Consider the following 121,138-nt stretch of genomic DNA (forward strand, 5'->3'; position numbering starts at 1 on the left):
CAATGACTTGAAAATAAGCCTTTAAACTAAATGTCTCAATGACTTTGAAAATATCTGCGTTGAAAGTATGCAAACAGTTATGAAGCTTACCGGCTATCGCACTTATCTAGATACATGTATTTAGATATATAGCTACAACTTGAGCCCGTCCAGTAGAAATAAGAAAACGAATTTCAGTCAATGATATGGGGACCTATATAGTATCCTTCTAATTTCATGTTGACTTGTGTAATTAGGACATTCCCCATGTCGCTACAGCAGCTGTGTAATGTACCATTGGTCGTTTGAAGGTGAAATGGTTTGCGATTAGTAATATTAAGTTATTTGAACATAAGATAATTCTTTCAGTAGAAATCATACAGCATTTACAAAGTATAGAAGAAATGAAACTTATTTGAAATCAATATTTGCTTATCTTATAAAGAATAATAAATTATGAGAGTAATATGATTTCCAGCTCTGTTTTACCACAGTTTGTTTATACATGTATCATTATGTATGATAGAAATAGGGCCACGAAGAAAAACATCAATTATATTTCTTCGTGATAGTAACTTGAAATTACTAAATGACTAGTAAACTTCAAGCAAAAAAATAGTGAGAAAAAAATGGAGAAATCCTTTCGAAAGTTTGAGTGATAACGTAGAAATTTCGAGATATTATCTATTTTCTGAGACTATGATTTACGTGGCCTTTTTGTTTTTCCTCAGAAAACAAATTATATTAGGATAATATTTTATAATTAGTTTTGATAGTTTTATTATAAAAAGTACATCTGATGGCTCACATCTGTAGAATATTTTTACATATTCCATGACCACCTGACCCTGTAGGTCGATTTGCCACCACGCTTCCATTGCTCCTTCCGATGTATGTGAACAACATCCACCGGATAAATGCTGGTTTGTACAGCCGTCTACAGCTTTATCACTGGTAGATGTAGGATAGTGGGTAGAACTTTGATTGGTTCTTTTGACATTGGGTAAACGACTCATGTTGACTGTAACAAAAAGATTGATATATATGTATTAAGCATCAGAACTAATGCGAAAGTACTGCGCAGATCCTATTTTCATATTAGACAGTATACAGGTAGTTTTTATCTTAAGACTTAGACAGTATACAGGTAGTTTTTATCTTAAGACTTAGACAGTATACATGTAGTTCTTATCTTAAGACTTAGACAGTATACAGGTAGTTTTTATCTTAAGACTTAGACAGTATACAGGTAGTTTTTATCTTAAGACTTAGACAGTATACAGGTAGTTCTTATCTTAAGCCATCGGATCAACATACGTTATTGTATATGACATTTTTTAGTTAGATTTAAACACAATCGAAACTTAAGTGAAAAAAAAATGTGTATGACTAGTGCCCTATCTGTGCCTAGATGTTACTACCTACGGCAACAAGTAGTCTAAAGTCCTGTTACTGCATACAATCATAAAAACTAACAACGTTCATTGAAATTATCTTTTTCCAGTCTGTCATCTAACCATTTCCTAATGTTGATGAGTATGGATTGTACATATAGCAAGAGTATGTACACAACAGGGTAAAATGTGTACGGGTTTGAAAATAAAGTCGATAACGATTCGGTTTTGCTATAAGCGTACATACACTTACGTGTTACACTTGTACGAAATGACGATTCCAACCGACAGATCCATCCAGGTACGCTTTGTATATAACCTGATCACAGTCATTTCTTTTGAGGAGTGGCACGTTTCATAATATACACACTTTTGAAGATCATTAAAATTAAAATTTACCAGTACTTCTCAAAGTTTTTGAATTCATAGATTAAGGGGTTTTACACTCCTACCCCTTTGTTTCAACAGTAGTTTAGACAATTTCATTTTGATTGCAAATTTCTTTGACACGTCCTGAAAGATTTCTAGAAGGACAAATCAGCTGGACGATGCAGTGTAATTCATTATGATATACTGTATATATTATTAGGGTGCAATCGCCTGAATGTGTCCGAGGATAATCGATACCAGATGTGCGAAAGTCTATGAGCCCCATCAAAAAAGGGGGGCAGGAAAAGATTAAATAACCATATGAGCACCATAGATACCATTTAAAGTATCAAATTCAGGTTCGATACCCTTCCAAGACACCCTTTTGCCAACGAAAAAAAATGAAGGAACCGTAAAGGTATAGGTTCATAGAAAAAATACCCATATTGGACCTTCAAATCTCACCATAGTTTGCATCAAATGTATGTACAGTGTGCACGTTGCTCAACAGATGTGATAAAATTGCCACAGAACAACAGGACAAAATACAAGAGAAGAGTCACATTGCTTGGGCAAAGGAAACATGTGAATATCCGGAAGGGGCTCTCAAAGATCCAAAAACAGTAAGGTGGGAAAACCAAGAAAGGGCATATCAAGGAAAAAACAAAGTCAGGTTGTCCTCCCATTCGTGAAAAGAATACCCAAAACCATCCAGAGGATATATCATGGCCATTGATTAATTTGTATCACACTAAGCAAAACGTTGGCATAAAGGCAATGGGTATGTTATTTTTAATTGATTGTTGTAGGCATAGCAATTCTTATCTTTACCGTCTTGCGGAAAGGAAAAGTAACACATACGGCTAATAGTTGCTATCGAAAGAGTTAGCCTGTTAGCTGTATACTGTATATTAACAGTGGTTCGTACTGTGTACTGCAGTGAACCGAACCTAATAAAATGTCCACAAGTCTTATAGAGCTAAAATGCTAGGTTTTGCACACATGCACACACAGAAGCAAAAGATTGACACAGACGCAATTTACAAACATGTTTTTTTTATTAACGGTCACTAAGTATCGCCGATCAAATCTTATATATATATATATTAACTTATCATCTTTTCTGGAAAGTCCGAAAAAGAGCAAAATGGGCTCGCGAACTCGAGTACATGCAGGACACAGAGTTTTGTCTCACTGATTAATCAATATAATCCAATCAGGTACGCTGGTACCTACATACAGAATGTAAATATGTTTTTGTTGTATACTATAACACGAACATTAAATTCAGTACCACATTTTATTACATGTATCAATGTCAAGCCATGTCATCCCTCAAATTCAGCAACAATTGGGATGATTAGTACTGCTTCGCTATGCATTGCATTACCTAAACACGATGTCCTTATCACAACGTAATTATAAGTTGATTACTTCATATCAAATAGATGTTAAACTCATGACAATTTTAATACAGTGGTATCACGATAGCTTACTGAACGGTGAACAAAACGATGTTTTCGTTACGAAACTAAATAACTTTTTAAGACTATAACTATAATGTAAGCCTTACCGATTGCTGAAGATACCGTAAGAAGAGAGACAACCTGTAAAGCTGTTAATTTATATCTTTTTTCGTATTTGTATTATATTGTTATTCGAGCCTGAGAGGATACGTTTGCGGCTCAGAGGTATGATGTAAAATGAGTATTTAATAACAATATGTTATTATATCGGAGAAATATCAAGTCATGTTCTCCTTACAAGCTCGAGTTTCTTCGGTTGTATTTGCCTTATACGGAGCATTTCAAGAAAAATGGAAAAAAAATCAACAATATCAGAGTTCCGAGTGTCCAAAATAGACGACAACAAGGCATTTTCTGACAATTTCTGAAAAGCAGTTATTCTATGTAAGCTTGATGTATTTTTACAAATTCAAGAATTCAAATAGAACAAATGTGAGTATGTGACTCATAACTCATATGTAAATAAAACTCTGACATTATTGAGCGTGTACTGTATTGGTAGCATGTTTCCAAACTAATACTTGTGAGTATTTTTCATATAAACAGTAATATCTATAGTTTGAGTTATATAAATAATTGCTGACTATATGTGATATTTTTCTGCAGCTAATTGTCATTTTACTTTATTATGATTGCTAGTTGTGGACCGCTTTGGGTCAACCTAATTTCTGATACAGCTGCAGCTTTCAGTTATATTTACATTATAGTTATTATTGTAGTACACCGTTGGGGTGGGTACAAGGGTGGCACTTAGAGGGAGTGCTGCCGAAAATACAATTGTTGCACTCAGAAGGAGTGCTCAACATTACCTTGTACACTATTGTAGTACTCATGCTACACTCAGAGGGAGTGCTGTACATTACCTGTACACTATTGTAGTACTCAAGCTACACTCAGAGGGAGTGCTGTACATTACCTTGTACACTATTGTAGTACTCATGCTACACTCAGAGGGAGTGCTGAACATTACCTTGTACACTATTGTGGTACTCATGCTACACTCAGAGGGAGTGCTGAACATTACCTGTACACTATTGTAGTACTCAAGCTACACTCAGAGGGAGTGCTGTACATTGTTTTGTACACTATTTCAGTACTCATGCTACACTCAGAGGGATTGCTGTACATTTTTTTGTACACTATTGTAGTACTCATGCTTCACACAGAGGGAGTGCTGTACATTGTTTTGTACCCTATTGTAGTACTCATGCTACACTCAGAAGGAGTGCTGAACATTACCTTGTACACTATTGTAGTACTCATGCTACACTCAGAGGGAGTGCTGTACATTGTTTTGTACACTAGTGTAGTACCCATGCTACACTCAGAAGGAGTGCTGAACATTACCTTGTACACTATTGTAGTACTCATGCTTCACTCAGAGGGAGTGCTGTACATTGTTTTGTACACTATTGTAGTACTCATGCTACACTCAGAGGGAGTGCTGTACATTGTTTTGTACACTATTGCAGTACTCATGCTACACTCAGAGGGAGTGCTGTACATTGTTGTGCACTTTTGTTATACAAGTGTCGCACTCACAGGGAGTGCTGAAATCTATTCTTGTACACTTCATATGGCAGCACTATAGTGCTGCACTCATGACCGAAGAGAGTGCTGTATTTTTTTTGTGAATATTTGCAGTACAAGAGTTGTACTCAGAGGGAGTGCTGTGAAATTGTGTAAACAAATTTTGCACTAGGAGGGGATGCTGTAAATGCTCAGTACACATATACTCTTGTGACACATATGTTATTTTTGTTTACAAAAAACACAGTTTTGAACACTGATTATATATAATTACAATGGTTGCATTCTGAGGAAGTGCTGTAAATATAAGTTTAGTACCCAGTTAAATTACATATGTTTCACTCAAAGGGAGGTCGGTAATATTGTTGCTACACAGTTTTGAGTACTGATATTACAAGGTCAAGGGGTCCAAACTCATGCTACATGTTACACTCGGAAGAAGTGCAGTATATTTGGAGTACAGAAAGAGTACTGTAGAATCCATATTGCACTCAGGAGTACTGTACTTGTTGAATCCTGCATTTAGTGGGAGGACTATTATATTTGTCCAGTACTCACAGGGAGTACATTATTCGTACTCCGAGGGAGTGAGGTATTGTAATTAATTATATTTTATGTGTTTCGTTTTATATTTATGTCCTTTTAAAAGGGGAAATTAATTAATTTGTAGCTAGTTTAAAGCACTCTTATTGACTGCTGTTGAATTTGGTAAGGGCAAAACATATGGCTGTCACATTTCAATTTGAGTGCATGCATGTGCTCTCATTTTTAAAAGGTTAACTTATATTCTCATACTCATGAACTTAAAATTCACTTCTCCGGATACCGAAATCGTCAGCCCCGAAGAAGAGACGTGGAGCATCCAAGGCAGGTGGTATACCTCCTCCACAGTTCGGGGTGGACTATACAAAATTTGCAGCTGAAATTCTGCGTCAACAGACATTGGATACTTCACATTCGACATAAACATGAATAACTTTAAAACCACTTAAAACTGACTGAGTCGGATGTCCAGTAATGAAATATTTTATTATGTTAGCATTATCGTATACACGTAGTAAAGCCTGTCTCGTACATGTTATTGGGCCAACACTTATCTTGAAGATAACGATGGTACACTGTTGGTAAAGCTACTTGAAAATGTTTTTCAGTTTGAACCCTTACCTGATGCTTTAACCACCGTCAGTGTCCACACTACTGACCAGATGACTAGCAGGTTCCGGTAAAACTCTATGTCTGGTAGGCTACAGCATCAAACCTTGTCTGAACAAAATCTCATCAACCAGGAAGTTCAGACAGGTCTAGGGATTCGTTTACACAGGTTTTTACTCATGTTAACATATGCCCGAGTTCGAGTATCACATGTGGTAATAGACACCAGAAACCTTTTATCAGTTGTCCCTGCTTCGTTACATATATGCGACAAAATATGTAATGGATGACAACATGAGATAGCTTCAAACACGAGCAACAAAACAACAAATACCACATTGATCGAATTACCTCTGTCAGTCAAATAACAGTGTACATTTAATTTAACCTGATACACGTATATAGGCAAGTTTTGTAAAATCCTTACAGAAAAGACCACAGTTTGTATGTACATAAAAAAACACGCAACGTCTCTCATTAAACAATAATGTAGATAATTGGGAACAACAGCATAGCCTCTGTCCCAGTATATAGATGGTAAGCTGTTTTAAAAAGTCGTTGAAAATAAATCTCGTTTAATCCAAAAAGATATGAGAAGGGAAGAAGGCTCTCCATGTTTCCATGTTTAAAAAATCTGCCTCATGCACATGTAAACATGACTCTATAAGTGCAAAAAACTTTGAAAGATCGAAATGGTGTGTGATGTCGAAGGAAATGGAAATCCTGTTCTGTATGTAAAAGAGAAATTCCGAAAAGCTGTCCATTCTGTGAAATAATTGACTGATCGATGCCCATAGGGCTAAGTTTCTGTTCATTCGCTCACAAAATGGACGGTATCTATTTAAAAAGCAGCACCTCTTTGTAATAGTAATGGACAACTTTTTAAGAAGAGACAGCTACTGAACAAGATACAAGGGATACAGTTAACAATGACAAGGTATTTGTGTGTATGCAGCAAGAGCTTCAGACATTCATGCATGAATGTAAATTTTGTTAATTTATTAGACAGGTACAGGTGTTGTAACGATCTATTGAAATGCACATGATTTTCTTATCTGAATTCAAATACAGTTAACCCTGTGTAATTATCAGTCAGTCAAGCTTAGTCATTTTAAGTGAGATTGAATTTTGAGGAGATGATACTATGGCCATATAGGACAAGAATACATTTTATTTAATGCCACATGGATTTCATATGCATTGACAGATTACTTAAACAAATGTTAAAACTATTAAAACTTCAATCAACACCTTAACCAACACTGATGACCGTTTACTATCAAGCTTCCAGGAAAACAAACATTGTAATTATAACAATGGCTTGCTATTCATCGGGAGGTGTCTAATGGATTAATTCCACCTCAAGTATGGATCACAGCATGAAGGTCGTTTGGATTATTCCTGAATCAGCTGAAGCTATTTTCCATTCCATCAATCATAATATATGTATTTTGAAAAAATAATTCTTGGATAAGTCCCTCACCAAACAAGTCAAAGCAATCTGTTGGATAAATCAACTGTGATATGATCAGCTTGAATATTCCTTGATAAAACGTTATATCAATGGTGTTTCTATTCTATGAATATTTTTCTGTCAAAGTTGTATTGTATTTGAATGTTCATATGCCTGGTAAATCCGTACGTTGTAAGTAAATTGTAGATATTATTTTTTAAAATGTCCTATCCCTTACAAAACGTTTTGTAACTTGTACAGTGTAACTTGTCCATTATTGATAATTTACAGCTACGTGTACTTCTTTGTACATACCACTATATAATGTGCAATGAAAACAAAGAATGACATCACTGTGTCCAAAACATCTTTTTAGATATAATGAGAATTTCTCTACTCAAAAATTGACAGAATTCAAAAGCAATAAATCATGCTGTACACATTTAATTGACAATTCATGTTTTCACAGTAGGGAATATCATACATATCAAATGGTAAAATGGTATACAATCTTAAAACTAGAACAAAACTCAAACAATAATAGAGGCATATCAACTCTTTGGGAGGAAGATTCATCTCATATTATTTTGAAAGGTACATGAACTTTTACAAATTGTAGTATATATGTATACATTGTTGATTTAACAACAATTGGTAACACGTTTTCCAACTGATGTCAATCACTCTTATGGGCCCGAATGGAAGAGCACAGAATGTCTTAATTTGAGGAGAAACAAAAGTATCCGGATAAAACACACTTGAATGGCCAGGTGATCAAATATATGTTCACGTCTGATCAGGGAAACGGACCCCGGGCGCCTTGCTAAAAGGCGGGTGCGTCATCCGACCACCACAAATTGTAGTACTACGAAATGTGAAAAAACTACTATTTTATTAAACATAGTTGTCACTTGCCTGAGTGAAGTATATATATTGAGCAAAGTCAGTTTAAAAAGATTTGTTTGTAATGAAATGAAGTTATTTACATAAGAAAATGTGCCTTAAATGTTTTCATTTCAATACAGAAATATAGTCATATCATCATGTGTAATCATTAATGACAGAATTTCCGATGTTGGTAATGAACGATTAATCCTCCCTATTACTGTATATATACAAGATTTAAATTATCCTAATAACTTGTATTCATATGTGTCTGCTATTATATTTACTAACCAGTAATCAGCTGATACCAAGCAACAAGCGCGGACGTACTTATTTTGTTATACTTGGCGCCTTCATATATCTTCAATCCAGTTTACAAAAGTATGATAAATGGTTGCAATGCTAGTTATGAAACTGCAACCCCTCATCCCCTATATCTCAATTAGGAGGCATGTCCAACCACATTATCAATTTTTGTTCAAAAATTAATTGTAAAACATTATAAATGCAAAAATTATAATCTGGAATTTCTATGAAATAAGAGTTCCAACTGATATATTTACATATTTATCCCAAGCAGTTGTTATTTTCTGATTTTGACATCAATGCCAAAATTGAAAAACTTTCCCATTTATATATTAACTAACATTTGTACATGAGACGACACATGTGATTCCCTCTTGCAAATCGCGATTTTCTTATCTGTTATACCAAAGGGGGCATTGACGAATCCAAATTTATATTTTGCCCCATTGCAACTGTAACTCTTCCTTTCTCTTACTGTTTTCTCTGTGGTGTCTCCCTAGGCACCCGACGTCCCTTTATTCCGGTTGTGAAGATGTTGCACAAGAAACAAAATCTATAGATTGTTTAAATGTTCGTATAATGATAAAAACGATCCCGGTCCGTCCTGGTCTCCCGAACTCAGTAACTCCGAAAATTTTACATTCTCGGAAACAAAGCATGTGAAAAATTTGTTCCACATATATAGTATACACGTCTAAAAAAACGGATTAACATTTATGATGAAAAAACAAATACTCAAGTATCCGACAGTCTGTTTTCGCTTGTCACTGATCTTTAGCCCAACCCTTCCTTCGCCTTCGCAACCGAAATCTAACGTATATTTTCTAACGCTCATTCTCATCACTGTTTGTATCCCTGTTTGTAGAACGAGTTATTCCCCATGTATCACATGACCCAGATCAATTAATAAACATGGTCGCCTGGGATAAAATGTACGAAATAAAACAAACCATTACCGTGAATTGAAGGTTTGAAGAGCAAGGTATTAAAACACCAGATGGTTTAAATGCAACATACGATAGCATACAATTAGTTCATTAATCCTGTATGGATTAATAACATACATATATACTATCGCAATTATCAAATGTTAAAGTTTCTCTTAACGATTAAGTCAATTTACTTCAAGTTCACATTCTAACAATCTTAAAAGTGTCAGGGAGGCCCCGGAAGTACTGAGAGGGAAACTTCAAAAAGAATTATCTCTGGGACGTATAGCTGGAACATTTCATTCCCATCATTTCCAACATTCCGTATTTCTCCCTTGGGTATAGTTCCCAAAAAGGACAATGATTTTAGGGTCATTCATCACCTGTCACATCATGCTGGAAGGTCGGTGAATGACTTTATTGATTATGAACTTTGTTCCATGCATTACAGCACGATAGATGATGGGGTTGGCATGATACAGAGACTGGGGCGGAGTGCTTTATTGACCAATTCAGATATTAAGTCCGCCTTTAGGCTACTACCCATTTGGCCGGCGGATTTTGACCAGTTAGGTTTTTTGTTTTGAGGATAATTTCTACTTTGACAAATGCCTCCCCATGGGAACCTCAATTTTTTGTGCTTTATTTGCGAAATTTGCCACAGTCCTTCATTAGTTTAGTACTTCAAGGAGTCATAATTTCAATCTTTTGCATTACTAAGATGACTTCTTAATGGGTGGGGAAAACAATTCAGAACAGTGTGCTCATTCTTTGAAAACATTTCAAGACTCTTGTGCGTTATTGGGTGTTCCCTTGGCACAGGAGAACACTGTGTGGGCCCTACACAGGTACTCACATTTTTGGGTATTGAGTTTGATACTATTTTAATGCAAATGCGTCTCCTTGCTGATAAATTAAATCAATTTTGATTTTGTGCATTGGTTCATCAATTATATGCTTGACACATAGGGCAGTTGGCGCAAGAATAGGAGGTCCTAACCTGGGTCTCGTCGGATATAAGTTCGATTGGCGGGGGAAAAAAGGCATGAATTGGGATCAGTTAAGCCCACCATTGGACGACTACTTGAAAAAAAATCCCCCTCTATCCTTGGTTTTGATTCAATTGGGTTCCAATGACCTTGGAGTCATCAGGAGCAAGGAACAGTTCAAGTGTGACCTCCTTCGCCTTTTGACCCTGGTACCAGGTGTCTGTGTTGTATGGAGCGACCTCCTGCCTAGGCGGTATTAGCAGTTTTCCTCCAGTCCTCGTGCCTTGGAAAAGGTTAGGCGTAGAGTTAATACAGCTGTAAGAAATTGTGTTGGAAGGGGGGAGGGGGGGGGGGGGGGGGGGGGTTGCTATCCGACACACTTGTTTTACAGATAAGGACCTTCATCTTTATCGGAAAGATGGAGTTCATCTGTCTGAACCAGATATACCTCAATAATTGACAGTTTTTTTTTTTGAATATATCCTTTCATTGGGTCAGCACATTTTCCCACCGGCTAATGCCACCTCCTCTCAGCATTATGTGTGACCTAGGGCTTTTTGTGAATTTGTAGTATTTCGTTAATCGTAACTGCGGCCAGAAGTTCTCCAAGTCTACAGTGTAATTTGCTGTTTGTATTATTTTGTTATGAATCCTTAACTAATATAACTTTAAGTGATGTTGTAGTGTTGTAGGCGTGTTTGTGTGACACATTGAGGGGATATACATGTATATTTTTTTGCTTAAGTACTGAAATAACGGAAATTGGATCTTGATTGTATTGGCAGTAAGCGAAGATGCAAATCAAATCCTGGCATTTTATGATTGTGTACATCTTACCTTACTAAAATTACTACAGAAATGTTACAATTATATTCTGTAACCCTCGAAACGATACAATTTCGACAAAAACGTTAAAGATTGGTTTTGGATTCGTCGTGTCTTTTGACAAATACATCACAGCCTGAATGCATGGCTGTTTTTGAATAAATTCAAAAACTGCTTCTACAAAATACAAACCTGATATTAGAAATGAAACAAACTGAAAGCGTACCATCTTGTTGATGAATCTCCAAACTGCGCCGAACTGTGTATGTGTAAACCTCTCATGATACTTTACACTATTGTATCTGAGGATATATTCTGTATTATATCCCTCACAATGAGTACGTGATCAGGAGCCGTCACCAGATATAATGATGATGTTACCTATTAATACGATAGTCCACTCGATATTTAAGTAGACATACGAATAATGTCAACAATTGAAATAGATTTTACTAAGTAAATCATAAAATGTCTTTTTCTTGCAAATAGGAATGATATTGATAATGCCTCTTCGGCTGTTCAAATATCCCAGACTTATAACGTCACACATAAAAACTGCAGTTTATCTTAACTAAAAATGTAACTAATACTAGTTTTTATGTCACCAGCGTACAGTTTTGAAGTCACAAGGAACAATGCGATGACGCCACAGCTTGTCGGCAATTGCTAAACTGTCGGTGTTGATTACTGTAGAAATAATTACAAAATGTGTAAGTTTACATGAATTGGTTGCGTTATTAGAATGTATATCTGATTTATTCATGCAACACTCTAAAGTTTGTAAAAGGATCTCCCTTGAGATCTCCGAACTTTGTAGTTACCTATATTTACTGGAAGGATTCCACTGTTAAGTTACACATACATTATTCCTCTCCCTTAGAGGACGCGTTTCTAGATAAAAAAAAATAATTAGAAATACATTACCTACCAATATGAAAGCATATTTGTAAGGTAAATACACTTTGTCAGTCTTGAAATGTACACTGCGTTGCTGGAATGACCACATATCTACGAACAATACATATCTATTTTTCATGAAACAGCAATTAATGACTATTCTTTATATAACTGAGAATTAATCAGAAATGAGTTGCTTCTTAATACTAGTAAACTTCACAAGGACTAGGGCTATTTCAATATACAGCATCTAAAACGATTTAAAATCAGTTGTCGTAGATTGACAAACATGGGATATATTATGATATCATTATAGTAAATTTTAACATATTAACTGATTGCCTGTGTCAATATGCGTCCTTGAGTCAGTGTCAACTAGATTAACCCTGAATTGACAAACTCCATTAGAGTATCAAAAGATAAGATTGGTTATGCTTACCTAGCTAGATTAAGTTAAATATCACCTTGTCAAAAGACAGTCATATCGTTTCTAAAATCATTACAGGCATTTTATGAACATAGGTAGCTAATAACGAGTTAGAATATTGATTTTTCACCGCAACGTTTATCTTACGTAGGAAACACCTACCTGTATACCAGTATACGATCACACCTTGCAAAGAATCATGACGTTGAAAAAACAGTTACGCTGAGTCAGTGTAATTTTTTTGGAGGTTTTCTTAGAAAAAAAGGTTGCATAGTCGCATTACATTCTATTATAACGAAAACGTTATCTTCGAAGAAACGTTTGTACTGTTGCTTTGTGGACTTTCGCAAAGCGTTTGATTTTGTCGACAGATTAAGCTTATGGCGCAAGTTGACTAGGCTTGGTATTCGAGGGAAAATGTTGTCTGTTATTAAGTCGCTTTATAAATCAGTCAAATCCTGTGTTTCAATTAATGGGGAATGTTCTAACTTTTTTGAAAACAATGTCGGTTTATTGCAAGGGGAAAGTTTGTCATCGTTACTGTTTTCACTTTTTATCAATGATTTTGAAATGCCCTTTATTGAAAACGGTGCAACATATTACGACCTCGGTGAGTTAAGTTTGTTTCTGTTAATGTACGCAGATATTTTGGTTATTTTTTCGGAATCTGTACAGGGCCTGCAGGCTCTTCTTGACAGCCTGTTTGAATACTATACAAAATGGAATTTAACTGTAAATGCGGAAAAAACTAAAATTGTAGTTTTTAGAAAAGGTGGAAGATTACATAATGATGAAAAATGGTATTACAAAGGAAGAAAAGTCGAATGTGTGGATCAATTTCCTTACCTAGGCGTTATTCTAAAATACAATAATATATTCACTTCTATCTAAAATTGATTAGCTACCCAAGGACGAAAAACTATGTTTGCATTGTTTTCAAAGTGTTCATCATTAAACTTAAATGAAAAAACTATGCTACACCTTTTCGATACATATGTAAGCAGTATCCTTTTTTATGCCAGTGAAATTTGGTGTATGCACAAAGCTCCAGAGATTGAACGTGTACATTTATATTTTTGTAAGAAATTACTAAAAGTGAAAAAATCGGCCAATATTAATATGGTATACATTGAATTGAGACGATTACCTCTAGTTTGGATGAGAAAAATTAGAATGATGAAATATTGGTTTAAGATCTTAAAATCTTAAAATTGTATCATATCCACTTCCTATAGATTTTTATTACAATGTTGTAGTAAAAATGATTTCAACTGGTCTAAAGCAGTAAGAGATGAATTAAATAATCTAGGTCTTAGTGATGTTTGGTTAAATCCATGTATTTCTCAGCATAATATGTTATTACCATTGATAAAACAAAGAATTGTTGTTCAAGGCATACAATCCTTAAGGGCCTCAGTGGAAAACTCTCCAAAATGTTTATTGCATCAAAATATCATAGATTTTGGAGATTCATTACAATTTTACCTCACAAAATATATACCAATAAAATATCGCATATGTTTAACTCGAATCTGTACATCTACACATTCTTTGGCTGTAGAAGTTGGAAGGTATAATAATATACCTAGAGAACGTAGATATTGTAAACAGTGTAACTTCCCCTCTGAAGTAGAGGACGAATTTCATTTTTTTTATTAGTCTGTTCAAAATTCCAAAATCTCAGATCACGTTTTATCAAAAGATATTATTGGAAAAAAACATCTGTGTTTAAAGTCGTTCAGTTATTGAGTGTCCATAATATTAAAGAATTGTGTATACTAGGAAAATGCATCTCTGAGGCAAACAAATTAAGGGTATTATAATGGAATATGATTGTCTTCATTGTCTGTACATTGTCCATGATTTGTGTATAATATGTATTGTATACTTATGGGCCAATGACCTGAAGTTCGAATAAATAATAACCAGAACGTAGGCACCGCTTCCGGTCACCACAGTATACATAGTCTTTGTTTGTTTGTTTGTTTGATTTTGTTTAACGTCCTATTAACAGCTAAGGTCATTTAAGGACGGCCTCCCCTGTGTGCAAGATGCATGCGTGTAGTGTATGTGTGTGTATTTTGGGAGGCTGCAATATGTTCGTGTTTGTCTTCTTGTAATAGCGCGGAACTGATGCCGACTTTATAGTATACATAGTCAGGATACACGGGATAGACAAAGTCACAACCTTCCTTTCCCGTTATTGTTGGTCGGGTTCCTTTCTGACACCTACGGCCTCCCAAAACCACTTAGCTATGTCATCTTCCCCAAGAAATACCTTGGTATCCACATATGGTATCAAGCCTTTAGTGCAGACTAGCATGTCATACTCGTTCTGGAAATTAACTACAATAAAATACAAATAACTAATTAAATAATGAAATCATGCTATCCTTTATTATTTACAACAATGACACTGACTTGACTTAATGTACATATGAAAGTGAAAATCTTAACTATAAATTGCACATAAGTACGGCATACGACACCTTCATACACTAACACGTGCGTTCCTTATAAATAACGAATAACTACCGTGTATAAAACCTTTATTCACTATATAAACAATACCAAATGAAAGTGAACTAATGCTGTAGAATTTCATATAACATGTGTACTTGTTGTATTAATCACTTTATTAACACACACAATACAATGAGAGCATCTGTATTTACCCAAAACACAAAGGTTTCTATAAATAGCTCACTATATGAAATTTCGCTGATTATCAACACAGCATGTTCAAAACATTTACAAACATGATGTTGAATAGTGTTAATGGGTACGGTACTTACCGCAGGCGGTAGTATGCGTTCTAGTATCACATGTGTCGTACAATTTCAACATAGTGTTTACACTTCACGTGTTGACATGGTGTAGCTTTCAACCCGCTCATCCGATACACGCAAAAGCAGTCTGAATGTGCCAAATACGAATATGTTTATGCGCACTACTGTGATATGTAACAATGGGCTCCCGTGTTATCGAATTTACCATCTGGATTATAAGTCGAAAATTACTGTAATATTGCTTAAAATCTTTACTTGGGCCCTCTTTAGGCACCCAGTAATATATACATACATACATCCCATTGAATAGTAAATTGTTTTATTAATATTCAAATGGAATTCAATAAGACGTCATGAAAGATATGGAGGATAATAATAAGCGACAATGAATTTTAAGTTAAAAATATCTGATTTTTAAAAGTATATACAGTGTATAGTGTGACATTGTGTTGAATATATATACATTGCATATTATTAAAAGGGACCATTCACCATGTTATATGAATTACTGCATAACAGGAATAAGGCGATTGGTATAAATAATAACATAATACGAATTCATCACACTCCTGCAGGTTTTACTGAATTGACTTTCGTGACATCGTTTAGCTTTTGAACAGTGTCATAATTGTTGTTCAATTTGAATAAGTATATACATTTTTTCAACTACCTTTAAGATGGCCTTCTGTTTGTTAGTATTTTCCGCTCAATTGACAGATAAGGTCACACGCTAGTCTCGACCTTCCAACTTCTAGGGGTGCATGAGGAAGCAAACAAACAAATGTTTACGCATACAAATAAACTGTTCTTCTTAACAAAGCTGATGGTATATATAAGCTTATTATTTTATTTTACCATTACATAAATATCATATGGACATCAATTACGGAGTTGTATATTGATAAAATGATATGTTTAAAGGTGAAGATAAAGATATGAAGTATGGTAATGATATAAGTAAAGCAAGACTTCGATATTTTACAGAAGAATACTACATATATATAAAATGAATCATAAGTGACAGTATATAGCGTTTCTATTTTAAGAAATTCTCCTCCAATGGGTGTTTGTAACAAAGGTTTGAGTATACATTCTTCTCTATCTTGATGTACATTTTCAATAATCATTATGATCAAACCCTGCAAAGATAAGATACACAGATTATAGTAAAATGTGTACAAGTAAATACTGTTTAACATGTAAAGACAAGACAAGTTTCACTTTACTTAAAAATGTCAGTCATCGTTTACACAATAATGAAGTGTACAGCTAAACAAAAATTATAAATTGAAATCACAATCCATTACGTAAGTTTATGTTTTGATGAATCCTATGCTTACACAATATACGATTACAAAAGTGTAAGCACGGTTGTGTATTAGCACATAACTCATAAAGAACACTATCCGCATATCGCGCACAAATGTGCACAGAGAGCGATGGGGCCATCAATATTGCAGAACCAAACAAAGCAGGAAAACACGTGTGAAATTAAATATATTGCAGGTATTTAATTTTTGATCTGTATATTTTCATTATTTTAAATTTGACAATGCATATTACAAAGTGTTAAAATGACCTGTTTTACCTGGCTCTATATATTCACTAGAACAAGTGTGCAGATCAAAAACTGTAAAAATAAATACAATATAAGATTAAATGCATAAACCATAAATCACTTGGATATTATTCTATAAAAAAAGGTCGATTCTCAAAACGATGAGTTCAACTAGTTAGTTATTGAGTTAACTCGTACAATGTAAATTTCAGCAAGAATTATGATGCTTACCATCATGGTTTTAAAATCATAATGGTACATACCGATTATTTTAATTTCTCCAGTATCTTGTCCAAATGGTTTACACGTCCATTCAACGTCATTGTGTCGTGCAGAATCAAAAAGTAGCTTTGGTGCCAAATACATACAAAGACTACTGACCAATAAAACCAAGAGGATACACTAGCATACACACTTTTATACCTGCTTGCACTACCACAAGAAGTGGACATCACGTGACATGGACACTACAGGTAACATACAACACGTGACGTGGACAATTCATATAAGGAACATTCCGTGACATGGACAATACAGGTAACGTACATTATACACAGAATATTTACAATACGTGACGAACTTTTAAGAATGCATAACGCTATAGTATACAGTTGCTGAAATAAAAAAAGTTAAAATGTAAATTCCTTGTTTTATATTTAAACAACTAGAGCAGAACTCGAGTCAAATATTTATGAAATTCACATTCACATTCAATGTGATTTATTTTAAGCCAATAAAAATGAAACAAATAACAATACCATTGCACTCACCGGTGTTTCTTTCACACTTGTCTTGACAGCTGACAGGACAGGTCTGAGTGCAGTTGGGGCCAAACACACCAGGCACACATTCTACAAACAGTCATTTACCTTCAATGCATCAGCAATTGAGTTTGATAAGCATGTTCTTACTATGACAAACGAATGTTGAACATTTCTTGGCGAAAAGATTTAAAACGGGGTCATTTTAAGACACGGTAAGACATCGTTTCGGACACACATTGTTCAACAATACAACAGCAAAATGAGGTATACGTCAACATTTTTTCTTTGGCTTTGAAAATGATCATGTACGTGTAAAACGAGATACACGAAGTGAGGTATCGGAGAAAAGCTTTTGTACCTATAAGGCTTTGTACGTAAGGTACACAAACGCACGCCCACCCACAAACATGCTGGTTTACCAAACATTGCAATACTTTTACAAACAATGAATTAAGAAAGTAAGGATCATTGCTTATAATTAAAACTTTTACACATAATAACAATTGTGTATCTCTCGTCAACTTGAAACTAGATGTTCTGTACATCGAACTGTATGATCATAGTATTTTAGCATTTACCGAAACTTGGGTCTCTGACTCTGATATTTTTATTTCAACAACTTTTATTTCATTTGGAAAAAGGATTGAACAACAGGCATAGCCTATATAATTGCAAGATAATAGCGTGCATTACAGTGCTGTATGCATGTATGTATGTATGCATGTATGTTTACATGCATGTATGTATATACGTACGTACGTACGTACGTATGTAGGTACAGTTTGTAGGTAGGTATGTGTTTACTAGTTGAGACGCAGAGCCTTTCCAATTTTTCTTCCTATAACATCAATTCCAATCAAAACATATTTTATAATGTTTTTCCCTGTATTTTCCTTCCCAATATTCAAATACTTATTATCTGCAGCGGAAACCTCAAATGTACTAATAATTTTGTATTATTGCTCAAACTGAGTATTGTGTTGTCTGGTCTTCTTTTTCCTTGTTCGACAGTTCATGTCAAAACCAAACGTTATTACTTACAGCGTATTTCACGGCAAATATCACTCAATTTATTTTGTATGTTTCTAAACTCATCGTCCTGACATTATTATGTTGAAACTGCCCTCGGTCCCTTTCATCCAGCTACTAACTTCTCGTCAATCTCCTCTGACGAATCTGTACCTTTTACACATATTAACAATTGTGTGTCACTCGTCAACTTGAAACTAGATGTTCTGTACATCGAACTGTATGGTCATTGTATTTTAGCATTTACCGAAACTTGGCTCTCTGACTCTGATATTTTCATTTCAACAACTTTTATTTAATTTAGAAAAAGGATTGAACAACAGGCATAGCCTATATTAATTCTCTCCGAAAGGTAACAATGAGTATATAAATATATATATATATTTTAAAAACATACATCTTTCAGATCGTCCGCTAGGCCTTTCTGCCTTCTAGCAATATATTATGTTGTTATTTTGGAATTTCAATGTTGATTATTTTTAGTATGAAACATAAAATGTTTAAATATGAGTTATGTGTTTGGAAGTAAGGACAATATTTAAGAGTTGTTATAATATATGAAATAGTGTTTTCACTATGTTTTCCAAAATTATATTTTTTTAGAGCCTCGAATCCAGCATCCATGACAGGATTCCATCCACTCATGGGATACAGACCAAAAATGTCCACATTGGCTTATCATCCACCCATGAGTTTTGGGGCCAGTCATGGTAACGGCATTCCGATTTTCACAGTTAAGATAATTAAGAAAGAACGAAGTTGGCAGATTTTGAAGTGTTGGTAGATTCAAATTAATATTTTGAAGGGATTTGTTAATAAGTAGGTTAATCAAGGATTGAGGTTTTGAATTGGTCCACCATTATGAGATTGTCCTTACTTAGTAGTTATTCGATCACATAAAACGACACTATGCAATAATTATGATGAATTATGCATAGCATACAAAACATACAAAATATATGCCTATCAGATCAAAAGGGGGAAAGGCGGCCATCGGAAAAGGAAAGGGTGATGATGACACACAATGTTTATTATGTAGAAGCACAGTCGTAACTGATGATTTTCATATTTAAGAGACATAATATCAAATAAGAAATTTATTTAAGCATTGAACTGTTTTTGTATGGTATTTATGATCTATTTGAATGTCACAGCTTTGCAAGCAAACAACATAATGCGCATAAATAGATCATAAATACCATACAAAAACAGTTCAATACTTATATTTACGTTTTCTCTGCCTCTTATGTTCTTTTTTAAGTTAAAATTTATAATTAAAATTAAAAATGCCAGCCTTATCGACAGTCCACACAATTTCGTTCAATAGTTTGAACAGCGTATTGTCGCGTGCTGATTGGCAAACAAAGTTACACAAACTTCAATGTTATTCCACAATTCAGTATCAATACAATTGCGTATTATATGTCTATGGGGTGATTTAAGTTTATCAATAGAACTCTGAGCTGAAAGTTAGATTTGAAATTGTTTCGATTTTCCCCCGGAACAAATTTCGCGCATGGACAAATACAGTGAATACCGTAAATCCGACCTTGCCCCCCACGAGGGAGTTATTTTTGGAAGTTAATTCGAACTTTTCTTTTTGCTCATTTTGTGAAGAATCCAGGCGTGAATTTATTTGTTGATTGTATGGGAACCTGACAACAGTCGGTAGATTCTATAGCAGACTCGTTATTTGACATGTCGTCAGAAACTGAGGAACCGCCCGTGGATGCGAGACGCGTGAAACTGATAGCGTTTGAAATGAGTGATCTTGCGACGGAGCACAGGTTCGTTACAAATGTCTGAAATGTTTATGTGTGCTGTGACTCATATCAGTAGGTCTGTAACATATGTGTCAGTAGGTCTATAGAATGTGTGTATTTCAGACATTTGTAACGAACCCCTGTTGATTAGTGCAGTGTAGCAGACGATATTTCTGATAAATTGCATGAGCGTAAAAATTGTTTCCAATGCCGGCATTGGTGATTTCAACCGATGTGCATTTTGTACGATATTGCAGACCTTGGTCTTGTTTTCGTTGTAACAAAAGTGTTTTTTATTTTATTTTTTATTTTGCACATAAATTTACAATGACATTGTCAAATCTCACAATGCCCAGCGATATTTCAGCAGCCGTCGTGTATATTTATATTGGATATTGTAGTTCCGGTCAGTGTTGTATTAATACGCTAAGAGTTGTGTCTCGCGATGCATGGTAATTAAAGTCCCATCAACGACACAGCTTTCAAAGAGGCTATATAGTGACCATGCCATGCAAATGTAAATATAATGTGTTATATATGTGGAAATCTTTTTGTAGCTCTGACAAACTCAGCAGTTCATTCAAATATATTTACATTGATTTGTTCATCACAATCACCACAGCCAGATAGAAGTACATCCAGAGTGTAGTGATTGTGATTAACCACAAATAATTTATCCTTGAGGATTTTACGTTGTTCATCATACTTGTTACACATGAGAAAATAATTAATTACTGTTTCATAGGCATTACCACAGGTACAAGTTGGTGATTCAGTAAGATGATCTCTGTGTAGATCGAAATCAAGGTTACCTGAAGAATTTCCAAGTTGGCAGAGTATGATGTTGTATTTTCTATCACCTGTGTTGACATAGGTAGAGTTTCTACTTGTGTCTAGCAACATGATGTCTCTTACACCTCTTCTTAAAAGTTGTTTAAATTGATATAGTGATGTGATGTTAGTCAGGTCAAACCTTGTTGCAAGTTCATTATAATCTTTAAGAATAGACGGAATACAGCTTTTGGTATAAGAATTTGTTCTGCATACAGAAATTGTAAAGATTCTTTCATTTCTTAATAGGTATGAGTTCATATTGTTGAAAAAGGGTTCAACTAATTCAGTTAAATAAGTAGGTGCAGTTCCTGTAAGAATTTTGTATAGAAGAATAAGTCTGTGTTTTTTCCGTCTTGCAGCAAGGGTGTCCCAACCAAGTTCACAATGAAGTTTTTAGGGTGAGGTTCCCTTACGCAGTCCTGCAATTATTCGAGCAGCCTCTATTTGGATAGATTCAAGTAAAGTTGCTTCCTGCTGAGTACAATTATCAAAAACTATATCACCATATTCTAGTAGAGGTCTAATATTATCGGTATATATAGAGATTAGTGTTTTGTGACTCATTTTACATTTTTACAGATTTCAGTAAATTTATACGCTTATAAGCTTTATTATAAATAAAGTTGATATGGTGATTCCACTTACCGTCTTCAAAAAACAAAAACACCAAGATGTTAATGAGTTGACACATTTGCTACAGTTTCATTTTGGAAAATGATATTAGGAGATATTTTATTTCTTTTCCGACTAAAAGCTAAAGATTCCGTTTTAGTAGGATTAAAATTCATTTCTTAGACCATATATTAACATTTTCAAGATCACTGGACAGACTATTGGCTGCATCTAGTGGAGTAGTTTGTATCACCTTAAAAAGAGATGAATCATCGGCAAATAGTTGTTTCTCATTTGTTATACATTCAGTAATATCATTTATATAAATCAGAAATAGCAAAGGACCAAGGACTGATCCCTGGGGGACACCAGCGCTTACCTGTCTATATGATGAGAGGAAGCCTTCTGTTATCACTCTATGTTTACGATTAGTTACGTAAACTTTAAACCAATTAAGGAGATTTCCTTTAATACCATATGTTTAGTCACCCCTGGGGGAACCCCAGTGGGGACTATTAATTTCGGTTTCAGTCCCAGATTTTGACCTCTGTTGTCATGGGCTGTTAAGTGTATGCTTCTGTCGGAATATATCAGGCGCTAAAACAAGCTCTTTGATAACTCAGATATCTATTTCCTTTTTAAACAGGAATAACAAAAAACCTAAAGGCGTTCCAAATTTCACACGGGAATTACATATAACCTAAAGATGTTCCGAGTATGAATCAGGCACCTTTGAGGTTCCTGAAGGGGTAAACTGCCGTATTATAAATTGCTATTAATTGATTTAGATATTGTTTGTCTGACCAACGACTACCGTTAATATTTGCGTATATTGCGAACTTTTTTAAGGAAAAATGAAGTGTCACGAAAGGAGTGAACACGATACTCAAGAACAATCCAAAAGCAGTCCTTGATCGCGACCATTTATCGAAAATCTTTCGAGGATTTTCGGAAATTTTTCGAAATATGCTCGCAGCAATAAACTGCTAAATTTCGTGGAATAACCCCTGATTGCTTTGCCAATTCAACAATTACGAAAAGTTTAAGCCATAGTATACGATAGAATCGAATAAATAAACTCGTGTAAAGTAGGCCCAACTTTTCAGGACGTTACGTTGTGAATTGATAAATACCACGTATCGGGAAACATAACAAAGAATTGCATCGCATTTATCACTCTGTGGTTAAAATGTCGTTCTTGGGTAAAATCTCGCTGAACTCTTCAAACTTGACAGTAGGAATGTGTCAAAACGACATGGGTAAAGTGGTAAAGTTACCAAATGTGTGTACCGCAAAGAGTCAAGGTCGCGTGATCCTATTAACAGGCAGGAACTTACAAGTTGACATCCATGCGAATTGAACCGATAATGATAAAAGTTTGAGCTTGAAAAATAAATATTAACGGGTTCAAAACAGACAAAAACATTCCGATCTTTTCTTTTCAAAGGAGAATTGCTGAAATCACAATTGTTTGGTGTTCTTCATGTCTCACGAATTCGGCTGTTGGCGGTCCTCCCGGACCTGTTTGAGTGACTGCCTTTAAGGGTACACACTTTGCCGATATCGATGACCGATTCAGTCGAATTTGCAGACGATCAGAAAACTACTTGGAAAAGTGTATTTCATTACAAAAAAAAAGTAAAAGATTTATCCGTATTTAAGATTGAATCTTTTCTGAAACTTATTGTTGTGAAAACAACATCGTTATATTCCAATTACCTGTTGTGACCGTGTCAGCGCGCAGATCTCCCCGTATTCGAGGTGTCAGTCAACGCTGAGGTGATATTTGCGACATGCTTTCTTATTGATTCCATGTATTGGCATGGCTACCTGAACAGCGTGTATGTATTTATACCTGGCCATTGTTTACCATTTTGATTGACAGGTGGAAATATATCCGCTCGGGTTATGTAGCAGACAACTTTTTTTGTAGAAAGAAGTTCCGGTATTGAAGTTGACGATGTCGATTGTGTATTGGTTGAAATAGCATCTAAAGGTTAAACATTTTTATTTTGTTTTTCTAACAGTCATCGAGTGTCCGTTTACAGCATTGCTGAAAATTTCATCGACTATTGCATAGCTTACATACTCATCGCAATAAAGAAATATGATATTAACATCTGACGATCACATATATATTGATATATTATTCATTCCTGGTTTCCACTGCATACCAATCCATTACCCCTCCCCCTATTGCCGTGTTTGACCTGTTGTACATATTACTTCATTCCTGTAGCTAGTGTTAAAAAATGATTATTAAGCAGGTGTCAAATTTTCCTAAATGTCACGACACTGGTTTTTGTTTCCTTTTCTGTTCTATAAAATGTACAATTTGTATTTCTATGTATTGTCGAAAATTTTGAATAAAACAAAGTTTAAACCAAGCACAGTCGGTCTAAAATGCTAAAGTATAGCGTTGAAACGAGTTTCTAATGATTTTGTGGGCCTTTAGCTCATCTTATTTTCTTTCATTTAAAACTTATTGAACACTGTTCACTTTCAGCGAATTAAATACACGGAATCACCAGGGGTGGGTAAAATACTGCAGAAATGGAAGTACTCTTCTTCATACCTAGCAATGCATTATCACTATAGTGCGGATATCTCAACTGTTCCATGATTTAACCCGTGGACAATGCCATATCCCGGTGCCATTCCTAGTAGCATGATTACATTCTTCATTTGTAACTCTTTTCTTACAATCTTTTCAAAGGTCAAGTCAAAGGTCATAGTGACTTTATTCTTGCACTCTGCAAGATGTCCTTCTTAACCAAATCTGGTCATTCTAGGTGAAATAATATAGAGAATGCCCTAGACAAACTTTTTTTTCAAAAGGAAAGGACAAAGATCAAAACATAGGTCACAGTAAAGTCGTACACGTAGTGACCTTCTTCTTGCACTCTGCTGTCCGCCATCCCAAGATGTCATTGGTCACCAAATCTGGTTACTCCAGGTGAAATAGTAGAGAAGATATGTTTCTGACAGCTTCTCGGACGGCAGGACGGACGGAGTGCAAACATATAGCCCCCTCCCCCGCCTATTGGGGACTTAAAAGCAAGAACATCATGATATTGTCAAAAGGATTTAAATGATCTTAGTCCTATCTAAATTTTGGTTTAGTCAAAATATAGCTAAAAGAAAGTTAGCATCGCTGACGTACCTGTACACACCCCGCTATATTGGTCACATATCTTGTCTGGACAGTTGTCTGGACACGATTGGTCACACTGGCTGCCATAGTACCCACTGATACAAGCTGAATAAACATCATACATAACTTGGCTTGAATATGTTTTCGTAAACAAATTAAAAACAATTCAGGAAAATTATTTTAAAGTTAAAATATTATATCATATACTGATTATGCAATATAAATATGGGCTATGGAGGCACGAACTGATTAAAGCCGATACGAATAAATTTGCACTGAAAGCTAGCATGATAGCAATGACATAGTGTTTTACTGCAGAAGGTCGAAAAACAAACTCAATAAAGAAGTGACGCTTATGAACATAATGTGTGAAATTTCATAAAAGTCGTTTGTCGATCAAACCAAAACGCAAACTCGAACCAGAGGTATGTCTGAATATCTGTGTGGAGTTTGTAATGACTGGAAAAGATATTAAGCCTGTAGAGCAATTTCTATCGAATTTTAAATATAGTTAAGTGACAACATCAGGTCGAAAAACTTACTAATAAAATAAATGATGTCAAGGAAGTTTCGTAACAAACGGAAAGGACATATCTTTTTAGAGCTGTGACTTCAAAGACGATTCTACAAATCTATTTATAGTTACGATGACCTAAATTTTGGCAACGTGTTTGTGATATTGTAAGAAATAAATTGTGTTGATCGGTAACGCCGTTTAAGATGCGTACTGATTTACTGATTGTACGACGCATCTCTTTATACCCTCGACAACTCGTCGTACGATCATATTATAAACGTCATACACAGATGAATCAGTGTATATTCTATTAACATTTACTAACCAAAAGATACATTTACTTGTTTAGAGACATAAAAAACGTACATAGCATTATATGGTGTTTGCAGTCGTATCACAGAACATCCAAAAGGCAACTTTGGGTATATGTATTTATTATTGCATCCCAAATTTTTAAAAAAAATGCAGCTAGGAAGGGTTAATTGCAGCTCAGTTAAAACGTATTTGTTACAGTTGATAATTTCATATTTTTGTTTTGTCAACTTTGGAAGACACAATTGATCACAGAGATCACCATTTGAAAACGGTACCAGAAAGATTTCATATCAAAATTCATAACTTATACTTTGTTATCATTTATATTAATTGCTTTTTTGAAAAGCATCACATTGCAATCAAATAATGACATGTTAACACGTCACAATATTTACAGCCATATAACAGTTAGATATAAATTGTGTACTGAAACTGCTATGGTGGGCACAATCATCGCTGAACATAAGACGCCCTCGGAATGGCATTATACTTTTCGGCAGAGCCACATTAGAGTATATAAATGAATACAGCGTTCAGCTGAGCATAACAACAGTACAGACATAAACATAGTGTTCAGCTGAGCAAGACAAGTTTACATAAATGAATATAGCGTTCAGTTGAGTTCAAAAAGAACACATCAATTATATCTATCGTAGTTTCATGTCAGCCCTACAACAGTGCATACAGACATTTTGCATTCAGCTGAGCCCAACAAAAGTAAAGAAAAATGATTATAGCGTTCAGCTGAGCAAGACAAGATAACATAAATGATTAGAGCGTTCAGTTGAGCCTGACAAGATTACATAAATGAATATAGCGTTCAGTTGAGTTCAAAAAGAGCACAGAAATTATATATGTCATAGTTTCAGGTGAGCCAAACAACAGTGCATACAGAAATTTAGAATTCAGCTGTTATGAAATGAATACATCGTTCAGCTGAGCTCTACAACAGTACAGACATGACCAGAAGTAATGCATGGTTCTTATAAACTCAGTAAAACCAAGTGTTTACGGAAGGAGAATGTTTGAGTTTCAGATACTATTGCTTTGACGTTTTACTTACCCGAACAAGTGCTTGTCTCAACATCACATACGTCGTTTAAACAATTTTGTGAACAAGGTATACACCTAACCTCAGCTTTATAGAATCCTGCTGCACAGTCTAAAAGTGAAGGAAAAACGTGCTGCTTAATATGATGAGTGTGAAATTAAGTCATGGACACTAATAGAAATATCAAAATGCATCAAACTAGCTGATAAAGTAAACATTAATGATTTCATAACTATACGAACCAACTATTTTCTCGTATTCTGATAAATGGATACCGACTTTACTGAACGTTGGAACAATCAATCTATTCAAAACGTGTTTACTTACATGTGCACTGGCCGCTGTTAGGATGACACAGGCTATTCACACAGGTCGCATCGCAGTTGCTACCACAGTTACTGTTACCATATTTTCCTACTGGACAACCTGGAATTTGTATCTCTAAAGATGCAACGTGTACAAAAGAATCCTCCCCCTCTTTAACGACTTTTATCATTTTATCTGCTTAATAAAGCAATATTGTACATTAAAATGAGAATATAGTTTGAAATGTTACTGAAATTACGTGATAAGATATAATGTGCTTAACATCAATTAAAATCGAATATACTGTAATATTAAAAGTGACACTTAAATGACAAAAAAAGTGGCTACTGAGGAAAGGAAATTTTGAACGACCTTTAGAATGAGTACTACTTTGCAGCAGATGCTCATCGACATGTAAGCAAAAGTCATTAAGACTTTTAAGACGGCACACACATTTTGTAATTAAAAATATCATTTTTTTGTCCAATTAAAATAAGAACTTCATTAATTTTACAAAGAATTATGAAACCTTTTTTTTCTCCATCTTTCGTTTTTTACATTTGTTGGAAATGAAAAAAGAAAACAACACAAAAGGTCTTATTCTGAGAGAGAAACCGGAGTACCCGGAGAAAACCAACGTAGTCGGGCTAATAAATCAACACCTTATCATGGCCGATCTGCGACACTCCTGCAGGTCGGGAATCGAGAAAAAAATGCACCTGTGTTATCCTCTGCATGTATCGTAAAAGACTAATGTTAGAACACCTTCCAGAATTGGGGATTTGCTTTTGCGCCCTTTATTTTGGGACACAAAATCGACCAAAATAAATCTGCTGCTCCGCTTGCAATATTTGGAATCTTTATATTTCTCTCTACCTCTAACTACCTTTTATATCTTGGCAATGCCTCACTTTTGGCTTTAAAGTTGAATGTTTGCCCAGTTGAGGAAGGCTATAGATTGTGTCCCCTGGCTGGGACATACTAAATTCCTTTAAAATGGTAGTCGTAATTCCGTGCTTAACGTTCAGCATTTTGGAAAATGGTAACAACTGGTTCACCCTTTGTCAGTATAATGTGACCTGGCGAAATGCTGTGCTGGGTGCCTTCGGCAGGGTAATTCAGTGTTATAGCACTATAAAGTAAGCATCAGATCCGCGCTATCACCAGGAGGCAATTACACCAACATACCCTGCCTCCAGCACACCTACACATATGCATGCACACACAACACACGTAGAGGCACATCTTTAACTGACCTTAGCCGTTAATAGGACGTAAAACAAAATAAAAACTGACCGATCAGAGAATCGAACCCCAGCCGACTTGCTGAAAGGCGATTGTGTCATCCTTTATGCCACCCGACCAACCTTTCTATCGTTTTGAAACTGCTGATAAGATTATTGAAATTTGTTTGGAAAAGGATTAAGGATACTTGATAAATACTATTATTTCTATGAGCCTTCAGATGAACATACAGTTATAATGAAATGCATTTTTTTTCAATACACATGTTGGGTGATGGCCAATAGGTGCACATGTGATAATATTACTCATTTGATACAACGCCAATATTTTCGAACTTCTTTCTTTTTGTCGCTCTTTGCATTACTAAGTGATCTATGTCAAAGGTTTGGTTTTTATGTTTTTCTACCATTCTTTGTCTTAATGTTGTTTATTTGTATACTATTAAAGTTACTATTAAAACAGATTTTGTCGACCATGACGCGCACGTTACATCGTGTGATGAACATCACTCTTATAGCTTAGTGTCAATATAAATAAGAATGACACGGCAAACGTATTTTAAAACTTTGATATGTCGATATTTGATAATAGCCTGGTATAGGGAATGGATCTGGAAATCTTAAACAACATGCAGTATGAATTGGAGTAAATTTACTACACAATCCAGACAAATCTCCAGGAACGAATGATGTTATTTATGTTAAGCAAAAAAACACTAACATAGCCTAAATAGGAGGAGTATAAAAGCCCGGGTGGTGAATTGTTAAAATTGCGACACATAATGTTCCTATGTTTCATTCTTGTTAATTTAGTTTAGTTTTCTTATACAAAATCTTTAGTTTGGTAATTTAAGTTTTCAGGCCACAAATGATAAACACAAACAATACAACAAAATGAAGACTAATTACATCATATAATAATAATTCGACGTTCTTACATACCACTTTATCACAACCTAGTTCGTAGGTCGTCTCAGAGCGGTTCACAAAGTATTGTCCCTGGTAATAGGGACTTTGCAAACAGCCAATATTTTTTGTTCAACTCCCATACAGCCGGTGCTGCCATTTCGGCGCTCACAGCTAGCATTCAACAATTCAAGCACTGCCCAACCACGTACTCATTTACAGCTGAGTAGACTGGAACAAGCGGAGTAAAGTATCTTGGTCAAAGATACAAAACATTGCCGTGTCGTGACTCGAACCCGCAACCCTTCGGTCACGAGCCCGGCGTCCAACCACTAGACTACATTGCCTCCATATCACGTACAACTCTACTGCACGAATACACTTACCATAAACTTGTACTTCACAGAGCTCCAGTATAGCTTTTGCAGAGTACCAAGAGTAAGCTAGTGTTTGACGGTCGACGTAAATTGTCAGGTATCGGGTGTTGCCTGTACATGATGTGATTCGTGGGGTTAGGTCCACCATACTTTGTGTAGAAGTTGTGTCGTTATGACAGATATCACTGTTTCTCCAACCTGTTGTATTTGACAGGTATACTTGATAACCAGCGAATCGAGCTGTCTGATGTGATCCATCACCTGAATGGATACAAATGTTAATAATTACAGGTCTGAGTATATTGATACTTGGTAATACAATTTAGTTATGTTCTTGCCTCATTCAATTATTATATATGCAAGTGTAATGTCAACCGCAGTAGCCATTACTCGTTTCTTTATTTCTTTTACTTCATACAAAGACGATACTTAGCGGGGCGAAAAGACGATAATTATCGCCTTGTCGCGGCGAAAATACGATAATTAGCGGGCGACATAACGATAATTAACGTTTTGTGGCGTCAAAGATACGATAATTATCTACTTCACGTTTTCGTTGTTTTGCGTTTAGTTATGGCGTCGTTTCGTTATGTCGCTACGAATTAACAATAATTAGCGGGGGCGAAAAGACGAAGATTATCGTTCTGTCGAGGCGACAAAACGAAACAACGAAATGACAGAAATCAGCCACCACAGATGGAGCGCTTTTGTACCGACGAACAATCGCGACTGTAGCTTCTGACAACTATTTTGGTGTCTCGAACGCAAGGTAGTCTAAATGCTAGCATTTGTTTATTAACATTTACAAGAGGTTTGCGGAAAGAATTGCGCCAATATTTACATATATTCATACGCGGTGAACTGGGTCACATTCTACACTCAAGTTATTGAGAAATAAACAGACTTGCTCAGACTTAGGTTATCGATTCAGAAACAGTGGCAATTGTAAATATAAATGCAAAACCAGGGCATTGTGATTTTCATTTGTGTAAATGTAACTTTATAACTGTCAATATAACTGTACATAAATGTCTTATCGTAATAGTAAGCGTTGTCACTATAAGACTTTCCAATTACAATGTCCATAATATGTCTAGGTAATTATTAACACGAAATAATGTTATGAAATATGGCATAGCATGTAAAGTTCATTTATCAATCCTTTATTTTCTTGTACGCAATCTGTTAAAACAAATAACTGGAGTATTGTACTATAAGTATAGTGGTATGGCCGTATAAATCATCATGTTTTGTTACCGGTGTGCTTCTACACAGCCAGTAAAGGAGAAATCTAGCCCCGAATGACCTTGGTATATAAATGCGCTTTATATAATATGTCATATGCAGCATTCAATTGGGCAGCAAAAAGGATTGACACGTTATAAGGTTTCATTCAGATTCAGTACTTATCAAATTTTGAAAAACGATGTGTATATATATATATTTCTTCTCCACCTAAATATTTAACTGTTGTTAATAATTATGGAAGAATTCGGGGATTAGATAGGCTATATGTGCTGTTATGATGTAAAACGGGACATGTGCATGTAAGAAACATTGGAATCTTAAGTCCGTTGCTATCTAAAATTGAGATGTTCGCATCATATGGCGCGAGTAAACATAAATATGAGGACGCTAGGCCCAACGCCAGTGTACCCATCCCCCTGCAAATAGGGCGTAAAAAGTGTACCTGCTGCCCCCGTAAGAGGGGACTAAATTTGGGATCTTATCTTTTCTCTTCTTTTTAAACAACTTTCTTCTAATGTCTCTCTTGGCAATGCCTCACTTGTTGCCTTTAGTTGAGCGTTCGGCCCTGTGAGAAAGTTTTTGGGGGTTCTGTCCCCTGGTCGGGACATACCAGAGTCTGTAAAAAATGGCAGTCTCTACTCCTGCTTAGCACTCAGCAATTTAGGAGTGGGACGACTGGTTCGCCTGTTGTCAGTATAATGTGACCGGATGAGGTTTCCTGCTGGGTGTCTTCGGCAGTATGTTTCAGTGAGGTAGCACTATAAAGTCGGCATCTGTTCCGCGCTATCACAAGGAGACAGACACGAGCATATCGCAGCTTCCCAAAACACACACGCATACACCACACGCATGCATCTTGCACACAGGGGAGGCCGTCCTTAAATGACCATAGATGTTGTTAGGACGTTAAACAATACTAAACCAAAAATAACACTAGCTTGGAGAAAAAAATACAAGCAGATCCCTGATTCACTCTATAATATTTAACAGTGTACTTTTCTACCTATAATGATCGTGCATCTTCAAAATGTCAACGTCCCTTTTAGGCTACAGTTACGCCTGTTCCTGAGAACAAGTAACTATAACTCTACTTCGTTATCTTTTCAGAGAGCCACGTGCCAGAAATATTGATTGGTAAAAGAAAGAAAAAAGTATGAAACATTAATAAACATTTTGGAATGGATTCTATGGTATCAGACATATCGATTTGTGACTGAAGGGTCTCCCCTTTTGGGGATATTGACGTAACCTTCTTCCGTTCGTTTCAAAACCAAATTTGGACTTCGTAGACACTGGGTTATCATACAACAGAGTAACAACCCAGTATTATTTCATCATTATTTGAGTCAAATGACACAGGAGGAATTCTAAAACTATTGCAATTGGCTTTGACGAGGTATTAGCCGGGATAAAGTAGTTATTTGTGATATATGTAAGTAACAGTTTTATATACGTAGTTAAACAATGCTGCTAGTAACAAATGTACTTACTTTCATACATAACACAACACTACTTCACTAATAAGGTTTGATATGGTTACGCAATGACTATACAGTTCCTTTACTTTCTAGTTATGTAAGTGTTTATAGAGGGTATTTATTTGTTTACATTACCTCTGTAATATATCTTGACGTATTCGATGACGACTTGATCACCAAGGTCAATTTGCCACCAAGCTTCATAAAGTGCAGGATCCCCTTGTGTATGTGAGCAACAACCACTATTGTGCCTTTGGTTAGTACAGCCATCCACTACCTCGCCACTTGTGTGCGCGTCATCATACTCTGAACTTTGACTTGTCGTGACATTCGGATCAAGACTGGTGTTTACTGAAATGGAAAAGAAACCACGTTATGACACGGCAACGGACAATATACACTCGGGTATTGAAAACAAAGGATATGTTGAGATAGACTACAGTATATAGAAGTCATGTATGTGTTCATCAACTGGAAAATGTCAAATTATGAAATTAAGGTGGCAGCACTATTCAAGGTTTAACGTACACATATGTAACAACACTTGCATACTACCAACGCATGCCCATGTAGATACATATATATTTGTTGTGACATACGATCGTGTGATAAACTGCGAGGCGCAGATTTGAACATTAGGTTTGTTAAATATCGACCTCACAATAAATGTTTTTTATGGCCAAACTTTGATAAGATCTCATTAAGGCAATGATGGAATGAAGCCGCATTGTTCACTGACGTAAGTTTCAGAAGGATGCATCCTGATCGGGGCTTTTCATGTTGAAATGTCAGCACCGGCACAGTGTTGGATATCCGACATATACTAAAACAACAAAATAAATAAATGTGCAATCCGACCTGACGCTTTAGAAATCTTCACTGCCGACATGAACTATACAAATCCGTAGATAGAAAGCAAAAAGATCCAGTATGCACGAAAGTAACATCTTGGATATGTTTGACGCGCACTTTCTCGTGACATTTATGTTGAAACAAGGGAAACAACCAGGAAGACAGTCCAACATATTAAAATTTGCGCGGCAATGTCACTATGTAAACGGAGTAAATTCCGTTTTGGGTCATAAGACTATGAACTGAAATGAGTAGTAATACGAACGTGACCAAAACGTGGACAAAACAGCGGAAATCACGTTAAACGCTCATTTGGATTTTTTGTTTTGGGCAAAAAACTACTATCAAATAACTGTTGTTGGCGGAAATGAAATGACATGCCTACATATCTGTCCAACCGCACCACAGGGCGACATTGTTATTAAAGAATCAAGGTGCCGCTAGCTCACGGTCCGACACGTCCATTTCCCCGCTTAGTTTTAAACGAAATAGCGCTATCAGTGTCACAGGTGCTCTCGGACTCGATTTGAAAGAAAGCTATCTCTGCAGGATACACAATGAAGTCGACCAGCAGGTGTAATCTTGGTTCTTTTGTGACTTCAACATTCAAATTGTTTCTTTGATATCAATAAATAAATAGACCGCAACAGGCTTTCACAGCGACCATGTCACGGACTTTTCAAAATGAAAGAGACATGAGTCCGCGGTGTAACGTCACTAACATACAATTTCAGTAATTATAATGATAAGATAATGTCGGTGCGTTGATTTTTTTAACACAATAAATGACAGTTATTGAAAAAGAACTGATGAAAATTGTTTCTCCCACAAGCACTGTAGGTTTCCTCACTTCCGACTCTTTGAATAAACTTGCTAGGAGTTGGTAAAAAAAAAAATCATGACCCCCTAGTACACATGTAGGTAACACCCTTGACGGTATTACACTGGGCAATATTTTAAGTATTAGATCAAGTCGCTATGCTGTGCGATGTCTTCTTCTGTTGTGACACCATATTTCACGACAAATATTTCGCCGGTCCGATTAATAATGATGTTAAGTCAAACAAATGATTTTGAAGATAAAACATCTGTTTGGGGTGGGGGAGGGGAGGGGGTTAAACAGTCGTTATAACTATCTCTAGCTAGATAAATATGATAGCCAATCATCACTCGTTTGGAACCTTCATTTTATTGTTGGTGAATCCTTCAAAGGAAGGAACATGCTTTGGGCTGATCTTAAAGGAATGTTCATAATTTTACATATTAAAATGGAGTGTCTTTATTCTTTGTTAGAGACAGAGAGAAGGGAAAGGGTAAGCATACATATAAACTGATTTCGGATGTGGTTTATGGTTGATTTAAATTCACAGAATAAAAAATAAATAAAAAAAATACAAATGATATCTCAGATAAATGATGACTTAATGTTTTATTTTTCAATGAGTGAATATGATGATGCACATTGATTCAGGTATTTATGGAACACCAAAGAATTTGCCGACAGAAATATTTCTCATCATATTGACTAATACTGCCCTGCTATTTGTATCCGTCAGCGATGAAGAAGATACACGGTATCGCGACAATCTTTCAATATGTTGTTTGTGGTGGATCACTGTGATAGCCAATGGTGTATTCAGTGACCGCGTCCACACGTGCACTATCGACATGTCGATATAAATTTATATATATATTAAGGAACACTTGCACACTCAAATGGGTTACATTTTTAATATAGAGATGCATATGTCAAGTCCGTAAAGATGGGATTTCAAACATAATCATGCATCCCAAATTTCCATACCTATAGTATTTAGTACTTGTAATTATATGTGCAGATATCTAGCTACATGAAAAAAAGTCATACACGCACTTTAAACAGTTAAATAATTTTGAAATCCTTATAAAATGGCAACAACGGACTAATAATGATACCTCGTGATCATCTTTCTCCCTTCTATGTTATGTTTAATGTAATACTGTTGTGTATTAATAATAGCGATTGTATATTAGTGTAACATAGCGGACAGTACCGTAACATACCATACACACTTCTGAATAAAGATATATTTCATACAGTGAAGCATTTATGAATGTGTATGAACACCCGGTACAAATGCACTTATTAGCTGATAAAAGAATTGGCATGAAATTTGTATAAAGGGCTTTTACGATGGATGCAAAATATCATTCCGTAGTATTAGGTCACAGTTATATTAGGAGTCTGGGTGAGCACATGAAAACATTCTCGGAAGATAGAAATTTGAGACTTTGCGGTGATTATGACGTCATTATTCAGGCCAGGGGTGGTCCCAACATCCAAAAACTGTTGCAGGCTTCTGCCTCATTACTTTCGATTTATTTACCTGCTGACGACAGCTCTCTGTTCTTAGGGGGTAACGACTTATGTGATAGCAGACATTCCCCTAAAAAACTGTGTGTTGATCTTGTGTCCATCGCCGAGTTCCTCCGTTCTGGGGTTGGGGTTTAACCATGTAAGTATCGGTCAACTCCTCCGTCGCTAGCCATGGGTGATCTTTCCTGGCTACAACGACAAGGTCGATGAGGTGAATGACAGGCTTCATTCATGGGCGAGATCAATCCATCCACATTAATATCGTTCTGGCACCACAGTACGTGGCTTCTCGGACCCCGCCCTTTCCTACATTGACTCCAGAGATGGGGTCCACTTAGTGTACAGGGAGGATGGACACCGCACCATGCGACAGTATTTAGGCAGCATCCGCAGTGCTATCCTCAATTTCAAGTAGACACGTGGTTAACCTTGTCCGTAATATCAACCTCCCCATATTTGGAGCATATGACACTGACTATTAAATAACCAATGGGACATAGTGAAAACAGTTTAATACTGTACATGTGTTGACACTTTTTGTTTTGTTTTTGTTCCTGTTGATGTTGCTGTGTGAATAGCTACTAGGTTGAGTGCAAGCCCAAAGCATCTTTTGTAGAATTGAAGAGCCACTATGTTAATTATATTCAAATATTAAAATCATAATGCCATGTAATTTGATCATAGAACTACACAGGGTCGACGGCCTTTATATGACAGATATTGTCTGTTAATGACCACATCAAGTTGTCAAGTAGCTCATCTATTCAACATGTTTTGGTATTTTCGTTTGTGTTTGCATTATAAAATGTATTTCCTATATATCATTTAAGTATAACCTATTTCTAAGCCCTTTCATAATTTCATAGGTTAATAAAACTCTGACCTTATTGAGTGTGTACTGTCTCGGTAGCATGTTTCCAAACTAACACTTGTGAGCATTTTTCATATAAATGGTAATATCTATGGTTTGAGTTATATAATCAATTGCTGACCACATGTGATTTTTTGATACATTTTCTGCAGCTAATTGTCATTCTACTTTATTAAGATTGCTAAAAGTGAACCGCTTTGGGTCAACCAAGTTTCTGATACAGCTGCAGCTTTAAGTTATATTTACATTATAGTTATTATTGTAGTACACCGTTCGGGTACAAGGGTGGCACTCAGAGGGAGCGTGCCAACAATACAATTGATGCACTCATAGGGAGTGCTGAACATTATCTTGTACACTATTGTAGTACTCATGTTACACTCAGAGGGAGTGCTGTACATTACCTTGTGCACTATTGTAGCACTCATGCTACACTCAGAGGGAGTGCTGTACACTGTTTTGTACACTATTGTAGTACTAATGCTACACTCAGAGGGAGTGCTGTACACTGTTTTGTACACTATAGTAACACTTATGCTACACTCAGAGGGATTGCTGTACATTGTTTTGTACACTATTGTAGCACTCATGCTACACTCAGAGGGCGTGCTGTACATTACCTTGTACACTATTGTAGTAGTCATGCTACACTCAGAGGGAGTGCTGTACATTGTATTGTACACTATTGTAGTACTCATGCTACACTCAGATGGAGTGCTGTACATTGTTTTGGACACTATTGTAGTACTCATGCTACACTCAGAAGGATTGCTGTACATTGTTTTGTACACTATTGTAGCACTCATGCTACACTCAGAGAGAGTGCTGAACATTGTTTTGTACACTATTGTAGTACTCATGCTACAGTCAGAGGGACTACTGTACATTGTTTTGTACACTATTGTAGTACTCATGCTACACTCGGAAGGAGTGCTGTACACTATTTTTGTACACTATTGTAGCACTCATGCTACACTCAGAGGGAGTGCTGAACATTACCTTGTACACTATTGTAGTACTCATGCTACACTCAGAAGAAGTGCTGTACACTGTTTTGTACACTATTGTAGTACTCACGCTACACTCAGAAGGAGTGCTGTACATTGTTTTGTACACTATTGTAGCACTCATGCTACACTCAGAGAGAGTGCTGAACATTGTTTTGTTCACTATTGTAGTACTCATGCTACACTCAGAAAGAGGGCTGTACACTGTTTTGTACACTATTGTAGTACTAATGCTACACTCAGAGGGAGTGCTGTACACTGTTATGTACACTATTGTAACACTCATGCTACACTCAGAGGGATTGCTGTACATTTTTTTGTACACTATTGTAGTACTCATGCTACGCTCAGAAGGAGTGCTGTACACTATTTTTGTACACTATTGTAGCACTCATGCTACACTCAGAGAGAGTGCTGAACATTGTTTTGTACACTATTGTAGTACTCATGCTACAGTCAGAGGGACTACTGTACATTGTTTTGTACACTATTGTAGTACTCATGCTACAGTCAGAGGGACTACTGTACATTGTTTTGTACACTATTGTAGTACTCATGCTACAGTCAGAGGGACTGCTGTACATTGTTTTGTACACTACTGTAGTACTCATGCTACACTCAGAGGGAGTGCTGAACATTACCTTGTACACTATTGTAGTACTCATGCTACACTCAGAAGAAGTGCTGTACACTGTTTTGTACACTATTGTAGTACTCATGCTACACTCAGAAGGAGTGCTGTACACTATTTTTGTACACTATTGTAGCACTCATGCTACACTCAGAGGGAGTGCTGTACATTGTTTTGTACACTATTGTAGTACTCATGCTACACTCAGAGGGAGTGCTGTACATTGTTTTGTACACTATTGTAGTACTCATGCTACACTCAGAGGGAGTGCTGTACATTGTTTTGTACACTATTGTAGTACTCATGCTACACTCAGAGGGAGTGCTGTACATTGTTTTGTACACTATTGTAGTACTCATGCTACACTCAGAGGGAGTGCTGTACATTGTTTTGTACACTATTGTAGTACTCATGCTACACTCAGAGGGAGTGCTGTACATTGTTTTGTACACTATTGTAGTACTCATGCTACACTCAGAGGGAGTGCTGTACATTGTTTTGTACACTATTGTAGTACTCATGCTACACTCAGAGGGAGTGCTGTACATTGTTTTGTACACTATTGTAGTACTCATGCTACACTCAGAGGGAGTGCTGTACATTGTTTTGTACACTATTGTAGTACTCATGCTACACTCAGAGGGAGTGCTGTACATTGTTTTGTACACTATTGTAGTACTCATGCTACACTCAGAGGGAGTGCTGTACATTGTTTTGTACACTATTGTAGTACTCATGCTACACTCAGAGGGAGTGCTGTACATTGTTTTGTACACTATTGTAGTACTCATGCTACACTCAGAGGGAGTGCTGTACATTGTTTTGTACACTATTGTAGTACTCATGCTACACTCAGAGGGAGTGCTGTACATTGTTTTGTACACTATTGTAGTACTCATGCTACACTCAGAGGGAGTGCTGTACATTGTTTTGTACACTATTGTAGTACTCATGCTACACTCAGAGGGAGTGCTGTACATTGTTTTGTACACTATTGTAGTACTCATGCTACACTCAGAGGGAGTGCTGTACATTGTTTTGTACACTATTGTAGTACTCATGCTACACTCAGAGGGAGTGCTGTACATTGTTTTGTACACTATTGTAGTACTCATGCTACACTCAGAGGGAGTGCTGTACATTGTTTTGTACACTATTGTAGTACTCATGCTACACTCAGAGGGAGTGCTGTACATTGTTTTGTACACTATTGTAGTACTCATGCTACACTCAGAGGGAGTGCTGTACATTGTTTTGTACACTATTGTAGTACTCATGCTACACTCAGAGGGAGTGCTGTACATTGTTTTGTACACTATTGTAGTACTCATGCTACACTCAGAGGGAGTGCTGTACATTGTTTTGTACACTATTGTAGTACTCATGCTACACTCAGAGGGAGTGCTGTACATTGTTTTGTACACTATTGTAGTACTCATGCTACACTCAGAGGGAGTGCTGTACATTGTTTTGTACACTATTGTAGTACTCATGCTACACTCAGAGGGAGTGCTGTACATTGTTTTGTACACTATTGTAGTACTCATGCTACACTCAGAGGGAGTGCTGTACATTGTTTTGTACACTATTGTAGTACTCATGCTACACTCAGAGGGAGTGCTGTACATTGTTTTGTACACTATTGTAGTACTCATGCTACACTCAGAGGGAGTGCTGTACATTGTTTTGTACACTATTGTAGTACTCATGCTACACTCAGAGGGAGTGCTGTACATTGTTTTGTACACTATTGTAGTACTCATGCTACACTCAGAGGGAGTGCTGTACATTGTTTTGTACACTATTGTAGTACTCATGCTACACTCAGAGGGAGTGCTGTACATTGTTTTGTACACTATTGTAGTACTCATGCTACACTCAGAGGGAGTGCTGTACATTGTTTTGTACACTATTGTAGTACTCATGCTACACTCAGAGGGAGTGCTGTACATTGTTTTGTACACTATTGTAGTACTCATGCTACACTCAGAGGGAGTGCTGTACATTGTTTTGTACACTATTGTAGTACTCATGCTACACTCAGAGGGAGTGCTGTACATTGTTTTGTACACTATTGTAGTACTCATGCTACACTCAGAGGGAGTGCTGTACATTGTTTTGTACACTATTGTAGTACTCATGCTACACTCAGAGGGAGTGCTGTACATTGTTTTGTACACTATTGTAGTACTCATGCTACACTCAGAGGGAGTGCTGTACATTGTTTTGTACACTATTGTAGTACTCATGCTACACTCAGAGGGAGTGCTGTACATTGTTTTGTACACTATTGTAGTACTCATGCTACACTCAGAGGGAGTGCTGTACATTGTTTTGTACACTATTGTAGTACTCATGCTACACTCAGAGGGAGTGCTGTACATTGTTTTGTACACTATTGTAGTACTCATGCTACACTCAGAGGGAGTGCTGTACATTGTTTTTTACACTATTGTAGTACTCATGCTACACTCAGAGGGAGTGCTGAACATTACCTTGTACACTATTGTAGTACTCATGCTACACTCATAGGGAGTGCTGAACATTATCTTGTACACTATTGTAGTACTCATGTTACACTCAGAGGGATTGCTGTACATTACCTTGTACACTATTGCAGTACTCATGCTACACTCAGAAGGAGTGCTGTACATTGTTGTGCACTTTTGTTATACAAGTGTCTCACTCACATGGAGTGCTGAAATCTATTCTTGTACACTTCATATGGTAGCACTATAGTGCTGCACTCATGACCGAAGAGAGTGCTGTATTTTTTTGTGAATATTTGAAGTACAAGAGTTGTACTCAGAGGGAGTGCTGTGAAATTGTGTAAACAAATTTTGCACTAGGAGGGGATGCTGTAAATGCTCAGTACACATATACTCTTGTGACACATATGTTATTTTTGTTTACAAAAAACACAGTTTTGAACACTGATTATATATAATTACAATGGTTGCATTCTGAGGAAGTGCTGTAAATATAAGTTTAGTACCCAGTTAAATTACATATGTTTCACTCAAAGGGAGGTCGGTAATATTGTTGCTACACGGTTTTGAGTACTGATATCACAAGGTCAAGGGGTCCAAACTGATGCTACATGTTACACTCGGAAGGAGTGCAGTATATTTGGAGTACAGAAAGAGTACTGTAGAATCCATATTGCACTCAGGAGTACTGTACTTGTTGAATCCTGCATTTAGTGGGAGGACTATTATATTTGTCCAGTACTCACAGGGAGTACATTATTCGTACTCCGAGGGAGTGAGGTATTGTAATTAATTATATTTTATGTGTTTCGTTTTATATTTATGTCCTTTTAAAAAGGGAAATTTATTAATTTGTAGCTAGTTTAAAGCACTTTTATTGACTGCTGTTGAATTTGGTAAGAGCAAGGCATATGGCTGTCACATTTCAATTTGAGTGCATGCATGTGCTCTCATTTTTAAAAGGTTAACTTATATTCTCATACTCATGAACTTAAAATTCACTTCTCCTGATACCGCAAATGTAAGCCCCGAAGAAGAGACGTGGAGCATCCAAGGCAGGTGCTATACCTCCTCCACAGTTCGGGGTGAACTACACAACACTTGCAGCTGAATTTCTGCGTCAACAGACATTGGATATTTCACATTCGACATAAACATGAATAACTTTAAAACCACTTAAAACTGACTGAGTCGGATGTCCAGTAATGAAATAATTTTGCATGTTAGCATTATCGTATACACGTAGTAAAGCCTGTCTCGTACATGTTATTGGGCCAACCCTTTACTTGAAGATAACGATGGTACACTGTTGGTAAAGCTACTTGAACATGTTTTTCAGTTTGAACCCTTACCTGATGCTTTAACCACCGTCAGTGTCCACACTACTGACCAGATGACTAGCAGGTTCCGGTAAAACTCCATGTCTGGTCGGCTACAGCATCAAACCTTGTCTGTACAAAATCTCACCAACCAGGAAGTTCATACAGGTCTAGGGATTCGTTTACACAAGTGTTTACTCATGTTAACATACGCCCGAGTTCGAGTATTACATGTGGTAATAGACACCAGAAACCTTTAATCAGTTGTCCCAGCTTCGTTACATATATGCGACAAAATATGGTATGGATGATTACATGAGATAGCTTCAAACACGAGCAACAAAACAACAAATACCACATTGATAGAATTACCTCTGTCAGTCAAATAACAGTGTACATTTAATTTAACCTGATAAACGTATATAGGCAAGTTTTGTAAAATCCTTACAGAAAAGACCACAGTTTGTATGTACATAAAAAACACGCAACGTCTCTCATTAAACAATAATGTAGATAATTGGGAACAACATCATAGCCTCTGTCCCAGTATATAGATGGTAAGCTGTTTTAAAAAGTCGTTGAAAATAAATCTCGTTTAATCCAAAAAGATATGAGAAGGGAAGAAGGTTTTCCATGTTGTTTTTTGTTTTCACAATTATAACCATTACTATTATCCATATGTTGTAAAGCACCTTAGAGTAATTTTACAAATTATATAGGGCGCTATATAAGTGTTGTATATTATTATTATTATTATTATTATTATTATTATTATTATTATTCACCTTTCACGGACATGATCGCCGTTTCCTCCGACATCACATGATATTTTGATCTTTCATAGATTTTCGCAGTTTTGGGGCTAGTTTTGCTATATGCATGGGGTAAACTTCATGATTGAGCAAACACCCTGCCATCCTGTTGCCTGGTATCATTATGAATTTGTAATATAGAATTTCCAACACTTGTCACGCCAGCTCGAGGTGTTCTATCGCGTATAACGGTAACCTCATGCAAACATGTAAACGTGACTCTATAAGTGCAAAAGACTTTGAAAGATCGAAATGGCGTGTGATGTCGAAGGAAATGGAAATCCTGTCCTCCTGTATGTAAAAGAGAAATTCCGAAAAGCTGTCCATTCTGTGAGATAATGGACTGATCGATACCCATAGGGCTAAGTTTCTGTTTATTCGCTCACAAAATGGACGGTATGAGACGTTTCGCCTATTTAAAAAGCAGCACTCTTTGTAATAATAATGGACAACTTTTTAAGAAGAGACAGCTACTGAACAAGATACAAGGGATACAGTTAACAATGACAAGGTATTTGTGTGTATGCAGCAAGAGCTTCAGACATTCATGCATGAATGTAAATTTTGTTAATCTATTAGACAGGTACAGGTGTTGTAACGACCTATTGAAATGCCCATGATGTTCTTATCTGAATTCAAATACAGTAAACCCTGTGATTGAATTTTGAGGAGATGATACTATGGCCTTCAACATAGTTTTGTGGGATTCATAATTTAATAACATATTGATTAATGCAACACATCGAACATAGGACAATAATTAATTTTATTTAATTGACAGAATTCAAAAGCAATAAATCATGCTGTACACATTTAATTGACAATTCATGTTTTCACAGTAGGGAATATCTTACATATCAAATGGTAAAATGGTATACAATCTTAAAACTAGAACAAAACTCAAACAATAATAGAGGCATATCAACTCTTTGGGAGGAAGATTCATCTCATATTATTTTGAAAGGTACATGAACTTTTACAAATTGTAGTATATATGTATACATTGTTGATTTTACAACAATTGGTAACACGTTTTCCAACTGATGTCAATCACTCTTATGGGCCCGAATGGAAGAGCACAGATTGTCTTAATTTGAGGAGAAACAAAAGTATCCGGATAAAACACACGTGAATGGCCAGGTGATCAAATATATGTTCACGTCTGATCAGGGAAACGGACCCCGGGCGCCTTGCTAAAAGGCGGGTGCGTCATCCTACCACCACAAATTGTAGTACTACGAAATGTGAAAAAAACTACTATTTCATTAAACATAGTTGTCACTTGCCTGAGTGAAGTATATATATTGAGCAAAGTCATTTTAAAAAGATTTGTTTGTAATGAAAATGATATGAAGTTATTTACATAAGAAAATGTGCCTTAAATGTTTTCATTTCAATACAGAAATATAGTCATATCATCATGTGTAATCATTAATGACAGAATTTCCGATGTTGGCAATGAACGATTAATCCTCCCTATTACTGTATATATACAAGATTTAAATGATCCTAATAACTTGTATTCATATGTGTCTGCTATTATATTTACTAACCAGTAATCAGCTGATACCAAGCAACAAGCGCGGACGTACTTATTTTGTTATACTTGGCGCCTTCATATATCTTCAATCCAGTTTACAAAAGTATGATAAATGGTTGCAATGCAAGTTATGAAACTGCAACCCCTCATCCCCTATATCTCAATTAGGAGGCATGTCCAACCACATTTTCTATTTTTGTTAAAAGATTAATTGTAAAACATTATAAATGCAAAAATTATAATCTAGAATTTCTATGAAATAAGAGTTCCAACTGATATATTTACATATTTATCCCAAGCAGTCGTTATTTTCTGATTTTGACATCAATGCCAAAATTGAAAAACTTTCCCATTCATATATTAACTAACATTTGTACATGAGGCGACACATGTGAATCCCTCTTGCAAATCGCGATTGATATTGACATTGACGAATCCAAATTTATATTTTGCCCCATTGCAACTGTAACTCTTCCTTGCTCTTACTGTTTTCTCTGTGGTGTCTCACTAGGCACCCGACGTCCCTTTATTCCAGTTGTTGTGAAGATGTTGCACAAGAAACAAAATCTAAAGATTGTTTAAATGTTCGTATAATGATAAAAACGATCCCGGTCCGTCCTGGTCTCCCGAACTCAGTAACTCCGAAAAATTTATATTCTCGGAAACAAAGCATGTGAAAAATTTGTTCCACATATATAGTATACACGTCTAATAAAAAACGGATTAACATTTATGATGAAAAAACAAATACTCAAGTATCCGACAGTCTGTTTTCGCTTGTCACTGATCTATAGCCCAACCCTTCCTTCGCCTTCGCAACCGAAATCTAACGTATATTTTCTAACGCTCATTCTCATCACTGTTTGTATCCCTGTTTGTATAACGAGTTATTCCCCATGTATCACATGACCCAGATCAATTAATAAACATGGTCGCCTGGGATAAAATGTACGAAATAAAACAAACCATTACCGTGAATTGAAGGTTTGAAGAGCAAAGTATTAAAACACCAGATGGTTTAAATGCAACATACGATAGCATACAATTAGTTCATTAATCCTGTATGGATTAATAACATACATAAATACTATCGCAATTATCAAATGTTAAAGTTTCTCTTAACGATTAAGTCAATTTACTTCAAGTTCACTGTTTAGTTCCCCATGGTCAATTATTATAACTCAGCTATATGTAAACGTTTATAGATTAACTTATTACAATCAAAGCTCCTTTTATGAAAACACACGGAATACTATATAATTATATATATAAATTTAATGTGACAAAGATAGTTCGGAGCCAGATAAATATTGTCGATGGCTCGTCAGAAATGGTAAGAGTAAGATGTTACCAACATAGATGCTTCGCTTTCAGAATGACTAAACTGACATACGGGCACTGAATAAACTATAATTGGGTTATAAACATCACTAAACAAATTAGGTCAGGCAATTAAATAGAAATTTAAAGTATGAAAAGGTGAATGTAAGTAGTAAAAAATGGTACATATATGGAGAAAAAGCAATGAGTAATACGTATTATATACAATACATAGTACAAAAACTGTTCTTTGACGTAAATAAGAAAAAAAAGCGAAAAAAACAGGTTACAGTGAACTACATATAATTTGATGTTCAGCAATTACGAAGGTGTACTATCATATAACATTTGATAATTAAGGGACTTAATTCTTAGATAAACGGAGCTCATGACAATTCTAATCAAAGTCAGTGAACCGGAAACTATATGCCACATTGACCTACATTTTATTTTATAGTATAATGTTTCACAAGATCAAGATGCATATAAATAAGAGCAAGAGAGAGAGTGGATTATTATGTCAAATATGTCCAATACCACATGAAATTCTAAGTAAACCGTAGATAAATGCCTTATCAGCATAAATCAGTCAATAAAACTCAATAAAAAGTCAAATTGATGTGCGTAACCTGTTCTATTAAATAATTATGTTTATGTTATATAGGAAACACATTTTCAATATAATGATGCATAAGCATGAATTATTTATATAGTCTTTTGTATTATCCGATAGGCGCTATATCTTTACTTCAAGTAAGGTTAAATAAAATACACATTGGCTTTGTTCTGTTGATGCACAAATGTGTTGTTCTGCTGTGAGCCCACAGTCAATGTTGAGTTAAATTCAGTTAATATGGAAGTAGGTAGGAATCTTTTCTACATCTTACATTTTTCATATTTGGGCTCCATAAGCTGAACCAGTTTTCAGTCGTTCATTGTATAGATATGATATCTTCACGTTTAGTATATTGCTATACAGGTGCTGTTTATAATAATCACTTAAAATATGAAGGGATTAAATAAATTATTGTAAGTAGATGCAGGAAATCAAACAAAGTCAACACTTTAAGTGTAACGATATACATGTTCTCACTGGATTATTTTCAGTAAATGTGAATCCATATGCTTTTGGAGTGTTACACTAAACACGCATTGAGGTCTCTTCAGTTCACGTACACGTCAGTTGAATCCAGATATAGCCCCAGAATGTTGTAGCAGTACTGATATTGCTCCTAAAATACAATACAAAATACATGACAAGACATGCATATCTTTTAAAAGTGAAGACTTTTCCTGAAACAACAACATTTCAGTACTACTTTTCAGAAAAAACGAATCATGTATTACATGCAATTATTACAGCATTTATAGTAACATAATAATTATGAGACGTTTTGTGGTTACAGAAAGCATGATTATTATTAGAGTTAAGACCAATCTGTGTGATAAAGATAACATTATTAAATTATACACAAACTTACAACATTTTCTAGCGCCTCTGGTCTCCGTTTTTTCAACTGCCTTGTTATTTGGAATATGTCCACCTCTTCGTCCATCTTCATTTGATCTCTGATATTGGATATACAACAGAACAGTCCACTCTGTGTGCATCCGTCCCTGTAGTCGACAAATACACTTTTTTTTTATTTTGGGATAATAATAAAAACCACTTGCAAACAAGTTGGCGCCACTGCTCTCCTAAATTTCTATGAAGAGACACGTTTTTTTGGTAGAGTGGAAGTAAACTCCGTTACGAAGTACGCTGCACATCTGTTGTATTTATTTGAAAATAAAATGTTTCGAATAAATACAACAGATGTGCAGCATACTAATGTTACAAACAAATTCTAAATACATGTATAATCATCGGATAAAATATGCTAGTCATTAACTCTAAGTGGTATTTGAAATGATTTACTGTATGATTTTAGCTTATCAAGTGAATCAACTGACCTAATTATATATCTACTTGATAAACATATGTTTTCTAAGTAATGTTCTAGTATCGACGGTATCATCAATATAATTTGCTATACGTCAGCGTCACACTAACCGACACATGACAACAACAGGTCTTGTGTTGTCTGACCGTCGCCGACTGTCTAGCTGTTCCAACAGTTGGAGAAGAGACGAGTCAGATGGAGGCAGTAACGAGTTTGATGACCACTTAGACATGCTGAAGATCCTGATAGTCTCACTGCCGGATATCTGTGTGTTAGAAAACACCAAAGTATGAGGTGTTTGTGAAAAAAAGTCTAAAATATATCATAAAGTCTAGTTCGCCTAAATTTAATACAGAAACATACATACACCATTGTTTCGATAAATCTACATTGTGTTTATGATTTATTGAAAAGACTGTTGATCGTTTGCTTTTACTTACAGAATATACATATATAAATGTACTTATATATTAAGTAATCGAATTGTCATCTGAAAACTGAAAATATTCCTTTACTGGTTGACATATTCTACATTCCTGTATAGAATAACAATTAAGGATCAGAAATGTATACCTTGCTTATTCTGTAATGATACGACACTTTTCATCAATAGATAGTCAGTCTCATAGATGATATACTTATAAAAATAGGTTTTGTATGAATTTAAATCCTCAAAATACACTATGTCAGTAGACAGCATGATTGCATTCGATGTTTCTGCTATGTTTGTATGGAACTTATTCTTTCAATCGATAAAAGTCCTAATCAATACTCGGATCACATTTTTAGTATTTAATTGAAATTACTCTTGCAAAAATAACTTGACTGAGTTTTTTTCCCAAAACAAAGCAGCTGAGGGATTTCTAAGATAGTTTCATGTGATATTCTTTTGTTATTATTTTTATGCGCACATGTTTAAATGTGTTTATGTCAATATTCCAATGTACACCGGACATACTTCTTGGAAAAGAGCTGAATACATGATTCAAAAGTAAAAAAAACTAGCCATAAGAAACAACTTATTATAATAATATACAGTCGAACCTCGTTATTGAAGTCGATGGGATCGTTGGGAAACTTCGAGTTATCCGAGTATTCGAGTTAAGAGAGTTCCTATGTTTGGCATAAAGATTGGTAAAGTGTTTGGTCTAATATGAAGCTATATATGTCATTGATTTCTCTAACAATCAACGTATTTAAACTGTCGATAAATGACAAAAAGATAACTTTATAAAATAAAAAATAAAAACTTATTCATAATCATATTCATTAATTAGTTAATGTTACAATAAACACACTGGTCCGACCTCGTGCTATGCCGATAGAAAATTTCAATGCGGAAATGAAAGTGCTTTACACAAATCACTGTATTGGAGCGTACACGTTGGATTGCTCAGTTGATTTCGACATTCCGAAATGGAAATGAGTTAATCAGGAAACATATCCACATTTATAGACCCCAATGGCACATGAAATCTCCTCAACACGACGTACTCAACAGTAATTATCGTATTGTTCCTATAATCTCTAAATTAATTATCGGTGCCATACAAGCTCTTGTAAAAACATAAACCGACGAACCAGTCCTTGGTTGTGATTTTTACTGTGGAGCTTATTTACGCATGACCGCACACTGTGACCCATTTTCCGGTTAGAATGTGTCGTAAATAAAGTGCCATTCAAATTGTTTACGGGCTCACACTGAGTACTAATTGTTGTTAATCAACATTGATGAAGGGGTTTTTTTCACTTGTACAAAGTGTTTTTACAGTCAAACACATTTTAATGCCATAAGTTTAATCGAAGTAATCATGACCGAGCGTAAGCTGCTCAATTATAACGATGTTTACCGTAGCACTGCGTCTAATATGTATTAAATAATTAAAGAATATAATATTATGATAGACTTGTGAATCTTAAGAAACTTCGAGGTAGGAGATATTTTAATGTAGGATTTACGTTGTCGGGACCGATGTTTCACTCCGGGATATCCGAATTTTTCGAGTTTTCACAGAGTTCGAATTATCAGAGTTTTTGTTACTAAGATTTAGAAGAGTTCTGGCCGGGACCGATGAAATAGTTCGAGTTAAACGGGGTCTTCGAGTTATACGAGTTCGAAATAACGAGGTTCGACTGTATAATAAAAACTATTTCATTAGGCGTTTATAAATGGGATCACATTTCCTTAAGAATCAAATATTATCATGAGGTATCTCATTGCCGACGTGGCAATTAGTTTATCTATCTTATTATTAAGAAAGCGCCAAATACAATCCTTTGAAAAGACCAATGTCTATCTAAAATTAAAGGAATTTATGTTTCAGCACACAAATATTTAAAAAAAAAAATCGTATTGGCGGCTGGTTATCCTACGAGTGATTTACGACCTACCTCTCTTTCAACTTGGTAGTCTACAATAGCCAACTCGGTGTTTGGAGATCGATCCTGCAACTTTTTTACTGAAATGGAATTTCCTGCAGCAAAGCCTCCGCCCTCTTCTCGAAGCCAAGCCTCTTTCTATGTTTTTAAGATATTTAAGACGACATGATTATATAACTATGTGCCAAAACCAGGGAACGTCATGGTACATGTATGGAAAACAAGGTATTTTATTTACTTAATTAATTAGTATGTTGATTCATATCACAAAGAACCCCTAATAATGATATTCAAACCAATTACGATTATGAAAATGTTCATGTTACACAACTAATGAGTGTTTCTATATGGCGTTTTGATGACTATTACGACATCGATTTGTGGACAACTCGTTCACATTTTACACTTTTGTGTGCATACGCTTCACTTGTCATTTGTCGGATGAAGGTGACAGAGTACATACCGTACTAGTCATCTAACTGTCACATTGAAGCACTTTTTGGTTGTACAACAAGAACATTTTCATAATCCATACTTACCAACCTGAAGACAATGTTAAGAAACAGGCCAATGACGGTTTGTAATATAAAAGAGATTAAGCTATACTTCCTTTCTATTATGGATGAATATGATACATGTTAATATATCGGAACGTATTATTTATTACAAACCTCTGGTGGTTTTCCAAGAACGACAATGTTTTCACAGCTGTAGTCAAACACCATTGTCCAGAAGTCATCGATGGTGTCCACTAAAGGAAACTGTGTCATCAGATACCCAGACATCGAAGTGTGTGACTGCAGAAAGGAAAGGACGTATTTCATCATACAGCACACGAAAATAGAAATGTATACAAAAAAGTAAAGGGTTGAACGTTTCTTGCGACCATAACGATACTAATGCAGTGGGATATACAAGGTTTCTATTTTGGTTTCTTTCATGTCCCCTGAATAGAAGGCAAGAAAGAATCAACCCTAATTATACACATTGAATACACATTAGTCGCCTCTTATAATCCAATAGTGTGATACAGCAAGCCACTTCCTACATTGAACCTTCAAAGGTTAAGGTATGTGAATTGTACGATATGTTTCTCTTTTGGGTATCACAAGTGCTTGAATATATCAAAGCTTATGTGAGATAATGAATGGAACAAGAACATAATTACCTGTATCATTACAGCATTGATGTAATCTGTCATGTTCGGTAATTGTGACTGAAGAAATGGTCTGTACTTGTCCGCTTTAGAAAAGACAAAGCAGAATATATGTTAATCAAAGTAATCTAGTAAAATGAAGAAAAAAAACAATCTCACAACTTCAGCACAATAGGATGTAATTAGAGCTCAGAATCTATATGAATAGACAAACTATACGAAATGATGCTGTAATTGCATGCAAGTATGGTGTAGGTGATTTTTGTCAATTTGTAAATCGAATAATGGAAAACTATAACAATACACTGATGATTCCACATGTTTGATATATTAATGCGACACATTATCGTATTTATATGATTGCATACAAACATGTTAAGCATGCGTTATTCTTATTGAAACACTATGCCGAAAGCAAACAGCATATTGATTCACCTGGTCGCATCATACTGACAACGGGTAAACTAGTCGTCATCGCTACACATTTAAAGTTGAACGTCATGGAAAGAGCATCAATTACCAATTGAAAGGACTTCGGTTGCCTCTTTCAGGGCACAGAACAATACACATTGAACATCAAATCAATACAAAAAATCAGCAGTCAAAATTCGTAATATATAAGTCCATATCGCAATGGCAATCATCGTAAACTGTGCGAGTTAAAACGTATGCACGTCAATAGAATGCGATAATGAAATACCTGCTAGAATGGCCTTATCCCGGTTCTTTTCCATGTTTTCTGCCAGTAACGCAGCTTTAAAACAACTCAGGGAGTAGTTTGGAGTTAATGTTTTTAACACCTGCATCAACAACAGAAAACACAATAGAAGAAGAGAAAAAGCGTGATGATGGCATTATAGATGGTGATTGTACATGTATATCTTACAAAACTGCTTTCTATATTTAAATGCATCTATGACAAAGCAAAAAAAGATATTAAAGTTTCACTTGCTGAATGCAAAAATACAATGTTGTTGAATGTTTAGGAGAATTCCAACCTTAAATTCCCGATGAGTCCTTGTCTGATTCGCTGGTGCATTCGTAGGACACATTGTTTCTAGTACAGCGGGGAAATTCACTCGAAAAATGAGTGATTCTTGTAAATTGAATCCTTCCACAAGTAATTCGTGCAAAGCGATGTACTGTTCCTGTAATGCAAACAAATAACTGTATTAGTAGAAGGGCCGCACACACGTTAAAGAAAACAAACATGTTTAAACGACTTAAGGTTACTTCGTAAAGGTAATTCATGGAAACAGCTTACTATTTCGCACGTTATATTCAGCGTTACAATAATGCACACAAGAAACTTATATGCCAGTATGTTGCGGGTGATGGTTAGTAATTAGAATGATATATATCACAAAGTCAAGTTAAAAAAGGCCGGAACTACTGACATGTCAGTTAAATATAGTAGACGTTAAACCTTATACCTTTGTGCTTTGTAACTCATTTAGGCACTACGTACATAAGTTTGGATCATGTTCATTCTACCAGTCCTCATGGTTCTGATGTATCTGGGTATGTCAACTTTTCCCGTTTTCTTGCCATGAGAAAGTAATGCATCTAAACCGATATAGGTACCAGTCCTCCCAATTCCAGCACTGTAAAATGAAGTTATATGGTGAATTACTCCTTTTTCCGGCCGAAATGTCTATCGAAGTTGCGAGATACAAAATCAAACATCCGATTAAGTTAAGTTTTATTTTTTGTTGTTGTTGAAATCTCAAGTAAATTCGAAGATGTCTTGAATGGTCGGGGACACGTGAATATGTCTGATATTGTTTTCGTTAGAATAATAACCTATGCAGCTCACACTAAAACCTAGCCCTGGTAAATAAAAAATAAATTGAACATGAATACGGAAATGTAGTTTATCCTTTTAATATAAATTACGAAGTGCATTGAGCTTACTCACAAAATACACAGAGATAACTATGTATATTGTGAATTTAAAAGATTGTTATCATGATATGCGCACAGCAGCTTCACTCCATTAGTTGTGTTACTATTTCCCTTGTTACTGTAACTATAGTATAAGTATGCCAATTCAGAATCAGACACGGCAGCAAACACGTTATTTTACCTCTATACAGCCATAATTATTAAGTCATTCGTGAATTATGTTTACAAGGCATTGTTTTTTTTATTTATCTGGATTATCTGTAAGGTTTGATAACATTCGTCAACAATAAAATCTAAATTGCCCTTATTTTATTTACCAATATTATGAATGAAATCCAATGCAAAACTAGTTTATGTTGGTATAAATGTATGATTCCTGTCGCCGAAATCCTGAAAGTCATCGGTCTAGTCTACCCTTATCCAGTTATATTTAAAACCCCCTAGCTATTCTTTTTCTGATTTTTAGCGTCCGTAAGCTGTAGAAAATGGATCCCGATTTTTCGTAACTAACTTGTAGACCTCACAAATTATAACTGTTGTGAGACTTATTCGACACTGTAAGCTTCTTCAATCGCCAAGGCACAGACCTCCGGTCACTAGGCTTGTTATAAATGTATGAAATTGAATTTTGTAAACAAGGGGTTAAAGACATTAAAGACATTATACACCATAAGTCTGTCGGAGCTAACCGTCCTCTGAGCATAAGAAATGGAGTATCCAATTATTTCGAACAATTATTCCAAACCAATTGCTTCAAAGTATGTAACTATAAGAAACAGTTCTATTTAGATGATTTTAGAATCACTTCAGTATGTCCATTTTCTACATCCTCAGCCTTAACTATGGCCCAGTTGGAAATGTAATAAACTGGAAATCTAATTACATTTTGCAATATAAAGCTAGTGTTTCTTAAGAGGGGGGCATATAATTGAGACACCTTAAATCATTTAGAATGTTAATTTTAAGATACTCATTTTTTTCTGATTCCATGGAAAGTGATACAATGCAATGGATAAATACAACAGCATTATGGATAAAACACACTTTCAGAGAGGTTGAATTCAGGTCCATCAAAACTGGAAACAAACTTAAAAGTGCATGTCTTGATCCCGACGTCCGAAACAAACTCAATATTCTACATAAGATTAGTTTGAAGTTTGATCGGCATCCAATACTCCAATAATTGAATGTAAAGGTCATTGCATACGCTGCTAAAAATAACTAGGTAAATGCATGCTTAACAATTTTAACTTGCTCAAATGAAAAACGGAATGCAGATTTTGAAGATTTCATTTTTCGATCGATCTTTATTATTCTTTCTTCGAAAGTGTCCACATGTTAGGTTCAATGGAGAGATTCGTCAGCAGGTTTTTGACGCAGCCATGGCGACAGACTGTGCCCTCCCGTCAACTGACTCATTTTCATTTCAAAAGAAGTTGATTTACAGAATATATTGACCTCCTGAATTCGAAAACAGGGACATTAAAGGTCCATCTACATCAGTCGTTTACCTAGATAGTTGCTCTAAACATGACACATCGAAAGCTAATTTAGTTGCAACATATGCGTGGGGAATCGTATTGCTTAAACTTTCTTTACCTTTTAAGTCATTATCACATGCATATTTTCCTATCTACGGCGCCTATTTTGATATTCACGATATTGCACTGATTTTCGGTTTGTACGTAATAAATGTCTAATTCTAAAGAACAAAATCGTAAAACATGATGTTTTGAGTGATACCTGGTTTGCAATATGCGTATCCTTTGTTCGGTGTGTGTCGACGTTTTTTTTATCGTACGCCTAAAGGAGTATCTATAATTCCGTGACAATACCCCTAAACTGTCGGTGACAACATGCCTTTATTAGGATTTGAATTAAATCTAATAGCAAGAGTTGCTGATGAAGCAAAACAAGCTACTGTAACACATTGTTCTCATTGTCCAGGTAATATTGTGTTGCTTACGTCCCTTTTCACACAATTTTGCTTTGTTTTCTCTATAGGTTGCGTTACTATTTCAGGTGTTTTTTTAAATTGTATGTGAAATAAGCCAATCAAATCCAACCATAGAACAACGACGCTTATGAAAGACATAATGCATAACATTAAAGAATATGTACATAGTAAGTGAGGTTTTTAACCTCGATACACAAGGAAAGTTTAACTTCAAGGGAACAGGATAATTAGCTCCGATTTTTTTTTTATATATTATCTGTGTTGTCATAATGATTAGTGTGCGCCAAGAGAAAATAGCGGTAACCAAATTTAAACGACCATGTAAAGGTCAAAATATATATATAAAACAAGACACAGGAGAAAGAATTCGCTAGCACTTTCGCCCATCTTGGAGCTCTTCGGGCTGTTTGTAGTTTATATATATATTTTTCCGAATATTATCTAATATACTAGAAAGATATACATGTACATTAGCATAACGAAGGACATACATTGCGACCCTCCTCAAGGTTTACTAGCACAACAGTCTTCCAAGACTTCACTTGCCACACCTTCCTCCAAAACTCTTCCTGCAGAGCCCCAAGATTAACGAAAGTGCAAGCGAAATTTAGACTTTGATGTTTTGATATATATTTATATTTAGTTCAACAGCAAAAAATACCTTAAAATATGATCATCAAACTGGACACTATCAAAGCGTTACAACATAATATATTTTACCTGCAGTGTACAATCATTTGTCCCGTCAGTGGTGTGTTGTATGACGTCACACGGCGGTCGAAAAGAACGAGTTCGTACGTGTCCGGAGTTCCATGATCAGGCCATGTAGTAAAGTGAAACTGATGGACCTGACGCTCTTCCTTTGTCTACAAGGAGGATCATAGGATGCCTTACAGTCAGTTATGATCAGCTCACGTATGTTTATTACTTGCATTTAAACAAACATTAGTAATGCTATTTCATGCTGGTTTCATTTTGATGCTACATAAAATCAATAATACCTTTTTAAGAGTGATTGAAATGTCACGGATGACATAGAAGGCATAGGTCCTCTCTCTGTCAAGTTTGAGCTCAAATGTCTGTGTAACAAGTGATTCTCCTTCATCGGGCCAGTATTTGTGACATTTTACCTGTAGAAATAACCAAAGCGAGTTTACGATGGAAATAGTTGCAGTGCACACATTTACAAGCAGGATAAAAATAATACCAATCTATTAAAAATGCCATATGTTTTTTTTCTTTCTGTTATTTTATTTCCGATCATTATCTTGTATACTAGATATACATGAACACTACATACGTGTTGCATAATACAATACATACATTGCGACCCTCCACGAGGTTTGTCAACATAACAATCTTCCCAGAATTCACCTGCCACACCATCCTCCAAAAGTCGTCCAGAGTGTTTGGCTTCGGTCCTTTGTACAGCAGTGTTCATACATTGGGACAAAATGAAGATTATTATTGGAGAAACAGATACGTAATGTCCATGTGTTTTCGACTGATATGAATGTTTGTTTTAATATAGTTATTACATATGCGTAACAGATTGTCTCCCTTTGTTCAGAGAAGAGGCGTTGATTTATTTGTGTTCAGTTTTTGAGTGTTTATACAAATACTTTTATTATCAATGTCGCTAATAAATTCATGCATTAAAATGTATAGTATAATACCTTGACTGGCAATGTATTCTTTTTCGTTTTCAAAACCCTGTAAAAGATCAATGGAATATATTAAAAAAAAAATCGGGTGGGGGGGAGGGGGGGACCGTAATTCAAATATAATGTAACGTTCAGTTGTATAACATATCTAGATGTATTTCAATTGTCAATTGTAACCACTTTGGCTATCTTATAGTTTTTCAATAGCATGGCGTCGAACACATATAACAAAAAATAATCTATTTTCACAAAGTCATCAGCATTGCTTTTGTATGTTTCTATATCAAAAAGCTCCATTTCCTCCCAACATACTTACATCGATATAATTTGCGTTGATGTAGCTTGTATCGATATCTTTGCCGTTTGTATCTAAAACTATTCTGGAATGGTCATCTGCAATATAATTGTATGCTTACATTTATGCACATGTATGCTTAACGCACTATGTGTAAATTCATCAAGTTTTCTTTATATTTCGTCATTTATTATATATTATGTTCATGCAGTTTTACTGAATAAGATAATAATTTTGCTTCGGTTAAGATTATTGACGACAATTTCTTACATGGGAAAGTTGTCTTGAATCTGTTCTTCGGTTTGTTTGATGTCTTTTTTCCAGCCTCGTGGGGACGTTCCGCTCCCCATGGAAACGTCTAAATGTAATGTATTTATTGAATGAAATATAATAATATGTACAAATTTATGAATATGTCTATTTGCCTTTTAAAAACAGAAATATAGGGTGTTCACCGTATTGAAATATCAACCTCAAAAGCATGTAAGAATACGTCCAATTCCTTCCTAATATAATGATTTGCTATTATATCTGCTTGATATTGTTATTAAATATCTCATCAATGGATGATGTTCACATGCATCCATACCTGAAATTCCACTTGAAATGCTGACGCTTTATTTTCAAGCTTGCTATCAATGATAGACCGCAGTTCATGAATAGGGACACCGGTGACGTCAATGTTGTTATACACGACGTCATTATCAGTTTTGGGGTCAATGTTGTGTACGTTCACGTAAACCTGTCTGTCTTCACTTCTGGTATCTTAAATATCAAACATATTTTCTAAAGATGAAATTGATATTTTTATCAAATATAAACAAATATCTTACTTATATGCACCCGATTATTTATATTATCAATATCCCTTTATGTATTTAAAATTTCTGAAAAAAGTCGATTCTGATAAACATCATTTCGTCAATCAAACCTGCCAGTGTGATGCTAATAGTCCTCTCTTTGGTACAAAACAACAAAATATACCTCTACTGAATACCCGTCACACATACACGGAACACGCTGATATTTGGGAAACAACATCGACTTTTAATAAAAATTCAAAACATATTGCTACTGCTGCAATACAAGAAAACTATTGAACCCAGTATACTGTTATCCTCTAAATTTACGTTGAACAAATGAGATGCAGATAACGTCCTACTTAACTATGACATGTATACGTTATCACTTATATGTTCAACATTTACCTCCATTATTTCTTTGCTGGTTTGGTGTTCCAAGCGGGATTGGTAAAGACTCTACATTTCCCATCGTCTTGCTGCTGTTGCTGCTGCTGCTGCTTTCACGTTGATTGTCTTTGTGTTTTGGTAATCGTTTCCTAAAGACACAGATATACAATAATCTAATTGTAAACGATCAATAAATATAAATCTTTAATCGGCCAAAATGTACAATACAATTTACATGAATGCATACCTTCTACGGATAACGACAATTGCTATTACGAGACCAATCGCAATCACCACTCCAACAGCAATACCGACACCAACCCCAGCATGCGTTTCGGTTTGGTCGTCTGAGATTGAAATCTCATTCTCTGAAACAAACACAGGTGTGCTGATGCAGTGACAACTCCTTTTCTTTCAGTGTTTATGAAATAGGGTATGACAAATACTATCCAGGTTTCGTTATTCTCATAGTATGTATTTTTTTTTCACAAAATCTGCATAAATTGAGTAAAATTTCAGATCAGTTATTTTCTTTTGAAAATGAAACAAAAATAAAACAAAATACTTGTAGTGCAATGCGTTCCTCCCCAGCCATTTTTACACCCACATGTCCCGTGTGTCATGTTGCTACATAAGCATAGCCCGTCGGACCTACTACAGGATACATCACTGCACTGTCCACATTCCTCTTCACAGTCAAGTCCAAAATATCCATTCATACAAGCTAATAATACACACAAATTTGTTGTTGCATAAAAATATTGAGTTTGGGCATCACATGTAATTATAAAAAAACACATCTTTATTGAAATGGATTAAAACATCGTTTGTTTGGCTTTTATCATTTATCTTATGAAGTTACCGTAAACTATTAAATGATAAAGATTCTTCAGCTAAAGCACTTTGAAGGAGCCAATTAAGATACTGTATTTATACAAAGACGAAATGTAAAATATTCATTGTCTTTTTATAGTAATAATACCTACATTTCAATCGTACACATTAAACTATTTTTTCTTTACATATTTCCAAACACTATATCAGTTAAAAAATAAACAGTTCAGCCATAGATAGTTTGACCAATTTTTCTGTTAGATAATTATATGTTAACTGTACCTATGCACGTCCCGTTGTTCTGTTGGCATTCATCGTTGTTACAATGACCAAAACATGACATATTACAATTGTGTCCAAAGAAACCAGGTTCACATGCTACAATACAAATAATTCATGTTTTACACGTTCGTCTCCTTTTGAAAATTACACCTAATGTCCAATAAAATTGAGTAACGTTACATGTTCAAATTGAAATTAAGTTAACTTATTTTTACAGTTTAAATGCGGTTGATTGCATTTCCGGTCATTGATCAAAACAATTAATATATCAAGTTGTTCCCTTTAAATCCAACTTTTAATTCTAGAAATATGAATGATTTATTAAGATTGGTTTGCCTTTAGATGAACACGAAATGTTAAATATAGTAATATTTAACTGTTTGAATTGTTTTGGGGACCAAAACAGAAGCCGTCCCCTAAACGGACCCTGTTGTCACTGATGATATACTAATATGTGGCAATATTAGATATAGTGAGGGACCATTGGCATCTCCTTGGCCTACACCCATAAAAATGTCGATCAATTATAAGACACGGCAACGATTTTTGATAACTGATCGGAAAATGAAAATAAAACGTACTAAACAAACCCTAGAATATTACAAACAAAGTCAAATGATCGGCAAATAGGAAAACAAACTGACTTTGTTTGTGAACATCGTCCTACCTAAACAATTTCCGCTACTTCTGGCACATAGCGAGTCACGTTTTGTTATAATTATGTAGCATTATCATTAGCATTAAATGTATGAAGAGTCATGAACCTTTCTCTAAATTAACCGAGAAGATCCTCGTAGCTTTCCTTGGCTTTTTTTTTTTTTTTTATCTTATTTGCAAATGAAAACGTTCCAATGGACTATTCGTACATATAATCAAAACGTATACTTGATGCAGAAAAAACGATGTAACAGTAACCCTTGCGATAGAGAAAAAAGAGCTAACATTTTAAGATTTAGATAGTTTTGTGGTATAATAGAGCATTTAACGATTTAAACTAATGAATGGGAAAACATATGTTTATATGATTTATGATTTGACTACTGTATTTTCATCTGTACCCTTATATATCACCATACCTGTACAAAGTCCACTGGTCTGATTACATATATCCCCTTTACAGTTGGACGGGCAACTTGTGTTGCAGGTATCACCAAAATATCCAGGTTTGCATGCTTAAATCATAACATCAGCAGTCATTTGAGAAACAATGCATACATCGTTCACTTTACATTACCATAAATAACATTTTACACGTATCTCTCTTGGGATAAAAGTAGTATCTTCAAATATTTTTATTTTTAAAATCTAGTCAAACATGAAATTGTATAAATAATTCAACTACTTTGAGAAAAGGAAATTGTTAACACATAAAACGTACTAAACAAACCCTAGTCTATTACCAACAAAGTCAAATGATCGGTAAATAGGAAGACAAACTGACTCTGTTTGTGAGGATCGTCCTACCTGAACAATCTTCGCTACTTCTGGCACATAGCGAGTCACGACAATGTGCCGGACAAGTCTGCTTACACTCAATGCCATCAAACCAGGGTCCACATTGTAAAACACCATGAAGCAAATACATGCTTTGATGTCCCATTGCAGCAATATTTATGTAACATTTGTATTTAAGCAATAATATATGCCTTGCAGTAGGCTGTGTAATACAATACATCTTTTTTGCTACACTCATGTATTTGATTTATGCAATATATGTGTTAATAATGTACATTTAAACTATTCTCTTGGCGTATAATATCAAGTTTCCGATAAACTTGGACAAAGTTTTGTTATACCTCAAATCATTTACTCTACCTGTTTTACTATGCCGAAACGAAATCTGCGTTTCAAAAACGTAATATTCCACGTTGCAAATTACTATCGCATGCAGTCATGTCTCGACGATAAATAAACTGAAAGATTAATGTCGAATACTAGTAACACCCAGCTCCCACCTAATTTGCTCTGTCAGCGTTATGTTTTGATTCGTTCATTATGACTGGTTCTGTACATAGCCGGTTTTATAGTTCCAGGGAATGTGCCTTTTTTATAGTTCCAGGGAATGTACTGTATCACTGGATCAACATCTATTCGTCGATTAAGGACGATAGCATTTCATACAACATTATATCTATGTACGAATATATACGAACGATTATATTGATACCTTTCTGAACACATTGCAACCGGTTCAGATAGAACTCATCTGGTCAAATAAAACTCAGGTTTAAAGGACTAACAACGCTACTGAGATGTCGGTGATGCTTTTACCTTAAAAACGGTACACAGTTTTGTTATGATTGTGTAGCATTATTATCAGCATTAAATGTACGAAGATTTATGAACCTTTCTCTAAATTAACCGAGAAGATCCTCTCAGCTTTTTTTATCTTACTTGCAAATGAAAACGTTCCAATCGTACTATTCGTACATATAATCAAAACGTATACTTGATGCAGAAAAAACTTCGATGCAACAGTTACCCTTGCAAAAGAGAAAAAAGAGCTAACATTTTAAGATTTAGATAGTTTTGTGATATAACGGACCATATAACGATTTAAACTAATGAACGGGAAAACATATGATTATATAATTTGACTACTGTATTTTCATCTGTACCCTTACATATCACCATACCTGTACATAGTCCACTGTTCTGATTACATATATCCCCTTTACAGTTGGACGGGCAGCTTGTGTTGCAGGTATCACCAAAATATCCAGGTTTGCATGCTTAAATAATAACATCAGCAGTCATATGAGAAACAATACAAATATGTGAAGCTTACACTTTTGTTTTTAATTTCTGTCGTTATAAATTTCCATGTGAGAAATATTAAATAAGACAATATTGAAAAGATTTTACCTAAGCGTTATGAATGAACTTTTCTGGTGTGGGGAAGCAGGGATAGGGAGACCGACAGGTGTGAATAAGGATTTAGAGCGGATATGAACAGCATAATTGGAAGCAAAGCGGATCATGTGAACAGATATTTTCTAGCTAAGTTATTAACATCTTCCATTTTTTGTCCTTTATCTTGGTAATATTGTAGGAAAGATAAAACACCAGTATTGAATGCAAATTCACATGAAAGCTAGGAAATAATTATAACCAATCATCTGTTAAATTTGAATAAAATACGTTTGTAAACCTTTAAATATCCATGAATTGCGCTCTAAGCAGTCTTGGATCATAAAAAGAACACTAACTACATAGACCTTCGTCATTCCATGCAAACGTCTTTCCGTTCTGGTTCATATAAAGACGCCCGTTCAAGGAGAAGTAGAGCACACCATAGGGCTCCACATTAGACACATCTTACGACATGCATTTGGATAATTCAGGTCATCTATTTCTACGTACCTATTATGGCTAGCCGTTTCCATAAACAATATATATTCTATATATACTTATCTCAAAATTCCATGGGATTATAGAGCATAATGCACATATATGCAGTGTACACATAAAAGAAACGTCAAACGAGAACATTCATGAGAAAAGATTTCATACTGCATTTCTATTTAAAGGATTTCAGGATATGTCCCCCTTCCCTTAATATATTGCCAATATAACATTCAAACATTCAAAGTTAGAGAGTCATCCCTAACCAAGGTTTGGAAGAAGGAGAGCATAAAAGAAGACATGGAACTGAGTACGTCTATTTCTACTTTATATTTTTGGACATTTAAAGAGGTTATGTGTGGTATTTTCACCTTTGTTAGGTGTTTTTAGACATTTATGTAATAATCATTCACAACGCAAACAAACAGAAGCAACCTACCGTTATTAATCTTACCAATAGTTGTTCTGCATGAACATCAATATTGAGGTTTGATAGTATAGAGGATGTCTAAATAAGCGTTGATGCACTGTAGTTCATCAATGGATTTTAAACTTTAATTATGCATTTTACATATGTCGCTTGATTTTTTTTTAATTAACAACAATTTGGTAACAATGCCAATTCTTTCTATAGTATAGCTCTCTGAACGTTTTTCTTTATTGCATTTTAAACAAATGATGAATGATGAAAATAAACAACCGTATACTGACGAAATGATTTCATTGACTATTTAATCACCCATTTGAACTCAGAAAAATAGATTATGAAATATATCGAAATATAGGTAATCGGTGAGTAGATCAGCTGCTCTTTTTGAAATACTTACGACTACAGTTTCCGGATATTTTGTCACAGACACGATCGGTACAACCACTAGAGCATTCATCACAAGACGATCCAAAGAATTCATTCTCACAATCTGATACATATGAAAAATGAAAACGAACTTTATTTAGTTTCATTTTGACATTTCACCAACAAATTAATATACAAAACAAACATATCACATACTGAACAACTATGTTTTTTATACATGTCAAATATTCATTAAGTATCCTCTTGTTCTGCAACGTAATGTTTCATCAATTTTATGTAATTGATTTTCATTTTGATGATCGGGAAATACATCCATCGCCAAATCAAAATCGGTCCTGATATTAAAAAACATATGCTGTTAAGCTTTTTGCGTACTACTACCGGAATATGTTTTTATGCCATACTATTTTCCTGCTGTATGCTCGTTCTACATAGGTTATGTTCTTGATTAATTATCTTTATAATTCAGTAATTGTGTTGATTTTACCGAAAACCTTAGTACAGAGCCAATAGCTTTGTAGATTTGAGCTACATGGATTTTGCCGCAGGTGTAGAGCTGCAAATTCTACATCATTGGTAAAATTTGCATATCATTTATATCTTCATTTACTAGATGTTACAAAAATTCGGATCTGTGTCAGTAACGTGTAGTTATTTTTATGGAAAATTGATTTGACTCATCTATGTAAATATGAGAAAGAGTATATAGTATATATCAATAATAAAAATTCTCCTAACTTATCCTTATATAACACTTCTTTTTCTCTACATACTTTTCATACTTTTCACCATTACATACCTTTACACTTTCCATTGCTTTGTATACATCGGTTATCTTTACAGTTGAATAGACAAGTCTGATAACAATGTCTGCCGTAATACCCGGGAGTACACGCTGTCATGGAAAATCACAAAGAACAAATCAGAATCCGAAGAAAACGATAAGAATCTACATTTTCTTCATCTTAGTTTAAGGTCATTGATGGTCACTGAAATTGTAATATATCGCAAAACAGCAACATTATAACAGTCTTCCGGTATGGCAGGTACAGGGTCAGGACGCACGGGAACGACTCCGGTGTTATTTTTAAGTAATAGATACATAACCGTATCCTCAAATACCTTGAATACTTGAACATGAGTCAACAGTGAGTGTTTCACCAATGCTGTGACCTTTAATTGTTGTATACAATTAATGTCAAAGTGCATATTTGAACCGACTAATTTATATCACTAGTGTTTCATTATCTTTCACACCCTGGGACGGTGAACGCCATATATACAAATCCAGAGCATAAGTAAGTGTTTTGAGAAGCTGGACGCTAAAAAGTAACAAAATTTTGAAAAGCTCGATGCTGACATGTCTTGTATAAAGGAAAGAGTAGACAAGGCAGAAGATACAATTGAATCTCTGGAATTATCCTTAAAACATATCCATGAAGTGATTAAAACTCTTCAAGAGGGTCAATACAAAACATAAAAGAGAAGATAAAAGAAAGAATCAGATGAAAGGTTAGCGCTTGAGGTTTGGGGCAGAACATGGAACCTATTGATAAAAGGAATAAAGGGTGGAGTTAAGTAGCAGCCCATTGACTCTCTAGTAGCTATTCGGAAATTCTTTAAGAATTCCCTAAAAATATACACTAAGACGTCTTCACACATACGCTGTTTCAATCGGTACACATGTAACTTAAAGGCCCCGTAGGCAAGCGGAACATTATTGTTCGATAACTGTCACTTATGGACCGAGACATCGTCCTCGACCAAGCATTGTCATTACTTGAGCCCAAGTCAGGCTTTGCTGTCGTTCCAGATGGTCCACATTCTCTGGCCAAACTACGATACGAATTTCTTGGAGAACGGAGGCAAATAAGAAAAGAGGAACGGTCAAAATAAAAACTTTTCTACACAAAAGAAGCGCTATTTCTGAAGCTGGTTAAAAAGAGGTAGATTTTGGGACCAAAAAATGTGTATGGACTTAATTTGTGAACAAATTTTGTGTGGCAAAATGGATGAAATTAACCTCTACTATTTCTTTGTGAGCACCGTATATTACAGTTATCTTAGTCTGCATTCCGATTGTCAAATTTCGGTCGCTAAGTACTATATACAATCATGCCTCTGCATTTGATGCGAAACTAATATATCGGTTACTTTTCATTACACTAAACACGCGTTTCAGTGGTTGGAAATTCACGGTACTGAAGTGGAGCGTGTTCATGGCGAAAATAAGATAACAGAGGGAAAATGTGTTTCACATTACGTGTATCTATTTCGTAGTATGCTCAAATGATATTACCCTACGAGCAACCTTCTCTTGTGTGACTCGAGTGCTCAGTATACCTGTGTACAGGTAAGGCGGCGATATACGAAGTGCACGTGCTCATGGCTCTCTGTCAGTGTATACAAACTACTTTTAAAAATACATGATATATAATGTTCTCAAAATATTTCTCGCAAAAAAACGATCGTTAATGTAAATTGTGTTATATGATCATATAATGATGCATCGTGTCATGTAACTGTGTTAACCCACTCAACGCCAAAAGCAGTTACACCCTGATAACTTACACAACCAATTTTGTTTTTTATGCTTGTTATAATATCGATGAAGCTGCCTTTGTCGGTCGGTATACTATATGAATAGGGTAAAAGACATATTTTAGGCAAAGTACTGTGGAACGTTTTCGTGCCAAGTGCACTTAAGGTACAGTTAAGATGTATTATTTCAACCGTGTAAACGCTAACGTCGAAGCTACAATTACACGTGGAATAATTGTACGTATTTCTCACACGGTGTTTAACTGATCGTAACTTAAATGAAAATGGATCACAGTGGGATGAGGGCGTTTCACAGTACATCATGTATTTGTTTATCATGGAAGTAGAAATACTAAGTGCTACACCAAAATTTTCGCCAGATATTAATTGTATTAAATTAGGTGGAACAGAAATTATTGCAAACCATTATGTGGACGATTGCATTATTAAACTTGAAGATGATGATATTTCATTAAAATCAAATTTAGATATTATAGACTCATTTGGCAAATGTTCCGGTCTTAGAGCAAACTTTTATGAAACCGTATGGCTCGGTAGGAAAAGGGGTATGCACGAAAAACTATGTTCCGAAAGAGGATTAAAAATGGAACTTTACTGGAAGGTTTAAACGCCTTGGTATCAAGTATGACCTTAGTCAGATACAACTTTCGTAAACTATGATGATAAAATAGCGGAAGTTACTCGGAATCTAAAACAATAACTTGAAAAATCCCCGCTGTTAAGTCACTTGCTATCCCTATTCTCTTGCAATTATTTAGTTTTACCAAATCCACATTGCCATACTGTTCGAAACAAAATTACATATTTGTTTTAATTTATATGGAATAATATAAAAGGCAAAGTTAAGAGATCTATGTTAAAACATAGTTCCGAAAACAATGGCATGAAACTGATGGATATGGAAAGTTTTATTAAAGCTTTAAAATTTACTTGGATAAAGAAATTACTCGATCCTAAAAATAAATCTCACTGAAAACTATTTCTGTTGTTCAATTAGAAAATAGGGAAATACAAATTATCTCTTGTGTTAAAAAAAGATATGACAAAAATCGCGAAAAACTTCAGTGGCTTCTGAAGAGATGTGTTTTTAGCTCGGACATGAAAATGCAGAAGACAACTTGTCGCAGTCAATTTGGTTTAATCACAATATAAACATAGATGATAAAACAGTATGTCTCCAAACATGGTAAGAGCGGGGTATAAATAAGGTAGCAGATTTATTTGAAAACGATGGCAACATAATGACCTTTCGGAAATTCCAAGAAAAACTTAAATTTTCCAAACATGAACATAATTCGTTTTTATGGTCTAATTGCAGCCATCCCAGGTACGTGGAAAATGCTAATTCGTAATCGGGGCAGTAATAGTACTAGAGATAAAGACAATATATCGCTTATAAGAACATTGACAAAACCCACGAAGATATGTCATTCAAAATTAGTTTCTACAATTCCAACTTCAAACCTAAAAGCAATGGAAAAATGGTCTCAAGACATTAACATTTAGATATTAACCGGAAATGTATTTACTCGATACAAATGAGTTGCACTCATGATGTCATTTAACTAAAATTTCATTTATAAAATCTATCAGAGAGTACTATGCAAAAATACGCTTCTGTTTAGATTTGGTGTAAAAGATGATAAAATTGTTTCTTTCTGTAACTATGAAGATGAAGATATGTATCATCGTATGTGACATTGTATTGTGAACACCGTTTGGAGAACTTTCTCAGACTAACTATATGTAAAATGTAATATAGAACTTGCTATAAGTTTAGGAAAATTTAGTAATAAGTAAATTGCTTTTTTAAGACGGTACATATACATCTGCAAATGAAAGTCTACCGTCAATAGAAGGTGTCTTAATATTTTTAAAATATCAAAAACAGTTCATGAATTAACTGAAAAATGGCGCCCATTACAACAGTTATTTAACTAATACGCAATTACCTGAAACAATAAAATAAGTAATAGTCGAAAGAAACAGTATCGTTTAGCAATTACTATTCCAGTGATATATATGATTATGTAATATGTTGTTCTGGCTTTGTGTGAACCAGATAGATAAAAATATTCATTTAAAAAAAAACACCATTATAACAAAACGAAAAACAAAACCAGTTTAATGTTACCGAATCATATAAACTTAAGATAAAAGTGCTGTAATTAAAACACAATAGCATTAAGTATATGAATATATATCTGCAACAAATACCTCAGCAGTGGCATCATTATAAAATTAAAATGAATGTATGTCCCCACAACGAATGCAATATATTTTATAACAAACTCTGAATTAACGCAAAATGTAAAAAATATTTGTTTTCATATGAATGGTGATTTAAACTGAAGTACACCGAATTACTTACCAGAACAAACACCGGATTCTACATCGCATACGTCATCGTTACAATTTGAAGGGCATTCTATACATAAAGATCCATCCTTATAGTATCCATCAGCACAGTCTAAAATAGAATGAAACATAGATATATTTATCAGACGCATTGTTTACAATGATTTTTAAATTGTGTTCGGGGATTAATTTGATTAGAAGAAATGTATATTGAAGACTGCTTACCGTATGTTCATATATTTGAGATGTAGCACATCAGAAAATATTATAATGTCATCGTGAAAAGACAAAGACTGTACTGGATATATCATAAGATACTTATAATTACATTTGCATTCTCCAGTCACTGGATCACACAGGCTATTGGCACATCCTGCAGCACAATCTGATTCACAAGTGCCTTTACCATATTTCCCCAATGGACAACCTGAAATATACGATCATAAGTGTACGAGCAAATGATACATTTAAAAAAACACTAAGACAGATTTATGTAAACTCACTGTTGTAGCATTGGCCATTTCTCTGGGATGTACAAATTACTCCATACGTAAGATCTTCTCCAAACTTTTGAATTACCACAATGTGTTTTAATTCACTGACTCGTAGACATATAAAATTTAACAAATGGCAAAGATGAGTATTGAAATGGAATACACCAAACACGTAGTTGATCAAAACTGATACATTTAAACTGATACTGTAAACAAAATGCAACGATGTTAATATAGTGATCTCTTTATCTTAAATAGGGACATTCATGGATATTTATCTAGCCCTTAAATACGAGTTTTGAGAATTCAATTATCCATTCAACCATTTTTAAAGTCAGTATAATATATTGGTGTGACCACAAGCACAAAAATAGAAAAAAATAAAGGTTTCAATGTTTAATACATTATTTACGTACCATATACTTCTACCTCGCAAAGCTCCAGAATAGCCTTCTTTGAGTACCACGATCGATCAGGCGACCGTCTGTCGCTGTAAATAGTCAGGAACTGAGCGATTCCTGGACATCGGATCTTTTGGGTAAATGATAACTCTTTCGACGTAGATGTTCTGTCTATACGGCAACGGTGACCGACCCGCCAATCCGACGTGTTCGACTGGTATATTTGGTAGCCACCAAATCGTTTCTTTTGCTCTTCTGTTTCATCTATTTAAATAAACAAGATTGTCCACTAGAGCTTATATTTATACACTGTATCTATATCCAGTGTCACATAAACACGGATATCTAGGAGACACCGCCTGAAAGACAGAAGTACCACGTTTACGTAAGGGGGCAGCAAATTAATCATGGTAGTAATTAGAAGCATCCACCAAGAGACAATAACATTAAACGAGGCTCGGATGGGGGTTGTGTCACATTAGACGCCTTTCGCGACATACAGTCAGACACCACAGTGCCGTCTACATTTCATAAAAAAAGCAAAATATCCTTGTCACGTAAAGCTCACCAGATTTTTTTTATTGTTGATAAATCAAGATATTTGATTACTCACTTCTGTAGTATATTCGGACGTATTCCATAACGATCGGTCCCTCTAGATCAACTTGCCACCATGCCTGCTGTAGACCTGGTGCTGTATGTGAGCAACAATATGGCTCGTCGAATGTCTGTTTTGTACAGCCATCTACCGCCTTACGACTAGGATAGTTATCACTGTGGTTTGAACTTTGAGTGGTGATTTTGACATTAGGATAACGACATGTGTTAACTGTAAAATAAAAGGTAAATGTATAAGTTACTGATATAGAAGTATTTTTTGTCCCAATTTCTGTCTTTTCAAGATAATCGATATTTGATTGTGTTGATGGTTAAATCCAGTTTTATAAGATTGAAATGAAGTGCGGAAGTTCTAGGAGAACGGATATTTATAACTGTAAAAGATGTACAAATTTACCGACATAATAATTATAAAAAATCAAGACTTTGTTTAAATAGTAACTATTTCCTTTTTTATCTTTTGTTAGACGTTTATGTGAATTGTGACTGCTGATTTTTTTCTTTTATGATAATCTTATAAATAACCATTAAGATAAATAAAAGTACCGATTTCTTCGTTGATATTATCAGGATCAAATGTCAATGTACCTTATAAGCATCATTTAAATTATTGACAAAATCTTCATATAACATAAACCATTGAGGGTTATACAAATATGATACTGAAACTTTAATTTCTATTGATATAATAGGATTAGATCTTATGTCTGTTTTGGCAAATATGGAATGTTTAATTGTTGATCACAATTGTTTTTAAATGAAATTAAACTAAAATTATCAAATAAAAATAATGTCGGGCTTGTTCGTTCTCTAGCTTTTGAAATCAATAACGCTTTAATTTGGTACTTGCTATCAATCTTGAGGTTGATAAATAGACCGGGTTTACAGGTTGAAACTTTAAAAAACAGCTGTCGTTTCCATGTATACGCAAAACGGTTATGATGAAATTCTTGGGAGACGCGTTTGGTGTTTTCTTTTTGTTTCATTTTTGTGTTTAACTTCTTCATTAACTTTTCTAGGACAAAATAGTCGAAGGGGAGCAACTCGTGTATTGTCATTTATTCATATATATTTTTCAGTGCTTGTGTTTTTTCGGTTTCCTCTACAAGTCCAGCCCCCAAAAAATATAGAAACAAGGGTAAAAATTGTGACAAATACTATATATACTGACATGCAAACGAAACGCAACCTCCAATGTTCGGTAATATTTTTAAATAACAAGCCAATTAAAGATACACATCTATTCTACGGATAATTCAGTTAATTTATCGCTAGCGATAATCACTTTGGCAGGACAAAAGTCAAGACTGAAGATTGGTTTGCCATTGGAATTTCCTCATTTCAATTATGAGTATGACCCCGTTAATATTGCCCCAGGGTTCGATACTTGGGCCACTTTTTTTTATCTTGCATATGAATGACTATCCAACATGTTTGAAACATTCATCAGTTGTAATGTACGCTGACGACACATCACAGGGTGTAAAAGGTGATGCAGTTGATGATGTCGAAGAAAAGTTAATAGTTGACCTTGAATTAGCAAGTGAGTGGATGACCAATAATAAAATGAGTCTAAATCTAACAAAAACCCAATGCATGCTTATTGGCTCATCACAAAAATTATCAAAACACAGACAGATGCGTGTCAAAGTGGGTGATATAATTATTGAAACTGTACACAATGCCAAACTACTGGGAGTTTTTATTGACAGCTGTTTGTCATGGAATGTACATATTGAATATGTATGTAAGAAATTATCAAAGAAAATTGGAGTGTTAAAACGAATCAGAAAATTCATGTCCCAAGAAATGTCCAAAATGGTGTATACGACTATTGTTTTACCTCATTTTATGTACTGTTCTTCAGTATGGAGCAATCCTACAAATGTGTCGCTTAAGGAAAGAATATTTAAACTTCAAAAAAGAGCAGCAAGAGTAATTCTAAATATAAGAGAAATTCGTACACCAACTTCGTTACTTTTAAAGACTTTAAACTGGATGCCTATTCACGATTTTTATACTTTTAGAAAATGTGTTCTAACTTATAAAATCCTTAACGACCAGGCTCCAGGATTTTTAAAACAAAATTTATTTACCTATGTAACCCAGATTTCCACAAGAACCACAAGATCTTCTGCGAAGAACCAGCTCTATATCCCCAAGTGTAGAACAAGTTTTTACAAAAATTCTTTTAGATACACTTGTACTCTTTTATGGAATACTTTGGAAGAAACCATACGAACCACAACAAATGTTCTGGCTTTTAAAAAGGCATATCTGGCCAATTATTTTAAAATTACTAGATCATGAATACCATGTGTTACCGGCGGACCAAGTAGGTAGGGGATTCCCAATCACTGGGAAACCAGGTACTATATGGTATATACTATATGTATATTTTAAAGTACAATATTTGAAATTATCCCTATGGTTCTGTTTAATATAATTTCCAGAGATAATCCTTATATTACCCTGTGATAAATATATGTATGTATTGACTTGTAATACACTGTGATATTTTCTAATGTTCTAAATGCAATTCTGTAATATTTAGAGATACAATATAATAGGTTGTCTTAATAATGTATTGTACTATTTAACTGCTTTTTCTATTTTATTGTATGTCATATGTCTCTGTATGCGTGATGTGCTGTTGTTTTATATATGTATATATAATGTGTTTTACAGGGCCATATTGTAAACTAGATGAAAATCTAAATATGTTACCCTGTCTAAATAAAAGAATTTATTATTATTATTATTATTATTATTATTATTATATTATTATTATTATTATTATTATTATTATTTATTATTATTTATTATTATTAATATTTGTTGCGGCTTTAATTCTGCTATATAAAGAGAAAATAAGACGGTTTATTTGTGCCATGGGGATGTTCTGCCACTCTTCCAGAAGCGCCTGGCGCAGAGCAGGTAATTTCTCTGATGGATTTTGGGCTCGTTCGAATGCGTCGATCCAACATGTTCCACACGTGATCTATTGGCGAGAGATCGGTACTGTATAGGAGCTAAGGTAAAGTGTCGGCATTGTTTTGGCGAAGATAGTCATTGCACGTCTCACCACACGGCACCGATCATTGTCTTGTTGAAAATTTACGTTATGCTGGCGGACAAACTGCACGTCGACAGGTTGAAGAATAACATCAATGTATCGTTGAGCTGTCAAATTGCCTTCGATGACGACTACAAATCACAACCAACACCATAACGTTGCCACAACTTACATGTAACCTGTTGCGTTCCACCATGCAGTTATCGGCATAACGTTTATCACGACGTCGAAAAAACACGCTGACGCCCATCTGAGTCACAACAGTAGACGGCGCCATCCTTGCATAGGTTACACGTTAAGACGGAGTCGCTGGACCAATATGAGGCAGACGTCACGTCGAGGACGTTTTAGGGGCATTCCCGCTGCAACGCGTCGCGGCTTAATGCCGTAGGAACGGAGGCGGCTACGCAAGTGCTGCAAGAATGAACCGATCCTGACGAGGCGTCGTAACCTTCGGTCGGCCAGTTCGAGGGCGGTTGGCAGTTGTACCAGTTAGTCTAAGACGGCTGTAAAGATGGCATATTGTTCTTTTGTGGATAGTAACTACACTGCCCTGTTGCGTGTATTTTAAGCTAATCTAGGCATTTTGACGTAATCACAAACGAATTTCTTTTACCAGACTATTCTTACTTGATACCTAAATAATGATAAACAGGTATGGGACGCATGTAATGCGGCCACGTGTATCGGTGCACGTGCTAATCGGGCTATGTATCGAAGTCTCGCGGACACGAGAACACGTAGCGTGATATAGTTCAATCAACCGTGCATTGATGGTGAATATGTATCATACCATGCTATTTAACACGGCAAACATTAGTTTATCAATATTATAAAATTGTGGACATAAAATGGGAGTTGCGTTTCCTGAGCGTATATACATGTAGGTATAAGTAAGGAAGCAATAACGAGGCTGCAGACAAAATAATTTGCCAAATTTTCAAGATAATCATTTGTATATCACAACATCAAAAAATGAAATAAAATTGTTACGACACAATGCTAAAACATAAAATGCATAAATAAAAAACAGTCATCACTTATGAAATATGCTGCTGTCATCGCATATAATTTCGTTTATACTGTAACCGAAGGCTTATTGTTGTACAAATCCATCATGAAGACGTGAGTGAGAGTAAATTAATAGAAAAAATGTGAATAAATCAATGTCAAAATGGTGGACGGGATCACTCTCAATCGACAAAGTAGTAAACAGAGGTCAAATATGGAAAATATTACATAATATGACGTTAACTGATTACACAACACTAGTATAGTGGTTGTAAGTAACTATTATTATCGGGGATTTGAGTGGTAAATGAAAAACTTGAAAAAAAATTGGGAACACCGCTAGAAACTTGTACCGACAAAACAACTCCACAAAACACTCGCCCTAAACGTCAGAGACACTGTCCTCGACAAAACAAACCAGTTTCCTCAATTTAAATAAATTGGAATATGTAAAAAAGATGACAGGATAAACCACTTCATATTAAGCAAAAATCATTTCGAGAGTTGAGCATTTAAACGATTGAACAGGACATTTGAGTACAGCGTTATATGGGTAATCTCTGCAGAGACCCCACATACTTCGTCTCAATGGGTCAAGTATAGGGCACAGAGTGAGCAAGCGATCCTGATATGATAAGAAGATGACAAACAACAGATAAATAATAAGGGAACCAGTAAGGTTACCTTAACTGAAAAAAGTGTTCGTCAAGTGGGACCTGCTAGAGCTTAATTGTGACATACTGGTTACATATAGCAGCAGATTTTGTTTGTTATGTATTCAACAATTCATTTTTAAGCCGCTCTTGGCGAGAGCCGAGCGGCTTATTGATTCTGTCCAGAGAACCAAATGACGGACCCACTTCCGTTCGGGGTGCGTGCGCATAATTCAGTCTTGCATTCTTCCGCTATATAGTTTCGTTATCGTAAATAGAAAGTAGAATCTCTGACACTCACCTGTGGGTTACATAAAGTCTTATGATACTCTTCTCCAAATAATAATCCATACTTTAAATAATTGCTGAAAACAAAAGGTTTATCTCCGGTGCATTCTACGAGTGTTGTGGTGGTGAAAACTAAATACAAATAGGAATGTTTCATTCGTACACTGGGTTTGAGCGTTTTAGCAACCCAGATTAAGGTCTGAGGAGTATTTGTTTCACACACGTGAAGATTCAAGTGTTTTCGTGACTCTGATTTGAGAACTGACGCTGTCTGTACGGTCGAGCTTTTTATATTTTGTAAGTACAACAAGTAAGAAATAAATATTTATACTGATAAACCGTATTAGTGATGAAGTATAAACTCTATTTTGATGTTTCAAACGGGAACGTCATATGACAAATAGGCTTAGGTTGATAACTGTAATAAACCATCGTTGCTACCACGGACGTGGCTCTGAGACGTGACGATATGTGAACTGTGTATGCTTATCAAACATTTCTGTAATACAGCATGCTATTTCTGGTGTATTTATTTATGAAAATGTAACAATTTAAGAACATGACACAACTGCCGCTGCTGTTTGACAAGAATTCGCGCCGTGTCAAAATATTATCCAATCCGGTGTAAGGGAAATAACTCTTACGTTGGTAAAGTCGCATTGAAAAATTAAATTCAAATATATTCCAAGAACATTTGTGAGAGTTTGTGATGAATTGTATATTGAATGACAGTAAATAAAGTCACTGCATATATTATTATTAAAATGAATAAAAAATAAATAAAAATAAAAGGAGTACAATGTCTTTTTTCTCCATGCATGTTTTCCCACTACTGTTAATTATCCTTCATTTCACAAGCACAAAATGCACCTATTCTTGATCCTTATTTAGGATCACACCACTTATACATGTATAAGCCTAATGTTTTACTTGCCATTGGCTTGCGAAAAGTGTTGTAAAATATATCAATCGCCCTACCAATGTTAATACAATAGAAAGAACAATAGCGACAAATCACCAATGTAAGGCAATAATTGTAACATTACTAGCATTTTGTTTTAGTGCTGTTTCTGCATGAATTAAATACACATCGTTTGATACTACAGTATGTAACAGCAACTCAAAACGGAAGTATGAAACATTCACCCTATCTGGTATACAAGCAATATTTCCTATGGTAAAACACTACAGGCGTATGCTATGACATGTAGTTACAAATAAACGTGCCATAGTTTTACCATAAGGAGGAAGGATAAAGAGAAAGTATACATCCACTCATACCTGATGCGGTGACAATCTTTAAAGTTGATAGGAGACACAGAACCATCAGCAGCCATATACTACACACCCCCATTCTACATGTACTGTGTACCGTATAAAACGGGAGGTGTCTGCTCTATCACAAGCGCACATGTATCTGATAAGGAAGTGCATGTTCTGCTGTACTTGTGCAACAAAATTTCATGGAAATTCAAAAAGGTTGTTGTTGTGATTTTGTCAGTATTTAGTACTTTTAATCTAGTTATGCTGCCCGTTCACATGTCTAAACTTGTCCAGCTAAATTTCACATGCAATGACTATATATGTCGTAGACATGAAATGCATTCAGATAAACAACCAACGGGTTTAGATAGCAAGGAAAGTTTATTAATTATTATATTATTAAAAACTTTCAATGGGAGTAAAAGTATGTTGGAAAACCTGTCTTAATACAGTTGTCCCCTTGACCTTATCCTAGTTGTATAACCGATATACGAAACCCAAAACGAGGCAAATTGCTGAACAGACTTAACTAGTATAAGACATCACATGTTAAGTTATTGGTTAAAAGGTTCATTTACTAACCTTGTTTTATAGTACATAAACAGTCGATTTCACACTGAGCATTACATGGTAAACAGCGAAGCTACATAATTGTATCTAGGTGATACGCCGACGTTATAAACAGAAATTATAGAAAATGTTGATTTTTAGTACTACAATCATTTAAAAGAAAAACTAACATATCTCATATTTTGCATCGGTAGAACACTTTTGCAGAAGTATCAAAACATAGAAAATGTAGGATCCGGACTGAATAGTGTGAACAATTGATTAATATAGCAAGGTTTTCAAATAAGGCCCGGACATACTTTAAATCACACCATGCTCAAGAAAGATTGATTTTCGCGACACTTCGCAAAGACATTCATTTGCCAACTTATATCTTGCACAAAACTTATTTTAGACATTAATATGATATGTCATTACCTTGAGGGGAAGAAAATTCGTATTTCCCCATTTCCTGCTTCGAATTCAACCTCAAAAACAAATAGATTTGTCAATAATCATTACCCTTTTGGCCTTATAAAATAGCACGGGGTATACACATGTGTAACTTCCGGTTAAGCACACCCTTATATTTTGTGTTGGTCATCGAAAAGTATCACCGTGCAAGTAAAAACACTATCAATTTGAGCGTATTGAATATTGAAGTGGCTAACTCTATATTCAATAGCTCAAACATTTGCTAATAATACCATCATTATCCAATCCAATTTGGATTGTTTTTATCTTTGTTTAATGTGAATAAAGACGTTTTGTTATCACTATGGTGCCTGGTGATTTCTGTGTCACTACCGTTTAACTCAAGAATTAAAATTACTAGTAAACAAATAACCATATTTGTCTGGCACAATCGACTGAAGTGACATATATAGTATATGACCCTCCTTATTTAAGATGAGAAAAGTGCATTTTGTGTTCAAATACATCAGAACACTGTGATCTATGTATTTCATGACAGTACCTTATAGACAGTTAACATACAAGACAAGCAAATCATACAAATTATACAAATTATGTGTATCCCTAGTGTTTACAAACATGCTAGATGAAAAAACGTTTATATAAATGTCTAACAAAACACAAATAATGTAATAAAATGTATAGGTGCAGACAGCTGCCTCCAAAAACAAATGAAATATGTTTATAAACAGTTGGTTTTAAACATTACACATTATTACAAGCTTATTAAACCTTATCCATGTGTCATAGTATTTCTGCGAAACCTCCTATACCACGAACTGCACCGGTTTGTATGACTAAAATACACAAATGACACATCTCTCGGTATTTTCCAATAAACACAGAACCATGCTTGACGCTCTATATGACGTCCACTACATCTCCCTGTATGACTTTGCACAACAGACAAAATTCTTCTATGCTTGACTTTCAACACCACACATGACATCAGTCTGTATGACTTCTAATATCACACATGACATCAGTCTATATGACTTCTAACACCACACATGACATCAGTCTGTAGGACTTCTAATACCACACACATGACATCAGTCTCCATGACCTATAACACCACACATGACATCAGTCTGCATGACTTCTAACACCACACATGACATCAGTCTGTATGACCTACACTACCACAAATAGCATCTCTCTTTGAATGATTTGATCGTGGACCATGTATTCAAAAACACGCATATTAGTTGAGGTTGGCCTGAAAAGATAAGAGAAATATATGCAACATTATTATTTTAAAACTAACAAGTCAATATTTCCTTTGTTTATAATGTCACAAACATAACCTAGACTTTCAGGAAATGCAACCACTCGTAGGTCTTTTCAGGGGAACATTAACAATAAATGTAAAATCATTGTTTAATTAATATATTTGATATGCAAGATGCATCAATCATCAAGAAAATGTTTGGAAACCTTTGTCTTCAAATTTTTATTGTTATTAACCAAGTACAGGTCGGGCAAGAAATCAGTACAATAACAGTTTGGATTATACGAAGACGAGGTAAACAGATGATGGAGTCACTCATGCATGAACCACTTCAACGTGTCTACTCACTGGATTGGCATAACCTAAACAAGGAAGCAATACGTTTAACTCGGTACTATTCTGACGATGGGCTTACAATATTTAAACTCAACATGAAAACCGATCTGACAATGATTATCTCCATTTGACGTAAACATTAAGTAAATATTTAATGAATAAGTGGAGTGATAGCTTTTTAAATATTAAAAATTGTGACATAACTTACTTAGTAGTTAAAATTAAACATACTTCAATGCTTTATTACGGAATAAGTTTGCACAATCTGTGTTTTGTGTGTAATTCATTTCTCTTGTAAATTATCCATCTTTTGTATGCCCTGAGAAGAACGTTATTCTATAATGTTCCAAGTATCATTGATTTTTTTGTAGGTTTTATAAACTTCAATGGCATTTTTCTATGTATACATTTAATATTATTGTTTTCGTTGCATTCCTTCACGGAGATGGTTCGTTTAATTTCTTTCCCTTTATACTGCATACATTGTACAGTAGCTTTAGGTATTAGTAATTTGTGAATACAGTAAACCACGTATTACCGTAACAGAATTATGACATACTCTATTTTCTGATATATATATTACTTTACAAAATGTATGCACGTCACATTTGGTTAATAAATACAAGCGAAACAAAACATAATTGCTCCCGATTACTATGCCCGTCTACATTTCCGTTAATACTTCCATTGTCCATACGATCTCGTAGTCTCGTGTTATGTCCTTTGTTTCCGTTCAAATTTTCCACATGTACTCCATCACGTGGTTACATATATGTGTAACGTTTCGTTTCCCTATGATTAATGTGTTCATAATTGTTTGGATACAATTTCACGAGGCTTTGTTTTCTCTTCCTGACATTTATTTCATTATAGCCACAGTCTGCCAAAAAATACACGATTACAAGGTTATTCATCTAAATGTATTATCAATCTTAAACCACCGATTATGTTAAAAAGGGATGCGAAAAACAAGCAAAGTCACGCATTATTTTGTTGGGGTGTAATCAATATGTAAAAGATTAGCTTTGGTCGGTCACATATCCAAGGCCGTTTATTAAAGTAGAGAACACGACCGAGCTCCAAAAGTGCAGTTGTATAAGGTCTTAAATAAAAGTTTTGTTGTTACTTGCTGATCGTTATTTTAATAACAGGTTGGAATATAATAGTATGAATTAAATCAAAGGTTATTCATGTTCAACACCTGGCGGTTGTCCCTGTCCATTACTCGGCAAGGATGTGGCTGTCCTGGCGGTAGACCTCGTTGTGTCATTGCTCGTTGGCTCATTACGTGTTGTCCTTTAACCGGTACAATTATCACGATGACCAGAGCAACAATAAACACTCCAACGCCTCTACCTGTCCCAACTATAGCCGCGTTAAAAGCATATTCCTTACAATGTTTGTGTACAACTGCAACCGCAAGAAGAAACTTCGTTTGGAGGACTAAATTATATCAAGGCATTTCAATTCCGTAGTCAATAAATACAGCATGTGATAATGTTGTCTCTTGTCAAACTGCCAAAGTTGGGGCTCTGGGTTCAGTAAACCTTACAAATATTTGTCCTCATACAAGAGGGCTTTCATTCGTCATTCTTTATATTTCATTCGTTCGTTTGTGCATTCAATTCTTCTTATTTCATTTGTTTGTTTGTACATTCATTTCTTTATATATCATTCGTTCGTTTGTTCATTCATTTATACATACATACATACATACATACATACATACATACATACATACATACATACATACATACATACATACATACATACAAACATACATACATACATACATACATACATACATACATACATACATACATACATACATACATACATACATACATACATACATACATACATACATACATACATACATACATACATACATACATACATAATACATACGTACGTACTTACATATATACATGCTTGCATACATACATACATAAATACACATACATACATACATACATACATACATACATATTGATATATGTTATTGAGACATCTTCCACCAAAGATGAAACAAAGAAACTAATATAATACTATGTTAATACATTAAACGACATAGTATGCTTCAACATCTTGGCAGGAAAGCTCTATTTTGTTTGTTTGTTTAATGTCTGATGCAATGCATTCTCTCATCTTAATTTACCCCACATTTTCTTGTTTTCCCTTAAAAGATGGTCTCGTTTTTAAAAATCCTGAACACATCTACTTGTTTCGTTTTTTGCTCACTTATGTAATAGCATAACTGTATACTGTAACCAATTAATGTCAGTATATAGTTAATGAAAAGCGTATACCCCATGATTAACGACTTCAATGGTATAACATTCTTGTTAGCGAAACGAAGTTCTATCATCAGATTTGAAATTTTTGTCCAGAAAATCTTGACATAATTGCACGAAATATGGATGAGTTTCCATCTAAATTCTTTCAATTTGTTTTCTTTGATAATAAAGATGAACAGCAGTGCATTATTTATTTCATCATTCTCAGCTCCAAATAAATTATTTAGTTTTGTAAATGTAAGTGGTTTGGTCAGTTTGTATTCAAGTAGTAGCTTGTATAGTACTTTGTTTGTTGCCTGTTCTAGTGTTATCTTTGCATTTGTTTATGTGTATACATACAGTTTTTCTGTATAACTTACAACCGAGTTTTTGGATCGTTTGGATTGAATCGTTTTCCCCCATTTTCTGGAATGGCTTTTTTTAACCCAAACATTTCCTTTGTATTTAATAAAACGATTTCCCCATAAAATTTGTGATCTTAATATGTGAAAATCTGTCGGGGAACTATTTTCAGATTGACGTGTGTTTAGCCATGATACTAGAATGTCTTTGTAGAATATAGGAAGTCTTTTTATACTACTTAAAGATGCTACACTGTCAATATTCATTTTAAACAACAAAAAATCACTACCGAATTTTTCGTAATAAAGGGTTGGTATAAATGTCCAAGCCGCTTCCTCCGAGTTGAATAGCCTTTTTACCCAATTTATTTTCAACAATCTAATGAGGTCTCTTGTCAAACTTAATCAAACTTTTCATCAATTTCAATTGATACAAATTTTACAAAATACAATTATAAATGACACTGTATCATTGTTTTTGGTTTTCTTACAGTTTCTAATGGTATGTATTACTATTACACATTAAGACAAATACAAATGCTTTCTGAATGCATGCGTTGATACTAACTGTGATTGCATCTAATTTATCCAGATCTAATATCTAGCAGTATTATCTAAAGAAATTATGTTAACTGTTAAAAATCTAAATTTTAACGTTACATATATGTACGAGAATGATCTATCAGGATTTTTCCTTTGGTGTAAACACTTTCTTTTTTTAAATACATAGTAATCTTTTACTAGAAAATGCGATTAAAACGACAAAGAAAAAAAAATACTTGTTTTTTTGAAAACCTTCACTACCGTTTGGATTTTGAGAGGAATAACCTTAGCAAACGAAACGTAAATTAAAAATCATCACCTTTGCTTCAAACATCTATGATGTCTGTCAGTTATGCGACAATCTTGTTACAGTTGTGTGACTGCAAAACGCACCAAAAATAGCTCCCCTTCAAGGTTTTCACACCTTGGCAAGTTATGTAAGGGCCCTGGGTGGGGAAAACTACTGTCCAGGTATATGTTCAGGCAATTCTCAATTTACACCAACCACGATTATCATCGCACACGTTCGTCCATTGTCCGCACAAATGTGCGCAAGCAATAATCGTCCAGATTGTTATCGTTAGCACACCGTGCGCACATCACGCATACACGTGCGATCCCACAACTGTACATTTTATGAGATAGCAAATGCAGAAGTTACGATTAAGTATGTAAAACATGCGTCTTATAAAATATAATAGTCGCCTTTCGAGTAAAAAAGGAAGAAATAAATATTTTTAAAAAATACACATGACGGCAAACAATTCCCGGTACCTTTGTTACACATGCCATCTTAATATCATCCGCATTCGTGTCCTACACCACCTTCACGGTGATGAGGTCTGCATTGTGCGGTTTTTCTTAAAAATTAACTATGTAAAATATTTTTTTAATGAAAAAGCAGTGTTAAAATATTTCCATATACTCATTACAGATCTGATATATGTAAGTAGAGAGCATATTCAATTATGTTCTGTCTAGGTATAAACAATGAATTCAATCAAAAGTTAGCGATAATGTATACATCATAAAAAACAAGCATATCAATATTTACAGGTGTACATATATTAAACTCAAATACTTGTTCATACTTTTCAGCAATATAGACTGTATTAATATTAATTTTAGCTTGCTGTGTTTTGATCGTGTTCAGCCCAATCAGTATATGACGTGCATGCACCGGAATTTACACTAGCCATATCCGTCCACTTTCCGCTAAACCTGATTTCAAATAACCTATCACCTGCTCCAAGTCCAACACAGGAGTATTTAAAAAATAGTTGTGTTAAATAAAAATGTGTTTTATGTATTCAAAATATCGAGCGTAACACATGACAAAATATGGTCATTACATTACATCGTACATCTAACCGAGGGATGCTAGTTAATGTTTCGGGTTGGCATAATATAGTCATATGATATCCGATAAACATGTTGTTGTACATGTAACAAGCACACATACTGTATAAGACTCCCGCAAATCTCCGGTATTGAGAAAAATCTGTTAATGACAACCTAAGTGATGTACTTATAAGACTTCCTCCTCACGACGGCTTTACAGTATTATCAGGTCAACAGCGAGAACAAATAAAGCCTTGAAATTCTACGAAAAGTTTAACGAGTTTTCCAGAAAAAATGAAAAGGTTGTTCAAAACCTTTTGGCTACGGTATAAATACAACATATGCATGTATATATATATATGTGAATGGGGGAGGGGGAGGGAGGGGGGGGTATCTAGAAAGATATGATTGTTAAGATGATAAGAAATTATGTAAACATTCCAGATTGCTATTTCCCTTACAGTAGGGACATATGGACACTGAAGTAGCATGACCTGAAAACAGGTCATGTTGGAAGCAGTTACTTAAATATAAATTTTGTCTAAATGGACGTAATATCAATTCGCTTTGATATCTCGTTGCCAACAAGGAAACATAAAAGTTTCATACGATGAAACAAAATCTATTCATAAATTACAGTCAGATTCAGATTGTTTTGATTATTCAGTTTTGGCTCAACAATTGTCACGGTACTTAGGTGTACTTTCATATGTAAACCAATAGATGATGACCAGGAAAGTCGCTATCTCAAGCCTTGTTTTCCGACTTCAGTGAAGTTAGTTAGAATCGTTTTTTCATATGTTATTAATTTTGCAGTTCTATGGTATTCACAGTTCGCAATATAATTTCATAATACTTGAAGCTCTTTCAGCTACATGTACTCTGCAACCTGGATCGAAGCTGTAGTAAAACCTGTCTTTGTAGTTTATTGGTCAACAATAGCCAACTATCTGTAAAATATCGATGCTCTCAAACATACCTTGGTAACCAACACTTAAAATTAGGATGATATCAAAGTTTTACTTCCTAGACAAACAATGTACGTATTCAATGTGTCGCAACGTTTCAAGACTGACTGGTCCCTTTATCAGGCTATGATTGAGTGAGCGTTTTGTATTTTTTACCTGTACAATAATGTGACGAAATTGTATATTTTATTGTATATTTCAGAAAGGTTACAGGTAGGGTGTAGATCTAGCCCCCTTCCCTGTCAGCTGGTGTCCCCATTCGTCTCTGCCATGTTATGAGTTTTCCTGATTTTGATTGCTACTTTAATCGTTTTTGTGTGTTGTTCCCTTTCAACTATCTTAGCACTGTTCCAATCGACAATGTGATTTTGGGTGTTAGCGTGATCTATTAATGCCGATTTATTGTACTGGGTGGCCGATGTTTTACGTGTGGATCTGGTAAATGCGATGTTGCTCATCTTCTCCACGTCCTTTTGATGTTCCCTCAGACGTGTATCAAATTTCCTCCAAGTTTCGCCTATACATGACTGCTGACATACTTTACACGGAATTTAATATCCGTCTTGTCTTTGGGGTGCACAAGTAACTGTCTGAGTGTTGTCAGTAGTCCCATTGGGTACTGAAATGGTTTTTCCTTATCACCCGGGAAAACGCCACAGATGTCCCTTTCACGTAAGGTATTGTGACCCAACCTTTGCATTTGGTTTGGCTCTCATTAACTTGTCTGTATGATATCCTATTGTCTGTATGATAATTTACTCTCTGTATGTTGTATAAAAGATCCTACTTTTGGTATGGTATCCTACTTTATGTAAGATGTCCTACTGTCTGTACGTTGTATGTAAGATATCCTACTGTCTGTACGTTTTTTATATGTATGGTAACCTACTGTCGGTATGGTAACCTACTGTCTGTATGATACCCTACTGTTTGTATGATACCCTACTGTATGTATTATATTCTACCGTCGCTATTTTATCCTACTGTCTATACGATACCTTACTACCTGTATGACACCTTACTGTCTGAATGCTATCCTCCTGTCTGTGTGTTTTATGTAAGATACCCTACAGTCCGTATGATACGCAACTGTCTGTATGGTACCCTACTGTATATTTGACACCTTTCGGTCTGTATGCTGTATGTTCGATATTCTACTGAATGATAACTTGCTGTCTGTATGTTGTATATAAAATATCCTATGGTATGCATGATATCCTTCTGTCGCTTTTATATCCTACTGTCTCTATGACATCTTACTGCCTGTATGATAGCCTATTATATGTATGTTGTATGTAAGATAACGTACTGTCGGTATGATATCTTGTTATTTGTTTGATGTCCTACTGTCTGTATGCTGTATCCTATTATATGTATGTTGTATGTAAGATAACGTACTGTCGGTATGATATCTTGTTATTTGTTTGATGTCCTACTGTCTGTATGCTGTATCCTATTATATGTATGTTGTATGTAAGATAACGTACTGTCGGTATGATATCTTGTTGTTTGTTTGATGTCCTATTGTCTGTATGCTGTATCCTACTATACGTATGACATCTTATTGTCGGTATGATATCCTTTTGTCTCTATGATAATCTACTGTCTCTATGATAACCTACTGGTTGTATAATAACCTACAGTCTGTGGGATCTTACTGTCTGTATGATACACTACGGTCTGTATGATGTATGTTAAATATCCTACTGTGTGAATGACTACTCATGTCTGTATGATATCCTACTGCCAGTATATGGTATGTAAGATATATCGGTATGATATCCTTCTGTTGGTACGATTTCCTACTGTTACTAAATGATATCGTTCTATCTGTATGACATTTTATAGTCGGTATGACATTTTATTGTCGGTATGATATTTTGTCTGTCTGTGTGACATTTTTCTGTCTGTATGACATATTACTGTCTATATGATATCCTATATGTATGACATTTAATTGTCGGTAAGATATCCCAATATCTGTATGACTTTTAATTGTCTGTATGATATTCTATGTGTATGACATTTAATGGTCGGTTTGATATCCTACTATTTGTATGACATTTAACTGTCGGTATGACATCCTACTATCTGTATGACATTTAATGGTCGGTTTGATATCCTACTATTTGTATGATATTTAATTGTCGGTATGACATCCTACTATCTGTATGACATTTAATTGTCTGTATGATATTCTATGTGTATGACATTTAATGGTCGGTTTGATATCCTACTATCTGTATGACATTTAATGGTCGGTATGATATCCTACTATCTGTATGACATTTAATTGTCGGTATGATATTCTATGTGTATGACATTTAATGGTCGGTTTGATATCCTACTATCTGTATGACATTTAATTGTCGGTATGACATCCTACTATCTGTATGACATTTAATGGTCGGTATGACATCCTACTATCTGTATGACATTTAATTGTCGGTATGATATCCTATAATGTGTATGACATCTTTTTTTTTCTGTACGATATCCTGCTGTCTGTATGCCATCTGAATGTCAGTTTGATTACCTACTTTATCATTTAAATACTACGTTATATCACCAAACGATAGCATTAAAAATATCATTATCATTGTTTGTCAGTGCGACAATACTCAAGAAGTACCTGAGAATAGATTTTCCCATTGGGGGACGTTTTTCTCAAAAAAGAACGGCTCCTCGTCAAAGAATATAGAGTTACAAGTGTACGAAAAGAATTGTATGAGGACAACAACACTATTGGAAGCATTAGTGTGTAATGGAGAAGCCGCTAACAGTAAAATTGTTTTGAAAAAGAATTTTACACAGTTTTAAGGTTCGGAAAAATCCTCTATTGGTTTAATGGTGTTTAGTACTGACTTTATTAATAGAGACAAATATAAAGTAGTATTATATAGATGATAAACATTTTATGATAAAATGTTTTTAATGTTTTCGCTCAAACCATTGTCTTATCGCTCTCACGACAAACCTTGAAATCAATGTGTGACAATATGTAGATCTGTAGTATATTTTACTGTCTGTATGATATCAGTCTAAATAATAACTTACTAAGTGATGAGTGATTTTATTATTGAGCTCCCCTCTTAAACATACGTACTGTTTTTATATTCCACATTAATAACGTCTAAAACCCAGTGAAATGCTATTTAATGATGTGTATTTTAACTACTTGTTGTTGTTTATAATGTTTGTTAGATATATTATTGGTCTTACTCTTCTTCTCTATAGATATGTGTAAACAAACAAATTGCATGACATTTTCATATATGTTAACGTGGAATATATACCAGTCGACAACGCGTAATTATGTTATGTGTCTCAATATTTAGGCTGCTATTTTTTCAGCGTTTACTCTGAGGACGACTTTCGACCTGTCTTGATACATTTTAGGGGAAATAACTCATGCGTACTTGCTACTCCGTAAGGACTATTAAATAATGATAACAAGGTGCAGTAATGTTCAGTATAGCTTAAGTAACACATAACAATAAATCAAGTTTTCATTGACGTATGAGCTCTTTATTGTTTTAGTCTCCTCGGTGTCATTGGTCTAACAGATCATTCAGTGATACACTGAACTATGGCATAAAGTAATGCAACACTGAGATTTCAGATAATGAAACATGCACTGAGATAGCAGGTGTGTCTGACATCACGATATCACATACGTATACGACGTCTTCCTTCTCACGGCTAACACTCTGTATGTACATACAAGTATCACACAACTCAAGTACCACTTACTACACCAGGAAGTTATTATTAATGTGGCTGTTTCATATTACGTACGGCTAATACTATATGTATTAGCTCAGTTGTAACGAATACAAGGAAGTTTGCTAACAGTAAATGTATTGTACAATCAGCTCGTGCACCTTTCGAAATAAAACATAGTTCATTGTTTTCACGACAGCATTATATTGCATTTTTTTATTTGCATTTTTTTGTACCCTTGTGTAAACTATTTTGGCTTAGTTATTTTTCCTTGCACTAGTGCATGTCCAGTTGAATGTGTCCAGTTGTACAATACAAACATTCAGTGTTTACTATGTCAAGTTGAACAACATAAACTTTTCAGTCTTCGCTATGTCATGTTGTACAATATACATATTCAGTTTGCACTATGTCCAGTTGTACAATACAAACATTCAGTGTTTACTATGTCAAGTTGAACAACACAAACGTTTAAGTCTTCACTATGTCAAGTTGTACAACAGAAACATTTAATTTGCACTATGTCCAGTTGAACAACACAAACATTCAGTCTTCACTATGTCAAGTTGTATAACATAAACGTTTCAATATTCACTATGTCAAGTTGTATAACATAAACGTTTCAATATTCACTATGTCAAGTTGTATAACACAAACATTCAGTCTTCACTATGTCAAATGGTATAACATAAACGTTTCAATATTCACTATGTCCAGTTGAACAATACAAACGCTTCAATATTCACTATGTCAAGTTGTATAACATAAACGTTTCAATATTCACTATGTCAAGTTGTATAACATAAACGTTTCAATATTCACTATGTCCAGTTGTATAACATAAACGTTTCAATATTCATTATGTCAAGTTGTACAACACAAACATTCAGTCTTCACTATGTCCAGTTTTACAACACAAACGTTTCCGTTTTCACTATGTCAAGTTGTACAACAGAAACATTTAATTATAACTATGTGCAGTTGTACAACACAAACGTGTCAGTGTTCACTATGTCAAGTTGTACTACAGAAACATTTAATTTTCACTATCTCCAGTTGTACAACACAAACATTCAGTCTTCACTATGTCCAGTTATACCACACACCTTTTTCACTTCCAAATGTATCTAGTATTTCATTAAAATTGTAGCAGTGTCCACTAATTATTCTAGCTCACATACAGAAGTAAATGAATAATACTGATACCTAACTCTCCACATTTTAGTAATTGACAGCAAAATGCAACAGTCAGCAGGAACACACTCAAGTTTGTACATACTCGCTTCCAAATGTTCTCAGATTGTGGATTCAGTATGAAACATCTTGCTATCATCGTTATTGTAAGAACAATAGCCGAACGCACCGAGATGTTCTGAAATCCTAAATGAATGAAGAACAAACTGTTCAGAAAGGTTTTGGTAAAGTTATTAATTGACTGTAACTAAGATACTATATTTATGTAGTGATTTAACATATTTAACAATAATTGAAAAGTTCTCCATGCGATGTTATTTTTTATCGTGTTGCACTGTGGGCTAGTATTTCTGACACATTTAATGAATGAATATTTTAATAAATAGCTAGTGCAAGCCAAAAGAAATAGTTCAATCATGATAATTACATGTAAGCTACTTAAACAATATTTTTTATTATAATGATACAAGATGTTTAATCATAAATATTTACTGCTTGCAAGTAATATTAATTGATATCTTAATGTGAAAGTCCATGAGCAAATGACACTGTAAAGCATACATGCATATGTTATATAAGCAATACATTTTTAGAAAGCAAATAATTTAGTAATGAATCTTTAATTGATTATCTAAAAATAGAAGACCAAAACGCGAAAAGTAGGAAAGCAGTTAACAAATTCAAAGATTACCTTCAAGTATGACTGTATTGTAAGTTCTAGTATGTAATAAAGTTTAAAATAAACCAATGAAATTATGAATCTTCATTTCTTTATCTGAACAGTCACATCCCAGAATTGAATGACAATGTCCTGTCTAGATTACAATCAGATTAAAGCTAAGACATTATTGTATATTATGGTATGTCAAAAATTAAACATAAAAATCATATTTTGTCTTTAAAACAACGACGAAAACAATTTGATCATGCCACACAAACAATTTAAAATGGAATATCAGGAACGAATAGTCCTAAAGGGTATATCAGAGGAACGAATAGTCCTAAAGGGTATATCAGAGGAACGAATAGTCCTAAAGGGTATATCAGAGCAATGAATAGTCCTTAAGGGTATATCAGAGGAACGAATAGTCCTAACGGGTATATCAGAGCAATGAATAGTCCTTAAGGGTATATCAGAGTAACGAATAGTCCTAAAGGGTATATCAGAGGAACAAATAGTCCTAAAGGGTATATGAGAGGAACGAATAGTCTCAAAGGATATATCAGAGGAACGAAGAGTCATAAAGGGTATATCAGAGGAACGAATATTCCTAAAGGGTATATCAGAGGAACGAATATTCCTAAAGGGTATATCAGAGGAACGAATATTCCTAAAGGGTATATTAGAGGAACGAAGAGTGGTAAAGGGTATATCAGATGAGTATATCAGAGGAACGAATAGTCATAAAGGGTATATCATAGGAACGAATAGTCATAAAGGGCATATCAGAGGAACGAATAGTCCTAAAGGGTATGTCAGAGGAACGAAGAGTCCTAAAGGGTATATCATAGGAACGAATAGTCCTAAAGGGTATATCAGAGCAATGAATAGTCCTTAAGGGTATATCAGAGTAACGAATAGTCCTAAAGGGTATATCAGAGGAACGAGTAGTCCTAAAGGGTATATCAGAGCAATGAATAGTCCTTAAGGGTATATCAGAGGAACGAATAGTCCTAACGGGTATATCAGAGCAATGAATAGTCCTTAAGGGTATATCAGAGTAACGAATAGTCCTAAAGGGTATATCAGAGGAACGAGTAGTCCTAAAGGGTATATCAGAGCAATGAATAGTCCTTAAGGGTATATCAGAGTAACGAATAGTCCTAAAGGGTATATCAGAGGAACAAATAGTCCTAAAGGGTATATGAGAGGAACGAATAGTCTCAAAGGATATATCAGAGGAACGAAGAGTCATAAAGGGAATATCAGAGGAACGAATAGTCCTAAAGGGTATGTCAGAGGAACGAAGAGTCCTAAAGGGTATATCAGAGGAACTAAAAGGTATATCAGAGGAACGAATAGTCCTAAAGGGAATACCAGAGCAATGAATAGTCCTTAAGGGTATATCAGAGGAACGAATAGTCCTAAAAGGTATATGAGAGGAACGAATAGTCTTAAAGGATATATCAGAGGAACGAAGAGTTATAAAGGGTATATCAGAGGAACGAATAGTCCCAAAGGGTATATCAGAGGAACGAATATTCCTAAATAGTATATTAGAGGAACGAACAGTCATAAAAGGTATATCAGAGGAACGAATAGTCTTAAAGGATATATCAGAGGAACGAATAGTCCTAATGGGTATATCAGAGGAACAAATAGTCCTAAAGGGTATATGAGAGGAACGAATAGTCTCAAAGGATATATCAGAGGAACGAAGAGTCATAAAGGGAATATCAGAGGAACGAATAGTCCTAAAGGGTATGTCAGAGGAACGAAGAGTCCTAAAGGGTATATCAGAGGAACTAAAAGGTATATCAGAGGAACGAATAGTCCTAAAGGGTATATGAGAGGAACGAATAGTCTTAAAGGATATATCAGAGGAACGAATAGTCCTAATGGGTATATCAGAGGAACAAATAGTCCTAAAGGGTATATGAGAGGAACGAATAGTCTCAAAGGATATATCAGAGGAACGAAGAGTCATAAAGGGAATATCAGAGGAACGAATAGTCCTAAAGGGCATATCAGAGGAACGAATAATCCTAAGGGGTATATCAGAGGAACGAATAGACCTAAAGGGTATATCAGAGGAACGAATATTCCTAAAGGGTATATCAGAGGAACGAATAATCCTAAGGGGGATATCAGAGGAACGAATAGTCCTAAAGGGTATATCAGAGGAACGAATATTCCTAAATAGTATATTAGAGGAACGAACAGTCATAAAAGGTATATCAGAGGAACGAATAGTCTTAAAGGATATATCAGAGGAACGAAGAGTCCTAAAGGGTATATCAGAGGAACGAATAGTCCTAAAGGGTATATCAGAGGAACGAATAGTCCTAAAGGGTATATCAGAGGAACGAATAGTCCTAAAAGGTATATCAGAGAAACTAATAGTCCTGAAGGGTATATCAGAGGAACGAATAGTCATAAAGGGTATGTCAGAGGAACGAATAGTCCTAAAGGGTATATCAGAGGAACAAATAGTCCTAAAGGGTATATCAGAGGAACGAATAGTCATAAAAGGTATATCAGAGGAACGAAGAGTCCTAAAGGGTATATCAGAGGAACGAATAGTCCTAAAGGGTATATCAGAGGAACGAAAAGTCCTAGAGGGTATATCAGAGGAACGAATAGTCCTCAAGGGTATATCAGAAGAACGAATAGTCCTAAAGGGTATAACAGAGGAACGAATAGTCCTAAAAGGTACATCAGAGGAACGAATAGTCTAAAAGGGTATATCAGAGGAACGAAGAGTCCTAAAGGGTATATCAGAGGAACGAATATTCCTAAAGGGTATATTAGAGGAACGAAGAGTGGTAAAGGGTATATCAGAGGAACGAAGAGTCGTAAAGTGTATATCAGAGGAACGAAGAGTCCTAAAGGGTATATCAGAGGAACGAAAAGTCCTTATAGGTATATCAGAGAAACTAATAGTCCTGAAGGGTATATCAGAGGAATGAATAGTCCTAAAGGGTATATCAGAGGAACTAATAGTCCTAAAGGGTATATCAGAGGAACTAATAATCCTAAATGGTATATTAGAGGAGCGAATAGTCATAAAGGGTATATCAGAGGAACGAAAAGTCCTTAGGGGTATATCAGAGAAACTAATAGTCCTGAAGGGTATATCAGAGGAATGAATAGTCCTAAAGGGTATATCAGAGGAACGAATGTTCCTAAAGGGTATATTAGAGGAACGAAGAGTGGTAAAGGGTATATCAGAGGAACGAAGAGTCCTAAAGGCTATATCAGAGGAACGAATAGTCCTTATGGGGATATCAGAGAAACTAATAGTCCTGAAGGGTATATCAGAGGAACGAATAGTCCTGAAGGGTATATCAGAGGAACGAATAGTCATAAAAGGAATATCAGAGGAACGAAGAGTCCTAAAGGGTATATCAGAGGAACGAATACTCCTTAAGGGTATATCAGAGAAACGAATAGTCCTAAGGGGTATATCAGAGGAACGAATAGTCCTAATGGGTATATCAGAGGAACAAATAGTCCTAAAGGGCATATCAGAGGAACGAATAGTCCTAGAGGGTATATCAGAGGAACGAAGAGTCATAAAGGGTATATCAGAGGAACGAATAGTAATAAAAGGTATATCAGAGGAACGAAGAGTCCTAAAGGCTATATCAGAGGAACGAATAGTCCTTATGGGTATATCAGAGAAACTAAAAGTCCTGAAGGGTATATCAGAGGAACGAATAGTCCTCAAGGGTATATCAGAGGGACGAATAGACCTAAAGGGAATATCAGAGGAACGAATAGTCCTTAAGGGTATATGTATATCAGAGGAACGAATAGTCCTAAAGATAGTCCTAAAGGGTATATCAGAGGAACGAATGTTCCTAAAGGGTATATTAGAGGAACGAAGAGTGGTAAAGGGTGTATCAGAGGAACGAAGAGTCGTAAAGTGTATATCAGAGGAACGTAGAGTCCTAAAGGGTATATCAGAGGAACGAAAAGTCCCTATGGGTATATCAGAGAAACTAATAGTCCTGAAGGGTATATCAGAGGAACGAATAGTCATATATGGTATATCAGAGGGTATATCAGAGTAACGAAGAGTCCTAAAGGGCATATCAGAGGAACGAATAGTCATAAAAGGTATATCAGAGGAACGAAGAGTACTAAAGGGTATATCAGAGGAACGAATAGTCATAAAGGGAATATCAGAGGAACGAATAGTCCTAAAGGGGATATCAGAGGAACGAATAGTCCTCAAGGGTATATCAGAGGAACGAATAGTCATATATGGTATATCAGAGGGTATATCAGAGTAACGAAGAGTCCTAAAGGGCATATCAGAGGAACGAATAGTCCTAGAGGGTATATCAGAGGAACGAAGAGTCATAAAGGGTATATCAGAGGAACGAATATTCCTGAAGGGTATATTAGAGGAACGAATAGTCCTTATGGGTATATCAGAGAAACTAATAGTCCTGAAGGGTATATCAGAGGAACGAATAGTCCTGAAGGGTATATCAGAGGAACGAATAGTCCTGAAGGGTATATCAGAGGAACGAATAGTCCTTAAGGGTATATCAGAGAAACGAATAGTCCTAAGGGGTATATCAGAGGAACAAATAGTCCTAAAGGGTGTATCAGAGGAACGAATAGTCATAAAAGGTATATCAGAGGAACGAAGAGTACTAAAGGGTATATCAGAGGAACGAAGAGTCCTAAAGGGCATATCAGAGGAACGAATAGTCCTAGAGGGTATATCAGAGGAACGAATAGTCCTAATGGGTATATCAGAGGAACAAATAGTCCTAAAGGGCATATCAGAGGAACGAATAGTCCTAGAGGGTATATCAGAGGAACGAAGAGTCATAAAGGGTATATCAGAGGGTATATCAGAGGAACGAAGAGTCCTAAAGGGTATATCAGAGGAACGAAGAGGCCTAAAGGGTATATCAGAGGAACGAATAGGCCTAAAGGGTATATCAGAGGCAAGAATAGTCCTAAAGGGTATATCAGAGGAACTAATAGATCAGAGAAACTAATAGTCCTGAAGGGTATATCAGAGGAACGAATAGTCATATATGGTATATCAGAGGGTATATCAGAGTAACGAAGAGTCCTAAAGGGCATATCAGAGGAACGAATATTCCTAAAGGGTATATTAGAGGAACGAAGAGTGGTAAAGGGTGTATCAGAGGAACGAAGAGTCGTAAAGTGTATATCAGAGGAACGAAGAGTCCTAAAGGCTATATCAGAGGAACGAATAGTCCTTATGGGTATATCAGAGAAACTAATAGTCCTGAAGGGTATATCAGAGGAATGAATAGTCCTAAAGGGTATATCAGAGGAACTAATAGTCCTAAAGGGTATATCAGAGGAACTAATAATCCTAAATGGTATATTAGAGGAGCGAATAGTCATAAAGGGTATATCAGAGGAATGAATAGTCCTAAAGGGTATATCAGAGGAACTAATAGTCCTAAAGGGTATATCAGAGGAACGAAGAGGCCTAAAGGGTATATCAGAGGAACGAATAGTCCTTAAGGGGATATCAGAGGAACGAATAGTCCTAAAGGGTATATCAGAGGAACGAATAGTCCTTAAGGGTATATCAGAGGAACGAAATGCCTAAATGCTCACTGATATTTTTATCTTATGTATATTAACAATAATTCATTTACATATCTTTATTGTCTCATTTGCAGAACACGATCTCACAAAGACAAGTAGAGAATACACAAGTGCAACAAACCGTACTTCGAACCCAAAATGTATAGAGCTGCAGCAAATTATGAACAAGGGAAATATTTACGTCGAAACCATTGAAAAAGTACAGGACAAATTAGTACAGGGGTTCAAAATGGATAAACATTTTCTGCTTTATCGACGACACTGGTCAGGTAAAGCTAGATCACATTCACGTAAACGCTCTGCCTCCATAGTGACACATGCAGACAATAATCTCCAGAAAAACGCCAAAATGCTAAGTTGAATTTTGTATATTTAGCTCGCTCCCAATATGATATCAGATATTGGGATTTTTTTATGAAATTTAATGTTACAATGAAACATATAGTAAAATTAATTGAGGCCTCAGTCCATATGCAGCTTTTAAATGAAAAGAACTACTAATACAGGAAGAGTTATCTACCCTTTCCTACTAACGCCAAGTTTTTCATGAATTATTGTCGACGAGTTGTCGACCCTCTCATATGTCTTCCTCAAAATTCCATCCCTGCATATATTTTAAGCAATTCATATGATCCTCTGAATAGCAAGTGCGTTGAATTTCCCAGTTTGGTAATGGTAGGGTACTATTTGGTAATGGTAGGGTACTAAGATAGGCCAGTTTGATTATGTATTGGTGATTAAGATTGGCAAGTAACTGTTGTCGACTAATCTTCTGGTTAAGACGTGAAAAACAGTGATATTTTCGTTTCCATTTGAAGGGTTGAAATCAATACATCGTCACGTGATCATAGGATCATAAGATATTTGAACATTTAAATCAGATTCGGTATCGCGCAGCACGTTCATACATCGACGTAATTAACGTCGTTATATGTGTACTACAAATGGCTTCACTTCGTCACTAGGACATTTATGGTAGCCATACCCATATGATCAAGGTAAAATATAACATAAGTACAGAACATTTTTATATAACTTTGTATAATTATTGATAATGGTACTAATTGTTTCTGTATCATACTGCCCCCGTTCTGGTGAATGAGTATTTCCATTCTAGACCAGTTTGATAAATATAGTATAAAATTGAAACATAGTAAGGGTCCTTTGAACAATAAATCGCATCAAACACAACAATCATGATCTTTCTTAATTAAAAGGTTAGTCTTAACTTAAGCAGTGCACTTTGTCCTTGCTGATCAAAATCTTTAAATGTGAAGAATTCAATTCAGATTATTTTTTTGACAAATGCAATTACATTACTTAGTGTAAAACAAACGAAAAATCGTTTTGTGATATTGTCCTTTCATGAATCGGTTCCAAGTAATGAATGATCTGAAGACGCTTACCGTTTTGTAGTAACATCGCACATCAACACTGCTTTAAGGTAGATTTGTTATCACTTCGTCCTTGGTCTAAGGTTACCTGTGTAATCCATATTACCTTACACGTGGTTGAAATCTATTTCGTAGCATTTATGACATATTCATGTCTAATGTGTCACATGCTATGTTGATATTTGTGCTATTTTCCCCTGATGTCGGCAGAGGTAAACATTTTCTAATAACGAAATCAAAATAATCAATTTTAATCCGACTACCAAATGCGTTTCTGAAGAGAAGTTGTATTATAGATGCTTGCAGTAAATGAGTCAATTATCCCGTATGAATAATGAGGTGTTAGGCACCTGCGTCACGTGACAATTGTCTGTCCCAAATGGCATAATAAGATGGTATTTGGTTTCGAAATCTGTCGCTGATGTACCCGAGGGAGGGACGGGGACGCAGGTTATACTATACCATGAATACGGGCCAGCGTGATAAACAATAGTGATATTTGTTGTTGGGATATGTGGGTCTCCTGTATGTAATGATCGTCCCCTCAATGCTAATCTGTAAGCTGCCTGAAAGATACTTCGGTTTTCAGTTGAACCTTAATCAACTGGATTGCCCCGGGCGTGTTCACGGAACTTTCCATTAGGCTCCGACCCAGAATGATTGGATAGGCATACTATTGGTTGTTTGTTAGCGCTACTTCACCTCCAAAGTCACGACATGATAATTTTATCGCGCGAAACAAGACAGGAATTCAAAATTCGCATGCGCATGGAGTATTTTGACACGTGTTTTCGTCGCGAAAATAATGATTTTGGTTGGGCGTTATTAGACAAAATGAATCAAAAACGTACGTAAATTGTGGTACAGCGTCATAATATGGACAATGACCATTATATTAATATCACCATGCCCCAGGAAAGATGTCTCTGTCTAGGTTTAATGGGTATGTTAAGTTCATATCAGGTTTTTTTCAATTTCTGTTCTTCCACATCAACACGGTTATAAATTATATACTCAAACTATTTTCACCTTATAATATGTGCACCATTCCTGCCAAATTCATAATAGAATAAACAACATTAAAAAGTCTTTAAACTCGGTCATACTTTAATACTTAACATTTATTTCATATTGTATGTGACTTTTTTGAAATGTATATGTTTTAAATTCAATCAAGGTTTCTGTTTTTATGAATGCTCTTTTTTTTCTTGTGCAAATATCTATTCTAATATAAATAAAACTACTAACATTGAATATATCATGTATTTATTACAAGCTATACAACATGCATGCTTTCATGTTAATTACGTGAAGAAAGCAATGTTTTCACTACACACTGTATAAGCGCTGTTTGTGAAAACTATCATGGCATCCAAAGTTAATTTCCTTGATTTTTAATCTACACTTCATATTATATTAGATTATGCAATTTCGTATGTGTGCATTTTGATTAACGACCTTATGTTACTTATTAAAGGACAGAAATAGCTGGCATGCCATATTTAGAAACTGTCTGTAAGACAGGTGCTGTACATATACGGCGAGGAAGCAGGATAACACTCTAAAGCTGTTTTCGTAAGAGAAATAGCAATAGTAAGTTGACTGTTTAAAAATACAAGGGTTTATACTTATATTTTGTTGGACTAGCATTGAAACAGGTTGAATTGAAATTGGAAATCAACAGAAAACATGGAAGAAGTATATGATGTTTGCTTGCTGTTCGAAAAATCTTCAATCATACATTGAGATGTTTCAATATATATCTTGTTAAATCAGCTAATAATTGAAGTAGCCTTAAAAGTATGCATTTCATATAAGATTATTTTTTAAATAACAGGATAAGTATGAGGTATAAGAATTGTTTAATTGATGAACACTTTAACCATGTCTTACATTCTAAACTAATGATTTCTCGAATAATTTCATGTTGAATTAAGTTCATGTAACAAATCCTATTGCATACAGAATCCGTTCAAGAAACATACATTACCTGGGAATTTGATTCCAGAAGACTGATCCATCATTGCCGCTTATATACCTTATAGATTATTAATAAATTTAAGAGTTTTGCCAGGGAGTTTTTTTTCACGCACTTATTTCAAGATTTTCGTAATATCGATTAGTGTAAGGTTCTATGAGACAAGTTAGGAAGCGACATAGCGGTAAAGAATTCGAATGGCTTTTACTGAATAAATATATCAAGTATATACTCTTATGAAAATTGACGGTATGATTTCGTGGATATTATTTCATAAGAATTCTTCGAAAAGATGACAAAACTAAGTTTGCTTTGTGTAATATACTATCCGTTATCCGACTTCTGTATGTGTTTTATGCTCATTTGTATTTACTGTAATGTGTATAGCAAAGATGTATTGGAAATATCTTTATTTATTTATTTTACACATAAAACAATTTACATTTTGTATATATCACAATTTTATATTGTATGATCCAAATCACTGAGTGAAACGTTAATGTAAAATACTGCTAAAACACAAAAAATAGTCAAAAACGTCTGATAGCAAATATTGTGTAAAAACAATTTATTTGACGGTATACCAACGCTTTTAATAACACTGTAAATGCAGTGAAAATAATGTATATGTCTACAATTAGCATCACCATTCACATCATCTTGGACGTTTGCTATGTTATAATTGTATTGCTTTTGGTTGAAGGTACTCAGCATATGTTATAAGTTCGTGTTTAAAACCATAATTTCTAAACTACAATAAACACAATAAATAACTACAATGTACAAAAAACGGTCAATTGTTCTTTAATGTGTGCATATTATTTTTCTTTTTTCTTTTCTTTATGTTTTCTTTTGTAAATATAATGATGTATATTATTATAATATTCGTCAAACTGAAATCTTTATTATTCTTTTCTTTTTAAATCATAATTCTGTATAGGTTTTTAAGCTAAAGTTTTCACTGAGAATTGTCGCAGATTTTTCCCCCAAGAATTTTTTCGTCAAATGATTTCAGAAAAAAAGCGTATGTGGTGATATTACTGAAATTTCTGTTACATTATTAAACATTATCAAAGTTAAAGAGAGAGAAAATAATAAAACTTATATTTCCCAGGCTTAGAGTAAATACATGAAGGGGACAGTGTCACTATTTGCTGAGAACGCTTTGACTTTGGTATTGAAATATTGTTAAGAATTTAGCAAGAAACATAGGCTATATTGAATTAGAACAAAATATGAAAGAGAATCATAGTCTCGTATATTGTACTTTACAAATGTTGCTAGCATTTAGGAATCGTGATAAGAGGTTCTGATTCCGTTTTTGAAGATTGCCCTGTTCGACAGTTATTGAATTGTGTTCAATTTGCAGGCCCTTTATCTTAACCGTCCGATACCATTTTCACCACGTTATCAGAATGTGGGATAGAAGTATTGCACGCTACCACATATCAAAGAAACTTTACCATAATTTGTTCTAAATCCAATTCTATTTCATGCCAACTGTATTATAACAACAGATACCATCAATATGAAATTATGGAATTTCATTTTATTTCAATTATATTAACAAGTAATGTAACAACATTGCAAGTCACAGACTCTAAATTTATTTCAATTGTATTAACAAATAACATTACAAAAATTACGAAATCACAGAGAGAAAAAACTATTTCGTTAGCGATAGTAAATCACTGTGGTGTCTAGCCGTTCAATAAGCCGCGGCTTTATCCACCATTAACAGCAGCGGTAGAGTTGGTTTTGATTAGCCGCCATGTTTTCATTGTTCCCAGCGTCATATATTTGATCAATGTCACTTACTGAATGAGAATCGCTGAATATTTAAAGTAAATGATTTAATCATAGCAGTGACTTAACGAATCAACAGACATTTACGGTATTGTGTGCAAGCTGTTAATTCCGACGCGACTGATCAAGACCAATATTTACACAGTAAAATGCGCAAGCCGATGACAGATTAATACCGACTTCAAAAAGATCGGTGGAGCTCGAGCCTCGTCGATTGCAGCCTAGGCTCCGCCCACCTACGTATCAGGTGTCACATGATCAATAACCAGTCGCCTGCCTTCCATTGACACATACAGATATATTTGTTAAACTGTTCAACGGGGTCATCACCACAAAAATCTAAGCATTCCAAACCAACAAATATGGGTGATATATACTCCTTACAAATACAGGCAATTGATGTTATTATATATGTTTTTTATTTGCTTTTGTTTTGCTAGCGTTTGATAAGAATAATATCACTTTTAGTTAACTCATGTTCACTTATTTTAAGAGTCTCCATGGTCATGTAAATGTAACTGACTGACTTCATTTATCAGATTATCAAAATGATAACATTCCTAAGGTTGGAAAAAATATGGTGATACTTCAACTTCGTAATCAACAAAAATAATTCCAGAATCTTATTTCTGAGTATTCACAGAGCATGCCGTGACAGGTTTACATACCCAGCCTTAGCAGCGAGTGCTTTTCGGATGAAATTTGAACTAGTATGTCATAATACACATGTCAATTAATCTGTGATGTTAGTTAGTATTTTAGAAAGGCGGTATATTTTACACGTACGATTGTAGTTTGGGAGAATTTGATTCAATTGCAATGAATGTGTGCATATTATATTTTCCTCTATGTGTATAGAAATTAACTTAAACTTTCGCGAATGATACTTAGTATGCAATATTTAACTTTTATTTTGACCATTGTTTTTTCTACAAGTAGTAGCTCACTTGTTTGGAAACGCTACTTATTAGATTAATTCTGTTTATTCAGAATATAAATCCATTTGCTACGGAAAAACAGACGACAGTGTATTGATTAGATTAATTCTGTTTATTCAGAATATAAATCCATTTGCTACGGGAAGACAGACGACAGTGTATTGATCTTTTGACACATCAAACAACTAAAAGTACGAAAACAGTATGTTCGCGGAAAAATAGTTCCATTCAGTTGTTAACGTTACCCTGTATGCATATACATGCATATTATATTTTTGATTTTCTTGTATATATCTTTTATAATTAAAGTGTCACTGTACTCGCAAGGTATATTGTCTTCTATAGTTTTCTGTCTTGATAAATAGTAGCTATTAGCATTTGTTACCTAAACATTAAGACAATACAATCGATTGTTGTTGGATTACGGGGGGGNACGTTCAGTATGCACTGAAACGAAGACGCATCAATCGATTTTGATTGAAGAAAACGACAACATCTGAAAGCTAACGGCCTAACATATCTATTAGTGCATACCTCATAGCTAAAGCATGATTATGATTAACCGACATGGTGTTAAATTAAAAAAGCTTCATGTCTGGTTGGTCGCATTTTACAATTTCATATTTGACGTGATCTTTCAAAACTGATATAGCATGGCACCAAAATTGAGATTTAGCAATATTTGCTGCTCAGAACTTTACCGAATGTTATTGGATTAAAGGAGATTATATTGCAAATGAGAGCCCGACCTGAACAATTTACGGTATTTTTATGGTTTATAGCCAAGTCAATAATTCAGTATTTATGCTATAGTTATGAACTAGTCCTAAATGGAAGAGCTAGACAAGTATATTTCATTCATGAGCTTATTGCTGAAAATTGATTAATGCATTACTAAATATTGAAATATACTCTAGTGCAAATTAGTTCGTTGGAAAGCCTGTTCTCTTATTATTACATTGTCTCCAAGATAACGCTTTAGTTTCAAAACAGCAGGGGGAATCTTAGCGTCGATATTACGACTTCATTTTAGTATGGCCTCGCAAAGCATTTTGACTTTGCATTATTGGTGCGGTCCATGTTTGTATGAATGTGATGGCTTCTGTATTAGCCTGTGAATTGTGTCCATGTTGATTGCAGTGGATAGCACACAAACATTTGCCAGGACGGAAGGGTTTGGCTCCCAGTACGGACACGAAAAACGTATTGTGTCACCTGCCAAACCACTTGAGTTTTATCTGGGTACACTTCTAAGCTCTCCTGCGCGCTTCATCTGAGCAAACAAGAGTGTTTTATGTCAGTTGAAGAAATAGTTAGTTAGTATTTGCTGCAGAATAAATAAGATGATATCAATATATATATAAATAGATTTAGGTATTATAAGTTTATATAAAAAAAACGTTCATAGTGCGTTACCTACAAACCGTAGCATGTTTAATAAATGTATTAGAAGAGATAAACATACAGTAATTTTGCATTCTTTTCATTAACAAATTGCAGCAAACTATTTTAGAACAAGAATTCGCTCAGCTAAATCCTCCGTCCATATATGACCCTAGCTGTTGCGCGGAGGGCGTTAATGCGACGTAAGGAAACGTCAACCAGAGTTACATTTTGTATATTGCCTCAAATACTTCCTGCTTATATACCTAGATACTACATTCATGAATCATCTTATGTAACCTGATAGTAAAGGTTGTTTCCAGTTGTTATTGAAAATGTGTATTGAAGTGTCATTAATGGAGAGAAAAAAAATCTCTTTACTTTTTTTTCTGTCATGTAGACCATTACGGCTTTAAGTGTGTGCATTTTGATGTGTTGTGCTATAACTTATCTGCTTACATTTGATTTCAGTTGATGGTAAGATTTAAGTTTACTGTACCAAATGTTTCATTTGTAAAATGGTTGTGCCAAACTAGTCCTGATTCTATAGCCCATTGATCCGGTCGCCACAGTTAAGGAGCTTGATTGTGGTAGTCTGCGCTATTAATATTTTGTGTGCGGTTGCTTCGGAGGTTTTGTTGCAGAAATCAAGCCATTCTAATTAAGTGTTTGCCCTTTACCGCACTGTATTCATCTGGCTCAAATGAAGTTGACTGTCTGCTGATGCCACTCGCGTTTACCGTATGCTGTTGACTGCCTGCTTATGTCACCATTGTTATCAGTATGCATCTATATAGCTAAGTGACACTACTCCTAGGCGCTTGACATTCAAGGTATAGTAGACATGCGCAATCAACACATCAGAAGGGTGTTGGAGCACTCCATCGAACCGTATAACTCGTTCCCTTCAAATATAAGTCACCCGTATGTGTGAGTGTGTGCGTGTGTGTCCTGATGGCTGTATGCATGTTTTGTTATGGGTCCGTTCCCCAGCAGCTCACGCATATCAGTTTATAATCCACTTGAAACAAAACGAGTTACTAGTTAGTATCATTTTCAAGGACATGTCCTACCGTCTTCCGGTCTTGAGGCAGACGTACTAACAAATATGCTATACGGCACTGTCCTTCAGATGGAAAACAATGTGCCTTAATTACTTCCAAATATCGTTTTATCATACTGTTGCACATTAAGATTCAATCATATTGCTAGATATAATTTGTAATTGTATAATCATAATGTTTCCCTAATGTATATAGGAAATTTGAAATCGTTTCATCGAAAATGTTTTGAAATCACATTTGAAATTGACTGTTTTGCGAATTTAAATTTTCGTTTAATGGTAATAGTTGACAGATGGTAATACGGAATGCTTATATCTAATGTCCAGTCCCTTGTATTAAAAAACATTTTAAAAATCAAAGGAATATATATAGTGTAAACTCGATATTCCTATCACAATAAATAGCATGGATAACACAACGAAACAAACAATTTATATGGATCGATTTTAGCATATCATGTGTAACATTTATAAGTCTATAGCACGTATACGTTCTGCATGAAACAAACAGTGTGTAACATTTATGAGTCTATATTATGCATACTTGATGCGTGAAACACTAAACTAATAGTGTTATGATGATCAATACTTTCTGATGAAAAGTACAACCGACAGAGCTTACTGTTACACCGTTGGTATTGACACAGTCCAGAGAAACCGTCCTCTTAAATAGATCATCATTTCCATCCATTTTTTTAACAATTTCCTGACATGTTTGACCGCAGCATCATCACATCACTTTAGATTTTTGTCTCCTCAACGTTCAGGCGAGTGTCTGACAGGCGATGATGTTTACGCCACCTACGAGATAGCCCATGACGTTGGTCGGCCGACCCGCACACCAAAAGCTCGGACGTTGAATCAGTCCAGATCTCTGAGTTCCATGTATATATTACCCTAATTGTTAGACTATCAACACTAGAACAGCGCTTCTCCTCCATCTGTAATGGTCCATCCTAGATTAACATCACGTTCAGTTGCGACATTTTGCATATCAAACAACCACTTAAACAAAACAGTGAAGGTTTAAACAGGCAGTTTTAGTGGAACGGCTTCAAAGGGTGACAACGCGTGCAGTGCGCGTTCCGTGGCCTCGCTGACAGGTCGATCGTTCAACAGCTTAATGATCTCTTGATTCAATACACAAACAAAAACCGATACGGTTGCAATGATAAGGACCAATCATTTTAACGCGAGTTTGATAGGACTAATATGACAGGCAATTGTCCACGCTACAAAGGCATGTGAAGATGTTAAAAGCATATTTCGGCTACCATTGCTTCGTGGTGAACAGGACTCGCCAGCTTATCTGATCATGGGCAGGTTTTTTTGCCCGTGATAATTGTTCCTGAATATGTCGTTTTGGGAACTGTAAAAGGCAAACCCCAAGTTAATGGGTTGGATGCTTCAATATTAAGATAGAGATAGGGACGAACCAGACCAGATATCATCGCACGTGTGTCCATAATTAGGGGTGCAAACATGCGCGCTGATGTATATCGTGTAATGGAAATTGATTCCATACCAATACGATAAATAAAGCACTATAACATGATCAGGGTGAAGCCGACAAATTAATCATTTCTAACCCGCATTGAAGGGTCCATGTCTCAAGTTAGGGCAACTAACATCTTCTCTTTTATATATGTAAATTTGAAAAACTATTTAGACTAAATATTCCAGGAATTAAATAAGGAAACCTCCTGATCGTTGTCCAGTCATCTGATTTAGTCTTTGCATTCCCTGAAAGGTCAATCAGGTTATGGTCCTATTTATGGTACCGGTTGTTTTGTCTAATTCGCTACGTTAGGTTATCATGCTATCTCATCTAGAAGTGGCATTTCCTCGAAGATAAACCGTATCATGGGATGGTGAAATATCATTACACTCTACATAAGAACATCTTAATTAAGGAATATTGTAAGTTTAATCAAAACCAAAAATATGTAAATGGACAAACTATATAATTGATATCAGATAGTTTTTTGAAGGCTACGCATTGCGATGTTACCGCGTTGAATGAATATTCTGCATTGATTTGTATCTTACAAAATATGCTGTATATATGATAGGCACTTTGTACCACAGTTAAATATATTAAATGAAACGCTTGCATTTCGATTATTACATTGCTATAATAAAACACAATTCTAGAATGTGCATTAAAGAAATAGACGCTTTATTGTCCCTGAAAAGTTAAGTAATTCGCTAGGTAGAAGCTCTGGTGCATAGGTACATTGGTGTACATGTATGTCTGTGTGTCACATCAAGCATGCTTCTTTTTCTGGCTGTCTCTTCATAATCGATTCCCTGACATTTTAGAGAATCATTAACGCACTAGCTAATGTGAGAGTACATTATATCACCTATAGTATATATGATAAAGTACTGCATTGGCGTATTAAATACATATTGTATAGGCCCAAGTTTTACGTTGGTTCCCTTGACGGAAATTATCTATACTTGCCAATAATAAACCGTTTCTGAGAAAGAATGAATTTTAAAATGATAAAAAAGATTTCTTACTTTCAATAATGCTTGCAAATGCAAAAACATTTGGTACAAAGCGTTTTGAACCAGAATGTACGTGATTAAAAGATATTTAATGATGTGAACTAGTTTGACAGAATTTGACCTGTTTCCTCGTCCATTAGATGGTTTGACTGCCATATATATCATTTATGATTAATTGTTTAGCTGTTCAGATTTAACTCACTCGCAACAGATGAGATCATAAAAGCACATGGAAGCAGTGTCCACATATAATCTGGGTACTTTAAAGTGCTATCTCACTGTGACGTCACAGTCTGTCAAAGCTCCAGCGACTAAATTTATATAATTATCGTAGCACAGTACGTGGTCCTGTTATTCATTGGCATTGAAAAAGGAAGAAAAGAAATTTAGAAAAGAGATTAAGAAACCAAGGGCATAGGTCTGAATGATATCATATTAAAGGAGTGAAACGTTCTTTGGCCGATATCACGATGGAATAAATTGAGTTAGTCTTCAGACCAATTTTAATGAACCAAGAAGCAGTTAATGTTAAACTTGTTTCAAGACAAGCTTAATTCATCAGCTAATCAATCGACCAAAGCAATTGTACTCCTTGTATTCCAATAAACACGTGTTTTTTAAAAATTGGCATCTGTGAAATTATATAAAGTTCGTCGCTAGAGCTTGTGCAAGTCTACTAACGGACTTGATGTGATACTATATATTCCTTCAATGGAGGATCATCATACAGTCATGTAGTGTAAACTTATGTTCAATACAGCAATACTATTATCTAATAAAACACAAAAAAACGTATCTGGTTAATTTCATTGGTATATCAAACGGACAAGATTTGTTATTTTTTTCAGTTTAACTTGAGCAGAGCTCAAAATATATCGTTTTAAATAGAGTTGCGTTATAGCACACACAGCAATAAGTCACATAATATGTAAAAGAACAATATTGTCGAATAATTATCATATAAACAACAAATAAGATTGATCACACCAGCTGTATCAATATGTCACATAATGAAATCAATACTCAGTCAGAGATATGGCCTGGACATTTTGATGGTAGGGATACGGAACAGCTGAAACCTGAACATTTGGGTAAAATCTACTTTGGTGATTTTGTTTATAGATTTTTTTCGATTTTATTTTATTGTTAACTCGGGGCAATCTTTTGTATAGATACATTTCTGTTTGCTACAAATATATAAGCAACATACTTGACATCAAACTTTATAAAAATGTATTTACTGCCGACATTGACGTTACTATTGTTCCCTTATACGTCATACTGCGTTCTTCTTTGCATCTCGGTTGCATTGCTAAACCTCAATATTCCAGTCACAGCAAAGCCCTCTTCAGTTGTCCCTTTATATGGAAGGTATATTTTGTTACAGACTTATCTTTGCAAATATTCCAAAAACTCTTCAACTGACAACTACAGTTATATAAAAAGTGTTAGATTGTACAATTTACAATTCAAAGCAATAATTTTAATATATAATGTTAGCTTCACACTAGTGTGTTCCTTACAATATTGTTGTTATCAGTCCTTAATTCTCCAATCGAAGGTCAGTTTTGCAATTAAGCTACAATTTATTTATGATATGAAATTGAATTATTCAGTGGTGGGTCCTAGTTTAAAATCAGAACAAGTAAAGGAAGCTTTTAAATTTGTTTATCAATGTATCATTCAGCCTCTATTTTACTTAAGTTGTCAAGAATAACGTAAAACATCTTCAGAATATCCAGGTCTTTTAGTGGTTAGGAGATCAATATAGGATTTTAAGTTTTATAAGAAGAATGGAGCCTGTGATGAAACAACTTCGTCTCAATAATGTTGGATCTGTTAGGAAATGTTTATTCTAGATGTGTTTTAATTTGTCCATCTGGTTTCTCTACACACTTAAAAAGTCTCCTGAACCAAACATAAATATTATGTAAACTACATTAAAGGTAACGAATGTCTTTTAGATTTGCAAAATCAATAAAGTATAGATAATTGATAGTTTATAATTGTATCCTATACTTGTGTTAGTCCACAACCTATGCTCAGGTACTTGAATACACTTGTATGTTTATAAAAGGTTAAAGTACGATTTAATGGTTCAATATCAAGGTGAAATCTAAATTGACAGCGTACACACAAACTATAAAGAGTAGAGAAGGGAGGTGTGGCTTTGGATGGCAGCATGATAGTGTCAATCAATAAAGGCAAACATTCAATGACAATATAATTTTTTGGCATTTTTTACAAAAACAAATATTTTGATTGGACTGTTTTTCTTTGTCATTTGTATGGTAAACTATAGTAATTGTGGCCTCGTGTTTATCTACGTGGAAAATATAACTTGCAATATGATCAAAATAGATACTTACACTCGTCCCTTTGTAATGATGATGATCTCAGTTTGAATTGAATCTGTTTGATATGTTGTTTCAAGGTCCTGTATAGAGATGAGTCCATGCAGGGTAGCATGGAGGCCAATAACGACAAATTGAATATCAATATCCTTGCTCTCTGATAAGATGATATAATCAATTGTTGTGATTTGAATGATATAAATACACAACAATGGGTGTTCTACGTCATACATTGTGCTAATTTCACGGACCATAATTTAATTCATCTGTCAGGTAAACAAAATATTTATCTTTCACTTCCAAGCTCGTTAACAAACATCTTCCACATTCTTAATCGCTTGTCGATTGTCTGCAATGTCTCCTCAGTGAGAACATTAAATCAATGGCACATTATTATAGCAGGTGAAAAGAAAAATAAGGAAATAAGAAAAAACTCAGCGTTCAACCTGATAGCCTTGTGTCAAAAGAAAAAATACACAATTTTAAGACGAGATCACCTGATTGTTCATTTATATGATAATCATTTTTCAGTGAAAGTATTAAAAAAACAGTGTAATGTTAATAATTTGTGATAGCTATAGAATATTACCACGGTGTTAGGTTTCATAGATGGCGTTTAGGTAATGAAAAAATGTCTAACAGTTTGACAGTACAAGTAATATTCAAAGGGGCAATGCGATTCTCTTTCCAGTCCATGCATGACTTGTAGTGATAACACGTTTGTCTTTATAACATAACAAACATTTATAGAAAATATTACATCGTAATAACAGCACTCGGAATGCAACACTTCTATATCATTTTTTTTTTATTATTTTTTTTGTAAAATAAATAACGTATTGTTTATTTTAAACGACACAAACAGAGAAATAACGAAAAGAAAATTTTTATTTATTATATAAATAACACCATTTATGTATCATATGACATATTATGTTTGTATTATTTTACTATATTTAACTGTTATTAGAGAACAATGAAATACTTCTGCTTTAACGGTAATTAACGGTAATCATGATATAACAAATCCTAATATTGATATCAAATATTCTGTAGATGAATTCAGTATAAAATGTTTAACGTGTGCTACACTTTTTTTTGGGGGGGGGGGGGATTATCCTAATACTGATGTATACTTTTATGAAAATACTTCTTTATACACATTATTGAATACTTTATGATAAGATTTTATATAAAGAAGATAATATAAAACAACTACCAAAGCTGAAAGCTGTTTTGCGAATATGTAGTTCAGGTATTAGATATATTTTGTCTAACAACAAAACGCTTTTTTGATTATAAATAAGAATTTGCTTAGTTCTTGAGCGAAGTCAACGACAGGAAATATTCAATTAACAAATTATTCAGACATGCACAATCATATGCTATTATTCACATATTCTTAAAGACAAATTCAAACTGAATTATTTTGCAATACACTACACTACCTGTGAGTACGTTGTGCACGTTTAAGGTTACGGCGAAATACATGTCAAACGTAAAGTATCTGTCATTAGTCCTATTAGATTTATCATAATTAAATCAACATAAATCTAACACGAATTCCTGTTGAAACGATTTTATTTTCACATAAGGATTTCTACGAGCATGTCTTTTCATCCAGCAGTCCACATTCTAATATTTTGCATTATCGCCAAAGTAAATCAAATAATCAAAATGTAGAAGTACACTCTATCAATATCCTGACTAAAAGAATTCGACGACTCCGTACAATTTCCGTTATGACCTGAAAATGTATTCATTTTTTTTTTTTTTGCTTCTAACTATAATTGCATAGAAGCAGAGCATTACTTGACTACTATATAGTGATGACATGCACCTTAATGTTTAACCAAGCCCCGTTTTGGTGGTCTGGTACACATTAAATAAAGTATATAGTGATGACATGTACCTTAATGTTTAACCAAGCCCCGTGTTGGTGGTCTGGTACACATTTAATGAAGTATATAGTGATTACTTGTACCTTAATGTTTAACCAAGCCCCGTGTTGGTGGTCTGGTGCACATTTAATAAAGTATATAGGGATGACATGTACCTTACTGTTTAACCAAGTCCCGTTTTGGTGGTCTGGTGCACATTTAATAAAGTATATAGTGATGACTGGTCTGGTACGCATTTAATGAAGTATAGAGTGATGACATGCACCTTGATGTTTAACCAAGCCCCGTTTTGGTGGTCTGGTGCACATTTAATAAAGTATATAGTGATGACTGGTCTGGTACGCATTTAATGAAGTATAGAGTGATGACATGCACCTTGATGTTTAACCAAGCCCCGTGGTGGTGGTCTGGTACACATTAAATAAAGTATATAGTGACGACATGCACCTTAATGTTTAACCAAGCCCCGTGGTGGTGGTCTGGTACACATTAAATAAAGTATATAGTGATGACTGGTCTGGTACGCATTTAATGAAGTATATAGTGATGACATGTACCTTGATGTTTAACCAAGTCCCGTGTTGGTGGTCTGGTACACATTTCATGAAGTATATAGTGATGACATGTATCTTAATGTTTAACCAAGCCCCGTGTTGGTGGTCGGGTACGCATTTAATGAAGTATATAGTGATGACACGTACCTTGATGTTTAACCAAGTCCCGTGTTGGTGATCTGGTACACATTTCATGAAGTATATAGTGATGACATGTATCTTAATGTTTAACCAAGCCCCGTGTTGGTGGTCTGGTGCACATTTAATAAAGTATATAGTGATGACATGTACCTTAATGTTTGACCAAGCCCCGTGTTGGTGGTCTGGTACGCAGTTAATGAAGTATATAGTGATGACATGTACCTTAATGTTTAACAAAGCCCCATGTTGGTGGTCTGGTACGCATTTAATGAAGTATATAGAGTTGACATGTACCTTAATGTTTGACCAAGCCCCGTGTTGGTGGTCTGGTACGCATTTAATGAAGTATATAAAGTCCCGTGTTGGTGGTCTGGTACACATTTCATGAAGTATATAGAGATGACATGTATCTTAATGTTTAACCAAGCCCCGTGTTGGTGGTCTGGTGCGCATTTAATGAAGTATATAGTGATGACATGTACCTTAATGTTTAACCAAGCCCCATGTTGGTGGTCTGGTACGCATTTAATGAAGTATATAGTGTTGACATGTACCTTAATGTTTGACCAAGCCCCGTGTTTGTGGTCTGGTACGCATTAAATGAAGTATATAGTGATGACATGTACCTTAATGTTTAACCAAGTTCCGTGTTGGTGGTCTAGTACGCATTTAATGAAGTATATAGTGATGCCATGTATCTTAATGTTTAACCAAGCCCCATGTTGCTTGTCTGGTACACATTTAATGGAGTATACAGTGATGACATGTACCTTAGTGTTTAACCAAGTCCCGTGTTGGTGGTCTGGTACGGTACGCATTAAATGAAGTATATAGTGATGCCATGTACCTTAATGTTTAATCAAGTTCCGTGTTGGTGGTCTAGTACGCATTTAATGAAGTATATAGTGATGACATGTACCTTAATGTTTAACCAAACCCCATGTTGCTTGTCTGGTACACATTTAATGGAGTATATAGTGATGACATGTACCTTAATGTTTAACCAAGCCCCGTGTTTGTGGTCTGGTACGCATTAAATGAAGTATATAGTGATGACATGTACCTTAGTGTTTAACCAAGTCCCGTGTTGGTGGCCTAGTACGCATTTAATGAAGTATATAGTGATGCCATGTATCTTAATGTTTAACCAAGCCCCGTGTTGGTGGTCTGGTACGCATTTAATGAAGTAGATAGTGATGACATGTATCTTAATGTTTAACCAAGCCCCGTGTTGGCGGTCTGGTACACATTTAATGAAGTATTTAGTGATGACATGTACCTTAATGTTTGACCAAGCCCCGTGTTTGTGGTCTGGTACTCATTAAATGAAGTATATAGTGATGACATGTACCTTAATGTTTAACCAAACCCCATGTTGCTGGTCTGGTACACATTTAATGAGGTATATAGTGATGACATGAACCTTAATGTTTAACCAAGCCCCGTGTTGGTGGTCTGGTACACATTTAATGAAGTATTTAGTGATGACATGTACCTTAATGTTTGACCAAGCCCCGTGTTTGTGGTCTGGTACGCATTTAATGAAGTATATAGTGATGACATGTACCTTAGTGTCTAACCAAGTCCCGTGTTGGTGGTCTAGTACGCATTTAATGAAGTATATAGTTATGAAATGTACCTTAACGTTTAACCAAGCCCCGTGTTGGTGGTCTGGTACGCATTTAATGAAGTATATAGTGATGACATGTACCTTCATGTTTAACCAAGCCCCGTTTTGGTGGTCTGGTACACATTTAATGATGTATATAGTGATGACATGTACCTTAATGTTTACCCAAGCCCCGTTTTGGTGGTCTGGTACACATTTAATGAAGTATATAGTGATGATATGTACCTTAATGTTTAACCAAGCCCCGTTTTGGTGGTCTGGTACGCATTTAATGAAGTATATAGAGATGACATGAACATTGATGTTTAACCAAGTCCCGTGTTGGTGGTCTGGTACATATTTCATGAGGTATATAGTGATGACATGTATATGTTTAACCAAGCCCCGTGTTGGTGGTCTGGTACACATCTAATGAAGTATATAGTGATGACATGTACCTTCATGTTTAACCAAGCCCCGTTTTGGTGGTCTGGTGCGCATTTAATGAAGTATATAGTGATGACATGAACATTAATGTTTAACCAAGTCCCGTGTTGGTGGTCTGGTACACATTTAATGAAGTATATAGTGATGACATGAACATTAATGTTTAACCAAGTCCCGTGTTGGTGGTCTGGAACACATTTCATGAGGTATATAGTGATGACATGTATATGTTTAACCAAGCCCCGTGTTGGTGGTCTGGTACACATCTAATGAAGTATATAGTGATGACATGTACCTTAATGTTTAACCAAGTCCCGTGTTGGTGGTCTGGTACAGATTTCATGAGGTATATAGTGATGACATGTATCTTAATGTTTAACCAAGCCCCGTGTTGGTGGTCTGGTACGCATTTAATGAAGTATATAGTGATGACATGAACATTGATGTTTAACCAAGTCCCGTGTTGGTGGTCTGGTACACATTTCATGAGGTATATAGTGATGACATGTATCTTAATGTTTAACCAAGCACCGTGTTGGTGGTCTGGTACACATTTAATGAAGTATATAGTGATGATATGTACCTTAATGTTTAACCAAGCCCCGTGTTGGTGGTCTGGTGCACATTTAATAAAGTATATAGTGATGACATGTATCTTACTGTTTAACCAAGTCCCGTTTTGGTGGTCTGGTACACATTTAATGAAGTATATAGTGATGACATGAACCTTAATGTTTAACCAAGCCCCGTGTTGGTGGTCTGGGGCACATTTAATAAAGTATATAGTGATGACATGTTCCTTAATGTTTAACCAAGCCCCGTGTTGGTGCTCTGGTACGCATTTAATGAAGTATATAGTGATGACCTGTACCTTAATGTTTAACCAAGCCCCGTGTTCGTGGTCTGGTACACATTTAATGAAGTATATAGTGATGACATGAACCTTAATGTTTAACCAAGCCCCGTGTTGGTGCTCTGGTACACATTTAATAAAGTATATAGTGATGACATTTACCTTAATGTTTAACCAAGTCCCGTTTTGGTGGTCTGGTACACATTTAATGATGTATATAGTGATGACATGTACCTTAATGTTTAACCAAACCCCATGTTGCTGGTCTGGTACACATTTAATGAGGTATATAGTGATGACATGAACCTTAATGTTTAACCAAGCCCCGTGTTGGTGCTCTGGTACACATTTAATAAAGTATATAGTGATGACATTTACCTTAATGTTTAACCAAGTCCCGTTTTGGTGGTCTGGTACGCATTTAATTAAGTATATAGTGATGACATGTACCTTAATGTTTAACCAAGCCCCGTGTTAGTGGTCTGGTGCACATTTAATGAAGTATATAGTGATGACATGTACCCTAATGTCTAACCAAGCCCCGTGTTGGTGGTCTGGTACGCATTTGATGAAGTGTGAACTTATAATGGTTAATATAAATTGCCATTTAAAACATTGAGCTTTTGATCGTAATGTTTGTAACCATGTCTCCGTGTTACATATGTAGCAATTCAAATATACGTGACGACAACCAATGTCCGAAATATTTCTGAAATGTTGCAAGAAATAATACAGTATTTATTTTGAAGTATGAGTCATATTTGAGAAATTATCACATTGTTATTATCAAGATTGCATTTTGATTTATTTCAATGATTTTGAGATTTTTTTCCTAAAGTTGTTCGCACCTAATGAACTCTCATTATAGCAGCGTGTATCGCTTACTTGCTTAATAATGCTTATTTGAACAAACAAAAAATATAACATTCGAGAATCGCAGTGTGAAACAAATAGATAAATATACTCATGAAACATTTGAACAACGGTCATGAAAAGAGAAGAATATTCTTCATTTATTTTTGGAAAGACTGTTGTTTAAAACTGCAGACCGGATGTAATTAAATATGTGTTTTTGTTTTATTTTTTTGTTCAAAGACATATGAAACACATACAGTAGATCAATGTATTTAATATTTATCTACCAATTGTCAGAGTCATATTATGATCATTTGACATATTTAAATATGAAATCGTTATCATGTGGACTTGTTTTTCACTAATTAGTCCGTACCAAAATTAATTTGTTTTAGTACTGCTAAACCTACGCTATTTATATACTTGCTATTAAAAAAATTCTTTTATCAGAATTATTCTGGTTATAAAAGAAATCAGTGAAAATTGAGATGTAAATGTCGTGTTATATTTTAAAACCTATAGTGGTAAGATGCTAAAATGGACACACATTTTCATCAAATGTTACCAATCCTTTTTTAATGGTTATAAAATATATTCAATTAACTTGAACTTGTCGTTGAATAGCTATTTCAGAAAGTGACAAATTGGCATGCCCCACTGTTGGTAAAAGGTCACATGAAGAGAAGGCTTTCGTCCTGTAGAGTATGGCACGGCCAGGGTGTTCCTGTCACCAGGGATATACAAACACAGACAAATAACCCATATCTCGTGAGAATGCAAACCTGTTTTTAGTCGGGGTAGAAATTCACTTAATCAATTACGATTTATGCGTTATCAGTTGTACGAATCTTAGTTTTATAACATAAACTGTAACAATGGTGAAATGAATTCACTTAACAAATCATACCACCATATTTATGTTACACACAAAAAAAAATAGAAAAAGGTAAGTGAATATTACAGGCCATTTTGAGGTATTTCAATTGAATTTCTATCTTTGATCCGTTACGGGTGGTGATACCATACAACAGTATCAGTCACGTTGGGTAAACCTGATATGATTTACTACTGAGTTAAACCTAATTTAAATATACCTGTATATATTCAGTATCACACCTGTATATGCTATGGTATCTGCTTGCAAAATAGCAATTTCCTGTCTGTCAATAATCATATCAAAGGCGAGGAGATGCAAGGCATAGCACAATAGTGCTATCTAGTGAAAAGTCATAGAAAGGTTTCTCCGAATTGATTCATTGCTTCCAAGTTGAATTGTGTATACTTGACATCTGACATATCAATCATTTTAATGTCGCTCACCTGTCTTGTTATGATATTTTTTTCAATCTCCTTTCTGATCGATTAATTCACTTTCCACAAATAAAACATACCAGTTGTTAAATACTTGTATCATACTTCGTTTACTACGAAATGCACAGATTGTGCAAGAGATTTTCCCCCAGAAAACATACCGGTTTGATATTTCTTTGTCCCTTCCTTCCACTGCCATACCCTGTCATGTGTAGAGCTTTGTTCACCGATATAACGCACGGCGGCTGATGTAGTTGTCTGTACCAAAGCCCACAAAATACTTCAAAACCTGGCTTAAATACACGAGGTATGATGTAAATTGTATGATATTAATAGGCGGCTAATTATCCACCAATGAACATATGAAGTTGAATGTACTAAGGATATCAATAATGACTCTATTGCTAAAAAAAATTAGTGAGAATCCACGCGTTTCTTTTTCATCTATTGATAACAAATTACATATGGGCGAGTATGTGCATGAAAGAAATATATGTAAATATAATTTTTGATTACAGTCAATTCGTGCGTCTTGAAATCCTGTGAAAACGAAAAGTTATACAAATTAATCCCTTTATAATATTATCTCATTGTTAATGTATTAAATACAGCGCAACAATAATGGTATTTGATCACGTGACGTATATATAGACAGCGTTGGCGCCTGCGCATGTCTTAGCTTCTAATGCATCGCCTAACACAAACGTCAATAATTTGTTTTGAAGATGAAATATTTATCAGGTAGTTTAATGAAATTGATAAATTATTCCTACAGATTATATCTAGGTGCATATTATATTGTATGACTTAATGGGATTGGAAGTTTCGATAATTATTGTTTGTATTAAACATACATATTAATTCTCTTTTAATATGTTTAATTGCTGTGATTTATATCATTAGTAATACGTCAAATTCTTATATATTTATTAAAACGTTTCAACTTGTTGAGTAATCATGAATCATACAACGGAAATATAAAAACACGTCTTTTTACAAGGATATACCAGTTTTGTTTAGTTTTCTGATAAAAACATAATTAAGGTCACCGATGCATACTTAAGCGTTAGTTTACGTTTATTGGTATAATAAAAGCGGGTAAAAGTAGTATAAGTATTAAAGCACCACTATAACAATGCACGCATGTACTACAGCATCATACATGTTTCAGTAGTCCCAGCCGCTTCAATGTCTCAGTGAGGCAACAATGCATTTTGATACATTAGTATACTTTATGTGAAACATAAGTATGCATTAAAACCAAATGATGTTATAAGTATATTTGATTGCTAATGATAATGTAAACATATAGGAGTGTTTGTGCTTTTTTATTTACACGTAATGATAATTATATTATTATCTTATGGTATATTTCAAATATGTTAATTTACATTCGAAAAAGAAGTAAGATATATTGGTTTATTCTAAAAAAGCAATAAAATTCAGATGTTGTTATCTTTATTACTTAATTTCCCCTCTCATAACAAAAGATATCTTAAAATATATATTAAACTGATATTCAGCATTTCCTGATAACGTTGCTAATTGTTGTAACTCAGTGAATCAAAAATAAATAGAATATATGTATTTAAAAACATAGTATCCATAAAATATAATAATCAAAAACATGGCATTCATAGAATAAATCTGACATGAAAATTAATCTAATGCCATTCAGAGTTCTGAGATTGTTTACCGATTCATTAATGAATATTTGTCAAGTGTTTTATTAATTTATATGTTATTAAAAATGATTGATGAAAGGATTATGATGGCTGCATTATTTGTATGTAATGTGATATATCATATTCCATTAAGTAAGTTTACATCCGGGTCCGACTTTGCATCTCTATAACATACAAATTGAGTTCTATACTTACTGATAAATAAATAATTCGTAGTTATGTTCTTATTAAACAAGCTGTCTCCGTACATGGGTTTATACTGTTAAGAAGTGGTGTGTCAGTCCCAAATACTACTGATGCTGACGTATGGCATGATGCACTAAGATACTTCACTGTGCATGCACTAATTTTGATTTCTTCCTTTAACAGGTAGTAGGGCACTGTTCACACGGAACAAATCAACAAGCAATCAAATGCCCCGAACCTCAGAAGCTTCATGAATTCTAAACTCAAATGTTTAGATATATATATTCGATTGTGTCAATAAACGTGCTTGCAGTACTTTTCGTTTCAGTATAATTAGTTTTATTTTTTTTAAATATACAAAGTTTTTATTAGATTCAATAATGAAATAACACCATTACATTGTAATTCTGTTTGTATTGCAAGGTGTCCTTAAAGCTTGCTATTCTGTGAACGAGGGTTGTGGGCTCTCAGACAGGGAGCATATCCACAACACCTGCACAGCTTACCCATACCACGTTATCATAACTGGCATCACATACTCAAAGGAGAATATTTAATATTGAAAAGAAATAAAAACAAAAACAATTTTCAACGTATCTTGACTGTATAACCCTTTGACTTTAGCTGGCTTTGTCGAGACTAGTCGAGACTCGACTGAATTAACGTGGCTACCTTATGTATGACAGCTACGGGAGCGAATCGAACAGTGCAATGCAACCCTTAGTGAACGCGCGACCAAACAGCGTCACATTTGATCTTATCAATTTACCTTGACTGCAGGTCTTGAAAGTCTTAAAACAAAACACAAACAGTAGTATCTGGTCCACAGGTGATAATACAGTAATCTTATAAACCTGACCTCCTTATATCTGTTGATTCGGGTTGTAAATGTATAGAAGTGTTTGAACGTGACGATATATTGATGTTAAAAGTAAACAGTTTGCATATGCAAATTTGCTTTTTCATAGAGAAAAAGTCAACTATACAGTTTTACTATTATTCTTCTATTTAACACTGATCTTATTTGTAAATAAAAACGAAAACGTTTTGTATAAAACATCCAAATGTCAAATAACATAAAGATTATATTCTTTTAAATAAAAAAGAAACTAATGTATTTAGCGTAGCTTTATCATCAAAGAATGATAAGGGAAGACTAAAACGAAAAAATACAATATTTATCAATTACGTAAAAAACGTTTTCCGCATATTCTCAAAGATAATAACTTTAATGACAGAACAATGGCGTAATCTCAAGTTTCCAGAATATGAAATATAATAATTGAATTTTAAGAAATTGCTCGATATAGCGCCTTGGGCACAACTCAATGCAACCGAGTCTGTTCTAACTATAATGAGCATCTGCTGCTGAAGGTAGCTAACACCATAGGTCCATTACCGTGGATTTATTCTGCCTTGTAATTTGCATTATAGTCTTGGTAAACGTGAGATTTCATTGACTTTATATAACAGTTCCAAATGGTTTTAATTCATCTTGGGAAAGTTCACTCTATCTTTCTTCAATAATGCCTAAGCTGTGTTCCGTCCACACAGATGGAAAACATTAGAGATGATGTACTCCGTTATCTTCCCAACAAAATGGCCGCATTGGTTGAGAGGTCCTTTATTGTACAGATTATCGGGAAGTGAGAGGTATCGATCTGTCGTAAAGTTTGGCGGAAATTGTTAAATATATCTACAGATCTTTATGATAAATCAATTATCACCTCGAAATGACAAAGTTACACCATTTTGACACAATAAAGGAGATAGCGATTTATCTCCCTTTATAGTTAGGTGGCAGTAATCTACCTCGTAGAGAAAAACACTGCCTCGTTCTGATACGCATTATACCGATAGCGTTATTTATGCATCAGTGTTATACAGATCTATAGAATTTATTATATTGAGTTTCTGACAAATGTTTATGAAGGATTTATTTTATATCCCCCATGTTGTCTATCAGTTGTAGTCATATAAGAGATAGAGAATGATGTATTGGAAAATAAAATCATTCGTATAAATAAATGAAAATTCTAACCTACACGTATTACTTCCACAGCAACCATATTTCGACATGCTCTTAGCAAATAGATTCAGAGTGTCTCTACTTCTTTGCATGCTTAACAAGGAATCAAAATAGCTTGGCAAACTCTGATCATGGCCAAAAATTAGGCACATTACAAACAGGATATAGAAAGAACAATGTTGATGAATATGTGTTGAACTTATCGGAAAAATAATGTTCCATATATCGAAAGTCATTGGACGCATATCATTTTTTAGCATTGTGATATTCTGCAACGACAACACAACAGAAAACAATGGTGGACGATAGAAGTAAATACATTCAGTGTATGAAAGTATTTAAATATAGGAAATGTAGTTTATTGCTACATGGCTAATTTTGCGGCAATTTCATTTCGTGGTGAGCTAAAATAGCAAATTAAATATATTACACGATAGCCAATAATCACGATATTCAACAGTTTCACTCATTTTGAAAAAGAATGTCTAACATTGTTTGAAAACGTAAATAACCACCTTTTGAGCTATGTTGTAATGTAAGTTTTTACAGTATTATAGCTATTCGTTTGTTTGAGC

The 121,138-nt window shown here is 34.9% G+C and overlaps 3 protein-coding genes across 8 annotated transcripts in view; all 3 read right to left on the reverse strand.

Annotated features, from left to right (window-relative positions):
* LOC110455893 overlaps positions 1–6,069 on the reverse strand; it is a 13,144-nt gene extending 7,075 nt beyond the window's left edge. For both annotated transcript variants that reach the window (XM_021506319.1, XM_021506318.1), the window contains exons 1-2: positions 5,963–6,069; positions 788–1,000 (exon numbers count right to left, since the gene is read on the reverse strand). In XM_021506319.1, the coding sequence (XP_021361994.1) occupies positions 788–995 (208 nt within the window). In that variant the 5' untranslated portion in view covers positions 996–1,000; positions 5,963–6,069. The remainder of the gene's footprint in view (positions 1–787; positions 1,001–5,962) is intronic.
* An 8,989-nt stretch (positions 6,070–15,058) lies between these two features.
* LOC110455875 (stabilin-1-like) lies at positions 15,059–42,273 on the reverse strand. Of its 5 annotated transcripts, none has more exons than XR_002463515.1 (9): positions 35,825–36,161; positions 32,742–32,957; positions 29,890–30,141; positions 27,375–27,473; positions 27,060–27,158; positions 25,174–25,269; positions 17,779–17,859; positions 16,121–17,080; positions 15,059–15,577 (listed from the first exon to the last, which is right to left on the reverse strand). XR_002463515.1 is itself a non-coding variant. In XM_021506284.1 (9 exons), exons 1-9 carry the CDS (start codon positions 35,913–35,915, stop codon positions 16,567–16,569), a joined length of 999 nt encoding a protein of 332 aa, XP_021361959.1. In that variant the 5' UTR covers positions 35,916–36,161; the 3' UTR covers positions 15,059–16,566. The 5 variants fall into 5 exon arrangements, 4 of the variants coding, with proteins under 4 accessions (XP_021361959.1, XP_021361960.1, XP_021361958.1 ...); XM_021506284.1 differs by having other exon boundaries at positions 15,059–16,589; positions 17,039–17,080; XM_021506285.1 differs by lacking the exon at positions 35,825–36,161 and adding an exon at positions 42,165–42,273 and having other exon boundaries at positions 15,059–17,080.
* Positions 42,274–42,908: 635 nt separating this feature from the next.
* Positions 42,909–76,436, reverse strand: LOC110455881 (receptor-type tyrosine-protein phosphatase kappa-like). Its single transcript, XM_021506294.1, has 29 exons — positions 76,313–76,436; positions 69,999–70,214; positions 69,401–69,649; positions 68,819–68,917; positions 68,504–68,602; positions 64,370–64,465; positions 63,581–63,673; positions 62,045–62,140; positions 60,485–60,580; positions 59,409–59,504; positions 58,858–59,016; positions 58,540–58,660; positions 58,311–58,441; positions 57,692–57,867; positions 57,373–57,460; positions 57,124–57,200; positions 56,820–56,856; positions 56,467–56,564; positions 56,145–56,273; positions 55,864–56,009; positions 52,750–52,885; positions 52,280–52,429; positions 51,982–52,081; positions 51,294–51,367; positions 50,797–50,922; positions 50,138–50,263; positions 47,857–48,011; positions 47,285–47,420; positions 42,909–47,035 (listed from the first exon to the last, which is right to left on the reverse strand). The coding sequence occupies exons 1-29, from the start codon at positions 76,383–76,385 to the stop codon at positions 46,967–46,969; spliced, it is 3,447 nt and encodes a 1,148-aa protein (XP_021361969.1). The 5' UTR covers positions 76,386–76,436; the 3' UTR covers positions 42,909–46,966.
* Between the last annotated feature and the right edge of the window lie 44,702 nt (positions 76,437–121,138).

Source organism: Mizuhopecten yessoensis, unplaced genomic scaffold (genome assembly GCF_002113885.1).
Source record: "Mizuhopecten yessoensis strain PY_sf001 unplaced genomic scaffold, ASM211388v2 scaffold8393, whole genome shotgun sequence".
Lineage (NCBI taxonomy): Eukaryota > Metazoa > Mollusca > Bivalvia > Pectinida > Pectinidae > Mizuhopecten > Mizuhopecten yessoensis.

Excerpts from the sequence above, each read along its gene's own strand:
- LOC110455881 (XM_021506294.1), bottom strand. The coding sequence starts at position 76,385 with ATGGGGGTGTGTAGTATATGGCTGCTGATGGTTCTGTGTCTCCTATCA. Across the intron at positions 68,603-68,818 it reads AGTGACTGGAGAATGCAAAT|ACTGTGCTGATGGATACTAT; the intron begins GTAATTATAAGT and ends ATTCTATTTTAG. Across the intron at positions 63,674-64,369 it reads AAGCAATGGAAAGTGTAAAG|ATTGTGAGAATGAATTCTTT; the intron begins GTATGTAATGGT and ends CATATGTATCAG.
- LOC110455875 (XM_021506283.1), bottom strand. The coding sequence starts at position 35,915 with ATGGACACAAGATCAACACACAGTTTTTTAGGGGAATGTCTGCTATCA. Across the intron at positions 30,142-32,741 it reads CGTCAAGATATATTACAGAG|GTGATGGATCACATCAGACA; the intron begins GTAATGTAAACA and ends GTATCCATTCAG. Across the intron at positions 27,159-27,374 it reads TAACAGCGGCCAGTGCACAT|ACTGTGCAGCAGGATTCTAT; the intron begins GTAAGTAAACAC and ends CTTCACTTTTAG.